At 48.7% G+C, this 121738-nt stretch overlaps 8 protein-coding genes across 10 annotated transcripts; 3 read left to right on the forward strand and 5 right to left on the reverse strand.

Annotated features, from left to right (window-relative positions):
- Nucleotides 1-4321: 4321 nt before the first annotated feature.
- EIF2B2 (eukaryotic translation initiation factor 2B subunit beta) lies at nucleotides 4322-9951 on the forward strand. Its single transcript, XM_088529294.1, has 8 exons — nucleotides 4322-4532; nucleotides 4931-5051; nucleotides 5657-5805; nucleotides 6574-6737; nucleotides 7034-7129; nucleotides 7656-7793; nucleotides 8453-8519; nucleotides 9482-9951. Exons 1-8 carry the CDS (start codon nucleotides 4370-4372, stop codon nucleotides 9637-9639), a joined length of 1056 nt encoding a protein of 351 aa, XP_088385420.1. The 5' UTR covers nucleotides 4322-4369; the 3' UTR covers nucleotides 9640-9951.
- A 1150-nt stretch (nucleotides 9952-11101) lies between these two features.
- LOC104579154 (DNA mismatch repair protein Mlh3) lies at nucleotides 11102-22588 on the reverse strand. Its single transcript, XM_088529381.1, is given in 12 exon segments — nucleotides 11102-11235; nucleotides 11238-11295; nucleotides 11883-12034; nucleotides 13309-13387; nucleotides 13629-13652; nucleotides 14391-14550; nucleotides 17875-17983; nucleotides 18992-19063; nucleotides 19712-19784; nucleotides 21526-21630; nucleotides 21743-21799; nucleotides 22565-22588. Coding segments are annotated over 12 exon segments (993 nt in total). The 3' UTR covers nucleotides 11102-11155.
- A 9-nt stretch (nucleotides 22589-22597) lies between these two features.
- On the reverse strand, nucleotides 22598-29746 carry LOC148593853 (DNA mismatch repair protein Mlh3-like). Of its 2 annotated transcripts, XM_088529295.1 has the most exons (3): nucleotides 26369-29746; nucleotides 23428-23526; nucleotides 22598-22723 (listed from the first exon to the last, which is right to left on the reverse strand). In XM_088529295.1, exons 1-3 carry the CDS (start codon nucleotides 29655-29657, stop codon nucleotides 22620-22622), a joined length of 3492 nt encoding a protein of 1163 aa, XP_088385421.1. In that variant the 5' UTR covers nucleotides 29658-29746; the 3' UTR covers nucleotides 22598-22619. The 2 variants fall into 2 exon arrangements, with proteins under 2 accessions (XP_088385421.1, XP_088385422.1); XM_088529296.1 differs by lacking the exon at nucleotides 23428-23526.
- A 1077-nt stretch (nucleotides 29747-30823) lies between these two features.
- On the reverse strand, nucleotides 30824-31348 carry ACYP1 (acylphosphatase 1). Its single transcript, XM_088529299.1, has 2 exons — nucleotides 31263-31348; nucleotides 30824-31143 (listed from the first exon to the last, which is right to left on the reverse strand). Exons 1-2 carry the CDS (start codon nucleotides 31344-31346, stop codon nucleotides 30928-30930), a joined length of 300 nt encoding a protein of 99 aa, XP_088385425.1. The 5' UTR covers nucleotides 31347-31348; the 3' UTR covers nucleotides 30824-30927.
- Nucleotides 31349-32451: 1103 nt separating this feature from the next.
- On the forward strand, nucleotides 32452-34706 carry ZC2HC1C (zinc finger C2HC-type containing 1C). The gene is made up of 2 exons (XM_010226750.2): nucleotides 32452-33711; nucleotides 34422-34706. The coding sequence occupies exons 1-2, from the start codon at nucleotides 32452-32454 to the stop codon at nucleotides 34686-34688; spliced, it is 1527 nt and encodes a 508-aa protein (XP_010225052.2). The 3' UTR covers nucleotides 34689-34706.
- A 4613-nt stretch (nucleotides 34707-39319) lies between these two features.
- NEK9 (NIMA related kinase 9) lies at nucleotides 39320-63286 on the reverse strand. Of its 2 annotated transcripts, none has more exons than XM_088529297.1 (22): nucleotides 63031-63286; nucleotides 61878-62055; nucleotides 58819-58874; nucleotides 57853-57923; nucleotides 55907-56012; nucleotides 53183-53314; nucleotides 52319-52429; nucleotides 51641-51705; nucleotides 50618-50668; nucleotides 49495-49687; nucleotides 48130-48274; nucleotides 47133-47333; nucleotides 46676-46722; nucleotides 45490-45645; nucleotides 44992-45100; nucleotides 44227-44388; nucleotides 43524-43694; nucleotides 43227-43286; nucleotides 42452-42642; nucleotides 41851-42015; nucleotides 40991-41179; nucleotides 39320-40607 (listed from the first exon to the last, which is right to left on the reverse strand). In XM_088529297.1, the coding sequence occupies exons 1-22, from the start codon at nucleotides 63223-63225 to the stop codon at nucleotides 40485-40487; spliced, it is 2877 nt and encodes a 958-aa protein (XP_088385423.1). In that variant the 5' UTR covers nucleotides 63226-63286; the 3' UTR covers nucleotides 39320-40484. The 2 variants fall into 2 exon arrangements, with proteins under 2 accessions (XP_088385423.1, XP_088385424.1); XM_088529298.1 differs by having other exon boundaries at nucleotides 41797-42015.
- A 4988-nt stretch (nucleotides 63287-68274) lies between these two features.
- On the reverse strand, nucleotides 68275-81724 carry TMED10 (transmembrane p24 trafficking protein 10). Its single transcript, XM_088529300.1, has 5 exons — nucleotides 81450-81724; nucleotides 77523-77643; nucleotides 73014-73087; nucleotides 69140-69266; nucleotides 68275-68693 (listed from the first exon to the last, which is right to left on the reverse strand). The coding sequence occupies exons 1-5, from the start codon at nucleotides 81660-81662 to the stop codon at nucleotides 68572-68574; spliced, it is 657 nt and encodes a 218-aa protein (XP_088385426.1). The 5' UTR covers nucleotides 81663-81724; the 3' UTR covers nucleotides 68275-68571.
- A 24251-nt stretch (nucleotides 81725-105975) lies between these two features.
- On the forward strand, nucleotides 105976-107736 carry FOS (Fos proto-oncogene, AP-1 transcription factor subunit). The gene is made up of 4 exons (XM_088529301.1): nucleotides 105976-106124; nucleotides 106506-106748; nucleotides 106856-106963; nucleotides 107078-107736. The coding sequence occupies exons 1-4, from the start codon at nucleotides 105984-105986 to the stop codon at nucleotides 107684-107686; spliced, it is 1101 nt and encodes a 366-aa protein (XP_088385427.1). The 5' UTR covers nucleotides 105976-105983; the 3' UTR covers nucleotides 107687-107736.
- The last annotated feature ends 14002 nt before the right edge of the window (nucleotides 107737-121738 follow it).

The following is a 121738-nucleotide window of genomic DNA, read 5'->3' on the forward strand; positions in this document are numbered from 1 at the left end:
GCGCCTGGGCCGTGCTTTGTTTCACCCCCGGGGCCCGGCTTCCTGGAGCAGCAGCAGTGATGCCAGGTTTGCTCGGAGCTTCCCTGAACCCACTGCCGGGCCTGGAGGGGTGCACACCGATCGGCCCCATGGCATCGCCTCCTCCACCGCCGAGCCGGGCTGCCTCACGCGCCCCAAGAGGGGACAGAGCCCCAGCTCAGCACCTGCCTAACGCCCACGGTTTCTTGTCCGCTTCGACCTCCTGTGGCCAACACACGGCACAGCCTACACCTTTTCCGGGTGTGAAGGCCTGAAGCGCCATTCGTGGAGCACTGCCAGCTGCGGCGCGCGGTGCCTGGACGGTGTCTGAGCAGCCCAACACCATACGCCCTCGTCCCTCACTCGGGCTTGTTTTTCTACATGGTACTCAGTTATTTCCCACGCTTCCCTCACCTCTTCCTGACCAGCCTGGCCTTTGCACTCGCTGCCTCCAGCTGCTTACGTCCTGAGAGGAGATCTGGGACCCACGGCACTCTAACGAGCCGACAAGCGAGGTCTCATATCCAGCAGCGGCATTTTAATGCCAGCTTCCCATGCCTTCCCTCCCTTCCCCGGAGGTCAAGAAGGGTGAGGGGCAGCCCAGGCTGCATGGCCCACTTGGCCCGTGAGTGTGGGTTGCTTCCACAACAAGCCCGAGAAAAAATCCAGCCTGCTTCCCAGCCTCGGCCTCTATTTTAAGGCTACAGAAAGGAGGGGGGCGAACGGCAAAGCTGCTGGCAGAAGAGATGATCCCAGGGATTCAGCACCGCCTACTTGCTTCCTGTAGGGCTCATGGACAATATTGGTATCGCAGAGGTCTGGCTGAGAGTCTGATTTGCCTGCGGGCACTCGTGTTGATGTAAGGATGAGCCACCAGGTATTTTTCAAGCAGAGATAGGTACACATACACGCAAACATTCAAATGCTTTGCCAGCTTGAGACACGGGGCTGGTCCTGTGCCTCCCCTTGGGTGCCTGCCGAGGAGCCACCTTAGCCTGGCTAAGGCAGCCTTAGCAAACCAGCCCATTTCCCTGAGTCCATCCAGGGAGTCTCTTGCTCTTTACTAAGAATGACCAGCACAGGGGACAGTTGTTACCAGGAAAAAATGTATGAAGTCAAGGAAAACATCTGCTCTGGTACCTGCAGAGTCAGCCACAAATTTCAAGCATGCTAAAACTGCCGATGACTCAGGCAAGGTTTGCGTGCTTATCCAGACCCGCAGAGCTGAGTTTTCCAGTTTTTCACATACCTGCTTTTGATCATCGACTCTTTGTTTGGTTTTTTTGTCTTCTTTTCCTAGAAGCACACATTTTAAACACGTATTCAGCACTTGGTTCAGCCCCTCATTTTCATTCCTTTAACTTACTAAGTGACCAATTTTCCTCTCCATAGCACATAGAAAACACTGCTTTGGACTCCCTTAGCCCTTCGGCATATTCACTGCTGCTTCTTTACATCTTTGCCTCCCTGCCTGCACAGCCATATCTGTTACTGTAGCTGTAATAGTTTCTTACCTGATCCCTCTCCTATGATTTTTAACTCTGGCCTTTGAACACGGACCTTCCGAGAAGCAAACGTGTTAGACCAGAGATACCGATGGTACATCCTCCCCCTTGGGCTGTGGTTTGAGTCCTCCGCACCGCCACCGTGGGCAGCTCTTAACAGCTGCTCCTCAAAGTCACTTTTGTTTAGAAAGCAGCTTAGGCTCCCAGTGACAAGACAACCCTACCCGTCTTTCTCCCTCGTTGCCTATCCAGTCTTGACAGTAACTTCTCTGTTGACAGCCTGCCTTGTTATTCTTGCAAGCCTGTGTCTCTGCTGGCTCCTTCCCTTCATCTGCACCCAGCATGAGCAGCTCACTTTTCCTACCCGGGTGTTGCAGACGAGTCCAATTACTAGAGTTCAGCAAACTCTGGTTCCCCTCCCTGGCATTTCATCCAGCCCACTTGATCCACAGAGAGTTTATAATCCAAACAGCCTCCCAGCACACAATGTTCCAGCACTCCTGGACTCTCACCCAGCCTCTGTCCTGCCTCCGCCTCCGTTACACTAGCATTTGAAGGGATCTGGGGATTCAATGCAGCCCCCAGGAGCCAGCTCTCTTCAGTGCACAATTTGAGGGGTTGAGGGGCAGGAGGCAGCACTCTCCATCCAGAGCCACCACCTGCGGTGACGGCAGAAAAGGGCAAGGCCGAGGGCCAGGCTACAGCCCTGCGCACGCGGGCCGTGCCCCACAGGGCAGCCCCCTTCCCGCAGCCCGGGGAGGCGCCACGGGAGCTGCTCCGCGTTACCTGTGCTGCTGCAGTGGGTGAGCTGGCAGCAGCAGGGAGGTTTCAGCCGAGCCCATGGAGGACATCCAGACTTGCCTTTCCAACTGCCTTCCCACCCCCCGGCTGCTCCCCTCAGCAGGACTGTGCCGCTCGCCCTCCTTTTCCCTGCTCCCTTCTTTTCAGTCTTCCTGGGCAACTTCTCGTCTCGCTCACTGGGTCCTGGCAGCAGCTGCTACTGATGACAACCGGATGTCACTTAACTGCAGCCCCTCAAGCCACCAGGGCCCAGTGTTTGCCTTTGAGCTCTGGAGAATCCCATGTTCTGACTCAGCTCGGGGCTCAGAGCTCCCCAGCCCGCGCAGTCCAGTCATGGAGCGCAAGCGGCCGAGGCCGCATGAGGCTCTGCCCCTCGAGGGACACCGTCGGCGTCGCAGGCAGCTGCGGGCGCAGCGCAAGCAGGGAGCCTGCAGGCGCTGCAGCCTCGCGAGACGCTGAGAAGAAACTACCCTGCAATAGCTCTGGGACTGGAGCAGCGGAATGTAAACAGCCCAAGCGTCCGCAAGGAGGTCATAACCTCCGAGTCCGGTTTCCCTTCCTCTTGCTCCCTCCTGCCTAATCTCCAAGGGCTGCACTGTTTACTAGTGAGATAAGTAAACAAACAAAGGAAAGCTCCCGAAACAGTTTATTTATTTATTTATTTTTGGCCAGTTTACTGTGTGCTGCGGTCCCAGGAGGGCAGGACAAGCACGTGCCGTGGCAGGCGGCGCACGGCCCGGGCAGCACTGAGGCTGGCGGCCGCTCCGCTCGCGGCTCGTTCGCAGCATTATCGCATCGCGGGGCAAGAGGGCAACAGCGCTGCCTTCAGCACCGGCCGCGGAGCTCCCAGCTTACATCCAGTGGGAGAAAATGGGTAACCTAAAGCTGGGGAAAAGGGGTAAAAAGGCAGAGGGAAAGGACGACCTGCCCAGTGAGGGTAGCAGCGCCTGGCCTGAGTCACCACCACGGCAGCGGCATCGTTCTCCAGTGAGTCTCCCCAGGGGGAAAGGACGAGAACAACTTGGAGTGGAGGCAAACACGACCTCTGGCCAGGCCAGCAGCCCCGGCAGCACAGCCAGGTTGTGCCAGGCACCCGGGGGATGCAGCGAGCTTCACTGGGATGGCACCAACACCGGCTTCCAGGCACACGGGAGCAGGCGAGCAAGCGGCGGAGGGGTGTGCAGGGACTTGGACACCAGGTGACGAGTCCCCACGGTCCCGAGTCCCTACGCACAAGCTGCTGGTACCACGCCTGGGCCCGGCAGTGCCCGGATGGCAGCCGGCTCTGCAGCAAGACGAGCGGACGGGTGTAAGACAGACAGGATGAGCATCCAGGGCCCTCCTGCTCCCTGGCAAGCGCCTGCTGAGAGCTTCCAGGGTAAACCTCTGTGCTCTGGATTTCCTAATCTAAGGGAACGTCCTGCAGGGCAGAGCCATGGGCGAGAGCCGCTCCTGTCTGCTCCCTGCACATAGGGTGCCAGGAACTGGATACCAGGGAGCAACATTCCTGCCTTATCCAGGGCCGGCTCCGGCTTTGCCAGCAAGAACAATCGGGCTGCCAGGAACTGCGCCTTTCCCGACCCGTTTGCTTTGGCTCAGCGCATCCGGCGCACCAGGCCGTCCAAAGTAAATCGTCCCGGTGCAGACGCGGCTCCCTGCCCGGGGCCGCGCAGCCTCCGGGCCCCGCGGTGCCGGCGGGCCGGGCCGGGCCGGGCCGGGCCGGGCCGGGCCGGGTTGCGATGGGACGGGACGGGATGGGACGGGACGGGAGCAGCCACCCCCGCCGCGGGCCAGCCCGGCCCGCCGCCTTCCCACAAGCCCCCGCGGGGCCGCACCGCACCTGCCCGGGCCGGCGTCGCGGCCCGTCGCCTAGGTTACGCCGCCGGCACTGACGGCCGCCGCGGGCCGCGCTTGCAATTGGCTGCGCCGCCGCGAGGGGCGGGAGCGGCTCTCAAGGCCGCCAATGGGAAGCTGCGTGCTCGGCGCTTGCGCGGTGCGGGCCGGGCCGGGCCGGGCCGGGCCGTGGCGCTGCCGCCATCGTCGCCATGCCGGGCGCTGCGGAGCGCGGCGCGGAGCTCTCGGAGCAGATCGAGGCCTTCGTGTCGCGGCTGCGGGGCGGCGGGCAGCGGCCGCGCTCCGAGGACACCGCAAGGCAGACGCTGGCGCTGCTGCGGAGGATCGTGGCGCACGGGCGGTGGGGCCGGGCCGGTGAGCGGCGCTGCCGGTGGGGCCGGGCCGGGCCTCGTTCGGTGCCCCGCGGCCGCCGGAGGGGCGGTGGGAAGGGGAGGGACTCCGACCTGGTGGAGTGAGCTTCATCCCCTGCGTGTGGGGATCCGTGAAGCTCGGTCAGAGCAGGCTCTGATGGTCACGTTGCAGTAGCAGTTGTTTATTCTCTCTAAACTTGCCACTTACAGTCTTATAAGTTTCAGTTTTGAGTTTGCATCTAAGTGAATATTTGGGAACACTGACTCACACTATAGAGGAATCCTACGGAATTGTCCTAGTGGCTGAATGAGCCCCAGAAGTGCTGTAGGGTGAGCGGGTTGGTGCGAAGGCCACCCAGGTTCGCTCTGTGCTGTGTTAACCGAGGCCCCCGTGTCTCTTAGGGGAGCTCATGGAGCTGATCCGGACGGAGGGCCGACGGATGACGGCAGCGCAGCCGTCCGAGACCACTGTGGGCAACATGGTGCGGCGAGTGCTGAAGATCATTCGGGAGGAGTACGGCAGGTGAAGCGCCCGCCGCTGCTCCCCGCGCTCCTTGTGGCTGCCGCAGAGCGGGCCCTCCCGCAGCATGGTCTGTGGCTCTGCTGAGGCCGCTTAGGCTTTGCCACCCGCTTTTCTGGCTCCTCTGACAGAAGGATGCAGTGAGTTTAACACAGAAGGAAAGAGCAGCAGAAGCTGTAGCTTTTGGAATAGCTGGTGACATTTCCTCCAGTGAAGCTCCACTTGACCTGCTGCTGTGGCCATGTGAGCTTCCCTCTCCCCAGCAGGACAGTCTGTGCTCTGACCTCAGGCTGTTGTCTCCTTATTTTCCCAGGAGAGTCCATTCCCCTGCAGCAGCAGCCTTGAGCCCCGCTCTTCACATGCCTGCTGCAGCTTCAAGGTTTCTGATTTAGGATAGTGCTCCCCAGCAAAGCTTGGGGTATCTTTCTGCTGCACAAGACGGTTAGGGAAGCTGCTTGGCACAACGTGGCTCCTGCCCGCACGCTTCCTTGCTCCGTGTGCACATCCAGGCCTCCTGGGCAGCAGGGGACACTAGTTCCAATGCAGGTGTTAGACCCATGGTGCCCACGCACCCCCTGCCTGCTCTGAAGGGCTGTTTCTCTCCGCAGGCTTCATGGGCGCAGTGAAGAAAGCGATCAGCAAGAATCACTGCACAAGCTTCTGACCTCAGGAGGACTCAGTGAGGATTTCAGCACCCCTTATCCTCTCCTCAGAGCTAATGTTATTGAAGCTATTAACGAGCTGCTAATAGAGCTAGGTAAGGGATGGAGTGATGCTTCTTCTCTGGAAAGAAAATAGACTTAGTCTGAAAGAATGTGTGTGCTGGGAGCAACAGGCCCGGAGGGTAGGGGGAGGAGGGGGTGCCTGTGCTGTAGGTTGTCTGAGTAGCCTTGAGTTCAGCCTTGCGAGGAAGAATATCAAAAATCGACCAGGGTCCTGTGATCTCATCAGACCTTTGTGCAGAAAAAACTGTGGTTTGCTTTTCTTCTTCTGCAGCATTTAAATGGATCAGGAGCCCAGCCCTGCTTCTGATGCCTGTATTGCCCAGCATCTCCTTTTCATGTAATTCTAGTGCTACTGGGCTCCGAGCTCTGTGGACTTTGTCACTAGTTTTTCTGTGGGCACAGTGGCTGTCAGTAGTGTTGACCTGATCTGCTCACTACAGATGAAGTTCTGATACACATCCATTTTTCCTGAGTAGCTAAGGGGCACAGGACGGCTTGGAGACAACTTCTCAGCCAGTCTTCACCGGCAAAAGGAGCAGAGGATAAAGCTGCTCTTGCTTTTCCAGTGTTTGTGGCGTTGCTTTAGTGAAAACTGATAATGCTGGAGGAGAGCTTTCAGTGCACAGGAGTTGCTCTTCCTGAATCATCTAGCAGTCCTACGAGCCCCAGCACGCCAGCGTGCACTCTGAGGGGACCCAGTGCAGCCATGCAGTGCCCTCTGCTCTGGCTGGCATCTCGTGGAGCTCAGCCGAGCTGTGTGGCCTGCCTGCTCTCTCACCGGTGGCCTCCTTCCCTTGCAGAGGGCACCACTGACAACATCGCCATGCAGGCACTGGAGCACATCCACTCCAATGAAGTGATCATGACCATTGGCTACTCGCGCACCGTGGAGGCCTTCCTGAAGGAGGCCGCCCGTAAACGCAAGTTCCAGGTCATCGTGGCGGAGTGTGCGCCTTTCTGCAAGGTAAGAGCCCTCAGGCCAGCTGGCCTCACCAGCCCTGAGCTCTCCAGCGTTCTTGCCCAGCAGCCGTGTCTCTGGGAACACGCTGTGGGCACAGCATACACCAGAGCCTTTTGCAGGGGGGAGGTTTCTCAGCAATCAAGAGAGGAAGGACAGCTCGTCATCCTTCAGGGAGACAGCTGTATTTGTGTTCTCTGACTTGATATTTTTGTAGTTCAGGGAAGAATTGTTAGTATCTCTACAGCTACAATGTAAAAAGTTGTGTTGTCAGGTACTGGTTGTACTCCTGCTCTTTCTAGGGTCATGAAATGGCTGTCACACTAGCTAAAGAGAACATTGAAACTACCGTCATGAGTGATGCTGCTATTTTTGCTGTCATGTCTCGAGTCAACAAGGTAAGGAGGGCTCAGCTGGAGGAGGGAGTTAACCTCAGGCTTTGTGCTTAGGCCTCCCAAGACCAGCAGGAGTTCCCACTGGTGGTAGCTTTATTTCTTCATTGACGACTCAAAATTGTAACAATCCCCGTTTACAAAGATGGGGGAGATTCAGTGTACAAGCCCAGATCAGTGTGTGATGGTTAAAGATACAGGTTTTGACGAGTTGGGATGTCCTCTGCTATTTCTCTGCTGCAGCGGCTAACAGGCAGAACAGTTACAGGAAAGAGCCAGGGGACCCTCAAAGAGTTATTTTCAGAGTTCTCAAGAACCAAGCTGGAGTCGCACTCTTGTTGGACAGGAACATCTTGGTGCAGAGCCAGGGCCAGATGAAATGGGTCAGGTATCCAAGAGCCCTACTACAGCTCCTAGCCTTTGGGTTTCTGTCACACTCCTTCAATTCATCCAGGATTTTCCAAGCTAGGAATCTCTCTTCCTTCCCAGTTTGCTATGGAGCCTGCTATCTAATACTGTTTTACCTTTTAAGGTGATCATAGGCACCAAGACCATTCTGGCCAACGGTGCGCTGATCGCCGTGAGTGGGACGCACACGCTGGCTCTGGCAGCTAAGCACCACTCCACTCCACTCATTGTGTGTGCCCCCATGTTCAAGCTCTCCCCACAGGTAAGCACAGCAGCTTCTTGGTGCAGGGACAGAGTGGGCAGGTGGGCACTGTCTGCCCAAAGGCCAGGATGGTACCTGTGCCATCCCTCCAAAGCTGTTGTTCCCACTAGGAAACCCTTGTCCAAATCTGGTACATCTCAGGACCTCTTTAAAGCACTTCCCACTGTTCTAGGTTCCTTCATCCAGTAAAAACTGACAAATGTGCTGAATTGCTGGTGTGTAGTAGATGTTGTTGTCTGTTGTTAAATGCTCCGTATTTATTTAAACATAACAGATTTTAATTTATACTGTAAATGGTGGGAGACTGCCTTTCCTATGGAGAAGGCAGAAGGAGATGCTTTCAAGCATCGTGGGACTCGCTGTTTTTTCAATAGTGCATCAGATAAAGATGCAGGCTGAGAAAGGCATGTCTGTGCTCTGGTTCAGTAGAACAGCCGTGAGGTAGGAAAGCATAAAAGCTCTGAGAAAACTTGCCTTCCACCTATAGATGTTGCACAGGTTCTGTAGACAAGCAAGACATAATAATTATAAGCTGAGCAGCAGTGTCTCCTGTCTTTCTCCGCTGCTCTTATTCCAACACATAGGATCTCTTTTCATTAGGATAAAGAGATGGTCTCTGTTTTCCTCACCCTACTCTTGTCCTCTCTTGTCTCATTCAGTTCCCTAATGAAGAAGATTCATTCCACAAGTTTGTGTCACCTCAAGAAGTGCTGCCGTTCACAGAAGGTACTAGTGCCTCCTTACACTGGGTGGCCGCGCTGCTCTAGGCAGTAGGTGTTTGACTGGTTTGTTTGTTTTTACAGTTGACACAAAACTTAAAGATAAGCCTATCCTGCAACCATCCACCTGTACACAAACCACCTGTGACTATCCTGTAACAAAAGACAGAAAATCCTTTCCTGTTTTCTTGAGCACAAAAAAAAGTTCTAGGAACCGTCTTATTTCATCCGTATATTTCTGGGAAATCTGGAAAAAAAGGATTTTCTTTGAACACTATCTTTGCAGTTTTGCTTCTTCTCTGACATATTCTGCATCTTATTACATGATTGTGATAACGATGCTGGGGGCTAATTTCACCTGCAAGACAAAGCAGACACACACCACTCACAGGCAGCTTGTGTTCCTAACCACAACTCATGTTGTGGGAAGCTGCTTTAAACATTTTTACTCAGGCTACTTGCTGAAACTGTCCCTGGAATGGGCTTCCTACACAAGCACATTCTTTAGAAATGTGGCAGCTCCCAAACCTGTTTTCAGGTATTCACAGCCCTGTTCTTATGCGATAGACTTCTGAAATGAATACGTCAGGTTTGACTCAAGTTTTTGTTCCTGACATTCTGGATTTAGTTTAAATAAAGCATCAGGATTCTTGTATCCTAATTCTATACTGGAAGATTCTCTGTCAACCTAAATCTGAAGGGATTTGGGATTACTATCAGTTAAGACTATCAAAAAAGACTGCTGCCAGCAATTCAAGATGATGTATTTGAATTACTGGTATACAGCAGAGTGAGGAAGCTGGAAAGGATTCAGGACATCACAATACTAACTTGAGGGGGGCATATACAGAGAGATGATTTCTTGAGGGGCTCAGGAAGACATGCAGAGGCTTTTCTGTCTTTCTTTCTTTTTTTTTTTTTTTTTCTTCCCCAATTGTTTGTCTGATATTGATGTTATTCACTTTTCAGGTGAGATCCTGGCAAAGATAAATGTTCACTGCCCAGTATTTGACTACGTCCCTCCAGAGCTCATTACTCTCTTCATTTCCAACATTGGGGGTAATGCACCTTCCTATATCTACCGCCTCTTGAGTGAGCTCTACCATCCAGATGACTATGAACTCTAACTCTAATGCCTTGAAGCAAGTCGCTGTCCAGACTTTTCCTATCTCGAGGAAGATAGGACAGCTAATTAAAGCGTATGTTGCAAAGATGGGCTGCCGTTCAGCAGAGGGAAATCTGCTCAATGCAGTGTCTTTCCTATCCAAAAGCAACAGAAAGCAGAGCTCTTGCACAGCTTTTGATCCCTCTACTGTGTTATGAGCCCCGTGGAGCTGCTGCTACAATTTACTTTTGAACCAGCAAGGCATACATGTAATTTTCTGGGAAAGCCAAGCTCTTACTTCATAGTGTGCTGCAATAAAGGCTGTTTACAGTGATGTCACTGTTTAGCATATTTTCTATACACAACTAATTTGTTTAACTAGCAGAAGGTTTACCAGTGCACTGAGTTGCCTGCACGTACACTGCAATAACAGGCTTTAAGATCTGTTGTCAGCTATAAGTGTGATGGCATGCTCTTAAACAGAACTGTTTAGAGGAGTTTTCTGATAATTTTTTTTGTGGAGTTATTGAAATACAAATGGGCTTTTTGTAAAATGCTGGAACAGAAATTCCATTCTTGATAAAAAACAGACCTCTGAAACTCTCATCAACTAGCTTATTTACCACTGGGTGTAAGGCAGAGCTCAAATTCGTGGTTCTTAAAGTCCAAGGGTCTTCTACTGCCCAGTGGTTATGGTTATGTCCGTTTTATCAATGCAGAGCACTACACTCAGCATTTAAGGAAGAAAAAAAAGTTGTTTCCACTCCTTTTCTCTTTGATTTCGCAGATGTTGTGAGCGGATTTGTCTCTAAGTAAGGTTTTAATGTAGAACTAGGATGTCTGTGACTAAACAAAGACTTAATTTTCTTTACTGTTCTGCAGTCAATTCCTCTGCAGCTTAGACTGAGAAACAAAATGGAATAGGAATCTGTGAAGAAGTCTGCTTATTTTAAGAAATGTCCTGGGGTCTTTAGTTATCTTAGGGGTAAGTTTCTATACCCTAAGAAAGTAGACCTGTACTAGGATTTAGAAATCTCTTGCTCAAGAATGGAAAGTGCAGGGAGGCTGAGAAGAGCTGGGTGTGTCATTCATTGCCTAGCTAAATAAGAGCTTTTTTTTTTTTTTTTTTTTTTGATGCTCAGTTTGCCTCTAAGTGATGAAGCTGGTCAGTCCTCATTCCACCCACTGCCATGAGCCCAAGGAAAGAGTTTAGCATTAATTTTATTAATAAATACCTCCCCATTTTCAAAACACTGACTGTACATTAATTATAAATATCCTATTATTCAAAGCCCTGCTGGGGTAGCTGAGGAAAAAGCACTTCAGTACCTGGAAGTGGCTGCAGCTTCTTGCCTTTGGAAGTCGAGCACTGACCTAAGGCCCCGGTTTCCAGACGCTTCCTTTACAGTGGAGACGCTTCTCCAGGCTACCTGGGCAGCCTCCTCTTCCATGGCCTCCTGGCTGCTCTCTGCTGCTTAGGTCAGAACTCCTGTGGAGCCAAGTTTCTCCTCCAGGGCAGCAACCAAAGTTAGTGCTGTCTAGCTGGAAACTCGGGATCGTATCAACACATTTGGTGGTTGTGCTTTACAGATTTCGTTTCTTTGGTTAGTCTGTTTTTCTTTCCAAATAAGTGCCATGCACGTGCCATTTTCCTCAGTCTGGCCAAATTAGGTTTAGGCTGGAGGGAGAAAAGATGATCGTAACTAAATAAAAGGACTCCCACCTCTCCATAACATTTGCAGACATTCCCTTTTTTTTCTTATGTCTAACTCCAAATCCTATGTGACTTCCATCAGAAGCTAGTTTCACAAGTTAATATAGCATAGTGATAACAAGGGTAAAAAGATGCCTTTTTTAATTTTAATATTTCTTAGATTTTTTTTTCATGGTTTTATGCCATCTTAAACCTCAAGGAAGTAGATGTTTGTTTAGTTAGCATCTTTGCCACTGGCAGAATATCAGAATTTACATGTTTTCCAAGTTTTACTGTTAAAATATGCAAGGACTTTAAATAAACGCGTAACTTAAGTACCACTGGAACCCGTTCAAGTTAATGTGATCATTCAAATGAAAGATGGTATGACCCTTGCTAAAATATTGGCAGAACAGAAGTTTCATTTTCTATTTTTCAGTTCACTAGCAACAACTATGTAAAAAAAAATCACATATAAAACAGCCCATAGTGGCACTTTTTAATCAGTCCATTTTAATTCTACCACACCTATATGATACACCTCTGATAAAATTAAGTGCTCCATCCAGTACCTGCTTTTCCTCGTGGAGATGGTCTATGTCTGCAAGGGGCATCATGGAAGGTCTCCCGTGAGCACACTGGAAGGGCAGCTGGCACGATGACAAAGCTTCAATGAGCTGACAGCTCTCCTCTAAAGTCAAACTGTCATTAAACTTAATAGCCCCTGGAACAAGAGACAAGTCATTGTGCGTTCTGCCAGTGAGAATTCAAACCATTAGCAAACTCTGCAACTGTTGCCTATGCTCCCTGAGACCACAGAATAGTAGCAACAGCTGAAGGCCGCAGGGTGCCAGGCACAGGGCTTAGCTCAGTTAACCAGCTTGCTGCATGACAAGCGGCTTTTCCCAGCCCAAGTTGCTTCACCTACCCCAAAGCTGATTGTTGGCAGGATTATTAGGTTTTGGCTTTTCAGGTGATATTACAGGAGGGAAATATATCTTTTTTTTTTAAAAAAAAAGACACAACCTATAGATAAATGAGAAGGCATTAAAACAAAGAGATAGCTAATATCAGATTTACTGTTTTTAAAACCAGATGCCAGTCCTTTCCTTCATCCTTTATTGCAAATAGGTGCTTAGGGCATCTAGAAAAAAAATCCAAATGGAACATTAAGCAGACATTTCAAAGGTGTTTGCAGTTTTTAGCCTTCAGAGACACACAAGACTCTCTGCAGTTTGCATCCTGCCTTTCAGTCATACAACTACATAAAGTATAAAAAGTGTTATATACCATCTTCCATTTGTAGAATGCAGTAATATTTCATGAAAACAAATGCTTTGGGGTCATGTTTCCCTTTCAGCACGAGCTTGTAATACAATTGCAATACAATATATGACAGAAAAATGCTAGAGCTCCTGCAGTCTGCACCTGTAAGAACTGCTTATTCCAAGGTTTAGTAGAACCATAGATCCTTGAAAGACATAATTCCTACAGCAAGCCTTCCAGAAATGCTGTCAAGGTCAGCGAGACACTTAAACCAGTATTTTGCATCAGCACTTTTGGTACTTAGTCAAATTTTTAAAATGTTTTCAAGGAGATGTTCTAAAATCTTTTCTGTTTGTTTTCAAACAGTTCCTAGCACCACCTCCTGCTCCTCCACAGAACTGTAATTTGTATGGTTTACATGGAAAAGTGCATTTCAGAGCTGTATTCTGTCAGTGCTTCAAGTGTGGGTAGGAATCAAATTGGACTCATACAGGAACAAATCAATGCAGTGTTGATTGTCCCTTACAGTGCTGTCCAGCAAATGTCCACTTTCTCCACATCCATACAGTCTGTAACAAACAGTCTGTAATACTGCAATTGCTGCAAGCACATTCTGAAACTGCTGCCCCAGGGGGCATATTGTATAGAGACTTTTTGTTTTGTTTTCTTAAAAAAAAAAAAAGAGAGAGAGAGAGAGAGAAAGAGAGAGAGAAAGACATAAAATTTCCTTACCATGACATGCTTGGGAAGCTAACACCTTCAGAAATGTTAGAGGCAGCGTCCCTCGTGCTCCTCCTGTGGTCTGCACTAGCTAAAAGTAGCAAGAAAATATAATCTTAGTTTCAATTTCATGTGAAAAAAGAAAGAAGAAAAAAAGAAAAAGGAGAACTGTAGCACTACAGGAGCTAAAAAAAGAGGACAAACTAGCGGATAATGTAGCCCACATCTCTTAACTGTTGAAGTCTGATGTTTAACACCACAGTTAACTCCCCTGGCTCATGCAGTGGGCTCTCCATTATTTCAGGCAACTTTAGAAGCAGACAGCAACTTACCTCAACTTGTTCTTGAATAAATTCCTGGAAAGCAAAAGGCAAAATAATGAGTTCCTGTTTTCCCCAAGACACTGCTTTGTGCACATCTCTGTATATTTATTGTGTAAATGCTGGATATTCCACAGGATGGATAATGCAGCAGCTACACGTTGACCCCACACTGACTCTTTCACAACCATGAAAGACCTGCAAACCCTGCACTCTCAGAAGCATCTTGTTTGCCTCTAGACAAATCACTTGGTTTCTCTCTGCATCAGCTTGTTACCTATAAAGTGAGCAAAATGCTTTCTATCGGAATAGGTTTGGCAAGATGGGCCTGATTCACAATGGCTCAGCCTAGTGGCTGGATGTGGTACTCCAGAAGCTAATTTTAAGGAAGGGCCCTTAAAGCAGTTACAGATTAAATCTTTACAATGGAAACTGAACACAATCAGTGAAGGGAACAGCAGCTTTTAGAAAGCTAAACTGTCTACGTAGATTTTTCACAAAAAAAAAAAACCCCTAATCAATAATATTAACACACCAGCAATACTATTTTATTGTTGGTCCAAGCATTCAGGAGAGATGAGCAGTGAATTCATGAAACATCTGCACTGTGTACTATTCTTTTAGTTGCTCCCCTACTCCAAGTCTGCAATGGGCTCCAGTCATTTCTTCTATAGTTAAGGGATTTCAGTTATGGGATTTTTGGCAGAGATATATTTTGCTGCTAATAGGGATGGCATCCATGCCTTCTTTGTCTCTCATAAAGCAGACACTGACCTGCACAATGCTTTTGGCGACAGGTTGTCTTTTCCGTCGTAACTCATTGGCCTCTCTTTCTATAAAACATAGCGGCACTTTCCCCACTAGAATCAAGGAATGCTTGGTTTCAGGAAATGATAATTCAAGGCCTAAATCCTCAAAATTTTTGTGGCAGCATCTGTTAAAACAGAACAAAAAGAACAGATATAAGACACCAGGGCATCTACCTCTCCACAGCCACCTCCTGGCTAAATATTTCTGCAGTCTCTGTGTATGTTTCTTCCTACAACACTTGCCAATCTCCAAATCAATGCCTTACATTCACCTACATTTTTCACCCCAATCCACTGTTTATATTGCATACTACAAGGTCTAAGATTTCATTTATTATGCCAAGAGTAGCTGTGTATTTAAATTTAGCTCTTTTTTTTTTTTTTTGCTAAGGATACAAAAGGTGCCTGGATCCAGTAAACTTTGCTGAAATAAACTTTGCTGAATGGAGTGAACACACACTCCATCTGATGCAATTGTAAGGGATAAAGACTAACGTAAAATTTGTCATTTCAATTGAGAAATAATAGCAAATGCTTACAATAGAAAAAAATATTGCAAGAGATTTATGCTGATTAAAGAACTTAAAGCAAAGAGAGCACAGTAAAGAACAACCTGTAATCAATGAGACATTTTATTCTGGAAAAATACAAGAACTGGACTTGACAGTAAGATGGAAACTTGTCATCAAAATGAAAGAGAACAAATTGCCAGCTATCATCATAAACAATAATAGATAACAACTCTAATAATATCTAGTTTATTTATTTTAACTTAGGGAAGATTTGCTCAAAAAAAAAAGACAGGGAAAATTTGATTTTAGAAAGAGATTCTTGGAGCAAAAAAGAAGCTAGTTTAAAAAAATGAAAATCCATTATTGAGGATAATAAAATGAAGCTCCACATGGAGGGGGCTTGCGTAATCCTAAAAAAACAAAGGAGACATGTATAGCCTTAAGCAAGAGAGGAGAAAGACAGAAAAAAAAATCAGTTAAATGACAGAATCCAAGGAGCTACTGAAGTCACTGAGGTCATTTTTCAAGAAAAAAAAAAAGGAAAGAAAAAGAAGAGAAAACAAAACAGTACATCAGAATCTACAATGCTTAGTAAACTCAGCAACAATTAACTGGACAAATAGTCCAATATCCAAAACAAACATCAGAACCAAGACAGTGGCAGTTGAATCAGAGGGCCAACTGAACTATTAAACAGTGAAGACAGTTGAAGAGAAAGGATTTTCAGAAAAGCTATATTATTTCATTACATCAGTCTTCACCAAAGAATAGTATTGCTCTTCAAGAAAGACTAGCAATATTTTTTAGGTCTTAAACAATGCTTTTAATTAGTAACTCTTTAGTAAGGATTGTCAAGAGAAGCACAACCAATAAGTCTGTGCTAGCTCTACACAACAAGCACCAGTAAGCTAGCATCAGTATTTGCAAATTCCAAGAAACTTTCTGAATCAATTAAGTGGTAATGATAAAACAATAAGTGGGATCCCACTGTGCTGACTATTTAGCCATCTTCTACAAAAGTCATGCCTACTATTTTCTTTTTCAGCATTTTTGTGAAATAGTTGATTTAGAAAAAGAACTCACAGAATTATTTCAGCTTTCAAAAAGCGTTTGATGCAGCCTCATAAAAGTGACTGGAAATGTAAACAGTTGTCATGGACAGATAAATTTGTCATGAACTAGAGACAGGACAGAAAAAGAGAGTACACTGGCAATAGATGGTGAGTCTTCAACGTAAGTCCAGCTCTGTATCTTCAACATTGTTTACTAATGATGTGGAAAAGGAGGAGGACAGTAAGGCAACCAAATTCGTACAAAAGACAGAATTATTGAGGTTAGTTGAAACCAAAAAAACATATTGAACCTACTCAAAGATCACAAAAGTAGAAAATGAGGAATGAAATCAGTATGATGAATAAAGAACATGTATAATTAAAAACGGTCAGAAAATGAAATTCACTGCTCCTGAAGGCAAATCAAAGTTTATCAGCAGGAATAAATTTATCTATTTGTACATTTTGGTACATGCTATGCTGTTTAATGTAAAGCCACAAACTCAAAACAATCTCTGTGTTTTGTTCTCATGACAGTTCAATCAAACACTGCCTTGGCAAGTAGCTGCAGTCAAAAAAAGCGGACAAAATATTAGGTGTAGAAATAGTGAGAACATTCCTAAATTTAGAAACAACTGTAAAGTTCTGTATAAATCAATGAGATTGTCTCACTTGGTACATGATATTCCATTTCAGCCATCCAATCTCAAAAACAGATAAAAGAAATCAAAGGCATTCAAAGGTAAGTGCAAAAAAAAAGGCTGAACAAGAGACATTAAAAACACTGGGATGTGAACAAAAATAACAAGTAGGAACACCAAAGGCATCCACATATTGTTAAATGATAAACAGTGGTGTTCACAATCTCACATTTTTCCCTAAGGCAGGTGCTGCATTACAAGTATCCTACACTTCCTTTGGTATTTTGGTATTGATGAATGTCACACTAAAGAACTACCAAATGGATACAGCAGTGATACTCTTACAGTTGGAATACATCCAAAAAAGGACTGGCAAGCCCCCAAACCAAAATAGTTTATCTGTAAAATAGACGGTGATGTTAATGAGAAGCGATTTAAAATCTGTTGAGTTTGCCACAGGCATCACAGAAAAGAGGAGTTCTGAAGAGGAACTAGAAGTGAGGTAGCCCTGTGAGTGTTAATGAAGAATTTCCTCTGATCATGAAGAATAATATAGGGAAAAACACAAATGCATGTGGCAGGGGACAGACACAGATTTTTTGAAAAAGAAATATCTTTGATTAATGCCCAATAGTTCTTTAGTAAACCACACAAACACACACAAAAAAGGTTGCTCTGAAATCTTGTAGAAAAATTAAAATTTCTAATGGTAGCTAGTCCACCATTCTGAAACACTTGGGAAACCGGTGTTCACTAGTTACTCTGTGCGGACACACAGGATTAAGGAATGCCGTTTTCATGGATTTACAACGCAAACTTTCCATACCCTATCTTTCTCTTCTCAGATAACGTCTGCCTATCAAATTGTTGTCCAAAAAGTCCTGCAACAAATTAAGTGTCTAGATCTTCCCTACAAGGCAACGCACTCCAGTGTGCACACCCAAGTCCTGGTCCCCAGACAGTAACATCAGCTGGAGAGTGTTGTGGCACTCTTGTGGCCCATGTATCCCGATTTTCTTCCCAGGGAAATCAGAGTATAATACAGTAACATGGAACTGACACAGCACTGGATTTTGTCTTGACCTATTGTAATGACGTGCCTAAAAAGAAACCTGTTTTACGCAGTGTGGATACAGCCAGTGGGTCTCAGGAAAAAGTCAACAGCTGTGATAACTTAGCAATAGAGATCTTCCTGGTCAACACAACTTTCTCCAAGAAACTGGAGATTATTCACCATTACTAACCGTAATAATCTTCTTTGTTCCTCTGTTACTTCAATTTCCAAAGGGGGACAGATGGAGGACGACATTATTTTCTTCTTGCCACGTGCTGCAGCCTTCTTCTCATAGGAATCTGTGAATGAAACAGTAAGAAATAACCCTCTCAGAACAGTCCTGCAGACATTACCCTTAATGACCCTATGGTTTGACACATAATCCCCTGTTTGGATTGAAAAGTGACCACAGAATTCTTTCTCCTGGAACTTGTGGAGGACTGGGAATGTCACAGACCAGACATGTAGTCTCTGGGGAGGGCCTGGTTAATGCCACTTTGTTTTTTTCCCACCAGTTTCAAAAAAGAGTCACCCTAAATAGTAAAAGACTACTGGTATTTTTAGGTTAACTCACAGAGAGCCATTTTTCCACAGAATAATTTGATATGAATGGCATTATAATAATATTCATTAAGCATTTCTCCCTTCAGTTTTTAACTATTTTCAGTACCTGGGAAAAAGGAGAAGAGTTCCTAGAATCCTCTTTGCAGGGACAGTGTGGTATTTGTTGATAAAACAGAAGGTCAATGAGTTTTAAGTGCTTGATGGATGGCTATTGTGCTTTCTAACACTGAAACCAGTGGCTAATGACCTTACAGAAAAGACCATTATCCCTCTGCAAATAGTTTCAGAATGTGGAAAATGTAGACTTTAAGCATGGCATGCAGCTCAAAGGAACAAAATAAACTATGTATTTTACTGTTCATCCCATCTAGATTCATCCTTATCCTGTCATAGCATAACTCCCTAATCTTACTGATATTGCTCTATTTCCTATCCATTATTTTTGCTATCAGTCTTCCCGCTTTTTCATTACATCACGACTATTTTAGTTTGATAATTCTGTGGGTAAGGATTTCTTGAAACACTGTCACAATATTCAGTGCCAGTACTCTTAACTGTTACAAATAATGAATGCCTGCCCTCTCCCAGGGATCAGAAAACAGATGGCAAGCAAAGTTCCTGCTTGTTCCATTTATCTCAGATTTATCCTTATTTTAAGTTAGTTCGCAAGCTTTCTTTATAACATGGCTCATTTGCACTTTGCTGAGCACTGATTTCTTTCCTGAGACCAGCAGAATCCCCACCTGCAATAAGCTGCTCCAGGCGGATCCGTTCATGAGCTGCATGTTGATCCACCAAAACCAACAGGTTTCCACCTAAAAATGTACCAGAAGACATCAGAAATAGTCAGCTTTATAGCACACAGCTGTGCAGGCCGTGAAGAAGAATGATCCCTCCCCATAGGCCACATTTAGAAGGTAACTATCAGCCGGTTTTGCAGAAATTAAGAGAAGAGGAGGAGGAGCAAGGGGCTGTGTTAGCAGAACATAAAGTCACTATTGAACTAAGACTGAACGATATAAATGGGGTAATTAAACTAAGGGTAATCAGAGTATGAAAATTCTGCCTAATGACCTCTTCATCTAACTCAAGAATAAGAAGTGAGGTAATTGACAAATTAGTCTGCTTAATACAGACTTTAAAACATTATGAAGCTACTAGTTTTAAATGCCTTTTTTAAACAGCTCCACCAAGCTTCAGTAATGACTGTGTCCAGGCACTGTGAACACAACCTGAAGATGTTAGTAATTTGTGTATAATCTGCTTTTATAACACTAACCTGAAGGAACATTGAACAGTGTCCAAAATAAAGAAAAGAATACCCAGGAAATCTCAAATGAAGGCTAACATTTTCCTCTACGCACAATATTAGCCTAAGGCATGAAGATAATCCAAGTAGGACACTTCTCCCTCTGCAGTGAAATGGCCTTTGAGAGCTACCGCTTTTTAATAACTACTTTTACCTGCTTTTTTATCCGTTTTATTCCTAGTGTTGATTAAGCAAGCAATAAATTTATTGTCCACTTGCTGAAGAACCTGTAAGATATTTAGAATAATCATTACCCCGTGGTAAAACAATTCTAAAATTAAGTTAAACATTAGAAGACAATCAAAATGGATAAATCACAGAGAAGAGCTACTAAGATGATTAGCGAAGTGAAAATAACACATTATCAGGAATGATTAAATAATCTGGTCTAGCAAAAATAAGACTAATAATAATGATTCTTTATAAATACATTATGGGTAAATATGGAACAAGGACAGTTATATAAGCTAAAGGGTATACTGCATAAACATCAAATGACCATAAACTGGTCATAATCTGGAACTATGAGAATGTTTCAAAATGGCCAAGAAAATTATTGTGGATATTTTTTTCAAACAGATTTGTAAGGGTGGAAAGTTTATTTTATTCTATGATGGAGCTGGAAATTTACAGTATGGACTAAATGGTGGTGTAGGAAGCTCATTGATTAAGGAATTAAAGCTGTGAGCAATGGCTCTGAGTATTCGATTTGCTGTTATCATTAAAAGAAAATGTAATAATAATTTGCCCTATGTTTACATTGCATTTAACTAAGCCCATGTTTCAGGGCTTCTGCTGACTACCACAGGAACCAACAAGAAATTTCTTCCTTTTATTTACTTATTTAATATAAAACCTGACTCTGACAGTTGTTTCTACCTTCCCCAGAAGCACCAGAAAACTACCAGAGCTATAGATAGAATACTGGGCAATGATGTACATGCTTTGATTATCTAATTGTTAGATTTAGATTAATAAATGTGATGTTAGGGAGCAATTTCTCTCCAAGTTAGATGGACAAAGCTCACTGAATACCCTAAGAACATGAGTGTACTCCACCTCCTAAGTAAAAATTAATAGATAATTGTATTTCCTAGTTGGAATGTAAGACATTACTTCTTTTTATATTATTATTATTATTATTCTCTTCCTGTGGCAGTATGCAACATTTTGTGCCTTTGGTCTTTTCTACAGAAATTCTTGTAATTGTTATAAGGTACTGAAGTTGTTATTAGCTTCTTTAGGAAGACAGGAAGTGGTAATTTTTTTACTGCTCTATCTTCCTAAAAATTCAAGGAAAGCACTGGTCAGGTAGTTAATCACAGAACCACTAAGTAAAGAGCAGTTCTTATAAGAAATGCACAGAAAAGCTGAAAGCATACATTTACATTAGCTTTTTAGTTTATAATCAAAATGTTTGATAAAGAAGCACTAAATGAGACTTAGGCTTCATGCTGTAGTGCCATTTTTAAGAATCACTTTTCAGAGCAGATATAAGCGTCAAGTCTTTCCATGAAACTTGGAATTTACTGTAGAAACTACTCTGCTCAACAATTAACCTTCTAATTCAATAAAAATGGAACACACAGGACAAATTCTTGGGGCATATGAACTAATGAATGTCTATAATAAATGTAAAACAGAAAATCCCTGCTGAATTTTTATTTAGTTAAGGACCAACAATGTTTCAAAGCAGCAGTAAGAGGGCCGCCTCTTCATTTGATTTAACTGTATAGCCAAGGCATTTTAGAGCCACTTTGCAGATATTTGTTTACTCATGAAAAGATATTAAGATCTAGCTTGATACACATGCCTAGTGTCTTGTACTAATCAAAAAAAAAATCTATCTGAACCTGTGAGAACTACAATTATGAAAAATCTCCCTGGATATCTCTTTCCTACAAAGCAGAAATATCAGCAAAACCCCTTCGGTGAGTAGGGCTTTGGAGGTGAAAGCTTTTATTGTACCTGCATTGAATGAATCATGTCTTTGGTGAAACGATAAGGATACAAGATATTATGAATTTTCACAGCCAAATTCTCAGCCTGACTGCTAGTCACATCAATAGCAATCTGAAAAAGAGAACAAGCCAAACAAAACAAAAACCCACAGAATTAGATGAATAATTTATAGAATTAATAGAATTAAGCATTAAATGGAGAATATGACAACAACAAAAAACACTTCTAAGTAAAACCATTCTGGAAATAGCTCTCCTTGTATTTTGATAAACGGAGCGCTCTGGCAGAATAACACAACCCATAGACACTATGTGATAATCCCTCTACTTTCATCCCTGTCTACTTTCCCATCTGGATATCACATGCTAACTATAACCTATTCAGCTAATTTCAAGAACCTATCAGAAAACCTCGAGTTCCCTACCAGACTACACAGGCCATCAATGGATTGCATTATTTAGGATGCATTATCTGCAGTGACCCAGAGTACCTTTTCCTATAACAACTGGCCAGGGCTCTTCCTTTCCAGACACTCACCAGCAGGTGCTTTGCTGCTCCGGCTCTATTGTTTGCAGGTGGAAATGGTTACATACACATGTTTACACACACACACACACACACCATGACGGTTAAAGATAAAGCTACCTCGTGACAACAAAGGAAGTCTTTCTAAAAGCTCCAACATTGTTCCCCTCTCACATGCTATAATCTTGCCAGGCTATAAAAACAACCACAGTAAAACACAGTTTCAAGACCCACTGGATCCCACGGAAGAAAAAGGGGTTGTTTTTCTCTTTCCACAGAGGACAGACACTACCTTACAATTTTGCCATCAGATAGCATTTTATTTTAAGATGACTATTTCTGCTGAGGGAAAGACAGCTTAAAATAATATTTTGCTTTTCAAACAACTTAAGACACATGATTATTCAAATACTTTTTTTCTCTGAATTTGAATGAATCCGCAAGGATGACTTATAAATAAGCAATCTCTAAAAGATGTATCTGCCAATATTTAGCTGAATAAATTAAATGCAATAATTACAATATCTACAATTTTGGGCGCCATGTCAGAAAATAACAGGAGGATAAAATGACTCCTATTTTAGCATTAGATGCAAGATGATACTCGCCTCTGGGCAGCGAACAAAAACAGGATTATCCCATTCTGAAAACAGTGACTGGAGCGACTCCCCTTCAGCATCTAGGAAAGAACATACAGATAATATAAGGACTAGCAACATCCAGAACATGTTTCAACAGAAGGTAAAGGGTGTTACCTTTCCAACACTTTGGGTACCTCTGCCTCAAACCGATTTTATTCTACTTTGTTTTCCCTTAGAAAAAGTGAGAATGAAAGCTAAGCCTTGGAGCATGAGCCCGGGCTTCTCTATGGCCTGTGTTAACCAGGACTCAGGAGGCTGCCCAGAGACCTAAGTGCGCTGCCCTGCCGTTCAGCTGGCCCTCAAGTGACGGGGGGAGAAAGGAACAAAATAAAATAAAAGAAAATAAAGAAGGGACCTGTTTAGCTACCCACTCCCTCTGGACAAAGCCACATACCAAAAAAGTGATTTCATCCTTTCCAACACACACAAAAAAAGTTAGCATTGAAGCTATTTTTTTTTTTCCATTCCAAGGTTGGAATGAGTACAAAGAAGGGAGTAGGTAATTATTCTTTAAACTACTGACATAATTCAACAGAGTTGGGTATTTCATCCTGTAAATAAGTACCTCCTAACCTGCCTTCAACCCTAAAAGATTTTTCTTCCCAGTTCTAGGTTTGAGATGACTCACACAGTCCCATTGTTAACAGACCTTGAGTAATTCTGGGTTCCTGTTGGGACATCTGGGAGAATTCTTTGATTTGTTCTTACTACAGTACACTGTGTCCTGGAAAGCTGGCCCTACCTCTCGGATCCTGGCTTGCTACAGTCCTCTCTTTCCGAGGTCTAGGAAGGAAGGGTAGCACAATCTCACTTCTAAAGGGATGGCACCTGCACTGAAACCCTAAACACAACATACATTTTCTGCTGCAGATTTAATAGCACACAAAATTACAAAAAGCTATACAATTATTATTATATTCTGATAAACAAGTGTGTGCTTAGTCCTGTACAAATTAGATAATCCTGCAGAATTTGCAATCTAACACTGAGAAATAACAGTATGTGTGAAATGCTGAGAATAAGCAGAGAGACTTGCACCAGGAAATTTCTTTTAATATGTATTAATATATTTACTCAGTACCATTACTAAGGTGACTGGAATAACCCTGGTGGCTTGACCAGAGCAGGTATTTTAAGCAAGGATTTAAATGAGGCCTAAGAAACCAAACATAAAAAGAGGCACCTTCCTATATATAGCTGCACTCCAGGCATATGTAACAAAGACTAAACACAGGCAAGGTCTGCTTACATTGTGTACTTTACATGAAGGGTTACAAAGCAATTTATAAAGAGCCTGACAAACATCAGGCCAAACTTTTAAAGGTATTTTAGTGTCTTGAGTTACAACTAGGCATTCAATGGCGTTTTCAAAAGAAACTCAATGCCAATTCCCATTTATTTATTTGGATGCACCTATTTAAAACTGTCTCTCAGTGAATAAACTTTCCAAGTTAAGACTCACAAATTGGTCTCATAAGTAAGTTGTATCTGCTCAATGTTTGCAAGGAAAAAATCTACAGACTACAAAGATGTAGAAGAAAAGTAGTATTGACGATGTCATGCCTGAAGTTCCTCCTTCTCAGTAGGGATTAGGTACAATGATCAGCAAAGCAACTTGATCCAAATGCTCAATATTTCAACAAACAAAATACTCTTGCCCCTCAATATATCCGTTCACTAAAGACTCCATACATTTCTAAGTGTTCTTCAGAACAAATAAAAAAGAATAATTATATTCTGTTTCCTTAATTTCTTCTGAAAACAAGATTATCAAGGATTTCATTTTCTAAATTCCATCTACATCTGGTGTGAAATCTGAAATCTGAAGAGAAACAATATTTAGAACAAGACATAGGCAAATGCAGAATTTTTGTTAGTTTTATTCTCTTTCACATTTTGCAAATGTAAAGGCCACATCCCAGCTGTCAAATTCACACTCACAGGCTACTGAATGACCTGCCACTCATATGGGACTGATGAACAAACACTGCTCAATACTGTTTAAAGGGAGTAGCACAAACTCCAGTGTGGTTTTCTTTCCCCGTGACTGCAGTTAGACTAATGGATGCTGAGTTCCTTAGCTAAGTCCTAAGCAATTTACACAGATACTGAACAACAAATACCTTGAGGACAGCAGACATAACTGCACTTCCGCAAGACTTTCCTTAAAAATAGGCTGCTACCTCATCGGCTTTATTGCCAGAATTTGTGCAAGCAGAAGTATTACTCCCAAAGGCAAGAGAAGGCCTGCAGTAGAGTTTGTTGGGTTCCAAAACACTCCTGCCTTCCCTATTTTCAGCAGGGCCAGAACTGTCAATCACCACCCTTGTCAGTATTTAGTAGAGTAATCAGGAACCTGTGAAATGCAAAACTCCAAGTGACTGAGATGACATGAGATATCGCAGTTATCCTAACAACATGTTCTAACTCAACCAGAAATGATTTAATGATATTACAAACCTTCATTGTTATTGGGATTATTAAGAAAAGTGGCTGAGATTTCCAACACAGTGGTAAACATTTCACCCTTCCTTTGGTACAACTCAGTTTTCTATTCTTTGTGAAATAATAATGAATTAATAAAGTTCCTTTCTACTCAGAATTTAAGGGTGTGCAATCAGGAAAAGCGGTAGAGGGATAAAGCCAAGGAAAACCAGCTGTGCCCTGATAAGCTCAGTATGAAAAGGTTCTGTGAGGTGCTATGGCCAGTCTATCCACCCCAGGCTGGTGGTTTCAAACCACTACAGAGCAGTGATGGCTCTTCCCCAAGGACTGGTAAGATGCAAATCCTTTGCAGAATCCTCCCAAGAATCTCAGCATGGTAAATTACCCAGTTCCTTTTCCAGTTACCACAGAACCCAGCCACTTTCTCTTCCCTAATAAAAAGACAAGATGGCCCAATGTGATTTGTGCTATGTTGCAACAAACTGAAGAATTCTACCCAAGTAACATTTTGACAGAACTTTTATAGCTATTCCAATGGAAACGTTATTCCACAAGCACCCATCACCTACCTATGAAATCCAGTTTTTTACATATATAATGAAAAAAATAAAAAGATTATCTTTCCTGCTTTTTGTTTCAGGGAGAATCCTTGCTCAAGACATACAATATTCATAAAGTTAAGATTTTCTTGTCCAAAAGTTAGGGAAAATTTAGAGTAGAGATATTACTCATGTGATTTTTCTGACATGTAACATCTTTTATGAAAGCTGAAAAACGCCAAAATTTTTAACATAGGGCTAACAGCAATAACACATACTTGGAAACATGACCATTTCAGGCAAAAGGTAAATACCCACACACACACACACACACACACACACAGGTACCCTTACTTTGATGTCTCTCATTTTATATATGACAAAAATTATATGTAATCATGGTCATAGCAAGTGTTGTGATGCTCAGAAAAAAAAAGGCAGTGTGTTAATTGATCTGGTGTTGACATTTCTTTTCAATGTTTAATTGAAAATTGTCCTGTAGTATCTTAAACGTAAATGTTTCATTGTTTTTGTATTGACTCCAACACTTTTCTGTTTTCCATATAGCTACTATATTTAAGGCAGTGGCTATTTCCACAAAAACTGTCAAGCTCTGCCAGCAAGATTTTTCACTCAGCTAGCAAAATGCAAAGCGTTTTCTTCATCCCTTTCTTACAACAACAAAACACACCCTCTTACCATTCTCTGAGACAACATTCACGGCCATCGTCATTATATCTTTAGTGCAGGCAGCTTGGAACTCTTTTGTAGGGGGAGTGCTGTAAGTGCTCAGTCCAGTAGTTCTATTGACGTATATTGTCTTACCTGATGAAACATCAAAATCTTGCAACCAATCAGAAAAATGAGAGTCTTTTTTGACATTGCCTGTCCTTGTATCATTTGCAGTGAATTCCAAGCAGCTTTGGGAGGTCCTACTGGGAACCTCAGCAACTTTCAGAGTTTGTTCTGAGCATTCACCTAATTTACTTTCCTCTGTACAGATGACATTAGAATGCTCTTTTTTACCAGGTAATGATGAAACAGTGTTTGAGGAGACTGAGTGCTCCCTTTCCGTGCTAAGTGCTGACTGGCTTACAGTATTTTCCATGGACTCTGCTCTTGCACTGTCCAGTTGCCAAGGTGTATCCTCCTTAGAAAAGCTGAAATAATATCCTGTCATTTTTTCCATCGTGGTTTTATGCATTTGAGAACTATTATGCAAACAATCATTATTTGAAGATTCAAGATTGAACAAGTCATTATCTCTTCTACTTGAGTCTGTTTGGAAGCGGTCACCAGGTTGTTCTACTTCTCCATAGTCACTTCTCATTCTGGACAGTTTCGATGCTAATGATCCCAGAGATCTTGTACTACTCACAGTTTTTTTAGAAACCTGAGCGTAATCAGTCAATGTGAAAGCACTCTTATTCTGGCAAAGTGCTTGTCTGTCCAGTACCGTATGTTTGTTGCTGAATATAGTCTTTTCCAAAGAACCAACAACTCGGCTACTATTAGAGTCTGTATATTCCAAAGCTGGAGTTTCACAAATACTCAAGTTATCAAGACTGTCATTCTGACTCTTCGAAGAGTCGGGAGCAGCTTGTGAATTTAAAATAGTGAGACCACATTCACGCTCCTCTGGCAGTGGTGTTGAGAGCATGCACTTGGCCTTCCCATAATATCTCCTGAACTTTTCTAATGAACCAAGCTGCATAGACAAGCTCAGCTTCTTACAGGGCTGAGATCTTGGTTCACCCACTTGTTTTCCAGTGCTTTTCATAATTTTATTCTGAAGAAGAGCAGAAGGTGCTGTCACTGTTAATTCTCTGATGTTCGATGCCACACACTGCTTTCTACCAGCTGCGCTAGGCATGGCTCTCCCGTCACTCAGCTGATTTAGCAAGGTTTTGTTCTCCAGCCATTTCTTTCCATCAGTCGTGCACATTTCTCTGCTGTAAGGAAGCGTATATTCTTTGTTTGTATTACTGGAAATATCCTTAGCATTAAAAGAATGGACTGGAAAATTCCCCTTGTCTCCAAAAATGTCCTTGGCAGGGCCAGGTCTAGAGCGCGCGTTTAATGCAAGACTTTTTTCTACTTGTTCACATTCATGTGGTGGCTCAGTTTGCACAGCATGTGTTATAAGGCCTGTAGAACACAATTTCAATGGTATTGAACCAAAAGCTCTTCTGCCAGCATTTATCATTTCAGTTGTTTCACTGTTTCTTTTCCTTACATTACACATTCCCACCACTGAACTTTCAGTGCTAATTTCAGGTCCTACTGATGGTTCACTAGGGTCTTCTAGTGTCTCATATGGCGAATCAGTAAAATCAGTAATTGAGGTATGGATAGTACTGCTTTTCTGCACCACCCTGTCTTGCCGGCTTCCCGCATCTTTCATGTAATCCTCTGCACAAGGCTGCAGGTCATCACAAGGGTCTGACTCTATTTGTTCTGACCTGGCCCCTTTACCAAGAGAGGAATGGAGATTTTCAGAAGATCTGAGATCCGTATCACACAGCTTTTGGGAAATGCTAGTAGCTTTCGGCTCCTGTTCTGAGACACCTGAAACACTGAAATAAGAGGCTTTGCTATCTTTGCTGGGCAGTGGCATCTTTGCTTCCTTATTCCTACACATGTCAGGTGGATCAACTATCACTTGATCTGTGAATATTTCAGTTTCCCCTGGATTTCCATTTGACTTGAAAGAAGACATTTTTCCACTCACTGATTTCCTTTTGACATCTTTGGATTGCAAGTTATACATTTCATAGGAATCCACAATTTCATCACAGGCTTTCTTAAAACTATCTTGGATGCTTTTCTCATTAGAGATCGAATGTTTCAGAACTGGGACACTATGCAGACAAAAGTCATTATCTTCATTAAATTCTCTGATGTCTTCGTTACATGGTTCAATAAATAAATGCTCTCGTTTTAAAAACATTTTGACTCCTTCCTCAACGCACGTTAGAAGTGAATCCCAGTTATGGAACTCGATTAGAGTTTTTGCGGGGTCTAGACACACATCATAGTCACTGTACTGGCATGTCACATTGAGAACAAAGATTCCATGTAACTCTGGGCCACAGCGGTGGTGACCAGGACTTGAACTAGTCTGTCTGCTAGCAGGGACACTTTTTGACTTGCAGATAACACTTTCTTTTCTTAATAAAAAATCAACTAGTTTGTGTACTCTTGTCTTTAAAACCAGTCTTCTATTCACATACAAGAACTGCATATTCTTATTGTAATGTCCTTCAGAACTGATATAACCACTAAGTTCAAATCCTCCAGACTTATGACTTATTTCCCGTAACTTCTGTGATCTGCCCAGTCCATAAATTTGACAAAAACGAGAATATACATCCCGTGTCTTAGGGAGTTGAAGCACCATCGTACAGGAGGCATCATTCCTTAAAGAAAGTGAAATGGAGGGATGCATCAGTGAAATGGCCTCCACTTTCTGTCTTACTCTCTCAAACTCCAAGGCAGGATCCATGCATTTCCTCCTCACTGGTAACTGATGGAACAAGTTGCACACAGTCACTGTAGTTCCACCACTTGGCCTGCTCAGTTCAGCCTCACAGACTTCCAACGCTTGCCCGTTGTGAAACAGCTTCACAAAAGTTTTTGCCGTCTTGTTGGTCTTGGATGAAACTTCCACCACACTGGCCATGTTTGCTATGCTTGCCACAGCCTCCCCTCGAAAGCCATAGTATTTCAGGCTCTCCAAGTCCTCAACTGAGCTGCATTTACTAGTGAAGTACCGCTTCCCCATTTTATTTAAGTCTTCTCTCCCCATCCCAGAACCATTGTCCACCACCTGGATCTTAAAGGCTTCCAGATCCACCCTGACAGCGACACATGTTGCCTTGGCATCAATGCTATTGAGGACGAGCTCCTCGACGCACTGCCCCAGCGAGCCCACAGTCACTCCAGAGCGCAGCCTGGCTCGCACATCTTCTGCCAGGCATTTGATCATGTCAAAACCGGGCTGATGATGAACTTGAGAGACTGCAGTAAGGTCACTCAACCATATCTGTCAAAACAATTCCCTAGGTGGGAAAGAAAAGAAAAAAAAAAAAAGGAAAAGAAATATGGACACAAAAAATCCCTTATTTATTATACTCACCACGTAAATACACTTTTGTTTGTTCTCTTAATTGTCAAAGGCTTTTTCTGTGGTGCTGATCTGTGATTCTGCTCTGGCACTCACTGCACCTCAGCTGGAGCCCCCGGGATTAAGGGCCAAAACCGCACTCCATGCTCGCTGGTAGCTCCGCACCTGACTCCCACGCTCAACCGCCCTACAAGAAGATCCGCCGGGGGAACTCGGCTGACCCGCCCCCGTGCCCCGCTCCCCTCTCCCAGCCGGGCCGACGCGCGGTGAGGGGCTCCCCCCGTCCCAGGAGGCGCCTCCTCGCGCCGCTCCGCACGGCAGCACGGCCGCCCTGGGGACGGTTGCCGGAGCCGCCGGGGGAGGGGGGCGGTTAGCGCGTAACGGTCGCGGCGCGAGACCAACCGCCGTGGGCTCCATGCGCGCGCGCGGACCCCCCGCGGCGGGTGAGGGCCGGGACGCAGCGCGCCTGCGCGGCAGGGGCCGCGGCAGCAAGGACTACGACACCCAGGAGGCCGTGCGCGGGCCGCGCGAGGCACGCCGGGAGCTGCAGCCCCCGCGCCTGCCGAGGCTGCAGCCGCGGGGAGCAGGGCCCCGGCGGGGGCTCCCGGCGCACGGGCAGCCCCGCAGCCCGCCCCGCACCCCCGCCACACCGCCATCCAGCAACACGCGAGCTCCGAGCGCTTTTATTCGAAAGAAATAAAATAAACAAGTTTCCTACCCCGTAGGTAACAAAATAAATCGTTTCTGGGACATTTACATTAAGAAAGCAAACAATCTATTTAGCAATATTTACTACGCTATCCCTCTACAATGTCCTTGAAGTGGGGAGAACACCACACACATTATCACACCCACGCACAGCTACACAAACTCATCCTGCACATACACTCAGAGGCAAGAGGCTGTGCTTGCAAACAGCCCCTCTAATAAAGATAACTCAACTCTTCATTCCACCCATCAGCATACTATGACTGGTTGAAAGTCAGATAAACTGTGCAACAAGACAATAAATTAGAACAGTAATAAAATAAAGCTCTCTACAGCTGAATATTAGCTGCCCACAAACGGAGGGTGAGGCTTGAGCTCCTGTGACGGCAGCTCAAGCCCCTAACGCCGGTGTTCTCCGGCAAAGCTACTTCAGAATCACGAAGTCCTTGTGGTCCAGTGCCTCGATCTTCTTCTCGTTGCAGAACTCGGCCCTGCTGATGCGGGACTGAGGGCTGCCCGTCTTCCGGAGCCATTCCTGCAGCTCCCGCACGCGGGCCGCCGGGCCCTGCAGCTGCCCCCGCACGCTGCCGTGGCTCGTGTTCTGGACCCAGCCGACCAGCCCCAGCCTCTTCCCCTCGGCCTGAGGAGAAAACGCGGAGCAGCGTGAGACCGCGCGGAACGCAAGGCGCGCTGCCGGTGCCCGCCGCGCACAGCGGCAGGCCCCCGGGGCGGCAGGTCTGTGGGGCTCCACAGGCGCACCTGGGTGTACTTGCGGAAGAAGACGCCCTGCACTTTGCCGAACACCTCGTAGTCCACCGACACCAGCCCCTCGCCCGTCGCCATGGCCGCCGGCCCCGCTGCGCCTGCGCGGCACGGCCGCGGGCGGGGCCGCCCTCGCGCCCAGCGGCCAATGGCGAGCTCCCTCCGTCCCGGCTTTAACGGTTCATGAATAATGCATGACAAGCCCCAACGGCACGCCCCCGCCGGACGTAGAGATGCAGTCCTCCAGGGAGCAGAGCGGTCCCATGTCACGGCGCACCACTTCCGCTCGCAGCGCTGAGTGGAGGGGCAGCCTCGCGGGAGAACCATAGAGAGGCCGCTGCGCAACGAGAGCGGCACAGGAAGTAGCTGGAGCGTGTCTGTCTCTAGGCAACAGTAGTCAACACAGCGTCCGGCGCCCGGGCGGTGGTAAGAGGAGGCGCAGGCGGGGCTTGGTGCGCCTGGCCCAGCCGTTGCTCCGTGCGGCCCCCGGCGCAGCGGAGCGCCTCGGCTCCGGCAGTGTGGGCGCGAGGTGAGCGGAGGGGCAGCCTCCCGGCGCGGCGGGCCGTCGGCGGGTGAGGAAGGAGGCGCCGCTGCGTGAGGACCCCCCCGCCCCGACTTCGCTACCCCCGCGCCGCTCCTAAAGCCGGTCCCGGAGGGTGGGGGGAGCGGGGAGGAGGTCGCGGCCCAGCCGTTACCCCGCCTCCTCCGCGGCCGCCGCCGCGCGCGAGCTAACCCCACCCCTCCCACCGGGGCCACGCGCCATTGGCTCCGCTGTGGGTGACGTCACAATGGCGGCGCGCCAATCGGGGCGCCCAGGGCTTTCCGCCCCTCCGCGTCCCCGCGGGGCCTGGAGGGGTCGCGTTCGCTGCCGCCCCGCGCGCTGCCGCGGCTCCCCTGCGGTTACGGCACATTTCCCTGGCCACGACGTTAGGACGAGGCACCAAGGGAAAGCGAAATAAAGGCTCTTTGCAGTGTAGGACTGGAAGCAGCAGCACAGGAGCCCCCTGGGTGGAAGGAAGGTGGAGGTGAACAGAACCTGGAAAAGCTGGAAAGCTTTGCTGGTGTTTGTTAGGGCTTCTCCTTAGAGCTTCTGGGTGTAGGCTTTTGGGAGGGAATTTTTCAAGGTTTGGGAAGGTTGGTGTGTGATGGTGCTGCTTGTGACCTCAGGCTGCTGCCCAGGTGCTGGATGGCTGAGCCGCAGCTGGCTCTGCTCCCGCCCGTGGATTCCGCGGTGGTGGCCCCCAAGCTCCCGGGAAGGTACAATTCCGAAGTCATGGGCCACCAGTCCCAACTGGAACACTTGAAGAGCCCTTTTCATCACAAACTCCTACATGACAAAGAGGGAAGTTTAAAGGATCTCTATACCCCCCAAAGCCGACGCTATTCGTATTCTCTGTCTGCAGAAAACGATCCACACAGCTCCAGACAGGGAGACTTCTCTTCAGCTGGACTCCACAGCAAATACCTTACCAGCCAGGCCAAGACTCTGCCCTCCAAATCAGTAGCCAGGCGGAGGGAAGGAGTGGACCGTTCGTATCCCCTGAAACCAATCTTTCACCGCAAGGCTGGGAGCGTCCCTGTGGTCAACACAGGACAGCTCGGGAGCCCCCCATACATGGAGGAGTCTCCAAGTAGTCATTCTAGCTCAAAGAGCAAAGGGAAGCTGCCAGCAGGGAGGTCTCAGCTAGCAGTCCTGTCTCCTTGGGCAGTAGAAGCGAAGCAGTCAGTGTCTCCCCTATATAGGAGAGAGCTGGCCTACATCCTGAGGCTGGAGGCAGATGGACAGAATCTGGAAGAGGAGATCCGAAAGAAAGAGGCCATCCTCAAAGAGAAGCTGCGGAGGACAAAGGAGGAGCTTAGGAGGATTCAAAGAGAGAAGGAGCTAGTGGAGGCAGAGGAGAGGAGAGCCAGGGAAGCAGAGAGGACCCCGGAGAGGACCAGGCACTCTGAAGAGACCATTTTCAGACTTGCAGTCAGGCCTGGTGATGGGGACTTTGGTAGGGCGCAATCTCCAGAGGTCACTAGGCTCAAGCTGGGCACCAGCCTCCATCCCCAGGAGCTAGCTATGGGGAGGCTCAGGAAGGAGCGTTTGGTGGCCAGCAACAGCAAGATACGAGAGCGCAAACCTGCGGAGGATTTAGGCTCTTGCTCAGAGCCAGTCTCAAAACATAGCCCTTCGGCCTCTACCCTTTCTGATCAAGAATCTGGTGACCACCCAGGTACAGAGGTGTTATACACGCAGGCTACCAGTGCTGTGGAGCAGGAGGAACTAGGACAGTGCAGCTTCTGTGGCCGCAAGTTTCTCTGCAGCAGGCTTGAGAAGCACGCAAATATCTGCAGCAAGAGCCAAGGCTCCAAGAGGAAGGTGTTTGACTCCAGCAAAGCCAGAGCCAGGGGCACAGAGCTGGAACAGTATCGGCAGTGGAAGAGCTCGGAGAGCCCTCAGGTAACATACAGTCCCTTTGGCACCTGTAACCTGCAGGTAGCACCTGCGTGCCTCCCACCTGGGGATACAAATCTGACTGGGATGCGAGTTCTTTCCCACGTACCCAGGGCTGGGGGATACAGTCCAGCCATCCCTTCTGATGCACCTGCCAGGCACGTAAATGGAAGCAGCTGCAGGCGCTACTGGGCAAGCAGTGGGATTAGGGGTGTCTGAACGGAATGGACTGTCCTTGACGTGTGTGAGGAGTGCACGCCCAGAGAAACCCGCTCCTCGCTGGAGCCGGGATGCCCCTGTCAGAGGGCAGGGTGCATCTGCTGCAACGAGACAGGGACTGGTGGCATTAGGAGGGTGCAGGGAACTGGCTGAAAATCCAGGTGATAAAACATACTAATTTAAGTGAAGGCAGTGAAAAAATGCAGCCTCGTTCCTACAGAGTATCTCTAGCAACTTTTTCAGTTCCTTAGCCCTTGTTCTGTGGTTATTCCTGAGCCTTTCCTAAACATATGCGGGACTGATATGAATATTGGTAGCTCTTTCGATTCCTCCTGAGTGCTGATCTGCTCAATCCTGTGTGAGGAGACCTGGCTTCTCTAGGGGGTTGTTACATCAACAGCTGGGATCAGGGAGACCCAAGTTGAACACTGAGAGTAAGACAGTGAGTGGGGGCTGACTGTTGTGCCAGCTGCTTTGGCTGCATTTCCCTTTTGCAGGATGAGCCCCCCAGAAAGAGCAACTGGAGGCAGAAGCACGAGTCGTTCATCCAGACGCTGCGCCAGGCCCGCCAGGTGCAGCACGTGCTCTCCAAGGGAGGGAAGGTGTCCGAGCTGCCCCCGCTGCCTCCCGTGGAGAACCCAGACTACGTTGCTTGTCCCTACTGCAGCCGACGCTTTGCCCCCAAGGTGGCCGAGAGACACGTTCCCAAGTGCAAAACCATCAAGAACAGGCCCCCGCCGCCGCCGCAGAGGAGGCGCTGCTGAGCCCCGACATCCCCTTCCAGTTCCACCTCCGGCCTTCCCTGCTGGCTGCCAGGGCTGGGCTAGTGCCTACAGCAAGAGAACAGCTCAGGAAACAGAATATTAAAGTATGTGTGCTTTGACTTGTGCCCAATGGTTCCCGAGCACGCGCGAGGGGGTTGTGACACTTGGGGTGCCCCTTCAAGGGTCTTCAACGTGGTACCTTTCCACCTGTTGCTGTCACCAAGACAGGAGCAAAAAATAAACCAGCCATCAGAAAGGGGTTTTTCTTTAGAACCATATTTTGCTTTCAGCTTAGAGAAGTCTGCTTTTCCTCCCTGCTTTACAATAATGGTGTCTGGTGTGGGAGTAACTGTTCTCCCTTTTGCTTATGGGTATTTGAAGACTCAGGGTTTTTTTCTACCACAAAAGTAAAGAGCAGCACAGTGCTTAGGAGCTTAAATTGACATTGGTATGTGAGAGAGTCAGCTGGGCCAGGGAACGCATTGGCCTTTGGCTTATTTTGTTCTGCAGGTGAATGCAGGTGTTGACACCTGAGTGTGCTGACAGTGACACCAGTTCTGCCTGCAGTAGCATTTTATTTTGCCATAAGATGGATTCTGCATTCTTAAAAACTACTAAGCAAATTAGATGGGACATGAGGAGAAGTTTTATAGAGGGAGGGGGGAACGATGCAGGTAGTCAAATTAGAAAGCAGCACATAGATGGCTGTGTAGTTCCATCATCAGTAACTGTGCAAGACTACAGCATCCTGACCTGTTTTTGAGACATTTTTCATGTTGTCCTGTTTGTTGTGGCACTATTAAGTTGAATGATGAAAGCTGATAAGTTTAGTCTCTACTTGTTCTGCACCAGCTAGGAATTTATTTAAATGTTTTTCTGGAAGCCTAGTGCTGATCCTGGCGATGAGCAACGCGCTACCTTTAGAAATGCAGCATCTTTTGGAGCGGATGTTGCTTGACTTAGGAAAGCAGACCTGGGAGGAATGTTATTAACTGCGTCCTCTGAATCTCAAGAGCAGAATTCGGGTCGTTCAAAGCTAGCAGCAGCAGGCCCTTATAGTCTGAGAATCTTTATGCCAATTCACACACAGAGAACAGCAGAGATGACCACAACTGGCCCAGGCCCTTGGGGCAACCGAACCACCATCCCAAAGTTACTGCTTACCACTAACTGCAACTCACAGTCGGGAAACAAAAAATATTTAAATACTGCGCACCACTAAAAATAGGTCATGAATAAACTTTAGCTAGAAATAAGGTTACGTAACTAGACAGTCCCCTGAGGAACTTTGCATCTGAAAACTCAGCTGGTTTGCTCTTATATGTTCAGGATTAAATAAAAAATTAGATTTAATATCAATTTGAGTTTTTCCTGAAGGCCAGGGAGCTCTAAAACACAAGGCTGACGTGCTTCCTTGAGTCACCTGGCTATTTTCATCTTTTGTGGGAAGGGAATTATGACAAAAATTGCGTCCTTCCTCTTGCTTTCTTCCTGCGTTGCAAAGTAGTTCTTGGTGATTTTTGCCTATGTTGAAAGTAGGAGTTTTTCATGCACTGTTAAAATGTCTTTTGGGGGTGGCAGGGAGGGAGGAGGTGTCCTATGCTTTTAGGGAAGCATCTGTTTGTAGTTGATGACAGTTGTTGATGCACATGTTTCTAGGTCAGTTTATTTCGAGATTCTGATCTTTAAGATATTATTAGACTAGTTCTGTTGTGTAAAAGCCATGTTAAATAGTCACAGAGTGTTTTTTGTTCTCAAAATGGGGTTGACTACAAGTATGAGAAATCTACAACAGGAAGCAAACAAGGAACAAAAAACTTCCAGCAGCTCCTTTTGCAAGCCCGTCAGCAACACAGCCTGAGCTCATGGGAACCTAGAAAAAGACAAAAAGGGACTAGACTGAACTGGATTAGTTGGAAGCTGCATATGAGCAAACACTCCAGCCTGCAACGGGTGGAACAGATTCCTGAAAAAACTTGGAGTGTTTCTGTCTACAGCAATGTGGGCACAAGTCCCAATACCTTGGCCCACCCAGGAAAAATATGTCAGTCCCAGCAAGGGTCAGTGTGCTGGGCTGGCCAGGTATGCACGAGTGTGCAAAACCCAGAGGAGAGAAAGCCCGGCCAGAGCCGCAGCAGAGACTCTGCTTATACACTTTAACTGCACTCTAACTCCAGAGCTTATTAATAAACAATAGCAAGAGGTGATGTGACAGGAGAAGAAGATGGAAAGGGGTAGAGGGGAAGTTTTACGCCAGCCTCCTATAAATTAATGAAAGGGGTAACTGAATTAAATGAAGGATAGTTAAGTACCCTTACCTGTCACATAATATAAACTAATTTTCTTTGCATTATATTTTATTGGCAGCTTTTAGTGTGACTTAAGTCATGAGGGTGCAAATGGTGGCTGTGGTAGATAAATACATGCACACACACAGGCTTTTTGGTACTGAAAAATAAATCTATCCACTGGGGACTTCTGTTAAGTGGTACATAGGAAAAAGTGGCTGATTCTGTGATAGAAACTGTAAATTAAATAGATGTTCTTGAAAATACATTACCAGACTTAAATTGTCAGCTTTGTTTCAGAGTTGAGCACAGGCAGCTCACCCCTCTTTGCTAAGCTACTGTTTTGGGTTGTGTTTGAAGGAACAAACCTATGAAAGTAACAGCAGCATCCAGAAAGTTTCAGGTCGCTGTTTTAAAACTTTTAAAAACTATTAATTAGTTTGGCCACAGCACAAGGTTCAGGGCAAACAGATTTACCCTACTTCTATGCTATCATGATTACCGTTACCTCAATACTCCTTGGGCCATGTTACTCAAACTGGCTCAGTTTCTTCTTTTGCTACTGCAGTACAGGCCCATTCTCAGGAACAAGCCACATTTTTATTTCTTTCACTCTCTGGTGAATTAGAAGCCTATAACCCAGTTCTGCCTCTCAAGGCATTTCATAATTTACTGCAAACCCTGATAACAGAAAAGTGACAGACGTAATTATGTTGTGCAGGAACTGCCAGCAGAGCAGGTGGCAGCCAGGTTCTCACTCTGGAGACTGAAACGCTCAGCAGAAGCCATTCTGAGAAACAGGTTCTTCCTTTTGAGCCTGTCTCTTCCTATTACTCATTTCCCACTTGGCACCAAAGCTGTTGTAAAACCAACACACTATAAAACCCTGACGTCACTAGAAGATGCAGCAACAAGAGAAAAGAGCCACCTGCCCCCCTGCCCCCTTCTTCTCTTAAGTAGGTGCAGAACTTGACTCTTTTTCCACAGCAATGACCCTGCAAGCCCTTGGCTCTCTTTCTGTAAGCAAAATCAAAACAACAGAACTCCAGTATCCCAGCTGCTTATATGTATATCCCCCTTCCTGTGCTACAAAGAGGCAGAACACAGAATGAGTTTAAACATTTATTGAAACAGAAACTCCAAACCACTCCACCCTTTAACCTTTCAAAAAAAGACAACGACAAACTAGTTTTTCAGCCAGAGTGTCAGAGCAGGCATAGGTTGTGTTTCACTATAACAACTCAGTAGCAATACTAGCAGGAGACTGACACATACAGAGCTAGCACTGCAAGAGGGGGAGAAGTCAGAAGGGTCTGAAATTGCTCAAAGGCACTTCTGCCCACTTGCCTTCCCATTTTCAGGCCAAGACGAAGGTGCTGGCTTTAAACTGCTTTTTTGGTTGCATAGCTGGTGTGAAGTCTGTGGTCTGTAATAGGCACAACCTGGATAGCGTGAATCCTCTAAGGCACGAATGAGATTGTGGAGCACAGGGCATCCTCTGTCAGGGACCCTAATCCTCCACTAGATCCGAGGGGAATCCAGTCCGTGCTGCTAGCTTCCCAACTGCAGAGCATTGAGAAATGAGGCTGGTGCACTGCAGGAGAGCGACTCCCCTGTGCTCAGTACTACTGGACACAGCTCAGGCTCAGCTCTTCGCTCCTCGAAGGCTCTGCTGCGGCACGACCGGCTCATTCATTTCCAACGGCAGCAACAACCATCAAGCTGGGACCCTGACCCAAGAACTGGCTCCAGGCACGCAGGGGAAGAGAGGGCAGAGTCACGGGGGCTACTCAGCGATGTGGCTACCTGATGACTGCCACCTCCCACGAGGGCCGTCCTCCTGTCTGCCCTTCCTTCAGGAATAACGGGCAGACACACTGGCCTTATCCCTGCCCCAAACACTGCCCTGGAGAGTCTGCTCTTGACTGAGCTCCAAGGTACTAGTGATAGGCACCAGAGAAAGTTTTTAAGGAGCACTGATTACAAGCAGAATAGCTTGGCTTTCACCTCCAGAGACAACGGGGGAATGCTAGGTCCCCAAGAACAGCCTCTTGAAGGAAAAGGTCTAGGAGAGGTGACAGCAGAGCCATCTCCAACAGACCCAAGGCAATTCTAGTGACGGGGATGACTTAAGGATAACAGAAGTCACAGCCCCACTCTCCCAGCAATGGTGAGAGGGACTTGGGACTCTTTAGACACTTCAGGTAAGGGGGGGAGAGAAGCAGGGGGATAGCTGTTCCTGGGTGCCCCACCAAATCCCACAGGCTTAGTCCAAAAACAGTTTACTTTTTTTTAAAAAAAAAAAAAAGAGAGAGAGAATAAAATTAATCTAATTATCTAATCGGAAATGAGGTAACTCTGAGCATCAGACCTCTTCCCATCTCCAATTTCCTTGGGAAAGCCTCTTGCTTCTAGAAAGAGGGTGAATTCCGGCCACAGACTTGATCACTCACAGTCACTGGGAAAGGCTGCATCCTGTGACCAAGGCATTAATGACCTATTCTGGGTAGGAAACTACATTCCAACTTCATCAAAACACAGAGTAGAAAAAATACTGATCCTTCCCACACCCGCATAGATCACGGGTGCCAGGGGCTGAGCAGAACAGAAGCCAGGCAGAGGGCAGCTATGGGTTTATGCCAAGAAACCAGAAGCTCTGGCACCCAAACCACACTGAACAGCTGGAGGAAGAAACAGGTGACTTGGTCGGAGACTCAGACACTCGTCACCCTGTTAGAAAGCAGGTGGTCTGAAACTGGGTACCAGAGATCCCATCCCAGAGAGTCCTCTCTGCTGGAAACTGCACCTGATTCATTTGTGTCTCTGCAGTGCCTGGAAGGTGGAAGGCTTGAGGCCCCAGAATTAAGCCTTTAAATTCTCTCCATGATGGCCACTGGACACAGACATAGGGCCAGGAGGCCCGGGACATGCTGTCTGCCATCATCTCCCCAACAGGGAGATCTCCACTGCCTCCAGAATGAGACGTTTTCTGTTTCCTCTGCCCTTGCACAAAGGGGAACAGCCTCACCAGCTGGGCCTTACCACGTGCTAGGGAGAGGATCCAAGTCCTTCGCCCTTGTAAAGTGGAGGTGGCAAGTGTTGGGGTTCAGCCTGCTTCGGTAAAACATGTTTCCTCCTCCTCATACCTAGAAATGCAGTGATGAAAACTGGGGTCCCAAAGGCAGCTCCCAAGAAGCAGTGAAACAATGGAAGGTCCACAAGCCACTACTGGAGCCATCGCCGTGACGGGGCTGTTCTGCCTCACGTGCAGAACTGACAGATGAGGTACAAAGAAGAACTGCTGCTGCTTCAATCACTGAGCTGGCCTGGAGCTCAGGGGTCCTCTCCCTCTCAAACTCACTCCTAGTTCATATCAAACGTACATGGGTGCTGCTCTGGAGCCTCCGGCCTCGCTCCTTGTCTGCGAGTGACCCAAAGCCAGGAAAGCCGCTCTCTGCGTTCGGTTAGTGTGCTGTGAAGTTAGATGGATCCCAGTGGACTCAGGAGACTAGAGGCTGGAGCGGCACGAGTCCGTTCCCAGGAGACACCAGGAATCTGAATCCAAGTCAGGTTTTGGATCTACTTCCATCTCCTCTTTGGCTGTCTGGGTTCCTTTGGAATGAACTTCCACCTATTAAACACAGCAACTCTCAGGAACAGCTCTGGGACTGGCTGTGAAGAAACTAGGAACCACACAAAGCACAACTCCTATTTTCCACAGCCATCTGGACTCTCCCAAATATCTAACTACCACTCATTTCTCACCAGAAGAAATAAAGGGGAATCCCAAATCCCTCCAGGGTTGGGCTGTCCTCGCAGGAAACCAACTTCTTGGCTTTATTCCTGTTACTAATACTGGAGCCAGTGTCAGCAGCTCCACCAAGCTTTGCTTTAAGGGGTTGTTATGAGCTACCTCCCTTACCGCAGCCTCCACAGGCTGTGCACGAGCCAGGATCAGGCTCCTGAGCCCTCAGCATGGGCACACAGCCAGAACCCCAGCTGCTGGATGCTCACCCACTGCACTCCCTCCGTCCCGCTGCAGAACCTCTGGAGCTGGGTGCTCAGACGAACGGTTTCCTGCTGCAGCTTCTTCTGCTCATCCAGACACTGCAAGACCAGGCCCCGGAGATGGGCCACTTCTGCTTGCAGGGCACTGCAGGCACAGCCCACGACAGGAGCCACGGCCTCCCCTCCGCCGCGTGGCTACACAGGGGAAATGAGACACGTTTGCGTGCAAGGAAAGGAACTTCTAAACCAAGGGTCGCATATGCCACAGTAAGAGACCATGCACCAAACGCCATCACCCCCACTGAGTCCCAACTTCCAAAGCTTCTAGCAGGCAGATTGGTAAAGGCTCTGCTACCAAGTCATGACCTTCCTCCTTTTTCTGAGGAAGCTGATCAGGTGCTCCTGTCACCCCAATCCATCGGGTCCAACCCCCAACCCTAAGACTCAGATCTGTGCCTGCTCATGGAACAGATGCTCCTGGAATACAGCAGTCTCATAGGCCATAACTTCTCTGTAATTTCCTATGTAAATGCCTCTTCCATCTCATAGCAATTTATGCTTTCTCAATGGATTTATAATTTTGGTGGGCTTCTAGGGCATTTTCAAATGCCTTAACTGCATTTTTCCCCAGATTTCTTTTAATCTCACCAACCTCCTGCCTCACGTTCTAGACTGCCTTGAATCATTCTCTTCACAGTATTTGCTATATCATCTTTGATTATCAACACTCCTCTTTTCCTCATCCAGAAGAATAAGGCCAATCCAACACCCCCCTCCGAGCTCTCCCCATAATTCATACACTGCTGTTTTACGGTCCCAGGATCTTTTTGCCAAGCATTCACTGTGGGAAACCTAAATAACGTTACCCAGGCCTCTGTTTTGGGCTTGTTGAATCCAGTAGATTCCTCGGGGGCCACTTTTAGTCCTTGAAGTTCCTGGTAAGGAAGAGTCTCCTTTTCAGGCTCCGAGGATGCCATGCTCAGAGGAAAGGGGCTGTCAGGCATAGGGATGAATTCAGCATTCTCCAGCTCCTGAACAAACCAAAGCAGCACTGTTAGGCCTGCCCACTCCTGCAGCTGACTTCAGTCTCCTCAGCCAATTCACCAGCACCCTCTCGTGGTAAAAAATATCAGCTATGGGTGAAGATTTCTTTACACAGCCACAGCTGGAGGCTGGGCTGGCGAGCAGGACCCTCCACCCCAGGGCAGCCAGCTGCCCGGAGGCAGCGAGGCTACTGCCAGAATCACCCCAGCAGCTACTGCAGGGCGGGCAGCATGAGTTGGCTCTGCAATCTCTGCGGAAGCAGACTGGAAACTGCTACTCTGAGAGCTGCAGAGTAGGTGAGAGCAGCAGAGGAGCACCCGCTACTCTGATAAACTCCTTTCTGAGTAGCCCTTACAGAAAGGGCCCCTTGCTTTTCCCCAGCCTCGATGACTGTTTTAAGGCATTTCTGAGACAGCCCATTACCTTGCGCAGCCACCCAGGGCAGGAGCTGCTGTCAGAAATGTCACTCCCCTTCGCTTCTGTAGCACTGATCCAGCCTCCCATTCCACGATCTGCTTCCATGGTTCCTCGAAACCCTCCACTGGGATCAGGAGTCTCTGCTTCCCCTTCATTTTCCTCCTCTTCTCCTCCTCCAGTGGTACAGCTCTGAGCCACTAACAAACAAGAAAAGTGACAGCTTCAGACTCTTCCCAACCCCGCTATTCCAGCAGCCACAGGCGTTGCCAGCCCCTAGCTGGGGCACAGAAGGTGGCTTCCCCAAGCCAGGTCCGTGCAGCCCTGGGGAGCACACATACCCACAGCGTCTCCCCAGGGAGCTGCCTCCTGCCCAGCACTGCTGCAGGCCTCCCCAGAACAGGTCATCAGCTGCAACCTCTTGCATCTTCTTCCCCCTGGCCCTCTCATAGGTCCATGACATTGGACTGAATCTTTCCAACGGCTTCCCCCTAACCCACCTATGTTACTCAGCTCCCTTAGTGAACTGCTCTCACCATTTCTATGACAAACTGAAGCTTCTCACTACAAAGGCCTTACTGCTTCTCTGTGCTCCCTCATGTTTCAGTCCTCCCCTTCTTCCCAGCGTTGCCCCTTCCCTTCCCACGCACTGCACTAACTGGACATCTTCCCTTCACATGTTTCTGTAAAGCCTTTCAAAAACAGAAAAACCATGCTGCATGCAACCAGTCACAGTAACCACTGAACTGGCTTAAAACGCAGCTCCCCACAGCTGGTTACTCACCAGTGCCAATGGACAGGCCACTGCTGTTGGATCGAATGGTTTTAGAGTTCAGCACCTTTTCTGCAGGGAGAAAGAACACACTCCTTCAGTTACGAGGCCACATGGAGAACAAGGGAACTCCTATAAATGGCACGGGACAAAGCCAGTGTTGCAGTCTTACAGCTGGGAAGGGCTCACCACATTCCCTCGCTGCAACCTGGCCTGTTCCCAGGCCGGATTTATAGGCCAAGCCCTGGCAAACTGTGTATCACACCCTAACCTAACTCCAGAAAGAATCCATTGTATACTCACACTTACCCACAATGATGATGGTGTGCCAGCCACGACACGACAAGTCAGGGACATGATGCAGAGATCCAAATATTGGCCGAGGCCATGAGGTACAAATATCTGAGCTGTGAGCTCTCTCGGTTGGTATCATTGCCAGTCGCCCATTCCCACCATTGCCCCATGCAAAGATATGATTATCTGAGGAAAGAGAAATTCAGGAGCATCCAGTCACTCGCTGTCAACCTATAACTGTTGCAGGGATCTCAGCATCTCTGTCGTAAATGCTATCTCAAAGCCCATAACCACCATACAATCACAGAATGCTTAAGGTTGGAAGGGACCTCTAGAGATCATCTAGTCCAACCCCCCTGCACACGCAGGGTCACCTAGAGCACGTGGCACAGGACTGCGTCCAAACAGGTTTTGAAGATCTCCAGAGAAGGAGACTCCACAACCTCTCTGGGCAGCCTGTTCCAGCTCCAGCATGCCAGCAGTAGGGCAAACTGACAACAGCTCTAAGCTGCAGCCTGCAAGCCAGCACTCTGCAGCCCCAAGGACAGCAAATGCCTGGCGCTGCACTGGGACCGGGCACAGGGCCATGTCCATGAGGATTTCTTTATTCCAGAAGTGCTGTGGAGGATGGTCTAAGAAATGCTCAGTGGGAGCCAGGCAACCATCTTGCAGATGTAGCTCAAAGGAACCCACCACAAGCCCACAGAGAGCCACTCACCATCAGTAGCAGCTATGGTGAATTCATCTCCACACGACACTCTGATCACCTGCTTACCCCCCAAGGGGCCTCCCAGCAGGTTAATTCCCAGGCGCTTCTTATAGTCCCCAACGCCAAGCTGTCCGCACTTGTTGGAGCCGAAGGTGAGCAGGCGGCCTCGCTCTGCGAGGAGGAATGAGGAGACGGTCACGGCGAGGGCCACCTCTGCAGCAGCCACGCGTGCACGCAGCCACCAGCAGCAGCCCCACATCTGCAAGGACTACTGGGAAGCCGGCCCCCAGGAGGGGACAGTGCCAGCCAAGGGGAATGGCTGCAGCTGGGAATTGCCTCCCTGGCTCTTCCTCCCCTTACTCCCCTTTTCTGAGGCTAGGAGGTGGGACTCCTCCAGCCCTCCAACCAAGTCTCACATTGCCCTATTAAGAGTGAAAAATGTTTTCTCCACTTTCCCAAAGCATAAATCTCCCCAAATCCTCCAGAGATAGGACTGCCCCAGTAACTAATGTTGCTGCTTCAGCTGGGCAGGAGGCAGCAGTCCTGAGGTTTATGAGCCAGCTGTGAGTCCTGCTACCAAAGTGTAACCCTCAGTGCCACTGTAACCCCTGCATGGATCTGCTCCTTCACCCAGAGAAGCCAGGCTAAAAGGGCAAAGCTGATGTAGAATAGTCAGGCAACCAGTGTCCACTTCTGAGCACACCAACTTAGAATTCCCTTCTCTGGCTTCAGCAAAAGTGGGGCCCATCCCCAGGGAGTGCGAGTGGGGCTCACCATCAATAGAAGCTGTGTGGGTCTTCCCTGGAGAAATGGTACGGATCTTGTAGAAGGAGAGCTGCTTGGCCAAAGTGAGGGAAGTGGTGTAGGGCACTTCACAGTATGTCTAAGAAAAGACAACGTCCAGGTAAGCACAGAGTGAAAAAACAGATGTTCACCGGTTAAGGCTACTCAAGCAGGTCTCGACACACCCCAGTGTTAGCTCAGCCCCCTCCTAGCTGTGGGAAGCTCCTGCCAGATCCCATGTCACTACGTGCATGGCCTTGACACAGGCCACTAGCTGTTTTATTGCCTCAGCTTTGACATGAGCCCGTAGGGCAAACAGGAAGCTGAAGAACAATTTGCCTCTTCTCATAATACCAATATCCATTCTCTTGGACTGGAACTAACAGACTGGTAAAAAGCTAATGCACTCCCTGTCAGTGCTGTAGGACCTCTATTTCCCCATGTGCTACTGACTGCTGAAGTCGGAACTAGGGATCCACATGCACTTACATCATGGTTAATTATCCCTGATGTGCACTGATTCAAGCCCAACTTGTTGAACTCGTTGAGTCCACATGCCAAAACTTTGCCTGTTTGGGTGAGCAGGAAAGTCCCATCACAGCCACAGTGAACAGACACGATGTTTAATGTCTTTGGAACATCCACCTACATAAAAGAAACGAATCATGAGAAAATCAAAATCCCAGCACAAAATCTAGTGGGGCCCATGGAAAACATACAGAATTAGAGCAGTGGTTCAGTTAGTCTGAGCACTGACAGCACCTAATGTGGTTGCTTCAATGAAGGTGTAATAATACCATAAAATCTAAGGCATACTGAGAAACTCCAGCCACAATACAGAAAATTAAGACACATCTAGACATTGTTATGGAGACAGTTCTGAAGAGAAGGAACGAGAAATATGATGCACAGGCATCTCAGCAACCAGCATTTAGAAGCACCCAGCCCAGGGCTAGGTCTGTGCTGCATGGGTGCAATACTGGCTGACTGCAGATATATAGCTTCCAGGCACCACCATCTAAGCCGTGTAATGTGCTCTGTGCACCCAGCAGTTCCAGTTGACATCAACCTGGGAGAGCCAGGGATGCCATGCATGATGCAGATCTGCCCTGTATAACCCTGCAGCTAAGAGGAATACCAACAAGTTAAACTTGGCCCTTGGTTTGTTGTTTCCTTCCTTGTTTCTACTACCTTGGTTTATTGTTTCCTTTCTTGTTTATACTACCCGCAATGGAATTAATACATTAAACATTAATACAGTAAACATTTTAATGAAGTTTTACTTTCAACTTGTCTTTAACACATGTCAAATTCAAAGATTCCCAATTGTCTGCAATGCTGCATGTTTCCCCTACAGAACTGAAGTATGGCATTTGGTAGTTCCTACTGAGATTTCTATAGTGTTCTCCAAGTTCAGCATTTTCACTTTCAGCTTGGAGATCAGAGACATGAATCTCTAAATCAAGGTGTTAGCCAGTTTGGGGACAGCACATCCAAGGACAAATGAAGCAAAGTAAAGGTAAAACTCTCACAAACTTTGTAATACCTCAAGATAATAAATAAATAAATAAATAAATAAAAGCACACACATGCACACCCACCCCTTTATTTCAGACAGTCAATACTTCAGAACAGGGACTAATCTGCATTTATGCCCATGCAGTGAAAGCCCTACCTTCTGAGGGGTGTAGTGATCTTCTTCTGAATCCAAGCCCAAGCGCCCTGTATCAGCAAGAACACTGCAGTGAGAAACTGCCACACAAAGTACCTGCTCCTAAGTAACAGTATGATCTCTCCCTAGTCCCAAAGGAATCTCCTCACAGCACTAGGAACTTGCTTCTCTACATCCATCATTGCTTGCCATTTCTCAAGATAATCCATCCCCACTCCCAGAAAGAGTACCCCACTTCCAGGGACAGCCCCCAGCACCCTATAAGTTTCCCAAGTGAAATCCCAAAGGCTCAGTTTCCAGTCCCCATTCTCACAAGGAAAGAGAGTCCCAAAGAAGCAATCTTTCCCCCCAGGATACAGCAGACAGCCCTCACCCAGGCCCTGCATTGCACACCTGCACCAAGCCGCTTCCTGGAGCGGCCGTGCCCCACTGCCACTAGGCCCGGAGAGACTCTACCTACCATACTCCCCACAGCCCCACGTGTAGACTTCTCTGTTCCTGGTCAGCACTGCCACATGGTTATCTCCGCATGAGACCTGCTCCACAGGGTTGGTAAGGAAAAAATCCAACTGCAGGGGCTCAAGCACTTCAGAGCCTTGAGCTTTGTCGATGCCAATACATCCGTAATAGTCAGAGCCAAAGGCATACACCTGGCCCTCATCTGCAGAGCACAAAGGAAGCAGTCAGCACTGTCAGCAGGACAGCTTGGAACAGGATGCATATTAACCTCTCAAGATGTGGCAAGAGTAATCCATTTTTTGTAATCACCCTCATCTTCAGTGAAGAGGAATGGCACTGGGAGACTACACAGCATTTTCTATTCATCAGGAAGATGGATGACCTTATGCTACAACCTGCAGTTTTTGCAGGCCACCAGTACTACAAAATATAGTGCTGAACCTGCCACTTTTTTTTTTTTTTTTTTTTTTTTTAACAGAAACCCACAAATTGACCCTGAGACTCCCTAAGTCAAATGCTCAGTGTGCTGTGATAGTGAATTCATCTCTGCCAGACTCTGCTTTTCCAGAACTGGCAGAACAAACTGGAAAATCTCTTGTTGAGAATTGTGTTTTCAAGGGCAGAGCATGATCTGAATTTTCCTACAACAGGCAATACCATGGCTTATACATCCTTAAAAGTATTAAAAAGATTAGAACTAGAAGCAGCCACCAGGTCTCAAGCTTTTCTGAATTAAACAGCAAGTCTCAAATCCACCTCTCATTTCAACCTTAAGGTGCTCCACAAAGGGACGCAGCCACAGTGTCACCCTCCTTGGGATTCAGCATCTTCCTCTGTAGAATAATGTGGATTTACCTCCCCTTTTGCACCTATTTTCTGCAAAACCATTCGGAAGTAAAACATGGATTAGCAACTGATCTAGTAATCTTATTGCAAAGGCAAGCACCTCCACAGCACAGCAAAGGGAGCGTTCACTGTAGTCCCCTTTCAACTCCTACCTGTGATGCAGACTGTGAAGTCATCCCCACAGGACACCTGGCGAATGGCTTTTCCCTGCAGCTTCTCCACATGCTTTGGCTGCCGGTAGGAGGCTTTATCTCCATGTCCCAGCTGCCCATGTAACTTGGTACCCCCCTGCATGTTCTGTAAAACAGGAACATCTGTGAGGTTATGTATCCACAATGCAAGAGACTGCCAGTAGTTACAGAGTTTCCCAGGAACGACAGAAAAGTGCAAGAGAAAGTGTCTTAGCTCTCCTAGGGAAAAGGCTGTTTAGCTCTGTGGCGTAACAGCAAGCACCATGTAATTGGCAGCACAGACTTTCAGGCACTTATGCACTCATGAGGAGTGATCCAGCCTCAGGTCACCATCCCATGGGTCTAAGAATCAGAGAGGAAGCCCAGCTCCCTCACTGCACTCATCTGCCAGGCCACCTCCCTTGCTACAGGACTACAGTTCATCCTTCAGTGTTTTTAACCTACATTTCTATATCCAAATATCTGCAATGAAACAAAAGTCACTGAAGAGCTGGGCCTGCCAAGTCCACAAGCAAAGCAAGACAAACTTCAGCTCCAAGTAGTGCTGAAGCTGAAACTAAAATGTTAATAGCCAGGTGAAATTTTTCAATGGCCATGCTTGCAGGATCATCCAGTGAATTATTCAAATTGTTCCTCTCCAGTTTGGACCTCTTTCTTCTCTCACCTACTTACCAGTGTTTCCTAATCTTTTCTAACAGATTCTGTATCATAAATACAAAAGGCTGTAAGCCTGGATACCTGTAGGAAATTGACCCTGTTATTAACCATGTAAAGCCAAGATGACTGGGCTCAAGTGCTATACATTATATGCTACCAGTTTCTGTTCACTTTAAGCTGTTGCAGAATTTACACTCATCATGAAAATCAGAGTTAGTACAGGACAGTTATGTCTACATCCAGAAGTCTCCTCACAGATAACTTCTATACTACACTAAGGTCAACCATCCTATCCCTTACTAACTTGGAAAACCTTCTTCAAAAATATAAAAGCCAATCGAGTGCTATAAAGCCTCAATTGCATTTCTAGTGGTCAAAAAGAGCAAGAGGAGATGTGTGACACAGCTCTGCGCTTGCAGATCCACCACCTAGAAGCCTCATGTGCACAGCAGATCTCCAAAACACTTCTCAGGATGATGGAAAACTTCTTTCAAAAATAATTTGCCTGGGGAGACTTGAAAAGCAGACTGTCTCCTCCATTCCCCTGCATTCCCTGCAATTAAATTTCTCTCTTTCCAAGCTGGGCTTTAGTAGGCTCATGAATAGTTGGTGGTGGATCCAGACTCTCCTCTCCCCCTTTAAACACTTCCTGTGGTTTCTCTCACTTACCACCCAGGTGTAGAGCTCCTTCTCCACTGTCACCACAGCAAAGTGAGTGTTACCAGCACACACCTGGCGTGCACTGCAGCCACTTTTGATGGCATCCAGCTTCTGGGGGGTGGACTTGCCACCCCCCCAGACATACACCTCGCTAGTGCGTGAAGTCACGACTGCAATGGGCGCCTCATTCATGGCACTTGACCTGCACAAGACCCACCCCGCAAAACACACATGCTTTTAATAACAACTTTACGATCACTGTCACCACTCCCTTTCCTACTGCACACTACTGATTTTCCCATGCCCAACCTGCTGCCCTTCAGAACCGCTTCTATTCTTTCTTTTCACCAACTGCTCTCTTTGTTCAGAGATTATGAGGCCTGAACCACTACAGAGAGGCTCAGGAACAAATCTGTCTCAGAGCACAGAGAAAGGAGCCTCCAGCAAGCATTAATGGAGGCATCTCAAACCTTCTAGCTTCCCTTCACCACCTCTTTATTTAAGTTTCAGGCATTGCATCTGAATGCAAAATATATGCAGACAAGAATCAATTCACAAACAGATTGCAAAACCGAAGTTGTAATCAAAACAAACTGTTTGTGAACAACCGCACATAAAATGCTTGGACAGTAATTTCAAGTTTATGAGGAAAAGGGTCAAATTCTGTCTGATAATTCAACAAGAGAACAGCTATAGCTGTCATGGAACATACCCGCCACACAGAGCCACCCTGCATTACAGGCTTGCTGGAGACAAGGGAGAATGTTTCCCTACATCCAGCTTTATGGAAGGTATTTATATTCATTTCATATTCATTATGCAAGATAGTCAACAGTCAGACAGTTATATTCTTCCTGCTGAAGGGAACCTGCCTGAAGGAAGGGATGTGACAAGCACATCCTCAGGAAGAAGGACCTGAGGTAAGATTCTAGCCATATGTACAGGCAGAATACAAAAGGGAGAACAAAACTTGGAATAACAACAACCATATAACGAAAATTCCTAGCACTTATTGCCCTTCTAAACTACACTATTCCATTAAGGTTGTCACAGTCCAACACTTTCATTAAAATTCCTCTCTGGGAAGCTGTTCTTTTTAGACTTCCTTTCAAACACATGCTCAGATAATTACCTTGGTCGCTTGTTTGGCCCATTAAGCAGTGTGACTTTCTCTTCCATTTCCCTACCAAAAGAGAAAAAGCATTTTAGGAAACAGCAACCTATCTCCCAAACAATTTACTGACAAGCAACACACACACACACATTGCTTTCCCTTTCAAAAAAATGCTGCTCCCTCTTGGAAGAAATGTGGCAGCTGTTTACCAGCTCACACCAATACACATTAAGTAGGGCAGAAGTAATGCACCACAGAGCTAGCAAATTTTCAGGAGAGCTAGTGACAACCATGTACAGACAAGAATTTAGCCAACAAATAATCACACTGTATGAGAATAACTTAAAGTGCTAAACATTATCAGGATTTGGGTTTCAACATGAGCAAGACAATACTCAGCAACTTTGCTGCACACCAAACAAAATAATATTTGCAGAAGGAATTAAGTCTACTTTGTTCTGAAAGCAGCCAACGAAGGATCCAAGCAGTCTAAAATCCTGGTCCATCTTTCATAGAAAGACATTGCACAGAGGCGAAGATCCATATGCATTAGAACTGACCACATTCAATACACTTCCTCAGAAAAAGGGATGGAAAAAGGGAGAAAGTGCAGGTCCAGCCTCACTGCAGGAGCTGCGTACTATAAAAAACTTTTTCCAAAGGTCATACAAAGATGTAAGAGCAAGTCTTCATTCACAGAGATTTAAACTGAAGAATGAAAACCAGCATTCTTCCAAGGTGCCTCAGAACAGGATGCAGCAGCATTCCTAGTGCAACAGCTGCCTAGGCAACGGGTGCAGAGGCCCTTCTCACCCAACCCATGTGCCAACAAAGATAGGGACTGACCAGAGACAAGACAGCAAAAAAGCATTTTCTCCTAAAGTAGAGAAAATCTACTTCAAAAACCACCTCACGTCAGGTACAAATTAGTCTAAGGACTTGGTTTCGAAAGCATCAGCACCAGTAGTTTGCACAAGTTCTCCTCCTGCTCTCCCTGACACACCTGGCTCCCCCAGGCCCCAAGCAAGACCACCCAGTTACCTCCTACGCTTGCTGAGCAGAGGTTGTTCAAGCAGTTCGTCTGCAGTAGGTCTCCTCTCCGGATCCTGAAAGAGGTGAGCAGCAAATCACTCCCTGGGAAAAGCTCATCGTTTACAATAAAATCTTGGGCCAGAAGACCTCATGCAAGGGTGCATGGTCGTCTTTCCCTGACTCCTTTCACAGGGGAAAGGAAAGAATTAAATATGTAGAATAAAGAGCAATAAGTGCCAGGAATGAACAGTATGGACTTCCCCACTACAAAGATATCAGTACTGCACTTGTTTCCAAGAAGTTAATTCCCTACAGAAATGCAGAGTCATAGCCAGAAAGCTGGAGGCTTAGGAGACAGTACTGAACTGATGCTCCTGCTTTCAAAGCACTGCATGAGAAAATGATCACTTGTGGCCAGTCCACAAAATAAGCATCATGAGAACAAACCCAGCACCCCTCCTAGGTCTGCAGGACTGAAGAGCATCTTGAGCGAATGATTTCAGAGGCCTAGAGGAAGCCCAGTCCTAGTGATACACGAGGCCTCAAGATATTACCTGGAATCAAAATCCCTCATTCTGAAACATGCATGGCAGCCCCCCCAGCCCTAGATGTAGTGGCCCTGGATGGAGTGGTTCAGACAGCACAGCATGGCACGGGTGTCTGAAAATTGGAAAGTATCTCACCAACCTGATCAAGGCAGGAATTGACCATCTGGATCAGCTCCCGAGAATAGATAGTGGAATCAACCTCCATGGCCCGATTCCCCTGCACAATCTTCACACAAAGGTTCAGGGGGTTCTAGGCAGAAAACAGGTATCGGTTGTAAAAGAACCGAAGTGGACAACCTATTCAACAGGGAGAGATGCTAGAGGCCATCAGCATTTACTCCCTCCTCCTACGATCAGAGAAAGGCATATCCTTCTTTCTTGCCTAGGAGGTTCTCCAGAAGCCTGTAGTTTTTTTCTGTAGATGTGGTACTTCTGAGAGTGGGGACTTGGTGGCAACGTTCACCTTTTGCCAAATTCCTTAGCCAGGGAAGCAGAGTAGGCTCCTCTCTCCACAGAAGCTCCTCTGCTGCATATTGCTATTGAAACACAGCACAGCAGCACAATTACTGAGAACTTGGCAGCCCTGATGACAAGAAATCTTAAATCTTATGAAACCCAAGGCCGGAAATTTTCCGTACAGAATGCTGCTCATAAAACTTTTAACTACCAATGTTGGACCAAGACTGCCTGATCACAAACTTCCTTCTTCTGGACAAAATGATGTTACACTCCCAACAGTGATACAGATTAGCACAGTTTGCATTTTTGTATCTCATAAACCCAGTGCTGCAAAGAAGGTGTGTTTGTCAGATGTTGGAGAGATACTGGCAGTGCAGGGCAGGGGAAATCTTGCATGCATTTTCTCTGGCTGCAGTTGGCTTTCGAATTAATAAACTTATCAAAGTGAAAGAAAAATCAGTAACTAAGAAAATCTGTGAGGTAAGTGTAGATTTGGGGATGATGAAAACCAGGGTACTCAGTCCATGTTGGTCTGCAAGCTTACTGTAGCATCAAAGGTCCTCTTCAGAGTGAGAAGTTCAAAGATGACACAGCCCACAGCCCAAATATCTGATTTGAAGTTGTATTTCACCCCCTGGCAGAGTTCTGGGGACATGTAGTATGGTGTTCCCACAAGCTAGGAAAAAAAAGAAAAAGAACATTCAACAATCAGAAATAATCCAGCAGCCTTCAGTTCTGGGGCTTTGCATCAATCATGTTCACAGAGGCCCATTAGAGCTGGATGCAGCTGCAATCCAGCAGTCAAGACACGCAGACCTTAACATACCATCATCGCATGCTAAAGGGAGGGAACAAGCACATTTCTTGCCTTCCTACCCACAAACTGTGCCTGCATTTCTTAAAAGATCCCCAATACCACCTTGCTCAGATTCTGATGTGTTACATAGAGCAGTAGTCAGCAGAATGCAGTGGAGGTTTGTCCCTCTTTCAAATATCTTACATTCAGAATTAATCAGGGGGTCAGGTCCCCAGACATCTGGGAACCCTTTGGAGAGGGTCTAGCAAAGCTTCCAAAGGCAGCCGCCAGCTGCGGCTGTGGAGCCGCTCTGTCTGATCACAGGGTACGGCCAGGACAATGGCCACTCTGTGTCTGAATCAAGAGGGGCTACTTCTGGGTCACTAAGTAGAAAGCTGGCATGAGTCCCACCTTAGAGACTTTCACTGCAGAAGCAAAGCTTCTTGAAGAATCGTTTAAAACAAAAAATAACCTACCCGCCCAGCACAAAATCCTAAGCCCCACCATTTAAATATGGGAACCCTCTCAGCTCCAACAGAAATAGCGGCATAGCTCAAAGTCACAACAAGGAGAAACACGACAAAAGGTGCAAACGTTAAGCTTCCGGATGAATGGCGCCAGCTTCCTAGCAAGGAACCAGACAGTGAAATAAAATGAAAAGGATAGAATTTAGGAGACGGGGAAATATTTATAGCTGCCCTCTTTTCAACTCCCTCAGCAACGCTCCAAGGAGTACAGAGCTGGCCTCTCATCAGCTCCGCCAGCACAGCAGATACCACATTCAGAACTACCCTTCCCTTTCCCTTTCCACAGCCTGACAGCCAGAGCAATGCGAGTCCTCATCATAGGGAGGTTTAAAACCTCACCTAGCTGCAGAATCATAGGGGGAACTAGGGCAATGCTCTCACATCTTTTTTTTTTAAGCAAAGAACAATGTAAACTTTCTAGAAGACAGACACAGACATATTTTCTATATCATCATCCTTGACTGGGAGAAAGGTTGGTAAACTCAGCATTACTAAGCAAGAAGTTGACATTTTACAAAATCATAATTTGACTGATATAATTACAATCTCTATAATGAAAAAATACAGATAATGGCATGTTATGGACATATTCCACAGTGATGTCTTTCCGATTGCCATTGGTCATTAGATCACAAATTGAGCAAACAGGCTTGAACATAGCATTAAATTTAACTGAAAATACTTAGTTCAAGATTTTTCATCGGTGAAGAGGGAAAGAAAAGTAAACTTGCATGTGTAAATGAAGCCAGACAACAGGAACAAAAGTAAACCTGAGGATTCATCGCACAGACAGTGCTTTCTCTGCAAGTCAGAAGCCCATGAAGAACATAACCTTCCAGAAATGATTTTGCTAGACCCATATTTAGCAAGGACTATATACAATATCCTTGACTTCCCACTTATTACGGAACTGCACAATAACACCCATGTTCTGGAAAGAGGCTGACGTGCGTTTAATTATGCATCCTATGAGGACACCAATAGTTTGAATCAAATCCAACAATAACCCCTGGTAAAGGGAAGGGCAAGCTGGCTGCCATCCGAACTATAAAAGCCTCTGACAAATCAGAGTTCCAGAAAATGTCTCCCTTCCCAAGCCTACTGCTCGCGACAGAATTCAAAGAGCTGGGAAACACAGGCCAAGGCATTCGGGTGGCTACAGTGCCCTGCATCATAACTCTCTGTGTGAAACTGCTTTCTGGAAGGATCTGGAACAAAGCCAATCTTAACAACCTTCTGGTAGAATTAATCTCTTCTGCAAAGCTTTGCCCCCCGTTCAAGATCATTACCAACAAACCACACTGTTACCAAAGGAAAAGTGAGTGCCTTTCTTGCTTCTTTGAAATTCAGTTCAGAGCCTGAATATCAAAGTTAAAGGGCATGTTCAAAGTTAAAGGACACGTATCTACGGCCCAACACAGTGTGAGGTATACACAGGCAAGCCAAGTCAGACTCAGCAAAGGAAAAATATCCCTGTAAGAGCAGCATGCTCATACTAATTTGGCTTATTTAGCTGGACTTAACTACCCCAAAGGAAAAGCTATGTGACATGACTATAAACTGATACTGTCCAAAGAGACAGAGGCGTTGGCCTTTATGTTACATAGGTTCACCTGTGGAAGTGCCACAAGGTGCTAGGAAAAGAAGAACAGGGCTCCCTAGCCCAGCTATACCAACTCTGGTACAGTTACATGCCCATAATGTCATTTCTCATTCATCTACTGCCGCTTTGCAGAGAGACAGATCTTCAAAAGGTAAACCAGGAGCCAGGATAATTGTAGGCTGCAAAACATTGATAAATATGTTCACACTATTGAGGTAGTCTAGGTGATGGAGAGGCATAGAAAGAATACAGAAAACAAGCAACGACAACAACAAACTATAGCATTTCTGGTCTTATGTAGAGGTAAAAGAAAAATGTTCTGCACACAAGGCAGATACTCACAGTTTCAGCCATAGAGTACTCAGAGTTCAGCTTCTTTGCCAACCCATAGTCTCCTAATTTAATCAGGTTTGCCTTGGTTAGAAAGATATTTAATGTCTTTATATCTCTGAAAGGAGAAGGAGAAATATAGACATTCAGATATATCCCCAGATTTCAGTTTTCCACACACACATTATCATCCTTTCTTTATCCCATGAAATAACTTCTACTCTATGGCACCTTTTCATACATGGAACTTGCCAAAAGCAATTTGATCCCAAGTACTGTGGTAGTAACTCTGCTATCTATGTTTTATCATGTCCCTGCACAGACACAAGACAGTCCAAAAAGCTGAGCCTCCAGACGGCTATGTGAAGACCACAGAGCAAACATTTTTATCCCCACTCTCAGATCTTTTTCACATGAAGGCTATTGGACAAGTCTTATTTTTCCTGTTTTTATTAATGGGCGAAAGTCAGAACTTAAGAACTTAGAACTTAAGCCTCTAAAACTTAAGCATAACATCATTCTATCTTATGCCTCAGGCAAAAGTCTTCATAACATGATATACTGTACCCAGAAGATAAGAAGGCGGACGGCCACTAAATGCAATTCCAAAACTCATAGAAAATATTTTGGCCCAGGCATAATAATTTGTATTTTAAGTTTCACAGATCAATACAAGAGGCTGCAAATACAGTGAGGAAGCCCCTGCAGAACATGCTTCCCATGGCCGACACTTCACAATACCCCCTTTTCCTAACGTACCATCAACAACTTCCCAGTGCAGATCAGGACACCACCAAGTAAAGCAGCACTTTGCATTCATCCACTTGGGGCATCGCAAAGTCCTGGGTCACTCTGACAATGTCTGCAGCAGAAGGAAATCACTGCAAACATTTAAATAACTGTTCAATTTGTTATTATGGAAGGATTTGGGGCCACAGATGTTCCTAAGTTGTGAACCTTTCTGTCAGGATGGGTAAAAGCAGGAAGGTCAGAGGTGTCTGTCAGAGGTGGTAAGCAGGAAATCATTGCGAAGCAGGACAGACATGACATCTGCTTGAAGTCAAAAACATAAGCACTGCTGTGTTGAGCATTAGGCACCAACCCTTCATCAGCAAGGCTCTACCAAAGCCCAGAATGGCAGCAATCAGGATGCTCTCCCACAGAGGACATCCTCCTACAGCTCATTAGTTACAGAAGGATGCAGCCCACTATGCAGATGGCACCACAGCGCTCTGCATGTGTGGTGCTCCCTGGAACACCATGGCCTTCTTACTCTGCCCATGCACTGGGCATTCCTGAAGCATACACAAAAGCAATGAAATTTACCCCTCCCAAATAGAAAAGAGCAGAAGGAAAAGGTAACTAGATACTCATTAAACACCCAGTGTCAATGTCAAAATGACCATGACCAGCTAACAAGCTATATTATTTCCTCAAATAACAACCCAAATAAATGGAATTGGGCCAAATGCAGGACAAATCTGCACCTGGCTGGATCTTACAGCAATGCACCAGTGCCAAATCTGTACCACTGTCAGCCTTCAGGAGTTACACAAGGATGTACATGTGATATGCAGCTACTACTTGTGAAGCAGGAGGGAAGTCACCAGAGACTCTCCTTCCTACCCAATTTAGCAAACATCATTTATGTGCTATGGCAATAAACAGAAAATTTACTCCCTTCCCACATGGATTAACATTATTCACAGAGCTGCAGCACCACACACAGAGTGACTGCATTTTTATATGGAAAATTTCTTGTATATTCATAAGACAATTTCTATTTATGGAAAAATTGTGATAGAAGTGATATTTAAAGCCTGAGCATTCCAACTACACGTTGAACAGGGGAGTTCAATGCTGGCTTTAAGCACAGAAGCAAAAGCTACTCAGAGAAGTTCTGCACTCAGACCTGCGAAGCACCGTTACACTTCAGTTTTACTGCATGCCACCCTTACCTGTGAAGAATTCCTGCTCGATGAATGCAGCTCACAGCTGATACAATTTGAAAGAGATACCAAATCACCATCTGCAAAGGTAGGAACAAAATCTTAAGTGAGATTCAGAGAAAAGTGGTGCACCTGACATACAGAGGCACAGCAAGGTGGCCTAACTGTACTATTTAGAGGCTCTTTTGGGAAGTATGTACATCTGTCATTTCCTTGGAAATTTCCAGTTTCAAAAATCTGAGGTTTTTTTTTTTTTTTTTTTTTTTTACAAACAAAAGATTGTTCCAGCATCCTTCATAGTATTTGTCCTGATAAGTGCCACAGAAGTCAAAAGTCATTAAGTGAAAAGAAATGGGAACAGCAAAACTACTAGTCGCCTGTGAAAGAACTGCTGTTGGGCTCTCTAGAATGAGAACTGGGCCATTTAATATTCATATGAGCCAGAGAGCTTAAAAATAATTTTATATGGAAAACAGTGTAATTATCACAGCAAGAGCAGGAAGCAAAGTGGAAAATAAGGGGAAAGAAAGGGAAAAAAGTCCATGGTTACGAAGATTCAAAGTTAACTACTAAATGAGGCTTAGTCTCATGGAGACTAAGAACCCATGGAATGGCTAAATAGTGAGAGAAGTTGAACACCAACCATGAATAAACACAAACAGATTTTTAAATTAAAATGTTAGCCAAAACAATAAGGTGACCAAAAGTGAGTTGAGGGTGTTGAGTTCTCTCTTTGTGTAATGCCAGGGACAGCCAAAATTAAAAGGAAAAGAAGAAAAAAAAAAAAAGGATAAGATTTCTGATAACCCATAAACGCTTGAAATATTCAACAGGACAAGGATGTCAGTCCCCAGATCTACACAAAAATTCCCTCAGCATTACTGCAAAAAAGTGTAATATAAATACACAGATAAACAGTCAGACCCCTACAACATCAGGTCAGCCCCACTGCTCCTTCAAACCTGGCAGAATTACCTCTTCTTCAAATAACTTGTCTTTCTGTCGCAGAATCTTATCGTAGAGGTTCCCTCCTGTAATTATAAGGGAGTGAGAAAGAAAGAGGTTTATCCTGGTTAATGACTGCAGTTGTTCTTCTGAGAATGCTCAAATCCTCACAGGAGATCTGATGGTCCATCTCAGCTCTCCCTTAGGACTCTTTCAGTTAAACCGGGCAGGCACTAACAAAATCAAGTTCTTCCATCTAAGAACTTCACTGGCATATTAAAGATTAGGCAGAGATTATTCCTTCTGCTAACATAACCATTCAAAATGCTCTGAAAAATGAGTCAGAAAGAAAGGCCAGCAGTCCCTACTTTTCCATCAGTCAGTGCTTCTTGGAATATGCAAACACGTATAGCCAGTACAACAAATCATGTGGGACTGTCCTGCTGAACAGGACAAAAATAAGTAATTAATTAAAAAGCAAGCAAACAAGAATCAATTACGAGACCAGAGAAGTCCCTGAAAGCAGCAGTTACTGCCTTTCCACACTTATTGCCCAGCTCTGACCTATTTCATCTGTCTGCCGAATGCATCAACAAAGAATTCAAAAACAGAATTGACAACAGCAGCATAACCCCAACCGAAGCCTGAAATCATCAAATAATCTCCTCAGTGTGTCAAAATTTGAAGACTGCAGACTTAAAATTAAGAATTAAAAGAAATTATGCACAGATTGCTGCAGGCATGGAACAGTAGGAGCCCCTGCCCTCTTACTAGTAAATCCCAAATCTCTGATCATATTCTACTGCTATTCTGCTTCCTAGTTTTCATATATTAAGTCCTAACAAAGGACTAGTGCAAGACAGTTTTCTGCTGTAGGTTATCCCCAAAACAGTTGTAAACATGTAGACCAAAAAAGAAAGAAAGAAAAAAAGTAAACAAAAACATGCAGATGTTCAGGAAAAGGGTGACGATGGCTCCTTTGCCTCCTTATTTCACTTTCGCATTAGAAAAAAAATTCTAATATTCCAGTTAAGACTCCTTTTACTTATATTCTTCTCATTCTGCCTTGTTATAACCTCTCAACATTTGCTTTTCCTGTCCTATCTTCATTCTTGCAAATGATCTGTAAAAGACTCTGTATTTCCAAATTAACCAAAGTATTCATTTCTATCTCATCCCAGGAATCTCTTTCCCTATGATTCAGACTACAGAGGCTTTAGTGATTTGTTTCTCAACTTCAATTTCTTTTTTCATCTTTCCTGCAGCTTTTCTGAACAAAAGTGCAGCATGCCAGTCTATATCACTAAGATAATATGCTAAGAGAATATTTAGTTCTAAGCTCAGTTAATCAATACCTCTATGTATGAAAACAAACTCACTCCACTCTTTTGCTAATCTAATCAATTTAACTTTTGACCTCCTGCTTTCTCTTTAATACATCTATTTTATAGGTTGCTTCCTCCCTCAAACTATTGCAGATGTATTCAGTGATATAATTCCATGATTCCAACTCTTCTGGTACCACTACGCACGGACAGCACTATAGGCAAATGAAGAATTTCTTCATTGAAGAGGGGAGAATATTTGCTCAAATATGGAAGCCTTGGAGATCTCCAGAAGAGACATGGCAATTACACAGCAGAAACTTTCAGGATCTGTTTTTTTCTCTGCTGTTTTTTTTTGGGAAGGTTCTGAGAAATGCCAGACAGTATCCAGTGTAGCCTTATTTTAAAGATTACTTACAAATGATCTTAGACTTGTACACTATAAATCTCACACAAAACAAAAACAACAACAACAAACTCACACAGCCATTGACAAAAACACTACCCATAATCCTAAAACCGTTTCCCTCTTCTCAAGTCTCTATTTCTAAACCACCAGCTTGGACTCAGACATACCCATGTAATACAGGCTGCACACACACCTCTTGATTATTGTCCCAAATTAAAACAATTGGATTAGAGACATTAACACACATATACAGACATTAACATCACACACCCTCTCTCAATGTCCTCCAACTACTTTGCAGTGGCCTTAAGCATGTGGTCTTTATGGAACAGCCAAGTAACTGACACAGGGGATTCCTAAAATAAATGGAGCATCAAGAGGCTAATGTTTCCCTACTGCTGTTTTCCTCTCTGTGAGAACAGCGAATGGTAGACTTAAGAACTAAGAACAGCTTTAGTCAACCTGTCAACTAGCAGCAACAAGCTCCTTGCTCGATACCCTTTGAAAACATTTTGTACGAGCCCTTTGTCCTCCTCAATCTGAGCCCGCAAAAGCTGTTTGTCTAAGATGATGAAAATGTGATGACAGCTTTTTCCATCAAAATAACCTGATAACATGCCAATGCTTAATGTAGCCCCCCAAAACATGCAGGATACCAGAATGGATGTCCTACTCATCCAAAAATGCATGTTATACTTGCCTTGTTCTGGAAAGCATATCGTCTATCTAAGTAGGTAACCTGTTCTAATAGTATTAGCTGCATTAGCTCTTTTTCCAGCTTCCTAACAGCAGCTACAGCTCAGCCCCTCATACTGAATCTGCCTGCCTCCCCATCCCTGCCTCTCACGTCCCATATTGTGTGGTCCTTGCACAAACTTCAAGTAGCATCTTTTGATCTTGGATGGAATTTGAAGGTTTTCTCCACCACCAGAAGGACTTGGTTTTACTCTAGCAGTAAATATAGAAGCTGACAGTGTCTGGTAGTAAGGAGACCTGAATATAATGAACAAATGGATTTTCAGCTTTGTTTTTGTCAAATGAAGGGGCCTATAAGCAACTGTACTGAAAAAAAACAGCCTCATTCTGGACTGGCAGAGAGGTTCAAATATCCTCATAGTTTTTTCCTGCTGCTTCCCTACAAGAACAAAGCAGGGCACATTAGAAGTGTAAGTATAGTCCACTACAGCTTAGAAGAGTTCTCAGTCTCTTCTGCAGCAGCTACACAACAGAACTCATCTCCATGCCTCTGCTCCCCAGGAGACACCCAAGCACTAAGCATTCCCTGCAGGCTCTGGTGCGAGGGTAACTTTGCAACGCAGCATCCTCCTCTTCCTCAGTGGGAGCAGGGATCTCACCATTACAGTACTCCAGCTCGATCAGCAGCGTGGTGTTATCCATGAAGTGATTGTAGTACGCAATGATGTTCTCATGCTGCAACAGAGCAAGGATAACGATCTCATTCAAAGCATCACGACGCTCCTTTTCTGACAGCCGGGTCAGGTCCACCTCCTTCCACACGACGAGTGAGTCATCCTGCAACACAAAAACGTCTTTTAATTAAAACATACTGCTCTGAGGAGAATGGCAAGTGCCTTTATTGCAGGAAATTAAAATTTCAGGAAAGGTAAACAGACTTTCAACTTCTTAGAGGTTTCAGACAAAGATTCTCCAGAACAACAAGTTTGAGTTTTTCTGTTTAATGCTCGGAATAGCAGCCTGAAGCCATCTTTCTAGCTGGCTGGAATCCTCTTTGGAAAGGAAAAAAAGAAAGAAAAAAAAAGGGGGGGGGGGGGAAGACATAGAGTTTGGTCTCAGCTAAAACTAAGTGTATTATGGTCCAGCATGGGAGGGGAAAAAGTGCATTTCCAATCCTATGCTTGTAGGATATTGTACAAGACCAACAGTTATGAATACACAGCTGTTCCTAAAAATCACTGTGGGGAAAAAAAAGAAAAAAAAAATAGGTTGCCCTCCTAGGTGCTCCTGCGCTGCAAGATGTTTGGGGCAAGCTGCCGGGGGGCGCGGACGGTGCTCACATGCAGCTTCGAGCTGCCCCCGGAAAGCAGCGGGCCATTCTCCCTTGGGACCAGGCCAGGTGCTTTGCTTTGACAGACGTGAGAGATGAGAAAGTTACATGTATATATATATGTGTATAATAAAAAAGCTATAAGGGCACTGGGTATAACTAAGTGGCTTGGGAACTATGGAGAGCTTGGTCTTCAGGCGGCTGCACTGATTATGCTGAAACGCTCACCACGTGGGAGAGTTACTTGTGTAAATTGACCCCATATCCTCTGTGACTGAAAATAAATAAATAAATAAATAAGTAGAAAAATCTGGAATCTCGGAAGAGCCTTAACATCTCCCTACGAGGCGCTAGGGACGCGACAACGCGGGGCGCCTCGGCGGCCGCTGCGGGCCCGTCCCCGCCGCCCGCGCCGGGGCTCCGTGACGGGGCGGCCGCGGGCAGGTCCGGCCCGGCCCGGCCCGGCGCGGCGGGCAGCCTACCTCGGTGCGGCGGTAGAGAGTGGCTTCGCCGAAGGCGCCGCGGCCCAGGATGCGGATGGGGATGTAGTGCAGCTCCTCCTGCTCGCCGGGCAGGCTGCCGCCGCCGCCGCCGCGCGAGCCCGCCCGGCCCGAGGACTCGCTGCCGAAGTCGGAGCTGATGGAGTCGCAGTGCCGCTCGTACTTGCCCAGCGACATGGCGGCAGCTGCGGCGGCCCGCGCTCCTCAGCGACGACCCGCGCCGGGCTCCATGTTGGCTCCCGCCCCCGACCCGGAACCGCTTCCTGCCGCCGCGCTGACCCCGCGCGCGCTCTCGCCCGCTCCTGCGCCGTGGCCGTTACGGCGATAACGCGGGGGAGCAGGGCTCAAATGGCCACTTCTCCTTCCCGAGAAGTCCAGCGTCGAAGGGCTGTGTTCCTAAAAAGCTTTCAAGCTATATTATGGTAATCAAATCAGCTGAGTCATATTTAAAAAGTTACTACTTTAAAAAAAAATCGAAGAGATGTCATGAAATAAACTAAAAGCTGCATAAATCATATTTTAGAGCTCATGCTGCAATAACTTCTCTGTCATAAGGAAGTATTAACGACCTTAATCTTAGGTAAATGATTTTCTGCATACATAGTGGGCATTATTATCTTTTAATTATTTTGTTTTGAAAGTTTGTTTCTGTCTGTCAGACCGAAAAACAGAACTTAATATTAGAGAATGTACACTTTAGGATACATGATCCTATGCTCACATTGGAGTTCAGGAGCTGACATACAGATCCCTAAAAAGACTGCAAACAAAACCCTGTTCAGTTTCACCTCACTATCTTGAGCAATTCTTTATTGCTCTTAGATTGTGACATGACTGAGGTTCCTTGTAACAGGGTTAGGCTTAAAGAGTTCTTCACATTTCCCATTATTAATTATATTAACTATTAATTATATTTCAAAAGTGAATATCCAAGTTTATTGGCTGTGGGTTGTGCCTCTTTCCATAGAAAGAGGTTGTCCTTCCAAGTAGCAGGGATGGCACTTGAGGTTTCAAATTAAGGAGTTTACAAGAATGGATGAAAAAGTCAGATATGTTCTGCTAAATATTAGTCAATATGTCCGCCTCACCTGTAAGGGAGATAACTAGCAAGATGTAATCTGGCAATATATAATCTGGCCAAAAAAAAAAAAAAAACCCTCATGGAAATAAGCTTAAAGAATCCAGAACAATTGTCAGAAAAGCCCCAGACTACTTGGAAAAAAATCAATATTCATATTCCACATTTAAAAAGTAGATAAGTAGATTTATTCATTCTTATCTGCAATTTCATCTTGGCCTTTCATAAGCTGATGATCACAACAGTACTTACAATCGGGTTCAGCCACTCCACAATTTTGCTTTTACTGCATTTTAAGCAGCACAACATAACATGACACACATAGTAAGCTACTGCATTTAGTTTAAGGTGATAAACCACAGGGACCACTTGCAACATAAGGAGTCATTCATCGCTATTCTGTAGAAAGTTTAGGGAGTTGTTTCAGATGTGGCTCAAGTAAGTCAACCCCTAGCTCATTTCAGTGTGATGTAAAACAGATTTATCACAAACAACCCCAAAGAGTTTTCTGTGTAAACTTATACTTTAGACTTGCAGAAAATGCCCGCGCTCATCTGGTTGAGCTTTATGAAAAAGTCCAAAAAAATACTAACAGGCAGAGTCTTTCCAAATCCTCTGTTCCTCCCATCTTCCCCAAAGGACAGGACTTCTATAGGTTTTCTACAGTCACCCCACAAACAGCATAACAGTGGTTATTTGGTGTAGAAATACCAGAACACAAAAGATGTCTGATAACTTTTTTTTTTTTTTAAGGATGGGGAAAGGCAGCAAATACGACCCACCCTGAACAGCTGCAGTCTTCACAAACCACCACATTCAAATTTTCTCCTGTGAAAGTTGTTTCAGTATCCTGCTCTCTCCTTTCCACAGAGTGCCCTTCAACTTAAGCAAAGTTCATTTCCCACAGAGACAATTCATTAAAGGCAAGGACATCTTGGGCCTCCAGCAGTAAGTACAGTTGAAGGACTCAACTAATGAGACAGAAATTCATTCCATAAATCTGCAACAGTTAAGAGAGGCCACACTAGTTTTCCCAAGCGCCTCTTGTAGGAGCCCATGAATTGTACAGGCTGGAGTCCACTAAAGATCTTGCCAACCAGCTGAAAGCCTAGCTCAAGTGAAAAGTCCTTCAGAGGTTGCCCTGTAGTTACACACCCAGATCTGTTGGTTACGAGACAACACAAATGTTGTACACGTGGGTTATTTTTCATGTATTGCCTCGTGAGAAGTGAGCAGAGTGTAAGAACATTTGTCCCCTGAAGTGGGCACACACGCAGCAGCTGCCCTGGGTACTCTTTACAAAAGAACACAATTTACGTTGACATAACAGGAGGGGGATTACACAGAGATATACCTTACTTAGGAATGTTCACGCACTGCGAAAGTTGCGTGATAATTAAACTGTTAGTCATGTTGAGAAGTGGGAGGAAGAGGCTGGAAACGTCTGATGCAGTTTGCTACAGGCAATTATAGATTTAACAGTGATGCATCTGTCACACACAAAGATGGGCTCAGGCCCAAGTATCTGTAACAGCTCAACTTTAGCCCATTTCCCAGAAGTAAAATGGAATGAACACGCTACTCTACAACCACAGTACTTTGAAACAGCTCAGATCTACCTCCAACCTACCGCATAAGAACAGCTGTATGATTTCACATACTCAAATATTCATCCAAGCAAGAACTTGTAGAGGTTAATCCTCTGGGAATTTCCCTTCTTGAAATTCTCCCTGATACTACTAACCAGTTATGTAGCATTTAAGAAGTCTCAGCCCTATTATATTACATCTTACTTGGTCACTGCATGAGGCCCAACAGTGCGTATCTGACAGCAGTTAGGCAAATACCTGATCACTCTTCAGCAAACATCTGTTGCTCACATAGAGGTCACCTTTGCAACAATTTACAGTTTCCTCTGAAATGAAAATATTGCAAGTAATTAAATTTCTTATTTGGGAGCGGACAGTGAAAAAATGAATCTTGTACTCAACAGCATCAGTCCTATTTCACTATCAGACAAGTATAAACCAAGCTGGTATTCTCAAAATCCCTCCACATAGAGGAGGTAATTAGGAAGTAGGGGGAGGTAACAAACAAAACAGACCTTTATAGGACACAACCCTTTCTGAATGAGCAGCATTTACTGTATTGATTCTATTCCCCAGACAGAATCCAGTATATATAGTCTTTTCCAGACTCCAGAATTCTGAAATTCTTTAGAAAACAACTTTCGGTAGAGAAACGCAAAGTCTTGGCGGGGTCTGCATGTTTGCTTTTTTCCTATGACAGGTCAGCTTGCAGGGACCAGCAGCCAGAAGGAACGCACACAAAGAGGACAAGACTCGCACAGACAACTGAGGTAGGTTACTCTTCCCCAAAGAAATTTTATTTGAGAAAATTGACAAAACCCCCCAACCAATCATTACAGATAAATTCATACTAGTCCCCCACATCTGTTCTCTGGTAACCATACCAGAACAGTGAAGGTCAAAAAGCAACATCCGTAATGATGATACTGCAACAGTCACCTGGGGAACTAAAAGCCTCACCACCATTTTTAGGATAAAGATTTGTTTTGTACTCTCATAAGATCAGGGAGAGGATATCAAAACAGACAAGACAAGACTCCTCCTTGTCTTTTCAATTCATATATATATAAAAATGCAAAACCTTAACAGATCTGCTACAGGCTTCAAACTGTAGGACCTAAACCTAACTTCAAGTGACTTTTGTAGTTCAGTGCTGTGGCGTAACTGCTGTTCTGCACTGTAACATCTCTCAAAAATTTACAAGGATAAGGTGGATGCAGGGGGAGAAGAGTGGACTTGGGTTCTTCATATGGCTTTATTAAAAAGGAAACAAATTAAAAGCACTTTCCTGTGGAAATAACAACTCCAGGATCTTGGCAATGAAAAAGGAGGTACAAAGTCCTAATGTACTGGATGATAGCAAGTCGTCTTTTCATCCTCTTTCCCATTGTCTCACCCTGAACAATTGTTCCCCTCCCAACAATAGATCAGATTAAGGTTAGAAATTATAAACACACGTTTGTTTGGTTGCTTTTCCAAAATGATAGGCTGAGCCATGACAACCCTTTCCCTAGGCAGAATGGTCTAGACAAGTCCACGCTCCTGTGCTGCTGAACCATTTGCTCTGAAGGAATGCAGAGAAGGTGGAAGTTTTAAATAGCGCCTAAAAACTGCACCATATAAATCCAGGAAATTAACATGCCTGCTTTCTTTCCTAGCCTGGATTATCTGACATAATGCCATCTGGACGGCTAAAAACCTGTGTGATTCCACTTGCTCTCTGTAACACCGCGTAGGAAACAATGGCTCTGCTGATGGCACAGCTCAGATGCCCCACAGGCACAGCATTAGCCTAATGTGCTTTCTAGTTCATCCACATACTTTCAGCAAATTCTCTGCTAACCTGCAAAGCACCTCTTGCATCCTCAGACCTCAAAGCAGGGTACAGACCTTCTTGCTTCACATTCCTTGTTTTGAGGTCTCAAAGAGGGAGATTCAGCCAGCTGTTTGCTGAATAAACTATACAGTTTTAGGTAAGAAAAGTCTCCTGCTCAACGTAAGACAATGTTTCCTAGCACAGCCTACTCCTATTTGCACTGTGACTGTATCTGACTGATGCTTGCTGTCTCCATTGCAAGAAGCTGTTGTTGACCATGGCTTTCACGCAACCTGAAATAGAGAAGAGGTTAATCCAAGAAAAATGAAGGGAGCAAGGGTGAGACCAAGGCTGGACAGCTTATCAGAGCAGGACATGCTTCTCCTCTCCAAGCTCAAGCATGGTAGCAAGTTCTCCTTCCAAGGCTCCCCCTTCTCCAGCCTGAACCGCCCCATACACTCAAGTGCCTGGACACATCAGCATAAAGATTTAAACTTCCACAGGGAGAAACAGGGTACCAACTGTTGGACCTCCCTCTTTCCTCAGGCCCTGCCCGAATGATGAATCCTTCTGCTCTGCACTGACCTTTGCCTGCACGAGGCCTGGATCCCACCTGGTCATAATAGGGAATGCCCTGCGCTGTGCCAGTGCCAGCTGCATCACACCTAGCGAGCTCAGCAGGATCAAGTGGCTCACAGTAACACTACAGTCACACACAGATGGGAGGCATCATCAAGCCAGGATTAAAAATGGAGAACAGACAGCGCAAAAGCTTGCTGCAGCTGTCATGGAAACATCATTTTTATTTAACCGGTGCCCAGGAACCCCCAAACCCTTCACAACCTCCCCCCGCAACATCCGATAGGTTTTCAAAAGCCCCCAATTGCCTCCAATGTCTGTGTTCCCCTCCCCCTTTAGGGGCCAATTCCTGCAGGAAAGCTCCAGTCAGTGGGTAACATCCATGAGATGGCTCCAAGGGCCAGGTCTGCTCCCAGCGGTGTCCAGCTGGGCTGCAAGGAGGGGGAGGAGGTCTTGCTCCTTTACTCAATCAGTTTCTTGGCCTTGAAGAAGCGACGCAGGTAGAAGACCTGCCAGGTGGCCAGTCCGATGAGACAGCACATGGAGAAAATGCTGAAGTATAGAACCCGGGTGTTTGTCGACTCTGAAACAGAAAACAAACCATTGTGCAGGAATCCAACATCACAAGATCATGATGGCCACAAGAGGGCCAAGTTCCCAAGACATTTTTTCCTCATCCCTACAAAGTTTTAAAAGTCAAGATACCAAACAACTTGAAGGTACCAGCAGTTCATGAGAATAAATGAAAGCCATCTTATGAGAGGGGACAAGATGAAACTGTGATCAACTGGCAGCAAGAATTCACATTAGAAAAGGAGAGAGAGGAAAAAAAGTGATTTCTAGAGAAAGGACACAGGACTGAGTGCCTATTTCAGAAGGAGAGAAATATCAGAGGGTTTTTCAAACTAGGAACAGAACAGACAGAGACCACTATAATTGCCTCATCACCAGAATCTGTCCTAATAACACATTCAGCAAGACCAAATGTCTTAGAGGTCTGCTACTCCCAAGGAATACACAAACTCTTACCATTAGTGTCCCTCATCTCCTCTTCTCGTTTCTTCATATAGGCAAAATCATTAACGATGGACTCTGAAAGGTCTTCTAGGCGCCTCAGTTCTACTTCCAGAGGCTTCAGCTTTTCCACTTTAGCAATCTAGAAAATAAAGAATCAGGAAGTCACAGAGTGAACAAAAGCTCCCACATGGGCTTTGGCTGACAGCTTGAATCATTCCTTCTCCCGTACTTCATATCTAAAGAATTCTTCCCTTAAGGAAATCTCTCTACAAGACAGAAACTACGATAGCATAAAACACCATCAGTTCTCAGAAACATGGATTTTACTCTTCCTACTTGAAGGAAGGGCAAAATACACACACAGGGCACATCCCCTTCTTACTCTGATGAATCTTAGTTGAATCACAGTTGGCTTCCAAGGACAACGTATGAACAGCTTACTGGATGGCTAAGCATCCAGTGAACAGAAGTGAGAGAACGAGGTATAGGTGACCAACATATATGCATACAGTACTGTTACATATGCACACCAGATAGTAGCACTGAAACCCACCTTGCCAAACATTGCCATACATTCCAGGAGATCAGAGCAATTTGATTCCTAACAGCAGTGGCTTTATTACATACTTAAGAGCACAGTGCTCTTGGTAGGAAGCAAGCAGCTACTAAGTGCTCCGTCTGCCTCAAGCCACCAGATGCCGCTGCTGGAACATGTAAGGGATGGGCTCCATTTGAGCCAATGAAAAAAAACAAACCAAATAAACAAACAAAAACCCCAACAGCTGACTTCATAAAACTGGACCTTACAGGACATTATTTTTATGTGTATCACGCAACCCACATTCCTGTAAGCCACATATTTATTGGCAAAATAAAAATCTACAGGAAATTCAATTAGAATGCACATTCCATTACAGCAACTATCTGAAGTTGAAAATGTAAATATGTGGAGTCACAAAAGTTTCCAGGCCCAGCCTGACTAGCCAGTGTGACAAAGGCATTACATAAGGGAAGCTAACTGCAATTCCTGCCACTGCTACCTTGCAGATTTTGAATAACTCTGTTCCTTGCACAGACCTTGTCATTACTACGACTGAGAGAATCCCTAGCACGAAGGCCAGACTCCATATCCTGAGGTAACACAAGAGAAATCAAACACCACATGGCCTGGGAATCGCTGCAGGAAACACAGCACACCTCCAGCTCACAGACTGTTGTGGAGCACCCCTCTCTCAGGGACACAGGATTACTTAGAAATAAACTCTCATGGCTAAAAAGGGGCAGTCATGCAGGCATCAGAGGGCGCTCACGGAGCGGGCATCCCAGAAATGCTGTTTCTGGATGCAGCTGTGCAGGCAGAGCAGATCTGAAGAGGCACTGACTGCCAAGACAGTGCTGTTTAATCAGCCATTTCACTGCAGGGTCTCTGGCATGACACACATGTTTTGGTAAGCACTAGACCCTCAAACTCCATTCTACAATTCTGCCAACAAAACAATGCCTGCTTGGAAAGAGCCTGAGAAGGGTAGGAAACAGAAGATTAAAATACCCTCCCACTTTTTAGCTGACAACCTGCACTAACAAAACCCTGCTGTCTGGACGCACCTGTGCTGGAAGAACTTTGCTGGAAAACTGGCACTAGCGCAATCCTGCCTACTGGCACTGCTCACACGGCTACAGCCGCAGCCTGTAGCACACACAGCAGCTGGGACATTTCTGCTGATGAACCGCCCTCAGCTGACAGGCTCCAATGCTTTCCTGGAGTGCACTTTTGCATATTCACCAGAAGGCTTCACAAGTTACAAACAAGGAGAAGAAAAAAAAAAAAAAAAAAAGATTCATTTGTTTTTGTTAGGTTTGTCTATTCCATCTTGCACCCCTTTAGCTGGTCTTAATAGGTGAGGATACTCTCAGTCCTGCACAGACTTTCTGATATATATCCTTCAATCTCTCTCACCTCTAGTGAATCCAACCTCCCATCCAACATGCACAGTTGCTGCAAGGGATTTTGTAAAAGGCCCACCAAGCATCCATGATGGTAAGCAATGGGAACACCATCAGCCTGGAAGGCATGAGAACATCTTGGCCACCAAAATAACCCAGAGAACAACTCCATCAAGCTTCAAGGGGCACTCACAGATGGGCCAAGGCCCAACTCTCTTCCCAGAAGAAACACATTGTTTCAAAATATAGCAAGGACTTGGAGATACAGGTCTCTGAGACTTCTTTGCACCTTTCCTTACCTCCATTTCCATCTGTCAAATGGGAAAGTTTTGCTTCTCTATCGCAAGGAACAACTGACAAAGCCGTAGAGCATGACACCTTACTCATAAAACGCTCAAGAAAGCAACAAATCCAGGAGAGAATCACAGAAAACAGTGCTCTCCTCTGATAGCTTGTCTTGACCAAAAAAACCCAGAAACTTAACAACGACTTGGACACAAGGGGGAAACCCACTGCAAAGCAGCACAGTTAAACAACATCATCAGCAGCATAAAGAGTAAACCAGTTTCAGTACTTCACAGACATGCTGTGCAACAAGGCTGGACATCATCTGTCATTCTGAGAGGTCTCCAGAACTCAAGGTTGCTTCCTACCCCTGTGAAGATCTAGATTTGATAGCAGGATAGGACTGCCAAACTACATTCCTCACCCAAATCTGCCCTCAGACCTTCTGCATTAATCTAACTACACTGGAAAGGAGTGTGATGTATTCTGACTTTAGTCCAAGATAATTATGTTAGTTCAACCTGTAAGGATGCAGATATATCAGCATAAAGGAACCTTTCTACATGGGAACAGAATTTACAAGCCATTACAACAATATATCTCAAGCACATTTCTCAGGACTGTCTTCAAAGATATCCTGTACGTGAAGTTGCCATAATTCAGTCACACTTCTGGGGTCATAATATTGGGGTCAACATCCTGTAGTCCTTCAATAGCTGGGTTAGCTATTCAACAGCTAGCCACCTGGCCCAATTACTCCTTTGCTCTTCTCTGCCCCCAAGCAGTTCGTTATTCTCCATGTGCGATGTGCTAGCCCAGAGGCTCACAACAATATGAAACTCCAGCAAGACCAGCCTGGAAATATATTAGTCTTCCTAACTGCCACTGGCCGCTGCCTCTGCCACTCGCTCTCCTCCACAAGGCAAGAACTTCTCACCAGTAACTCTCATTTTTTCAGGCACAGGATCTACTGAAGGCCAATCAATTTTAAATCCTAGCAAGCCAAAAGCACAGTAGCAGTTACCAAAATTCAGCCTACAAGTCAGTCAGAGGCTGCTTCAACCATGGAACAACTGCTCTTCCACACACCTGGCTTTTCAGTCCAAGAAAATTAAATTCTAAAAAAGAAACATCTATGTTTCATGCCCATTTCCAAAGTCTCACCTTCAAACCAGATCCCCATTGCACACCGCCTACTCTGCCAAATACCTATATACAGATACACTGGCGAGTCTTAGAAACACACAAGTACCATTTCTTAACTGTCAGAACAATACCTCCCTCAGTTATTAAAGCAACAGCCATAGAAATGCAATGTCACCTTCAGGTTGATCTGATAGTAACCTAAAATGCCCTCTGCTGCTGAGTCAGGGGAAACTATACAGCTCAGCCTCTTGTTGCCTCTAACGCCTATGCTGGGTGACACCATGCTGGCAAAGGCATTCACACACTAGGCCTTCAAAGCACAGAATGGATTTTAGCTGATATTTGGCCCCAAACACTGCAACACACAAAGCTTCAGTGGAATTGTAGGTTGCAGACAGGCTTTCATCACCACTGGGAAAACAGCTTCCCATCATGAGCCCCAGATCTACAAATGGCATCACGTGAGTGCTGGGAAAGGGGAGTGCGGAGTGCAGGCAGCCAAGGGACATACCTCCTCATAGTTCTTTGCTTCAACTCCGTGCTTCATATCCAGAATCACGAGCTGGTCCGGCATCCTCCCTGTTCCTGGAAGCATAATGAAAGGATTCATTGTGTGAAGCATTCAGCCTGCCAGGAAATCACCAGCTCTCCCCACCACACACATCCCTCCCCTCCAGTCTGCAGCTAAGTGCGGAGGCAGCACAGTCCAGCCTAAAAATACGGAGCCTTCAGAATAAATCCCAGCTGAAGGAGAGCCTCCCAAAGATAATGAGAACAAGCTGTAACTAAGAATGCTAAGTGTGTGTAGGATGCAAACCACTGTAAAAACTGCAGAGGATTAAAAGATGAATGCCAGCTGCTATGAGACAGCCTAGAGAGAAGTCAGCAGAGGGACAAATATTCAACTGGGGAGGACACGTTCCTCCTGGCAGGATACGCACCAACAACTTATCAAGATCACAAGGGCAATAAATGATTTTACATATAAAGGGGCAGAAGAAAGTTCTCCAATTCAAGGTCACAGCAGACAGGGACAACTGGTCCTAGCCCACTGCAGAGTCTCAGGAAGGAAGACCAAGCTACCTCAGAGAGCTGCCTCTGCAGCGACAATCAGTACAGTGAAGTTGCAGCCAGCAGCCTGATAGGTAGCTTTTAAGGCTGGAGCCTTCACCGTAGAGAACCATACAGCTAACAGCCTCTTTTAACTGCTACAAGTTTATCATATCTGGAAAAGCTCACGAGAGGGAAAAAATGAAAAGGAGGATAAGCATATCAAATACCATTAAAATGTAGTGCTTTAGCTGTACTAAATATCCTATTGCACTACACCTCCCACCAATGCCATGTTCATACATAATACATTTCCAAACCCCAGTACTTTGGAGCACATATTTGTCCTCAGGTGGCTGCCAAGAAAACAAAAGGTCTAAATTCACTCACACTATGAACTCCAGAGTCTTTATCCAGGAGCATATCCAAGACTCACACTTTGTCTTCAGAGGTGCCAGGTGGACATTCTCTCAGTCCACAAATTCAATACACAGGTTACACAGGGACACTTCAGACCGAGCTAAGAACAAGATCCAGTTCTTTAATAGCAGCCTCAAGTTCTCCCTCTATTCACTAAAAAGCTCCTCCATCACCTAAGCAGAATCACCTCCAGTTTGTACTGCTGTCAGCACATGGAATAGCCCTAGGACCATGATCTGCATTAACTACAACCTGTTTCATTGGTTTCCTGTGGGATACAATGGCTTCAAATTCAAACTGAACTATAAAAGAGCCTAATGGATCAAGCAGGATTAGGATTGAAACTTTCGGTTTGCTTTAAAAAAAACGTTTGGTTATTGCAAAAGCTAACTCAAAACCCAGCACCATTCTTTAACGGACATGTTACAACAATCCAGTGTTCCATTCTCCAGCCACAGCTTTTGACCACTTACGTCATATATCAGTATGCCCTAAGACTGACAAATAGGGTGCACAAGAAAATTCAAAGAACAGACTCCGGTGAGTGTTTACATGCTGTTTAAATTACAGTAGCTTGGGTAGAGCTCTGCAGCTTCCAGGAAGAGGTGGGAAAGATGAAAAGGCCAGTGAACAGGAGAACAGGACTGGAAGGATTAATTGGTCTGGAAGGGAAAGCTGCCAAGAGGCAGTAAGAAGCAGACAAATGAAAGAGCTGCTGAGTGAAAAGGGATGGAGAGCAGACATTCTGCAAGAGGTTAACACTGACAGGGACTATCCTAGAAAAACTCAAGCTGCTCTTCCAGAAGTTTACTGAAGTTGAGGTACTAGGCAGCTTCTTTCCAGGTCACCAGACCCTCAGTAACAAACTCCTTCCTGCAGCCAATGCTCACCAGAGTAGAGGAGATCAGGAGCAAGACACACACACACACAAAAAAAAAAAAAAACAAAAAAAAACAAAAAAAAACCCCACAAGAGTCTTTAACCAAATTATCCTAATATCTACATGCCCTGGGAAGTCATCTCATGCGAGCATAAAGCCACTTCCTGGGAGATGAAGAGAGCTCCTAATTTGGTTAAATTGGATGTCAAGAGGATTTTCAAAGAACTCTTCAGTAAGTTTAGTGGAAAAAAAAAATTAAAGGCTGCCTCAAAGAAGTACAGCAAAATAATGCTCCAGTCCCTCCACTAAATTCAGATTTTTTTTTTAAATTGGTCAAGTAGAAAGTAAAACCAGTTCTCCCTAACTGTCTTAGCAACAGTTCTAATATGACTACTCAGAATTGCCATCACTATAAGGGAGAAAACAGGTAAAGATTAGCAAGAACTTTGCAAGCAGAAATTAGCATCTGATGCTAGAATAAGTGTTCCTGGGTACACAGCCCTGGGCAGTAGGCCAGGATCCTTCCAACCACAAGGGAGAGCTGAGGATGGGAGAAAGCCTGCCACACAATCACCTGCAGCAACAAGAAGTGCCCTAAGCAGCTTCTCTACTATGACAAGCTGAACCTTCAACACAGGATCTCTTCACTTCCTCTTCCTCATTTCTGTGGTTGCAATTAAGAAATCCCGATTCCTTAGATCCTCCTTGGCCTAACGGCTCCCTGCTTCCTCTGCCAACAGCTGACCTCTCCTAGTATTCTACCAACCAACATCCTCTTTGGCTGCAGCACTAGAAGCCCTGACTGTTTACTTGAGGAAACTATGAAAAATAAAACCTCTTAAAGAGAAACAAGGAGAAACTGGAGACCAGTCGTAGAATCAAAATGCTTAGATCTTCAAGATCGAGTGCAATCATAAGCCCCTCAACACCCTGCCTGCTAAACCATGTCCCTAAGCGCCTCATCTACACATTTCTTGAGCGCTGCCAGGGACGGTGACTCCATCACTCCCCTGGACAGCCTGCTCCAATGCCCGACTCTTCCCATGTAGAAATGCTTGCTAATATGTAACCTGAAGCTCCCACTGCTGACATTATAGAAGAGTCAAGGCAGGGCTTCCTTGTGACTTGGTTTCTTCTTTCCCCTGATACATAGCTCAGTTTTACAGTGCCATCTCTCTCACCTTAATACTCCCTTGAATTCTGGCACAAGCATTGGAAGTCAAGGGATACCCAGTGTGCAGCATACGTTATTAGCAAGGAATTTAGGGCCCCAGGGTCCAAGAAGAAACTGGCAACGATTTACCCTCACTTGTACTGAAAACTTTAAAGAAACTCACCACAATAGAAGGAAGACACGGAACTGTCAGAAGAACAATAAGGGGCTGAGGCTAGGCAAGAAACCTCTTGTCACAAGCACTGGAAAAAAAAGTCTAGACACAACTAAAAGAAACCTTCAATTTTCCCACGTCAGTGTGTGACCACACAGGAGCTATGAAATGTGGGTCTGGAGACCTCCCAAATTTCCAGGTGTTGGACAGTAAATGGCATGAGTGACTCTCCCAGATGAGTCACTGCTGTCTGCATGTTTCGATGTGTTATGGAGCATTTGAAGGCACTACCTTTGGAGTGAAGTAAAAGGAAAACACCATGCATTTGGAGTCTCTCTCTCTCATCTGTATCAGACTGCAGAAGAGGTGCTATAAGCCAGATCCTTCCCAATCCCAAGGCAGGATATTGCCTTCCGCTTCTCGAAGGTCCTCTCTTGCTAGCAAACTGTTTGCACCTTAAATGGGGGCCTGAACAGCAAAGCAAAGACTGCCTTCCATCAGATATGGAGAACAATGCTAGTGGCTTTTCTGTAAAGTACTTTGTTTTTTAGGATAAGACATGGGAGAGCTGTGCCCAAGGAATAGAGCTCAGACAGCAACTGTGAAGAGATGAGAGAACTTAGAAACTTGCACCTCCTCACACCACAGCACACACGACAAAGCCCACGTGTTGGCTGGTTTTCAGTACGTTTGTCCTGAAGTTGAGCCTATCCATTCAAAGCAGAATGTGCGTCACGCATGCAGGAAACAAGCCTTGCTGCTTGTTAGGCAACCGTCCTCGCAGCACAACTGCGAGAGCGACGTCCTGTTCATTTCCCCTTCCCATTGTCCATCATTTAGAGGGCAGCTGTGGGTGCAAACCCAAGGCTACATTCTTTTCCACATGCACATGCCAGAAAATGATTTTCAACCTAATATAAAACTGTCCACAGAGTAGGCAACAGGGGGAGAAGATAGGATCCTGGAAATGCCTCTCCTACAAGGCGCGCAGCAAGAAAGGGCAAAACAGGTCTGGTTTCTTTCCTGACAGATCATTAGATCTGCAGTGACTTTTGTGGGGGGAATACACAAGATTCCCCTTCCTCATGTCTCTAGCAGAGGAAGTCTGAACACTCTACAGCATGATCACAGAAGATTACTTATTTCCAAATGCAACACAGCAGATATTCTGTACCACTGCTGCCTACCAACAACGTCCTGCAGATCTGCTTTAAGACTCCTAAATTGTTGAGCAAACCACACTCAGGGATAGCTTCACTCACACGCCTAGTGCACGGTCACATGTACAGACATGACCTGCCCCAGAACCCAGAGCAGATAGCGGAGGTTTTGCTTCACTTACCCACAGGAAGCTTGCTCTCGAAACAGGCCTCAAACATATCATAGTCTTCAGTGGTGAAGGCAAACTTGCCCTTAGTGGCATCCTCCTTGGCATATAGGATGTGTCCAGCTGAGTCAGTTATCTGAAAGAGAGATGCAATGCAGATGAAGACCACAATGCTTCACTACCATGTGTTCACACTTCTTAAGACTCTCTGGAAGCCTTTGCTTTGGTTTTACAGCATTTTGCTTTCAACAATTTCTCAGTCTCGTCTCAACCACTCCAGTTCCTCACACCCACCTCATCTGCCCCCACCCTAGGAAAACAATGCCTTGCAGTTACTTATTCACTTCAGATGTAAAAAAAAAAAAAAAAAAAAAAAAAAAAGAGGAAATAAAAATAAATCCCTCATCCCCCTACAACTCTTGAATATGCACTATATTTAGGACCTCTAGCTGTACCAAATTGTTATTCATTGCCTCTGTAGCTTCTTTCTGCAAGCAAAACTCATAAATTCCCATAGCAACAGAAATATAGAAAAGCTGTATGGGACAAAAAAAGATTCATTCCCTAGCAGAAGAAATAGAGAAGGGCACATCTGTTCCCCTAGAAATGAACCATCAATGTAGCCCTGAATTATAAAAGGTTTGAGTGCCAAGATCCATAAAAGTCATCACTTCAGAAGACAATTCAGACTACACAGAATAATAACTGCTTTGCACTAACTCTGTGAAATTACTAAGAATAGGCAAAAAACTGTAGAAACTCCACAAATTGCATCAACAAAGAGCAAAAACAGATACACATTTCAGAACATTTTCAGGACAGAAACTTAAGAATCACTGTGCCAAGCTTAATTAAAAGGTCTGTCCAGCTGAAATATGAACAGCAGGCAGGAGTGAAAAAAATGGAAGGCTTTATAATACTGCATGTAAATCAACAGCACACGCTGCCCTGGAACGTTTGCCAGTTTCCTTTAATAGATACAGCTGAAAAGTCTGAACACTACAGATCCTAAAGATCTTTGAAAATCTTATACAGGAAAACACTAGAAGGTTTGGGAATAATTTTAAAATAAAAGGAGAAGTACACACACACAAAAAAAGTGATACAGAGAAGACAAATCAGACACTCTCCCTTACTCCATCCTAACAACAAAAAAAGCAGACATGCAATCTACAATCTTGCTTTCCCATACAAAAAGCTTATAGAAAGGCTAAGCACCCAAAATGACTCAAAGGAAATGCTCATCTTGCTTTCTTGTTACAACACCTAATTAACTCCCTGCCACAGGATACCATTGAAGCCAACAGGACGCTGGGATTCAGAACAGATTCAAACTTTTACATGGATAACGAGCTTCCACATTAGGCAGGAAAAATAATACGGGAATCAAACCCTGATGCCTCAGGGTATAAACCATAGCTGGCAAGAGATTAGGAACAAGCTTCCTCTACATACGGAATATTCCATAATTGCCTATTACGGTATTCCTTGTAGCTTCCCCTGAACCATGTGGAATCTGCCAGCATCTGATGACACTAAGGAACACTGCTCTAGTAGAGCAGCTCCCCAGCAGAGCTCTGCCTTGAGTCAAGCATCACCTAAAGCACAACTGTGTACTCAGGTACACTGAGGTTGTCACTGCCCATGCCAGAGATAAGGCACTGAACCATTAGACAGCAACTTGAACAACTTGAACACACGCACATGTACACGTGTGCGTGTGTGTATATATCTCGAGGGTGATACTGCACAGCGCGCACACTGGATTCTCAGTCTCAAGACCCAGTAAACATAACACCATAGAGAACCCTTCAGAACGTTCCCATTATTTTGAGCACCATCCACTAGATATTACTAGTGACCAGAGCTGTGTTTTAGCTAGAGGATATTGTATGGCTTGATCCACTTTTGTTCTTTACAGCTCCAGCAACAGCTTGCTCACAAACAGGATCTCAGGCAGCAGAAACTCTGCTATCTGCTTCCTTCAATACCAGAGGCTGTTACCCAAATCGGACAAACACGTTGCTCGTTCAGTTGGGCACGCGGGGGTGGCAGAAGCTGCGAGTAACCCATCCAGAACGCTTGCGAGGGAGGAGTTGACCTGAAAGGGATTTTTCATGATATTCTAACGCTATTTACGGTAACATCATCCTCCACAGACAGGCCATTGTTCTCCCTTGTCTGGGCGCCCAGCAGCTCCCCAGACCGCCAGCCTCAACAATAGGAGAGCCACGTGCAACCTGACGGCCAAGCAAGACGTCATCCACCCAAAAGTCGCTCTTCCGGGGCCAGCTGGCAAGCGTGCAGATTCCTCAGAAACAGAAGGTGCCACTGTTAGTGCTGGACTATCACAAACACAGAACTTAGCTCACGGACAGGAAGCACACTGAGCTCAGCCAAGACTAACTACCAGCCTCCCATGTTCTGGCGACCCAACTCAGAGAACCAAAACAGAGCGCCCAGTGCAGAAGGATGAGAGATCACCTGGAGACATTACACCCTGAGCCAACCTTTCGCACGTGAACTCGCACCCAAAGCGGAAGAAGTATGCACCTAGATACACACAGCACTTAAACCACTCAAGAGTGGACATAGCACACCTGAACAGCAAGAAAACAAGCAAAAATAATAGCGCGCTCCATTTCTCCTATGTAGTTTTTCAAGCTAGTACAGAGTGGCATTTGTTTTCTTAAATCAAACTGATTTTTGCAGCTGCAGTATAATAGAACTTCTGAGGACACTCCTATCTGGGTATTGGCTTCAGCAGCAAAGCTAGACTAAAATGCTGGCCCAGGGCTCTTGGGTGGGATGGCTTCACCACCTTGCTGGACAAGTCCCATGTAGCGAAAGTCGTTGGAGGGAACACTGCGGGTCAGTTGACCTCGGAATAGGCAAGCAGAGATCCATGACACTTGATCACTGAGCAGAAAAGACAGAAGGTAATGCAGCATTCAGGCTAAAATGCACGCACCTTACAAGGCAAGCGCTAAAGCTGCTTGGCCTTGTATACATACAGACAAGTTTCTTCTTACTCAGGCAAGCATGACTGCCACTATGCCAAGGTTTTCAGGTATCTGAAGGGAGATGCTGCAAGTCTCAGTTCTCACCGAGCACTCCCATTTCTGAGCCTAGAGATACTTGAGCAGGCAGCCTTGTTACTGCTTGCTCGGATGATTACTTTAAACTTCCTTTGGAAGCTCAGAAAGGAGTGAAAAGTAAGATAAGGGGGGAAAAAAAGCAACTTGGTGGAGTAGTAACAGACCTACTTGGTCTCTTGAAGAATTGGGGAATTAAAAGAAAGCCCAGGAAAGGCTGACAGGAAACAGAGTTGACAAGAAGCTGTTAAAGAGGTGCTTCAACAGCTCCCTGTTGCACCAGTAACTGCATTATTCACACATACTGTGCTGCTCTGTGCCCTCTACTCTGTAAAGCTCCTGCAGGCTATCGCCTTGGCGCTTTCCTCTATAGCAGCGGGTCCGGATGCCCCCAGGCCCCCCAGAAATCATGACCCGAGCAGGCAGAGGGGGTGTCGGGCAGAGCCTCGCAGCGCAGCCTCCGCACGCGGCCCCCTCGGCGGGGCTGCGGCCCTGCAGGGCCACGTCAGTGCAAGCTCCCTCCGCCCCGCGCACTGTGTACACAGGCCGCGGCCCAGCGCGCCTTATCTGCGCGGCCCGGCCGAGGGGGAGCCCGGCGCGGGCGGCTGCCCACGCGGCACCGCCGCGGCGCGAGGCGAGCCCCGCCACGGCCCGCGCTGCGTCACCGGCGCCACCCGCCGCGGCGCCCCCGTCGCGGCCGTTACGCGGCGTGGCCCCGCCCCGCCCGCCACGTCCGGGCCGGCCCCGCGCGGGCTGTCACGGCGCCGCCGCGCGCGCGGGAGCGGAGCGGGGGGCGGGGCGACCCCGGCCTCCCCGCCGCGCGGTGGGTGCCGCGGCCCGTCCGCACCTTGAGGTTGGCGGAGGGGCCCGTGGAGGATCCCGGCGGGGCGCCGATCTCGTACTCGCCCGTGACCAGCGTGTCGCGGTGGATCTCCTCCCGCAGGCACTTGCGGGCCTTGCCCGGCAGCTGAAAGGAGATGGGCCGCGCCGGGCCCACGAGCAGCAGCAGCGCCAGGGCCAGCGGCAGGCTGAGGCGGGGGCGGCCGGGCGGCGGCGGCATGGCGGCGGCTCCGGGGCGACGGGCCGGGCCTCCTCCTCCTCCTCCACGTCCGCGCCACGTGACCGCCGCCGCTGCGTCAGCGCCGCGCGCGCGCGCGCACCACGGCGGGGGGCGGGGCACGCCGCGGGGGCGGGGCGAGGCGGGCGGTGCCCGCGCGCGGGGGCGGGTGTCTCCTCCACATGCGCCTTGCCTCGCTGGCGGGGCCGTTTTTGAAGGAAAGAGCTGCTGCACAACGCGATAATGAGGTGGAAAAGGACGAAGGGTGTTTAGATAGGGAGGAGCATAGCAGCCTGCGCTGATACAGCCTCGCAGAGCTTTCATACGGCGGGACACCCCCCCACGCCTTTCAGGGGAGGATGAGGCTGCCTTCCTGATTTTTTTTTAAGTTTTTAAGATTTTTTTTAAAGTTTATGAGTTCCATTTTAAAGTTTTTAAGCTTAAGTTTTCTGAGCAGTTTTCTCTCTGTCTTCTTCAGCCAGGAGAGCTTTGTTGTATCAGATGTCTTCCGTGGATCAAAAGCACCATGCAAATACTATACAGCACTGTTAGGGTTACGCAAATATCCTTATGGTGATTTATAAGGGCACTTTGGATATTTCTTTTTCTTTCCAGCATGTGCAGCATTAAATAGCCCGCTAACTGCATTAATACTCTTCTGTCTTTATTCTTGAAGCACTTGCAGTGTACCTCAGTGTATCTTTCCTTGACACACGGGGAAAAGAAGAAGGAGAAATTTCCAAATACACAATTACAGTTACCACATCTGTAGCCATCCCCTGGGACTGGCTGCAAGTATTTGGGTGTGCTTGCAGGTAATGAAAGGTGAGAAGGCAGAGAAAAAGTAATAGCCGAGTAAGAAAACGAACAGAAAGAGCACTTTTTATTAGTTCATAGAATGCTTAGGGTTAGAAGAGACCTCTAGAGGTCATCTAGTCCAACCCCCTGCACACACAGGGTCACCTAGAGCACGTGGCACAGGACTGCGTCCAAGCGGGTTTTGAACATCTCCAGAGAAGGAGACTCCACAACCTCTCTGGGCAGCCTGTTCCAGTGCTCTGTCACCCTCACTGTCAAGAAATTTTTCCTTAAGTTCCTGTGGAACTTTTGGTGCTTCAGTTTGTGGCCATTATCTCTAGTTCTGTCGGTGGCCACCACTGAAAAGAGACCAGCACCATCCTCCTCACTGCCTCCCTTGAGGTACTTCTAGACACTGCTCAGGTCCCCTCTCAGCCTTCTCTTCTCCAGGCTGAACAGGCCCAGCTCCCTCAGCCTCTCCTCACAGGGCAGATGTTCCAGGCCCCTGATCATCCTTGTGGCCCTGCGCTGGACTCTCTCCAGCAGCTCCACATCCCTCTTGTACTGTGGAGCCCAGAACTGGACACAATACTCCAGATGTGGCCTCACCAGGGCTGAGTAGAGGGGCAGGATCCCCTCCCTCGACCTGCTGGAGACGCTCTTCTTAATGCGTCCCAGGATCCATTGGCCTTCTTGGCCACGAGGGCACACTGCTGCCTCGTGGTCAACTTGTCGTCCACCATCACACCCAGGTCTTTCTCTCCAGAAGGTCGGTCCCCGGCCTGTACTGGTGTCTGGGGTTATTCCTCCCCAGGTGCAGAACCTTGCACTTGGCCTTGTTGAATTGCATGAGGTTTTTCACCACCCAGTTGTCCAGTCTGTCCAGGTCCCTCTGGATGGCAGTGCAGCCCTCTGGGGTATCGGCTGCTCCTCCCAGTTTAGTGTCATCAGCAAACTTGCTGAGGGAGCACTCTGTGCCTTCATCCAGGTCATTGATGAATAAATTGAACAGGACTGGACCGAGGACTGACAAGTTTGTGTAAAAAAATAAATATTATGTTGTTTCACTTTTTAATGCCACCATTCCTCCCTATGGATAAAACATGCCATTAATGGCAAGTAATAGACAGAAATTGATACGACCTTAGTAGACTTAAACTACCAAACTTTTTTGACTAAGTATTTATACGCAGACTAAGGCTAAGCTATGACCAGAGCACTTTAAAGAACAGCTACTCACATGTACTGAGATGATATGATGAAGGCAGGGTTAGTTTCTTGTTAACTCAAGCAACAAACTTATCTGGCCTTCATATGAAGGAACAGGAACTTTGCCCAACTGTACATAAATAGAGTGACCTTGAGGTTTGGAGAGAAATAGAGAGAACCCTGATTAAAAAGAAAAAAAAAAGGGGGGGGGGGGAGAAAACCCCACTAACCGCATTTATTGTTTGAAATGGTACTTACTGTCACTTGTTGCACATTTCAATACATCTTTATTTTTCTAATCAGTTTGCAAACCTTTCCTTACTTGGATAAATAAATTATTTTAAAGCTCACTGTTACAAAATAAATATTTACTGTTTTCTGTCATGTATCAAAATATACTTGCACAATGAAAACATTCCTTCCATTTTGGCACTTAAGGCAGAAATAGATATTATTTCACAAGCTTTAGGCAACATAGATTACTTGAATCTGAAGATATGTAATGTTGTAATGTTCTGCCACAAAATTCTCGAGGAAACATGCACAACGGTACGAATCTCTCCATTCAGAACATTCCTCTTATCTGTGATATGTAGCCAGTCTTCTGTCAAGCTCAAAACATTCAATGGTGCCTTATTTTCTGAGGGTAAAAAAAAGAAAGTGGTGTAGTCATGCTAAGGTAACTTCACTTTCCAAAATCAATGTGTGAAGTCATCTATTAAAGAGTAAATGTATACTGAATATGATTCCATTTCTATTTAGTCTATTTTGTCATGGCACATTTTTAGGTAAGAGTTACATTTATGGCCAAGAAATTTATAATCAATCTTTTGTCACATCCTTCCCTTGCATGACTGTATTATGCTATAAACTGTAGCACACACAAGTTCAGATTGTTCTGATTATAAAATTGTACCATAAAGGCCTTTAGTGCTTTAGCATGTTATGAAAGGAAGAAATGTGCTGAAATGCTGAAAGTCTCTCTCTACAATTCCAACTTTCACTCCGTAAAGCACTTAAAAATGCAGTGGAGCAATCTTCATGTAATGTGTAACTTCCAGCAGATGGAAAGCATTTTCAAATCCTTTCAGCTGCAGGTTTAGAAATAACAGTCTTGCAGGGACATGCCTTAACATTTCTACATATTCAAGGCTAGCAAAATGAAATGCTTCCTGTAATTCGGAAACTCTTAACAGATGAGGGAAAAAAAAAAAAAGATTGATAACTTGTTACACAACTTTCAAGATAAAATGATGGCCTATTTTCGCATAATTTGAAATGTTACGCATTGTATGATCTTGGCAACTAGCTAGAAGCAATTATTTGTTCTTGCTACCATTAATCTGTAGGCAAATGGGTGTATCCCCAGAGTAAATACTATTTTATCTTCTGCAAATCGCGAGACATTGCCAAAATTTAAACCATTTTGTTCCTGTACGGTATTTGTATTTTCAAATATCTCTAGTGCAGTTTAATTGCTGTCTGGAAAATAATGAAGAAAGCAACCAATTATTTAGCTTGCATCCATATTATCAGGTAAGCACTGGAAACTTTTTAGTGTTTCTACAGCATGAGGCATTAATAGCCGCAGAGGAATAGCCTTTCCCACTGTTTTTAAAATTCCTTTCCCAACTGAAATAAGTATTTGCAGCTTGCGAGCTGCAGTGAGGCTTTGCCTTACTAAAATGTATCTTTTATCCAGGGTGAGTCTCAGAAAACAACACTACTTAATTTGCTGTCGCCATGAAACAATGTGCATGAATGTGCGTGATGATATAATTAGACGTTTTTTTCCTGCTTCTGCGTCAGCTGCTTTGCAATTTTTGCGTTTTTGTTTTTAACAATAAAAAGTTGAAACAATTTTATTCTTAAAAACTATCCTACTTTTTTTTTAATGATCGAATCCTTTTGCATTCTGCCTTACATCTCACAGTGTACTACAAGCTACTGAGAAACTTCAGCAAAAACTATAGCAGCCTTATGATGCTAATCACTGTTTTTCCTAAACCAAGTCAAGTTACTTGTCCACTTCTGGAATGTGCAAATCCTCTTCTTTTAAAGGGCTATCTCTGAACTCATTCCTGGGACGTAACCAGTAAGTCACCATTATGATCATGATTCAGATAGGGGTGTAATTCAATCAACTAAAAATAAGCAGCTACTGAACAGCCATAAATCAGCACCACAGCTCTCTGTCACCTCAGATACTGTGTCCTGGTCATCTAGCTAAATAAATAGGTAGAGGAATGGAATAAAATAATCCTTTGATATCAAGAGAGAAATATGTAAGGTGACTGGAGCTGCCTTTCCTTTGAGAAGGTTGAAACTATTGTGGCAATATATTTTGATATGTATCTTTTTCCATTTCACTGAGGGATTGAAGTTATTTTTACTTAAGTCTGTAAAGAACTGAAAATCTTGGACTTAAAATCCTGCATAAGTATGAATTGGCTTTACTTGAAATTGAATGTATTGAATTAATCTCAAACATTAGTTAATTTAGGGAAATGAAAACATCCCTCATCAAAGATAGCACAGATTTGATCACACATAAACCACTTTGGGGAAGTGAGTATTCAGAACACTTCTCTTATTTGTTCCCCGTTCTTTGCCTGGTGCCAGCTAGGTTCTTCAGTTTTCCAGCAGCAGCTGCAGTGCCAGACTGCAAGAGCTCCTTCCCTGTCCTGGGAGGAAATCTCCCACTTCACTTCCCAGGAACTTGGACCCTCTGCCCTCCTGAAGTCCCAGCGGAGCCTATTGTCTTTCTGCCTGGGACAAACGGTTCCACCTCTCCCATTACTTCGGAACATGATAATTCATGAGCCCCCAGCCTGGCAGAGGCCTGGTGGCCTTTCTGCTGACCAGCACCTCTCTGGAGATTAACTCTTTTCCAGAGAAAGCCTATCTAGAGTCTAGGAGTCTACCTAGAAACTTTCACCCTCTGCAACAGGCTTTTTACCTTGCCTCAAGCCCGTAGACTGTGCGTTGTCCTCCTTTAACCTCTGCAGTACACGTGCCACCACTCAGGGAGGGTAAGAGAGTGCTGTTTACATAGACTAAAGAAGAAGCTCCAAAATGTTGTGTGCAATTTTGTTACCTGAGCCACAAGTCTAGAAAAACTGTGGCTTGCGGTATTGTCATGTTTTAACAGGCAAACTCTCAAACATAAAGTCAGATCATTATTATTATCTCAGTTACGAAATTCCATGCTGTCTAAGGACAACACAAAGGAGAATTTGTCTGAAGTTTTATGGTATGGCTTTGCAGTTAGTTTTTCTTAAAAGACTGCAGCTGAGATTCATCTGATCAAACATACATCTCCATGTCCGAGTTGGCAGCCGAGGGGGATAGATTCCCTTTCCAAGCAATTTATTTTCCAAGCCATGGAGAGAAAAATATAATTCTAGGGAGAAGATCCTCTTATCCTCAAGCAGACATTTAAAACTGATGAGGTAAAGCCCACTGTAGCTTCTTTCAAATTAAATTTATGCTGAAAACAAAGCTTAATCAGCAAGTACATTGTATACCTTTCCTCTGCACAAGTCTGACAGAGTGGTCTCCTCACCCATGAAATGACCATAATAAAGAAGTAAGGTAAATATATAATGAACAGCACATGAATTAAGAGGTGAGTGGCCACACAAGGTACATTAGGTGTAATCCCTCCTTATCTCATCCCTAGTGTCTCCTAGGTCTAGCCGTGAGCCCAGGAGCAGCCCTGCTGACCAGCTACGCCACTGTCCTCTAATGGCTAGTGACAGCCACAAGACAGGAGGCAGGACAAGTCCACAACAGAAAGATGGAATGTATTTATTCCACCACCAGGTCCAATTCCTTAATAGTGAGAGTTAGCCAGAGTACTCCCCAAGATGATCTACTAACATTTTTAAAACATATACTGACTTTTTTTTTTTTAATTTTGAATGCTCTCTATGTGTCCTCTAGCTGTTCCTGATGGAAAGGTTACCAAATCAGCTTGCAAGGAAGGCAGCTGTCCATGCAAGAGCAACTAAGAGAAATACATGAGCGCTATAAGGAAGGCTTAAGTGTGAGCATGTTAACAGCAACTCTTCCCATGCGATTCCTAATTAAGAGCACGTGTGCCTTTGGCAACATTTTTAAAGGGAAAACTGAGCTGAATTCTCGGTGCAGCAATCCCAAGACTCTTGGGACTGCAAATCCCAAGCAATCCCAAGAAATTTGTACAGGTGAAAAGTAATGTGAAGAATATCCAGAAATTTAAAAATAAATATTTTATTTTTCTGTAGGCTTTGTACATGATAACAACAAGTTTTTACTGTGCTGGAAGCTTGAAGCCTTTGTTTTATTTTATTATAGTGATAATTAAAAGTCAAAGAGGTTTGTCATGGGAGGCTATATTTTTTCAAGGCCAATTTTAATTATTTTTAACTTCTCAGCTATTTAACATTTTTATCTGTCTGTTCTCAGAATTCTCCTTTTTAAGGTTAGTGAGTAAGTTCAAGAACCTCGAGGAGGAGACGACAAGATAGGAAAGAGCTTGGATCCCTAATGTAAACACAAAACTCAGTCTACTACTAGAGTTAATTCTTATTTCTGAATAATGATATCCTCATATCACCTGGCTGTAATAAACAGGGGTCACCTATGCACTGGGATACTACAGATTTCAAAGTTACCTCCCTGATAGGGACAAATGAGATGCAATGGTACCAGTTCAGGTTCCCAAATGCAGACAACCCTTACTGAAGGGGTTGATGATGGAAATGATGATGGAAATCCATCCAGACTGATGTATTTTTTTTTCCTGCTCGAAACAGCCTTTCTCGTAATTTGAAGATTTACATGGAGAACATTCCTCTGTACAACTTATAAGAGTAGGCAGCATCTCACCATGGCTCAGAAAACAGGGTAGTTGAATGTTATTCAAGTCACCAACACTGGGAAGGAGGCTTGGAGCAGAGAAAGCCATTAGATGGGATGCTTACTGGATGCCTTCTACCAGCTGCGCTGCGTGGTGGCTTGAGTGCTAGATTATAAATATTTCCCCTTGTGAAAAGGGGAAGTTGGCTGGATGAACACTGAATCAGCAAGACATATTCATATCCTCGGCAGAGATTGGTGTGTAAGAAAGCAGGAATGGGAAGCATTGAATTAGGCCTGGGAAGTCCCCACTCTCCAAAGGCACATGAGGAGAGCACTTATCCCTGGAAGCTAGTCAGCATGGCACGTGGCAACAGGAATATTAATAACTTCTAAGACAAAACTTCTCCAGGGCAGGATGGCTCACCCAGACCACAGCCTCCATGGCCAACCCGTGCAGATGGGCAACTTCTCCATTCCTGAGTTCCTCCTGCCAGGACAAGCTGAGCTGCCAGGCAGGATTTGGATGCGGGATGCACCCCGAAACCAAAATAACAGGTGCAACAGGGCTATTCCTAGCTGGTATAAAAGATGTAGTTGACCATTGCGCACAATGTTCTGTTGTTCATAGACAGGCCTTTTAGTGAGCACTGCAAGGAAGGCCGTTTGGCTGAGGGAAGGGGAAAAAAGGCAATGAAAATAGATAGGATGTGCAACTGCGTGTTCCCTTCTGCCTGGCAGCGTGACTAGGTAGAGCTGATGAGGATGAAGTGGCAGGAGCAAAGTGGAAATTTCCCTTGCCTTACAGGAGGAATGAGAACATCCCCCAGGAGCCTCCCCAGCAGCAGCCGAGCACAGGACGGGTGTCAGGGTGGTGGGATAGCTACCGAATTGGTCTTGGTGCCGGCTTTGTGCTCTGACTCACCAGAGCAATTTGGACTCGGGGGGTTTCCAAGAGCCAGAGGCTGAAATCCCCAGGGATGTCAGTCTAGACAGGGTGCTCTTCCCTTTGACCTCATTGGGGGCCTCAGCTTCCTCTTTATGCAAGTAACACCAGCTGCCAGGACAGGTTATTTTCAGCTGCAGAACAGTTATGAAAGAGCAATGCGCTGAGGGTTGAAGGAAAAAGATGCTCTCCTCCTTAGTATCTTTTTCAAATCCCACTTACAGCAGGCTAGTTTCCTTGCCACTGCTCAGAGGAAAGAATTTTTATGGCTGAGATATTTTAAAGACACTCAACCTGAGAAAAGCACCTTGTCTGACCCCAGTCAGGAGCTTGTACAAGGAACTCTGATCCTCCAGGACAAGAGAGGGAAATCCCAGCCATTAAATCTTCTCACAAGTGACGCAGGAGGGACTGCAAATTAATCCTGCTCCTTACACATCTGAGGCCAGCCCAGATGCCTCTGGTAAGAGAGAGTCCCCCAGGCAATCCCAGGGGATCCCAGCCTGTATCATAGTGCTCTCCTGCTCTTGTCCATAACAAGAAAGCATAATATTCTCTGTTCAAGCATTACTTCTTCGTCCCGTAGGAACTGGCTTGGAGGAGCCCGCACGGACAAGGTGCGAGCGCACAGGACTTGCTGCTGGAGGCACCAAGGCCTTCCCCTCTCCCATGCCTGCAGCCAGATTACATTCTCCTCACTTCTTTGCCCTTTCCTTGCAGCCAGTTCATCGCTGCCTCAACCGTCTTGGTGTCTTTTGATTTACAGAGCAGTTGGAGGGCAAACGCGTGTAATTGTGGGGAACAAGTGTCAGTGCCTGGATGGCTCCTTTCACCTCCATATTCTCTCTTTAGTTTTTTTTTTTAAAAAAAAAAAAAAAAAGCTAAAAGAGCACAGTGATTCCAGTGAAAGGAAGGAACATGGCAAGCTGGGGAAGCCTGGGCTGTGTGAGTGCGGCCCACACACCACGCCGGGCTGGGGGCGCTCGCAGCTGACCCCGAGTGCCGTCATGGGCTGTTCAGTGGCTTGGGGAGTCACAGACTTCTGTACCAACCCACAGGAGCTGGATTTTGGTATTTGACTCTGGTGTTTGACTCTCAAACACCACTTTTGAAATGCCTTTCAAAATATCTAAGATCAACATATGCCACTCCACGTGCTCGAGGATGCGTGCGCGTGTGCACCCGTTCCTCCGCTCCGAATGGGCCAAAGGAGAGGAAGATAACAGATGACACAGGGACATGTTGATTTTTCCGCATTGCATTGTTTGACATGTGAATTCCAGAGTAATTCCTTAGAAAGCCCAGCAATCAATGAGATAAGATAACAGGCAGAGATGGGTATTTAGCAATGAATGTCCCCAAGAAAATGTGAGCAACTTCTAGCCTGCCCAGGCAGGCTTAGGGCAGGACTGCATCAGGAAGGACCCTGTTGCCTGAAACAGGCATCTTTCCTCTCAACCGTCTGTTTCTATCCTCTTCCCCTTGAGCTCTGTAACCCCAGGAACTCATGGGGCAGAGGAGCAGATTTCTTTCCCTCTGCTGTGATTTTTTTTTCCAAAACTAGAGTGAAGAGCCTAGCTCTGGCTGCCTAGCTTGGTTCTTACTGTGCAGATATATATATCTCCGACTGCTGCCTAGAGGAGCTGGCTGAGATCTGAGCCACCTCTCCACAAGCAGAGATATCCAGTACTGTCGTGTGACAGAGACAGAGCGGGGGGATGGCAGAGGTCCAGGGGACACGGCATAAATTACCTTCATGAGTGGACATCTGTCTCTTAGACCAGGAAGGCTTTTTTTTTTTTTTTCCTGGTTGTTCCTCCATAAATAGTAATTAACACAGAGATTTTCTGCAGGGCTCTTGTTGTGTTCTCAATGCTTGGCAAATATTAACTCGCTCACCTTCAGAAATCTTTATCCTGGCAGCTGAAGGAGGATGGAGAACCTTGGACACAAAGTGAATGGGACACCGAAACACACACAGATACACTTGAATATCAGGGAAAGGACGTGCCCAAGTCACAGACCAAGGGAATGTCACACCAGGAGGACACCTGCATTCCTGGCTACCTCTCCTGTATTCAGATGAGTAAATCGAACAGTGAAAGACAGAGCCAGAACTTCCGAAGGAGAGAGCCGAAGTTAGATACCTCCATCTGTGCGTGCTCTGGGCAATGACACCCGTCTTCCACCTGGTCTTCAGAGGCTTTTGGCCATTGCAGTTCCTGATGTCATCAGCAAAAGGCTCAGCTCTTTTCTGGGTGCCTAAGCTCAGGAGTAAGTCTGTTTGTAAGTCTGTAAACTGTCTTCCAGCTTCCAGACTAGACTTTTGCCTTAGCCTCTTTTTTCTTGTTCATTTTTCTTAAGGGGAGTCTCCACACACTATTTCTGGGCTGGCTTTCCACCATCCCCCAGTACTATGGAGCCTGTACTTCCATGGAGAGGCAAAGACAGCAGGCCGGGGGGCCTGCGAGCCCTGCGGGACCCTCCCAAGGGGAGCCGGCAGCCTGGTGAGGCATATTTCCTCCAGAGCTCTCGCAGAAGAGCTCTTGCAGCAGCGGGATTCGCCTCGGCGCCGCGTGCAGCCCTCGAAGCGCCCCGCTCTGCCCCGCGGCCCAGGCCAGTGCAGCGCGGCTGGGACGTGCACTCGTGCTGCGTCCCCGCAGCGCAGAGGTGAGCGCGGCGCAGCCTCCGCCGGCTGTGCCACCCATGACGCCTCCCGCGCCGCCGCACGTGTCCCCTGCGGTCACACACTAACCTCGCTGACGGATTTTACTTGAAAGCTCTGGCAGCCTGTGCCGCTCGCAGCAGAGCCCTAAGCCGGCTCCCCTTGTCTCCCTGGAGTCCCTGTGCAGACGTAGGTGAACGTCACCGCCTGCTCTAATTTTATCTGTGCTTGATGGAAGAGACTAACTGAGCAGCAGGGAGGTAGCTATTTTGGTTTTCTCTGTGGCTCTGGGTTATATAAAGCATCCTGCCGTGACCTGCATTGCTCGCAAGCTGCTTCGCTTTCTCCACCTCGGCCATGGCGAGGCGGCCGCGCCGGCTGCTCCCCCAGCTGCTGGCGGCCGAGGTGCCGGCGCACAGTCGGGTGCGCTGCATGGAGCGGGGTACACGGAGCGCTCGTGTCAGCAGCAGTCGGATGTGGCCTTCTGTGGAGTCTCGTCCTGCGCACGTGCATTTCGTATGTGCACGCTGAGTGCTTGCAGACTGTACCAGCCCCAGCGCCAGCGTGTCGCCTGTGCTGCCTGTGAGCGCACGCGCAGGCACAGGCTCTGGGCGGGCTGCCTGAGAGCGGGAGCGCAGGCCTGGCGGCTGCAGAGCACTGCCGCGCTCGTCTCACCCGGCCTGCGGGAGGGGCTCCATTAGGTGGCAGCAGCTGCAGCCTCTTCTCTGGACGGGACACGGGACACCCGGGCCACAGGCGGCGGCACCTCCACCGGTGCGTGCAGGGACCACGGGTGCTCCTGGTATCTGGACCGGGTCTCTCAAAGGCCAGAGAATCAGGGGCCGCCCTGGGCTGGCCCGCCAGGCTGCCAGCAGCTCTCCAGCAGAAGCACCGGTGACTTTGCAGGAGATGGAAAGCCTGGTGAGACAGGGCGCTGACATGTGGCTCCTGGTGCAGACACAGCCCTTGGAGGTCCAATTCCTCTTTCCCCTGCAATTCCAGACGGGAGATGGAAAGGGAAGAGACTGCAGGATACCATCTCCGCAGGAGAGCACAGGGCAATACTGGAAAGATGGGCTCTGACACAGATCGAGGCAGATGAAGGGAAAGCGGCCTTGGGCCATGGGAGGAAGCGCCACTCGTAAAGCAGGGAGATAGTGGATGCAATGAGAAGCAAGAGCAGACAGGAGCATCGGGCAGCAGCGCAGAGCAACGGGAGCCAGGGAGCTGCCGAGGGCCTCTGCGGAGTCCCCGCGGCTCTGGCAGAGCTGGCACGCAGCCCGCTCGCAGCCGCTGTCCTTGACGTGGCAGCTGCCCCGGGGAGCTCTGCGCCCGCAGCACGAGGCGCCCGCGGAGCAGCAGCACTCGAGGGCGCTTCCTGGGAAACTCCCAGCGTCGCACTGCCTTTCCCGGCACTCTGCGTTACCGCTGTCTCTGGCACCTTGGCCAAACCTCAGCGCAATCCTACGAGCTGCGCTGAGCTCTTGCACGTAAGGCGAGACACGATAAGTCGCTGTCGGTGACCCTGTCCCATGCTCGCTAACCGCAGCGCTGGGCCTTCGCGCAATAGCTATTTCCCAACTGCAGGGAGTGGGCATGTTACATAACTCGCCAGCCCTGGCTGCTCTCCCTGCTGCAGCCCTGCTCAGGGCCGTGTCTCTGCTCCTGGCCCTCCCGCCTGGCGAGCAGAGGGCTCTGCTCTGCTCTGCTCCTCTTCGCGTCTCCCGGCCCCCACTGGCAGTGGCTATGCAAGGGATGCTCCCATGCTTGATTGAAGGGTAGCAAGCCAAGGTACCTGGCCTTGTGTTTGCTCATGTGAGAATTCTTGGTCTCTCCGTGACCGGGACTCCATCCTACTCTCCGCCTGGCACGAGCAGAGCCGACAAACATTTGGGTCACCCACAGAAACCCACTGCCCAGGAGGAATTTTGAGGAATGATTGTTGCTTTTGTGTCTTGTGCAGGCAGCAGACCGAACAGTGCAATGTGGATCTTGGGAGAAGTTTTGAAGCTCAAGCGATTAAGAAGTGTGACTGCAGATGGCCCATCACTGGTGACGGCTGCCCTTCCCTGGCTCCAGGCCTGACCTGCACCTTGATCCCGTTTCCTCACCTCTGATACCCCAGCTGCCAGCTAAAGGAAACCAGGCGGCTTCCTGCCCATCCGAACCAGTCCCTGGAGCCAGGTCTCCAACACCCTCAGTGTTCCTCTTCTCCTGTGGCTCTATTTCCCTTTCCAAGATGCCGTAGAGCCCCCTGCTCCTCCAAGCCCACCTCAGCCCTGCTGCAGTGTCCCCTCGGAGCCGCCTGCTCGCCCATCACCAGGGTTCATGCAGCGGCCTAGGCGGCTCTGCGGATCTGCTTCCTCCCACACAGTTCCTGCTGGGCCTCCTGCCTCCCGCCCGGCCTCCACGATACCGGCCCTGGTGCGCTGCAGGACGCACCCACTTCCTAAAGAGTCACCTCCTGGGAACAGAGCTGAACCTCGGCTCCAGAGGAGGCTCTGACGTCTCCCGCAGGCATGTGCATTCCTGGAAGCGCTCGCTTTTCCTCCTGCTTCCCGTGCTCGCTTGGCTGCTCGGCACAGCCTCTGCGCCACAAGCTCGGCGGCGACACTCGGCCCCTTCCCTGCCTGCAGCCGCGCTGCGCAGGTTGTTCCTGTTATCAGGGTGTGATAGCAGCACTCCGATACCTGCCGGCTTGACCTGGGAGAGGTCGGGCTGTGCCGTGCCCTGCGCTGCCGCCCTGGGGCAGTGCTCATGGGTGAAGGTGCAGCCATGGCGGGGCCGGGCACCAAGAGCACCTACCACCACCAGCACCTCCAAGGAGCTGCCGGGGCCGCGGTGGCAGAGCTGCCTCCTGAGAGGCCTCACAGCAGGACCCAGCCTCCGTACCGTGCATCCTGCTCCATGGCAATGCCTTGCACCCCCCCTCCATCCACATTGAAAACAGCAGCTCCAAGAGCGGCGCTGTCACTTCCCCTTCACTGGCTGCGCTGAGAGCTCCTCAGGGCAGGTTCTCACCCTTGGGAAACCACCAGGCGCAAGAGACATAATAGAGGAGGGCAGGGGTGTGCGTGCAGGAGCGTGCATATGCGCACGTCAGTGAGAAGGAAGAAGGGATGTGAGTGCTGGAGGCGTTGGGAGCACCAGGCGCACGCTGGCAGGCGAGGGCTGCCGCTCCAGTAGGAAGTTAAGCTATTTCACAACACTGCAGAGCCACTCTGCTTGCTAGGGAGGGAGGGAAAAATCCATGCAGGGAGGATGAGTGTATCCCAGCCTGTGATGCAGAGCGGGTTTTGTGCATGGATTGGGTGTGTGTGGAGGAGAACGATTTGAGCAGACAGCAGCGTGGGTCTGTAACTCCAGTAGTGCTGGCCAAAGCAGTGCATGATCCAACTGCAACAGCAGGGAAGAGGTGTTGCTGTTATGCAGCCCCCTGTCATGGATACACCCGTTTGTGAGCATTATAGAGGGAATCAGAGGCCATCAATACTGCCAGGACCACTAGTGACACAACAGCCACCAGGAACGCACAAAGAAACTAAAATGCTAAAGCATTTGCTGAAAGTGGTACAGACTTGAGAAAAGCTGGAGTGGAACAAAAAAAAAAAAAAAAAACAGTCAGCTCTCTGTTAAAGTGTAAATGTGTTCAAATATTACCCAAAAGGGCAGGTGAAAACACCACTAAGCCCTGCCGTTGGAGCTCAAATCCAGTACTCATTAAAGTTAGTCATAGTGAGGCAATTCAGTCAAGTGTCATATAAGGCTCGGACTCACAAAGGCCCTGCAGATAACTAGAGTCCCATTAGCTCGGGGTCGTCTGTGTGGCCATGGTTACATGTTTTTGGTGCCAGAGCTTTTTTAAAGCAATCCTTGGTCCTCAGCGCTCGTTCACATCCTCTCTATTGTGCCAGCACAACAGCACGTGCGGCAGCTCGGAGCCCCAGATGGAGCAATTGTTCTGGCAGAAAAGCAACCGTCTTTCACATCTTTCCAGGGTTGGTCTCCTGCGAGAGCAGCTCCCCGCGTGGCTCGGGACGCAGGCGGCGCGCGGCAGCTCCCGGCGCTGATCTGGCCGCGGTCGGGCTGCCGCGCACCGCACCCTTGCCGTGCCCGTGCCGCCCGGCGCGGCCTCCCAGGTCGCAGCTCTGCGGCGGGCCCTGCCCAGCTGCCAGCCAGCTGCTCTGGGTTTGCTTTCCCCAATCCCTTGGCACAGGGTCCAAGTGCTGCGCTGCCGAGCTCTCCTCGCTTTGCTCTGAGCCGTCTCACCTCGCTAGTTCTCTCCTTGCAGAGAACAGCAAAGGGCTTTCTGCTGAGCCAGCATGAGAGAGCGGCTGCTCGTGGGGACCGCCGAGTGCGGGACGGGCAAGGACGGGCCCCGGGCTGCCGCGGCAGGGAGGGCACGCGGGGGCAGCCAGCTACGGCAGCTCAGGCTGCTGAGTAGCTGCAGCCCACAGTGAGCCCGAGCAGCGAGCTGTAGAGCTGATGTCTGCGAGCTGGCCAGGTTAGACCAAAGTGTTTGACCAAGTCAGCTCTCCCAACCGGCTTGCTGCACCGCTGCATGGCTCCTCTGAGCAGCACGAGGAAAGAGGTGGAAATAACCGGCAGGAGCTGGAGGGGATCACAAGTGGTGCCACTCCTTGTGCCTGTATGGCCACCAAGATTGCTGAATGGCAGCACGATGCTGTTTCAGGAGCAGACTGCACTCAGGCTGCCAGGTGACAGGCACAGCAGTGATGTTCAACTGCTGCACAGTGCACCTTCTCCTTGCAAACTGCAGCCATTTGTCCTCCCATGTCCCCTGCTCCACGGGGCCAGGATGGCCACAGGGCAGCGCTGCCTGGGAGGTCAGGGGACAGGCAGCCAGGGAAAGACTGTGCAGAGGCTCCTTAACTGGTGCCACCGCTAGGAGAGGGGCACGCTGACCTCCATCCTCACTGCTCACTTCATAGGTGAGGTCCTGCTGTAGACGAGAGGGTTCCCCAAACTCCTATGAACCCTGGAGGGGCCGCTGGCTGAGGGGCCGGGACACCGGAGCAATGACCCGCCGGGCTGCTGAGCGGCACGCGAGCTGCTGAGCTGGGAGACGCCAGGCTGGCTGCCCTGCCGCCCCACGGCTCCCGCAGCCGCGGGTGCTCTGCCGCCCGGGGCCGCAGCGGAGCCCTGCAGCGTGCGCTGCTGCAGCCCACGCCTGGGGCAGAGCCGCCACCGGGGTCTGCACGAGCGGAAAGCACAGAGCAGTCCAAACCCAGCCTGCCCTGCCGCCAGGGACTGCAGATGTAAATGCACTGTGAGGGGACACATCTGCAACCTGACATTCACACTGCTTCACAACAACATTTACCATAGCGCGTCCTTAAAAAAAGGGCAGGGAGCAGCTGGGGTAACCTGCGCTATTTTCCTTCTCACTTCAGTGGGAACCATTGAGGAGAAATGAAACTCCTTTCCACAGGTACCAGCTCCCTCTGATCTGCAAATGAAAAAGATCCATCTCAGGAAAACCTAGCCTTTCCCCAAGCTTCAGAGATCAACGTAGCAGATGTTCCTTGAGGCAAGGGCTCTGTGAGGATATCTGAGAGGGTTCAGTAAGGATGGATATCCAGTTCTCAGGACACAGCCCGTATAACCTCCAAGGAGCATAAGCTCCCATCACATGCTCCTTCCCATTCTGGGAAGCGCAACCTGCTCAGGCCAAGGCCGAGCAGGCGACTAACAAACAGGACACAGAGCAGGGCTGTTCCCTCGCTGCAGGCCAGCGCGCGGCTTGGAGCACGCTCTGCTCCCAGCCGGCCGGATGCCATTCCTGCCTCTGGCCACCTAACCACATCCCTTCACTTTCCCGCTGTGCGGAGCGTCCCCCGCGCAGGTGGCCGGGCACCTGGGGCCCGTGGTGCAGCCACGACCACGCGGAAGGCTGCTTCTCCTGCGCGTGATTGCCTCCCAACGCAGACACTTCAGGGCTTGCCCCTGAGAAGTAAACACTAATTTCAACCCCACCCTTTCCTGCCCGGGGCTGCGAGGTGAGGGGATCCTAAATGCACACTGTGTTCGTGGGCACGGGGTGTGGGACAGGAACCAGCCCTCGTAAAATAGCGCGGACTGAACCCATTGCCCTTTGCCTGCCAAATCAAACAGAGCTGATGTAAAGTTAATACTAATGACAACAGCTTGGCTGCTGGCGAGGGTTGGGTAAGCAGCTGGTTTCCAGTTTGCTGCTCTCAGCAGATCAAGGCAAGAACAGGCACGGGGAGTTCCCACCCCCAGGTGCCGATGCCATGCGTGAGGCTCAGGCCTCCCTCCTTTCCCATCTGTCAGCAGCGCTTGTGCAACCCGCGGTGCGAACACAGTGCTGGGATTTGAGGGAAGCCCCTGACCTGGTGACCCACCCAGCGGGCCGGGATGCTCCAAGAGGAGCCGTGGGTGGGTCTCCCCGCCAGCGCCCGCCGCCTGACGGGGACCGGCCCTCCCTCCCGGGTGTTTCGCACAGGAGGGCTCTGGCTCCAGTGGTGCGGCTGTATGAGGGAGGGAGCTGATGTCAGAGGGAAAACCACCCCCCAGCAGCCTAAGGCAAGGGAACAGGCAGCGCCGCGGGCGGAGGAGGAGCGCCCAGACCTTGGCCGTCTGAGATGCCTCCCGCCGCCAGGCCGGGGCTGTCCGTGCGGCAACGGCGGCGCGCGGGGTGGAGTGTTTGGTCTGTCTGGCCTCCGCTCCGCGCCCCGGCGTGGGAGCAAGGCGGCACCGTGGGCAAAGTCTGCCCGCGCCACGCTGAAGGGCGCACTTTGCCACAAATGTGACAGGGAGGGGAAGAAGCGGACCCCGCGACCGTCTGCCTGGAACGATGGACTGGAAGGTTCTGGAATGTTTGCAGTGCGCTTTCCCGTGCCTTTTGTTCCAACGGTGCATTTCTGAGGTTTTCCTGGTCGTGCGCTTCACACACACACGCTGTTCAGCCTGTCGGGTGATGCAGGCAGCTGCACACGTGCACAGTGTACCTGCCGAGGGGCAGGCTTCACAGGTGCACCGCCTGTCAGAGCCACACACACGCAGCCTCGCCGTCCACCCTCCCCTGCCAGCACAGCCAGAGCCCCTCACCCTTCACTTGGTTGGGCTGTTTCAGCAGCCTGTCAGGCGACATGGTGAATTGCGTTGAGCAGCTGATCTGGGTTAAAAATAAACACCCTTTTTCAGCTGGATTATTTTTAAGCCTCAGACCATTTGCCTCTTCAGGTTACTAAGGTACCTGTCCTGGCACAGCACGCAGGGTCAAACCAGCCACCTGAGGGGCTGTTTGCAACAGCCACCTAGGTATACGTGTATCCACCCCTGCCTGCAACGGCTGCTCTCCACATGGGGGGCTCCAGCACGGCAGGAACCCCGCGACACCCCAACCCACGCACGCGTGCGTGGGGGGGATCGCGTGCGGGGCCAGCTGGAGACCCAAAGGGCACCCGGGCCACAGCCTTCTCGCTGCGGTTCCCCCCGCGGGGGGTGGCGGGGCAGCCCCGGCCCCCGCGGCGGCGGCAACCCGGGCCGGGCATCCGGTGTCCCCCGCCGCCGGGCCGGGGCCCCGCGCCGCCGCCTCCCAAACAAACAACAGCCGCCGCCGCCGCCATGGCGACCGGCCGCACCCTCCGCCGCTGCCATGGCGACCGAGCCCCACCCCCTCCCGCCGCGGCTGACGCCGCCGCCTGCGTCGCCCCGCGAGCTCCGACGGGGAGAGCAGGGAGGGGGAGGCTGATGACGTTGCCGGCCCGTTTCTATGGAGACCACGCACCGACGTCAACAGGTTTGTGTGTTTTCAACGTTCCGCCGTCTCCCGGGCAACGTCAGGCGGTCGGCCCGGCCCCAGCAACAGCGCCGGGATTGGCCGGGAGGGGCGAGGGGCGGTGCTGGCGGGGGCTGCCCCTCCTCCTCGCGGGGCGCCGCGCGGCCCCGTGTCACCCACGGCCCGCCCGGGCCCGCTGCGCGGCGCTGGGGGTCCCCGCGCTCCAAGGAGCGCTGTCCGCGGCGGGGGTCCCCGAGCCTACAGTGTGCCCGCCCTGGCAGGAGCACGGGGCCCGCCGCCTGTGCCAAGCGCCCGCTGGGGTGGTTCGGTGTCACCCAGAGGTGGTTCCCGCAGTGGGACGGCGCCTGCGAGTGTTCCTCGCCAGCCAGAGCTTAGTCAGCTGCCGCTGGCGTGGTGGGGAGCAGTGGGGCAGCGCTGCCCCGGGAGGCGGCCAGCGGCAGGCGAGGTGGCGGAACAGGTTTCACCCGCCTCCCGCGCAAGCCTCGGCCTGTTCCCTGGGGGGGGGGGGTGTGCAAGCGGAGCGAGCATTGCGGAGCTGCCCTGCCAGGAACAGCCCGCGGGCCGGAGGGCAGGATGTGCTGCTGGGCCCTGCTGCCACAGGGGGGTGTTCAGGTGATAGCCTGGGGCGGTTGTGCCTGCTGTGCCTGTGTGTGCATGGATCCCCCGCCGTGCCCGGCAGCGCAGTCTGGCGTCATGAGCCCGAACCCCTGTCTCCTCCTCTGCGCCTGTACCCGGCAGGACAGCGCAGGCCAGTCAGGCCATGCTCTGCAGTGCTGCCTGTGACCCTCTGGGGAGCCGCGTGGTTTTCCTGAGGAAAGGCGGGAGGGAATCCCTGCTTACAGGAAGCCGTGGCGGCTGACGCGGCAGCGGGACGCGCTCCAGCGCTGCTCACTGGGGCTTTGTGCTGGAGCACAGGGCTCCTTTTCTCCCCGCGGCAGCCGCCCACTCCCACCATGTGCCCACGCGGACACTCCTGGAGAAGCCAGCGGGATCCAAGGGTGTCACGCACAGGCGCCGGGGCCGGCTTTGCAGCCTGCCAGGCTCTATTTAATTTCTGGAGCAAGGAGTGGGTCGGCAGGACGGCTGTCTGTGCTGGTGGTCGAGCCAGAGATGAGTGCAGAGAGGTTGGGGGCCCTGTGCCAAATTGCGTCCTGAGGTTGGCCCCAGTGGCTGCTACGTGGGGGCCATCGCCTGAGCCTCGAGCCTCTCCTCTCCTCTCCTCTGTCTCTGCTTTCATCTCCAGGCTGGCACCAGCCTTGATCAAGGGCTGCTATGGACACGGGAGGAACAGGGCGGTAGCAGGGAGCCTCCCCGGGACCCTGTCCGCCACATGGAGGTGGAGCAGCGCGCGGGATGCTCCGCGTGGGTCTGCTCTCCGCGAGGACTCTCCGTGCGAGCACGCGCCTGGGTTTTGCTGCCGTCGCACAGCTGTTTTGGGAGGAGTGACCACAAAGGATTCCCCCTCTCCTCTGCGCCCCCCACCAAGCCAAACCGCCTGGCAGAGCCGCCTCTGGGGAGAGGGAGGATGCAGGTCCTGGACTCTGCTCACGGAGCTCTTCCGCGCTGTTTACATGTGTGCCTCTCCGTGGTGCAGTTAACCCCGGACCAATTAACAATATTGAATTTCTTATGTGTTTGATTTCTTAAACGCTGTCTCAGGGACCTCAGTTTCCCGGGACTTTCCCTGCTCCTTGGGAGGGCAGGCCGGTGCGCTCGTCCCTTACTCGCCTGCTGCGTTACCAGCCTCTCCGCGCTGTGCTGGAGCCTCTTCCCACTGGGCCCTGGCATCCCCGGGCTTGGCATGGTGTGCTGTCCGGCTGTCCAGGGCGAGCTACGGCTCTTGCAGAGCCCACACAAGCATCCTCCCTTTGCATCTCCCCGTTTCATATCAGCATCAGAAGTTCACGTGATTCCCAAAGGGCCAGGAAGGAGGGAGCTTGAGCGTCTCCAGTTCTTTACGGCAACACCACGCTGTGTGAGCCAAAGATGCACAGGACCCCCGAAGGAAAACCATGTTTGTGTTAAAGGTTGTTCTGCCGGGCAGCTCGCCCGGACACCTCAGACCCAGGTGCGGGAGGAGGGTCATCCGGGGACGACTCCTGCACGGGGCCAGGCTGCTCCCTCAGGCAGCTGCGGAGCCTGGCCCTTCCCCGGGGCCATCCTCAGCACTGCTGTTTGTCCCGGGGGCTGTGAGTTCCCTTGAGCAGCTGCCCCAGCTCCCCACCACAGCGGTCACAGGGGCCCTTCTGTCCTCGGCCAAACAACCTGAAACGTCCTGTCCCTTTCCTTGACTCCTGTGGCTTTATTCTCCACCCTAAGCAGAGTGGCTTGTCCTCTTCTTGATCTCAGCAGCTCCTGCTTCCATACCCATGTCCCTTTTTCCAAGGAACCCCTCACCCAGGCCCGTGGTGAAGCCACGGCCCCTTGGCAGCCCTCAGCACGAGCCTGGCGTTGGCCGCGGGCAGAGCGGCTCATGTGGAGGGGGGCAGCGGGACCATCCAGCCACGGCCCCGGAGAGCACTTGTGAGGTTTGTGGGTGCAAGGGAAACTCCTGCCTGCATCGGGTTTTGCTGCGCACCCTTTTCAGGGATTGTGCGAGGGCAGCTCCACTCTGCACCCCTAATTGGATCGTGCTTAATTAGCTGAGACAGGACCTGTTGGTCTGGCTGTCGTGGGGCTCAGACGTGCTGCCTCTCGCTGCAGCGTGTGGGCCTGCCTCTCACCCTACCTCCTTTCTGGGGTTTTGCTGCTAAATATTGAGCAGCTCCACAAGCGCGTGGGTCGTCTTGCTTCGAGGAGCCTTCTGTGCTCTCATGGCTGACTGATGGTGGTGGGATTGCGGCTGAGAGCGCAGCACCGCCACGGGATGTGTCAAGATGAGAGGCCAGCGGAGCGGCCGGCCTGCTCAGCCCACAGCAGTGGCGAGCAGGGACCGTCCCGGCAGCAGGCACTGCGGTTGGAGGGCGCTGCGCTTGCGCTGCTCTGGGGTATCAAATGCAACTTAGGGGGTGTTGCTGCTAGAGGTGAGAGCCCCAAGGCAGTGCACAGCATGGCGCGGCGCCGTGCGGCGCAGGCGGGAGCCCCAGGCAGCGCCAGGGGAGCGGGCGGCAGGCGCTGGGCATGTGCCTGCACGACCACGAGATGCCGGGATGTCTCTGCTCACCCTGTTTGTTCTTTAGGATGTCCCTGTCACACGCCCCGCTGCTGCGACGATTAATTACTATTTATACTTGGCTATAGGTACGCTCTGCATTTTAAAGACCCACGAGGGTGGGAACCCTGCCCTTGTGGCATCCCCACACCGGGTGGTGTTGCAGGAGAGCCACAGCTCGGCCTTCGGATAACATGGTGGGGCCTCTGCAGGCTCACGCGGGCTGGGCCCAATGCTGCACTGGTCCCTCAGCCCCCTTTCCTCCCTTCTCTGCTCTGGGTCCCAGCCACCCCTGCAAGCTTCCCCGATGCCAGGCAGTACTGCCCACACCGTGCAGGGGGGCTCTGAGCAAGGGCTTGTTTTGTAGTGCCCGTGGTCACGTCGCTTGCGTCCCCCGCCTCTGGGCTTCACTGCGGGCTCCTCTCCGCCACCGCGGCCCCAGCGTGGCGAGCGGCAGATGTTTGTGGTGGTGCGCGCTTGGAAAGTGAAACGTGGAACCTCTCGCTGTGGTTAGCGGTGGTGACGGGAGCCGTTTGGGCTGTCACCCGGCCGCTGCCGCCGCCGCCGTGAACTTTCCCCTGCTGAGTGGCCACGCTGAGGCCCGGCTGCTCCTGTGCCGGGCGTGGGTCGCACCATCCCACGCGCTGCCCCACATGCTGCGCCTTCCCACACAGCCCCTCTCTGCTCTGGTGCTGGAGACCGGAGCGCAGTTGCCAGCTCAGCCCCGAGCCGAGGGCTGCGTGCTGAGGCCGGGGATCTTGTCACGCCCCGGGGAAGCAGGAGGCTCCCACGAGCTGCATGAGCTCTCCTTGCAGGTGGAGCTACAAGGGGCAACAGCTGGGGTGCCCCGCATCAGGTCTCTGTGTGGGGAAGAGCCTCCGTCAGGCTGCGCTGCGGGAGCAAGGGCAACCCCGTCACCCAGGCGGGAGGTTTACGCTCTGACTGTGCTTCGACCCTGCGGTACCACTCACTTCCTCCTTTCTTTTTCACAGGCGCTGTGGTAAAATCGTGTGTGCCCTGCGTTTGGAGCAAACAACAAACCCACGTCATGTGTTTTTGGTTTCTCAGTTTCCTTGCCTCCGCCGGCACATGCTAGAAACGTGCAGCGTCTGTGCACTTTCCATTTGGTGCAAACAGAACGCGCTTGGTCGCCAGCAGAGATGACAACAGACGGCTTGCCTCGGCGCCACCAAAATATTTTGGTCCCTTGCTGAAGCAGTTTTCCCCCTTGGGTTTCCAGAAGTTTCTTTGGCGGGTGCAGTTTGTCGGGGGGCTGGCGGGGCTGGCTGCAAAGCTGGAGCAGGGCTCAGCAGCCCAACGTGTCTGGCAAACGTCTTGGGCTGCAAACCCCGCTGGACACTTCCCTCCGCACTGGGCCCTGCTGCGACAGTCCCAGCACTCGCCAGGGCCGTGGCTGCAGCGGCCGGGGTGGTGGAGGACAGGGCAGGGGTGGCCAGGCCGGGGCTGGGGAGGACGGTCCCCTTTGCTGTCACTGCGGTGCAGCGGCTGGCCGGGCTGCCGGGCCGGAGCGGGACCAGGCGCAGAGGTGCCGAGAGGTGTTCCCGGGCACGCGCTGCGCAGCCAGTCCTTGGCTGTTCCCTCCGCGCTGACGGGCAGCGCAGAAATAGCAGCTGGCCCAGTTCCCCCGCCCCCGTGGCCCAGATCTCTAAGAACGGAGCTCGCTCGCACAGCAACGGCAACAGCAGCAGCATCAGGCACTGCATTTAGCCCATGAGCTCAAGCAGCGGGAGCGGCTGCCAGCAGGATCCCAGCCTGGCTGGGTGACGCTCCTGCTTGGAGACTGCGCTGCAGGCTCTGTTTGTTGCTGTAAACACGCTCGCTGCTGCAGCTTCCCTGTTACTATCTATAGCTGCGATCTCTTGGCTCCCGTGCAAGGCGAGTCTGCGGTCTGGCTCCCAGCTCCGCCTGACCTGAGCCAGGGCTGCCTGACATCCCCGTCGTGGGTGGGTGTCTCCGGGCTTCGCTGCAACCGGCATCAAAACAAAACCCAAACTGGGGGAAAGGACAAGCCCCCCCCTCGCTCCCCCCGAGGTTTCCCGTCTCCCCCCACCCCGGGCGCTCCGAGCCCTCCCAGGGGCCGCGCCCCCTCCCCCACCCCGCAGCCCCCGGGCTGCCCTGGCTGGGCCCGAGCGCCCTGCGTGTTACCCCGCGCCTCTCGCCGCGCACGTACGGCAGCCGAGTACACAGCGCGGCGCTCGCGCGGCGGGAGCGGAGCCTGTTACATTTCCCGCACGTTCCGGGGGCCGTTCCCGTGCCGAGCCCCGGGCAGGAGCCGCCGGCCGCGCGCGGCCTCGGGCACCCGGCCCGGCTGGGGGCAGGGGGCCGCGGCGGGGGGAGGGGAGGCGCGGGGGGGCCGCCGCGGCGCCCCGTGCTCTTGGCTGCAGCCCGGAGCGCTTCCCGTCAGTCCCGCCCCCTCGCACAGGATGTATCCCATATAAGGATATCTGCGTCAGCGGGTTCCCGAGCTCGGCGGCAACACGCCGCGGGGCGCTACCACTGTGCGCGGGGGGGGAGCCGCCGCCGTGCCGCCGCCCCCGCCGGCCCCGCCGCGCCGCCCGCCGCCGTCGCTGCCCTCCCCCCGCCGTCGCGCGGAGCGGCCCCCCCGCGGGGGCGGCGGGGCGGAGCGGGCGGGCCGGTCCCGGGGCGGGGGGGGCGGTGCGGCGCGGCGGCCCCCCCGCGGGCGCGGGTGGAGCGCGCCCGGGCGGGGCGTGCCCAGTGACGTGAGCCACGTCAGGGTATAAAGGGGCGGCGCGGCGCGGCGCGTTACTCCAGCGCAGAGCGAGCCGCGGTGCAGGCAGAGCGACACGGACAGGCGCAGCCGGGCTCCTGCCTCCTTCCCTGCTTCCAGCACTAGGACGCTCCGCTCCCGCGGCGCCCCGCGTGTGCACACTTCGAGCCGAGCCGACATGATGTACCCGGGCTTCGCCGGTGACTACGAGGCGCCTTCCTCTCGCTGCAGCAGCGCTTCTCCGGCCGGGGACAGCCTCACCTACTACCCGTCCCCGGCGGACTCCTTCTCCAGCATGGGCTCGCCTGTCAACCCGCAGGTGAGCTCTCGGGCAACGCGGGCACGGCGCGGTGCATGGGACTGCCCGCACGGGAGCGGGCGCAGCGGCGCGGAGCGGGCAGGGGCTGCCTGCGGGTGGAGGGGGGGCGGCGGGGCGGCCCCTGCGCCGCGGTGGCGGCTGGCGGCGGGGCGGGCGCGGAGCCGCGGCCCGGGCTGCGCGCTGCGGCGGGTGTGTAAAGCGGCTTCATTGATAAAACGCGAGTTCATTGAGGAGACTCCGGAGCGGCGTCTGCGTCATCGCAGACGTCAGAGATATTTATAACCGCTCCCTTTCATGTGGAGCCGGGCGGCGGCGCCGGGGCTGCGGGGGGCGCCCTGCTCACGGCCGCGCTCACCGCCCCGCTCTGCTCCTGCCCCGCAGGACTTCTGTGCAGACCTGGCCGTGTCCAGCGCCAGCTTCGTGCCCACGGTGACGGCCATCTCCACGAGCCCCGACCTGCAGTGGCTGGTGCAGCCCACGCTCATCTCCTCGGTAGCCCCATCACAGAGCCGCGGCCACCCCTACGGCGTCGCGGCGCCCAGCGGCGCCTATGCCCGGCCCACCACGCTCAAGGCACCGGGAGCCCGCGGACAGAGCATCGGCCGCAGGGGCAAAGTGGAGCAGGTGAGCGCAGAGCCGGGCTGGGGCGGGGGAGGTGGCCGGGGCTGTCCTTGCTGGTGGGCAAGGCTGGTGGCTGGCAGTGGGACTCAGGGGTTGCTCTCTGCCCACAGCTCTCTCCAGAGGAGGAGGAGAAAAGGAGAATCCGCCGGGAAAGGAACAAGATGGCAGCAGCTAAGTGCCGCAACCGGCGGCGGGAGCTCACGGACACACTGCAGGCGGTAAGTGCTGCCCAGACCTGCAGACACCTCGGGCATGGGGGGTGGGGGGAGCATCGTGACTGGGGGTGTTGGGGTGTGAGGGCAACCCTGGCTGACAACCTGCCCTCTCCCCAGGAGACAGACCAGCTGGAGGAGGAGAAATCTGCGCTGCAGGCAGAGATAGCCAACCTGCTGAAGGAGAAGGAGAAGCTGGAGTTCATCTTGGCAGCCCACCGTCCTGCCTGCAAGATGCCTGAGGAGCTGCGTTTCTCTGAGGAGCTGGCAGCTGCTGCTGCGCTGGACTTGGGCACTCCTAGTCCCCCTGCCACTGAGGAGGCAGCTTTCACCCTGCCAATGATGTCTGAGGCGCCGCCAGCCATGCCACCAAAGGAGAGCAGCAGCAGCGGGCTGGAGCTCAAGGCTGAGCCCTTTGATGAGCTGCTCTTTGCCACAGGGCCACGGGAGGCCTCTCGCTCGGTGCCTGATATGGACCTGCCCGGGGCCTCCTCCTTCTACGCATCAGACTGGGAGTCACTGGGTGCTGGGACCAGCGGCGAGCTGGAGCCACTCTGCACCCCTGTGGTGACCTGCACCCCCTGCCCCAGCACCTACACCTCCACCTTTGTCTTCACCTACCCTGAGGCGGACGCCTTCCCCAGCTGTGCCGCTGCGCACCGGAAGGGCAGCAGCAGCAATGAGCCCTCGTCTGACTCGCTCAGCTCCCCGACCCTGCTGGCCTTGTGAGGAGCCCAGGAGCCTGCACTGACTGACCCGCTGGGCCCCTCCCTGCCCCACGGACTCACCGCTGTGCCCCACGGGTCCCCAGGCCTGGTGAGGGCCCTGCTGCTGCCGCCGTCATCCCCTCTGTCCAGCCTGGCCCTGCGGGGCCTGGCAGGGCGCCCTGCGCTGAGGCCTCGTACCTCTTCCAGAGATGTAGCAAGTCGCATGGAGTTTGTCTTGTCCCCAGTGGCCCATCCATGAGAGCTGGTAGTCTGTAGCATGTCCCACACAGCTGGGTTGGTGACTCCCTCCCATCCATAGTATCACTAGCATTAATTAGTTAATCTCTTGGTTTTAAATTATTGGAATTTAACCTGGTGCTGGGTATCTCCAACTCGTATCTAATGCAGCTGATTAACAATAACTACTGTGTTCCTGGCAATATCGTGTCCTGATGACTTAGAAATGACCCATCTTATGTGGCAGGGAGGGGAAAGAGACTCTATTTTATTTTGTAGTAGGTAGAAAAATAGCTATATCCATGTACTGTAGTTCTACATTGATGTTCATTGTAACTTTACTGATCATGCATTGTTGAGGTGGTCTGAATGTCCTGACATAAGTTTTCCATGAAAACGTTTTTATTGTGTTTTTAATTTATTTATTAAGATGGATTCTCAGATATTTATATTTTTATTTTATTTTTTTCTACCTTGAGGTCTTTTTTGACATGTGGAAAGTGAATTTGAATGAGACTTAAGCATTGTTTGCTTATTATTGTTCAGAGACATTGTCAATAAAAGCATTTAAGTTGAAGGCTGGAGTTGTCCTTGTGTTGGCCTCTTGTGCCACTTCCTTATGACCAAAGTGGTTCCCTCCCCTGTAATTGGGCTCAGAGTCATGAGCTGCAGCCTGAGCCAGGGGGTGCTCCAAGGGCAAAGGCAGGAATGCCCTTAAGGACAAGCCTGCTCTTGCTCTGGTTACCACATCCCTTCCCCATTAGTATGTGGGCTGGGTGCTGGGGTGTCCTCTCTTCTGCCCTCCCCTCACTCTGGGAATGCCTGCCCTGGGCCTAGAGTCCTTCCTGTGCCTCTGCCTTTCACCTACTGTGCCCTTTCCTCTACCACCAGGAGCCCTTCCTTGGAAGGAGGTTAGAAGGGCAAGAGAGTTCCAGCCTCTGCATCACAAAGGCTAGTGCCAGGTATCACTACCCTGTGCTGCTTCAAGGAAGAGATGCTTCCCTGCTTCTAGCTCCCTGCCTCCTTCTCTTTGGAGCTAGAAGGCAAAACACAGCCCCTTTCCTTGCCTTGTGTTTCCTATCAGCCTCAGCTCCTGTATGAGCAGCCCCTCTGCTTTGGGAAGGTGCCAGTTCCCTGTCTGTTCAAGGCCTCTCCTCTCTCTGTTACTAAAGGGCTGCTGCTTCTGTCACTCTTGCTGCTGGTATGCAGGGCAGGGTGCCCCCATCTTGCCCCTTCCATGGGCAGCCTGCCCTGCGTGCAGATTGTTCCTGCTCCCTTCCTAACGCAGAGGGGAGGGAAGGAGCACGGTCCCCACCCTGCCGCTCCTGACCACCTCTTCCTTCTGCTGCCACAGAAATCCTGCCCTGGCACGTGGGTCCCACCAAGGGGGACCTTGCCCCTGCGTGCTTGGGATACCCATGCAGGCTGGGGGCGTCCCTGGCATTGAGGCTGGCCTGGTGTAACCCCAGACTGTGTGGTCGCTGAGGCAAGCTCTGCTTTCTTCACATCTTCCCCAGCAGAGCACGCACAGGATGTATCTCATCTCAGGAGTGCATATTGCAGCCTCATGGCTTGCTCAACAGCACGGCCTGCCCTCTGCAAAAGGGACTATTACCCACGCGGCTTCCTGTCTTTCAACACTGCACTGGAGGCAGCGTTGACAAGTGCAAAAGAATGAAACAGGTCCCCAGCCCTGGCCCTGCTGGCTACTGAGTGCTGCTCACTGAGAAGTGGTGACTTCCACATCACCGCTCTGGTTTGCGGGGGTGACACCCGGCACAGTGAACGCACACGGCCCCCGAGCGCTTGGGTATTGCAGTTCCACAAAGCGCAAATCCTGTGACAAGTAACCCTGTAAAGTCAGTCAATCTGGAAGCGCAACGTGCCTTGCGCTGGAGGAGCAGAGGGTTTGTAGCCGGGGAAGTCGGGGCGCAAGGAAAGGCCATGTGTGCTGCCAGGCTCCCGGTGCTCTGCAGAAGGGCAGCAGCTGTGCTCAGGGACCCAGAGCAGTGAATACGCCTGCAAGCAAGTGGGGCAATCCTGGCCACCATGGCTCAAGAGCGTGAGGAAAAGTATTGCAACTCGTAGGGTGGAATTTGCACATCCAAGACAAGGTATTCCCATAGATTAAGTGGCGGCTTTTCCTTCAGACAGCATGGACAGCAAGTGCCAAGCGTTGGTGTCAGCTTCGGCATCTGTTACTGCAACGACGTCAAGCTACAGGAGGCACGTGAGGTTCGACCTCAGGCTGCAGCCCTGACACCCGCTTCGCCTTCAGCCAGGGACGACCTGCAGCCCAGGTCGTACCTGATGGAATTTACGGCATGTCGATGCAATTTATGAGCTGTCTCGCACCGGAGCGCCCCGCAGCGAGGCTGCACTCGCATCAGTAGAAGCCGACGCGCTCCCGACGCGCACCGAGCGCATAAACTGCAGCGAACCGAGCACGGGCGCCTCCATAGCGCGCAGCGCCGCGAGCGGCCGCCCCGGTCCCCGGACTGCCCCGGCCCCGGCCCGAGCCGCCGCCGCGGCGCCTCTGCGCGTGCGCGCGCCGCGCGGCCCCGCCCCGCCTCGCTGTTTACTGTTTGGTTGCCGGGGCGCCGCGGAGCGCGGCGCGTCACGGACGTGACGTCCCGCTCCCCGCGGAGACGCCGCGAGCCAGCGCCGTGACGCAAGCGCTTCCGGCCACCACCATATATGGGCAAGCGGCGGCGCCTGCCGCCCGCGGCTGCGGTCTGCGCGTGTGGCGGAACTTTCTGGAAGCGGCGCGGGGGTGCGCGAGGGTGCGGCGCAACGGGCGCTGGGCAGCACGGCCGGCTGGGCCGCGACGGGCCTGGGGCTGCCCTGCGAGGGCAGCGTCCTCTCGGCGGCGCGGCCGGTCAGTGTCCCTTTTGCGGGTACCCAGTCTGTGTGGGTGCACGCGTGCAGAGTGCCCACCGTGGGGCCCTGGGAGTGGTGGTGCTCCTCGTGGTTGAGGTGCTGTGTTGGCGCTGTGAGGCCGCTCAGGCGCCATTGCTGCGTTGGCAGGGCTGCCACCCCTGGTTTGGCCCCCAGCTGGGAAGTGCGCTGGGAGCAAGAGCACGTGGAGGCCTTTCGGGGGACCAGCATGCCAGGTGCCATTGGTTCCTTAACTGCCTGCGACCTGCCCGTCTTCAACATGACTCTGGCCTCAGCCCTCCCCATGCAAATCTCCCTGAGGGGAGAAGTGGTTCATGACACTTAAAAAAATCAAAGGCAACACAATTAAGATAACACAGAATATCAATTGATATTATTCTCCATGTGCTCTTAGATATTTATTTGTTTATTTATATATATTTAGTAGACTGTGCTTGCTGTATCAGGATTACCCTAAGAAACTGGGGGGCCTCGGTGCAGTTTTCAGAGTCGCTGGTGACCAGCTCCCTATATCCTTGAACGTTTGTTCTGGCTAGTTCTCTTGTCATTCCCTTTTTGATTATATTGCCAATAGCTGTGACTTTCCTGCCTACAGTCAAAATAGAACAGGAAACCTGCCAGAAAGTCATTGGAGCCGCTGGGCAGTCAAGGTAAAAAAGATCACTCAGAGGAGATAAGGTTCTAGAAAAGAAATTATTTTTTTCTGTGTTCACTGTAGAGAAACTTAACAAGATTCTCATGCTTATATGCTGTTTTATGAGGGATTTATCAGGGGGTATGTCTGAAGTTAGAGTGTTTGTAGGAAAGCATTGAAGTGTGCTGATCAGATGATACTCGCCCAAGAGTCCCAGGGGAGATAATGGTTTAAATTGCTGAACTACTAGTCATCATATGTGGCATATCACCTTAGAGGTGATTTGATAGGAGACAGTGGGAAAGCAGTTAAGATGTCAATAATAAAGACTAGAAAAGTTCTTGTAAGCTATTGGTCAATAACTTTATCAGGTAAGTTAGTGAAAACTCTTTGAAGAAGAGAACTAGCAGGCACAGACAAGGGATGTACTGAAAGAATCCTAGCGTACTGGGAGAACCAGCAGTGTTTCTCTGAGGAGACATTGTGGGAAGTCCTGGGAGGGGGCAGCAAGCATGTGGACAAGAAAGATTCAGGCCACGTACTCTACGTGGGTTTCCAAGGAGCATTCAACAAGGTTTCTCAGCAAAAGCTTCAGAGAAAACTAAGTTGTCATGGGGTAAGAGCAAAAGTTTTCATCTGGGTAGATGACACTGGGAAGGCAAAAGATGGAGCAAAAAATCCATGGAAAGAACCAGTATGTGAATTTCTACAAAAATCTGTACTGACTTTACAGTATAAAGTGAATTGATGATGAAATTCAGTGTAGATAAGTGTTTCACACAGGAGAAAAGCAATCCAAACTTCATTATATAAAGAAATGGCACCAAGTGAAACTCGGGGAAAGGTGGGCTTGAAAACAGATCCCATGAGGTTATTTATCAGATGGCATGGCTGACGGATGGAAAACATTTTCCCATGATTTTGTAGTTGTTAGAAGTTTTGAGTTCAACAGAAATCTTAAAAAATGGAAGAAAAAACTACTGAGGACTGTTAAATCGGCGGACACCTGTGCTGGCTCAGGGCATGGTAAGGTTGCACATTCCTGGAGCATTGGGGAATATTCTGAGGAAGCAGCGCTGCGTTGTTCCCTCGCTCTTGCAGCCTGCTCGACGTGGTCCTTATCAGCCACAGTCAGGAGACAGGAAAGTGGTAAAAGAGAGTCTGTGCCTGGCCATGTATGGCTATTCTTATGTTTTTCCCAAGTACTTAGCTAAACTTTCGCTCTTACTCTGTGGTTCCTTATTGAGATAGTATTTGAAAGTTGTTTAAGTTACCCTGAGATGTGATTGCTTATGTCCATGCTTCTCTTCCATTTAGATCTTTTGCTGATAAGGTTGTTCTTTGGCCCTGTTTCCTGAAAATTTTCCACGTATGTTAGGTGTGCTGGTAACTTGGGGAAATGCTGAAGTGAAACTCAAAAAAAAAAAAAAAAAACTCATTCTTTTGACTGGGAAAAGGCGGATGTCCACAAGGGACCTAGATATTATATCAACAGGATATCACAGGAAAACAAAAGAAGGTCGTAACTAACACGTGGACAAAGGATCTCTGTTGTTTCCGATTATGGAGCCCGTTATGCCTTTTTTCTTTTTTTTCTTCTCTCTCCACATCTTTGGTCTGCAGAACAACAGCTTTTCAGCTCCTCTTCGCTGACTGTGTTCGAATTCTGTTTTTATACAGATGTTTTGTGCCTTCATCCCATTGGCCAAAGATAACCGCTGCAACTTTAAAGGAGTCATTTTAATTCCGATTTCATTGCATCTTCTTTTTGGGTAAGGCTCTAGACCCTTTTAGATTGCTGTCTTGAATTTTCCCATGCTAGGGGAACAAGGGAAGTGAAACAACCTCATAATGTAGTATTTATTTGGTTTTGTTTGCAAAATGAAGCATTTTAGAATGAATAACACAGTATTACAGAGGCCATAAAATACAATGGCAGTCTCAGTCCTAAAGTGTATAGTTTATAATGTATCAAGTTCGTGTATGACCAGGTAATAGTCATTTTTAAGTAAAACACTTAAGTGGACGGTGAAGTATTCTGGGTTCTTCAGCATTAGGAAGATGTAGTTCCTGCTCTGAAGCGTTTGAACTGCTTGTAGGAGAAGATGCAGTTGTCAGTGGTGCACTAGGGAGGAGGACGAGCGCTTGTGGCAGCATGTAAGCCTGCGGTATGGCTGTTCAGTTAAACCCTAACGTAACCTAATGGTGATGTGTCACTAACCTTGAGGACACAAAGGATGATAAAGCAAAGTAATTTGCTGTCATTACATAAGAGTTGAATGCAAATCCAAGAATGGGGTTTCGCAACAGATAAGGATTTTATGCAGACTTTCAAAGAACTCTGCTCTTTACAGCTTTGCCAAATTCACAGGAGTCTTATATCCTCCTTCCCCCGCCCCCCCCCCCCTTTTTTTTTTTCTCTCTCTCTCTCCCTCCTGCTGTTTGTTAACAAGTTCCAGCTAACCTGGAGCCTTGGAGCCTCAAGTCTGGGTTCTCTGGCCATGCCTGAGAACTGTTCCTGCCCTGCTTCCTTGGGCACTGCCAGTGTCCCCGCCCTCTAAACAAGCTCTGACAGTTTAGAGGAGGTCTTGTCTCGCTGCCCTAAGCTTGTGCAAGCTATTCAGTGCTCTAGAATAAATTGCACTGTGCTGTTAGGTAAACCACCCCCAGGAAATTATCCTAGTCACTGAGTAAGAGTTCAGGAAAACATAAACCTTTTTTATTATTATTATTTTTATTTTTAATTTTTTTTAGTAAAATTAAGTGGGAAACCATACTGGAAAACAGATATGGTGAGAAGGGAAAAAAAAAAAAAAAACCAAAAAAACACAAATGTTATTCTGCCATATTCTTTGTCTTCAAGATGTTTTTTCAGGCTGTATGCTGAACTGAGGAGCTTGGCGAGCTGGTGGGATGATTTCCACAGCTTTTAGCACTGTAGGATGAGACTTACACAAGTTACTTGCTCCAGAAGGTATGTTCCTGAGCAGGAACACTTACTTGACAAAGGTTTTCTGTATAAACCCCGCTGTGTCCTGGGACCCTATGGGATACAAGTGCTTCCCTGAGGGTGCCTTTTGGTACTTCATCCCATGACATTTGGTCAAGATGGGAACTTGTAACTGCCTTCCTAATGAAATGCCTTTTGCTACAGCTTTAGTCTCTGGTGTGCACGAGTGCTACGGGGGCACGAGAGCCTTGCGTGTTAACACTGGCGTGGGATTGACGCTTCACCTCTGATAAATGATCCGGCCGTATCATCTGAAGATAAGTCCTCTTTGGCAAAACGGCTGGTTTTGGTACCCACCCCCCAACTCTGTTTTTTAGAACCTGTAATTTGAGAACCATTTTACTGTGCAAATATTTTCGTGACAAAAATAAATGCAGCTCATTTGCTGATTTCTAACAGAGAGTAGATAAGACAGTTCGGGAATTCGCAATGGCTGTATTTTTCCGATCAGTGTCAACTAATCCCCTTTGTGGAATATGGAATTCAGTATAATACCATGAAGCCGAAACTCAGCAAGTCTTCCCTTTTTTCCAAACTGGTACAAATTTATAACCAGTCGATCATTCTTTTTTACTCCCTGTGCTGCCTTCTAGCTTGCTATTGTATCATCAGACGTTTTATGCTGCTAAAGGCCCAACTGTTACTCTCACACATGTGAGAATGATTGCCATATCTAATTTTAGGCACGTGTAGTTGCACAAGGATGACCTCACAGCTTCCAATCTTGTCATAAATATAGCTTAATTACTGGATATTGGATGACAGATTGTGCCCTGCAGGTGATCAGACTCGGAATGTGGTAAAGACCAGCTCTGACTCTTAACCAAAGGTTTGTATTTCCTTTTAAGAAACATCATGCACTTAAATAATTAGCTGTGTTTACAAGGACATAGTATTTATTATGTAATGATTTATAATGATTTCTAGCTGAGGTTCCTGGAGCTCCTTTTGGGCTCTAATGATTTAAGTGTTCTGTTCCATTCTGTGTCTTAGCATGAGCTTTTTACTGCAGCATCTAAGTACTTTCCCATTAACCTCAAATGTGACTAATATGTGAATACGTGGTTTTCTCCTCTGCTCTTTCCCCAGTGGATTTTAGGTTTCAGTGCATTTCTGTTGCAGGTGAAAGAAGCACTCCTTGCCACCCAGGAGTGCTCGTTGTAAATGTTGAGAGGGGCTTTATTCCCTGGGGAATAAGCAAATTTGGACAGGTCCCTGGAAAACCGTCTGTCACACAAGCAAACATCATGTTGCTGCAGAGGCCTGCTCTTCAAGGAGGTTAGAGTTGCTATTGTAGTGCTTGTTTTCAAATTCGTGTGTTTGCTTTTTACATGTGCTAGGCCAAGGACCCTGAGTGCTTTGAATTAAAAAACAAGAGTTTGAAGTAGTTGTCCCCAGAACTCTATGAAAACTGTGAAGGGTGTGATTGCCATAAGAGGTAAATTGGGCCATTGAAACTGCAGCTTTAGGATAGTTCAAAGCAATCTATCCTTTCCTTCCACCACCGCTGCAACCAGCGGGGCTCAGCGTGGCTTGAAGAGCAGGCTGGTGTGGGAAGTTGGCCTCAAGTTGGACCAGGGGAGGTTCAGGTTAGACATTAGGAAGAATTTCTGCATGGAAAGAGTAGTCCAGCATTGGAGCAGGCTGCCCAGGGAAGCGGTGGAGTCACCGTCCCTGGCAGTGCTCAAAAAACACGTAGATGAGGCACTTAGGGACATGGTTTAGCAGGCATGGTGTTGAAGGGCTTGTGGTTGCACTCAATGGAAGGTCTATTCCAACCATAGTGATTCTGTGATTCTATGATTCTAAGGCCCGAGGTGCCACTGCTGCTTTTGACAGCTCACGGCGGCGGAGGGGAGAGTGCTTAGGCTGTGGTTTTAGCTGTTGTTTTCCCTAACCCCACTTCTTTCCTGAGCTCCCAAGAAACATCCATTCACTGGTGATTATTTTTCTACCATGTTATATTTTTCTGTACTGACCATCTCTTTATATAAACAAATATGCTGTAGCTTTTACTGGAGCTGATGGAGAAAAGTGCGTGAATGCCCTTGTGACCATAGCGTTTGGTTTCATAGCAGATGAGCAGCATGATTCTGAGCTGTAGCAGAGATCTGCAGGAATAATGGAGCGAGGTACCCACATCTGGTGCGCCCTGGCAGTTCCTTCCAGGCTCTCTGTGAGCAGAGGAGTCTTGGTGCTGCTTTGGGGATTTATTTCATCACCAGCCCTGTAATGTTAGGTATATTTCTTAAAGCCCCAGCACTTGGAGTACTGTGGTTATGTAAGAGTTTAAATTTCATTTTCTATTAGGTCTGGGCTTCGATCTCAAGATTAAGGCGGGAGGTTGAGTAATGTGCACCCTGTAGCCCCAAGCCCTGGAGCTGTGGGTGGCGAGGTGCTGCCCACAGCAGCACTGTGCTGTGCAGCCTGTCTCACAGGTGCTGGGCTCCTTCCCGGCCCTGCTCCCGTGAGGTGCCGCCGCACGAGGGGAGCCCGTTCCTCGCCTTGCAGTGCACCCTGCTGGCCTCCAGCAAGCGGAGCTGCGCGGGAGTACAGCCAGGGCCTGCGTTTTGAGGGAGGAGTGTTGGAGCACACGCTAGGCCGGGTAGGAAGGGATTCCTGGAGACAGTTCTGACAGCTCTGGCTGCCCCCCATTTTCTCCCTCACAACAGGTCCTACCAGGGCAGGTTGCTCACACTGTTGTGCAGGCAGGTTTTGAGCATCTCTGGGAATAGAGATTTCATAGCCTTGGTGGACAACCTGGTCCAGTGTTTGACTACCTTCAGAGTGAAGAATGAGGATCCTAGGGATGTGCACTGAAGAGTCACTATCCCTCCATTGCATTCCTAAACTCCACAAAAAAGTTTCAAATATTTTTTTCTGCAAAACAACTCCTCAGCCAGCTGGCACCTGACCTGTACTGTTGCATGGGGGAGTTATTCCTCCCAGGGCTTTGCATTTGCCTTGCCTGAACTCCCTCATCTTCCTGTCAGTTCATTTATCTCACCTGTTGGGGTCCCTCTGAGTAGTAGCCATTCCAAATTAGTCTCTGAGAGCTGCCCGCAGTACCTGGCTGTTGTTTGGATTCCATACTGCTCATGTGAACACTTTGAGCTTGGTAGTCCAACCAGTTCTCTACCCAGCCACCTTGTTATTCCCTTATCTGGTGCACGTCTCACTAATTTGTCTGTAAAGCTGCTATAGGAAATGTTATGCAAAGCCCCACTAAAGTCAAAGTCATGACTAGCTCAGATTCAAAGAGCTGATACTTCAGCAGCCTTCTGGGCCAGCTGTCCTGGGCAGCCCCTCTAGCCCTTTCCACAGACCCAGACACTCACCAGATCCCATTTGGGTTCTCCGTGGCACTGTACTGGGCAGTGCTGTGTGCTCTCACCTGTTTTCCGAAGATTCCCCCAAAAGCACAAGGGTCCTTCACTGCAGGGCCAGGACAGGTGGTTGGTATGGGCTGGACTTGCCGTCAGAGTTCTTGCAGTGTATCTGCTCTGCAGTCTGATAACTGAAACTCCTGCTGATGAAATCTCTTGTCCTTAAGCCTGTTGGGGATGTGTGCTGATCTTGGGTATAGCTTGCCCGATGAAGCTTTGGATAGTGTGCTCTGTGCTCGTAAACTCCATGAGGATCTGGGGCCAGCAAATGGTTTTATTATCAGATTTCACCCTAGGAAATGGTTTAAAAAAAAAAAGGGGATTGTGGCATTGGGATGTGGCAATTGTTAGAAGTGCTGTCGATTAAATCACAGCACACAGGGAGTTTGGGCTCCCAAAAGCTGTGCTAGCCAGGGGAAGAGTTTTGCTTTTGTTTATTTTGCTAAGTCTGTTTTTGGCTCTATGAACTGTTTTCTGCAGAAGAGTCTTAGGAAGATTTTGGGCTGAGCCAGTCTTGGGGCAGTGAGGGAGCTCCATAGATCCCGAGGGAGCCTGAAAGATCCTGACAGAAGCTGGATCTTTGAAGGACTGTCTTGCTTGGAAAGACTAACATGCTGGCGGAGCATGGTCACGATCCTGTGGTTGAAGGGCTTTGTGGATATAGTAGAGGTTATGGAGCATGTCAGATTCAAATGCTGCGCTGTGTATACAATTTTGGAGTGATTTCTGAAGTAAGAAAAAAGTAAGAAAGCCCAGCTCTGTGTTAAGATACCTCACAACTTTCTGCACTGCTATCAAGTTAGTCATATCCTTGCAGCAAAATAGATAGCCCACAGCCTAAGAAAAAGAACCCGGTCCATGTACAGATCATGACATTTGTTCCCTATCTCTACAGCAAGAGTTGGACTACATCTCTAAAGGTCCCTCCCAGCCTCAGCCGTTCTGTGGCTCTGTGCACAGCGTGGGCATAGTTGCGCAGAGCAGGGGATGCAGCCAGAAACGGGGGTTACAGTGGTGCCAGCTGCACCTTTAGAGGGGCGACTCCCTTAATGCGCTAAGGGCCATCCGAACCCAAATTGTCCTGGTGCGGCAGGTGCCACAGTGCTTTGCCAGGGCTGCAATTGCTAAGGTATGTCCATAAACAGTTATGCTTCTGGTGCTTGTTTCTCTCGCCCTGTTCTCATGAAAGAAGCATCCATAGGTTTAAGCTAATCTGGCCTCTTGGCTCCCATTGTACTTGACAGTCTGGTATGTCAGCTACTTGTCACATCGGATCAGGAACCAAGCCTGCATAGTTTGTGATACATCCCCTTTGTTTCACTGCTTTCTGCTAATGGGCCGTTTGTGTCCTGGCTCCAGAGCGGCTGATGCTGGGTGCCCGTGAAGATCCTTTTTCAAAATAACATACCTAATCTCACTGTCGTCTTTTCTCACTGGGGACCATCTTTACCCCTGTCTGCTGCCATTCAGTACACTGAAAGCACAGCAGTGGGAGTCCTGCTTTCTGCAGGCTGCTGAGCACTTGGCCCACTCAGTGCTGTGCTTCCTAATAACCATTAATTAGCAGGGTCTGAAAGCAATGAACCGATAGCAAAAGCTTGGTGATGGCGCCAGCTTCGTTGCGGTGCCTCAGCTGGTTCTGCAGCCCTTGCAGCAGAACGGAGGCATCAGAAACGCGCAGATGGTAACAGCCGCTGGCTCTCGTTTTGTCCATGCCAAGCGCCGTGGCGTTTTCATGCGCTCACTTTCCTTGTGAGCAAAGGGTGTTAGTCCCACGGAAACAATACTCCTCCCCGCAGGGCTATCAGTCATATTCCTGCCTTTCCATTTGGGAAACCCATTGCTGGCGCTATAGGGAAGCAGGTGGTCTGCTGAGTGGTCGCAGGGGCTCAAAAGCACAGGTAGGTGCTTGGGTAGGTGCAATCCCTGGGCCTGTATAGCCCTTATAGCCCCCATTCATTCTACCTTCCCCTCTCCCGCTCTCCAGTGGAAACCTTGCATGCACAGTCTTGTACTAGGCCTTCCAACTTGGGCTCTGGATCAAGTCTTGCAAAGACTGTGTGCAGCTGCAAGGCTCCTGGAGGAGTTTTATCCTTACATCAAGTGAAGTTGGGGCAAGAAGCATAGGGTAAATCACCGAGGCAGCAACTTTCTTGGCGTCTCTGGGATTGTGGCTCCTCCTGCCCCTCCGGCTTTCAGAAACGTACTCGGCAGAGCTGCCCACATAGAAAAACAAATGCATCCCAAACCAAAACAAACAGAGTTGGGTGTTGGTAGTGAGTGGGCCAACACTGTGTGCTGGCGTCATCTCTGCTTGCTGCCAGCATGTTGTCATAGGAACAGCTGGATTATTTTACAATCCAGCTGTGGAGCCAGTTCTCTGAAGGAGTAGCCCAGAGGGAGGAGAGAGGGGCAGGCGGAAGGGAGCTCTGCTCTGTTTGTTCTGGTAACTGGAGGGAGGAGCAGTGTTACTGGAGAGGGATTACAAGCAAGTGCCATCTACCATAGCCTGAAACCACAACCAGTCATTTCCAGATAAGTGGCTTTCTCCAGTTGACTATATCTGGGAATTAAGTGCTGCCCTGTGCGAGGAAGGGGGTGAAGAAAAAGGCAAATCTATTGCTTGCATTAACACTGATAAAGTGTGTATCACAGTGTGTTGCGCTGCTGGGACAGTGGCTGCTCAGCTCTGTGGAGTGCTGTGTAGGTGTGCTGCGCCCTCACCACCCCAAAAAAGTTGGAGTTGATCAAGGAATGGCTGTTAATATGCTAGGAAAAAAAGTTCCTCCTCATTTCCCATACCCTTTCAGGAGTATTTGTTAGCGCTCTCCCTTCTGCAGCCTCCCTGAGCAGTGTTAGCAGCACTACCGCCTGTCCCGTGCGCAGGGAGTGTTTCTGTCTGCGGTGTCCCCCCGCCCTGCTTTGGCTCAGGGCAGTGTTATAGGCGGCCACGCTGACCTGCAGCAGTGTTGGTGGTGAGGAGGGCGCAAGCGTCCAAAGCTGCTGGTCCCCGCAGAGTCATGGTGAGATGTGACCGGCAGATGGTGCAGCTGCACGAGCCTGGTCCCCAGCAGGACTTGTCGGGGACAGGCCAGCGTTTCTCCCCCTTTTCTGCAGGTGCTTCCCTGCTGCAGCTTGCCCCTGCCAGCGCTAAACCAGGGGCATGTTAAATCTGCTTCAAGCAGCTCAGGGGACTCTGGGTGACAATGTGGCATCGGCTCATGTCAGCACTCCTGTGGCTAAAAGCCCCCAACAGTCACGGCGAGCCTGTGGCTCCCTGGGTGGATCAACCTGGCTGCTGCTGTGCCACTGCACTCACTTCCTCTGGGCCAAAAATGCCACGGGTGGCAGATGCCTCCAGTCAGCCCCTGTTAGTGGGCTCTGTAGACTGGCTCAGCTGTAGGAAAATTGTACTTCTATCTGTCACAAGGAGGGACATCCACACAGGAGTTGGTCATGGATTAACTGCCAGGATGGATGGATGAACCCGCTGTGGAAAGCAGCACCTTTCCCCGCCTCAATGTCACCTTGAGTCCAGCCATGTCCACGTGAGTAAATGGGCTCTCCCCACAGGCCTCGCCACACTGACCTCTTGTCCGATGGGCCTGTGGGTGTTGCCAAGAGCAAGGTCTGGCTTATTTGCTTGCACTTGTCATGGCCAGCGAGTGCTCAAGAGCATGGTGTGAAAGCCTGGAGCTGGAGCTGGCCCGACACACGGCCACCGCTGTCTCTGGTGGCCCCACTAGCCCTGCCTGTCCCTGCTGCCTTTTCCAGGGCAGCGCCTTGTGCGCAGGCCTCTCCTGAACGGCAAGGACGTGCCCGCTCTTACTGCTAGGTTCCAAAGAGATGAGCCGGTGACAGCGGAGAGTGACAGCATCCCAAGGAGCTTTGGAGACCCAGGTGTTATGT

Source organism: Tinamus guttatus, unplaced genomic scaffold (genome assembly GCF_059628265.1).
Source record: "Tinamus guttatus ecotype Peru unplaced genomic scaffold, ASM5962826v1 Tinamus_guttatus_pri_ptg000327l, whole genome shotgun sequence".
Taxonomy (NCBI): domain Eukaryota; kingdom Metazoa; phylum Chordata; class Aves; order Tinamiformes; family Tinamidae; genus Tinamus; species Tinamus guttatus.

Excerpts from the sequence above, each read along its gene's own strand:
- EIF2B2 (XM_088529294.1), top strand. The coding sequence starts at position 4,370 with ATGCCGGGCGCTGCGGAGCGCGGCGCGGAGCTCTCGGAGCAGATCGAG. Across the intron at positions 5,052-5,656 it reads ATTCGGGAGGAGTACGGCAG|GCTTCATGGGCGCAGTGAAG; the intron begins GTGAAGCGCCCG and ends TTCTCTCCGCAG. Across the intron at positions 7,130-7,655 it reads TCATGTCTCGAGTCAACAAG|GTGATCATAGGCACCAAGAC; the intron begins GTAAGGAGGGCT and ends TTACCTTTTAAG.
- LOC148593853 (XM_088529295.1), bottom strand. The coding sequence starts at position 29,657 with ATGATCAAATGCCTGGCAGAAGATGTGCGAGCCAGGCTGCGCTCTGGA. Across the intron at positions 23,527-26,368 it reads GAATGTTGTCTCAGAGAATG|GGTTTCAGTGCAGGTGCCAT; the intron begins GTAAGAGGGTGT and ends TGTTGTGTTTAG. Across the intron at positions 22,724-23,427 it reads AGCAAGCCAGGATCCGAGAG|ATGCTGAAGGGGAGTCGCTC; the intron begins GTAGGGCCAGCT and ends GTTCTTTCCTAG.
- ACYP1 (XM_088529299.1), bottom strand. The coding sequence starts at position 31,346 with ATGGCGACGGGCGAGGGGCTGGTGTCGGTGGACTACGAGGTGTTCGGC. Across the intron at positions 31,144-31,262 it reads TCTTCCGCAAGTACACCCAG|GCCGAGGGGAAGAGGCTGGG; the intron begins GTGCGCCTGTGG and ends TTTTCTCCTCAG.
- ZC2HC1C (XM_010226750.2), top strand. The coding sequence starts at position 32,452 with ATGGCTGAGCCGCAGCTGGCTCTGCTCCCGCCCGTGGATTCCGCGGTG. Across the intron at positions 33,712-34,421 it reads AGAGCTCGGAGAGCCCTCAG|GATGAGCCCCCCAGAAAGAG; the intron begins GTAACATACAGT and ends TCCCTTTTGCAG.
- NEK9 (XM_088529298.1), bottom strand. The coding sequence starts at position 63,225 with ATGTCGCTGGGCAAGTACGAGCGGCACTGCGACTCCATCAGCTCCGAC. Across the intron at positions 43,287-43,523 it reads GCACACCATCATCATTGTGG|AAAAGGTGCTGAACTCTAAA; the intron begins GTAAGTGTGAGT and ends TTCTCCCTGCAG. Across the intron at positions 41,180-41,796 it reads GGCAAAAAGATCCTGGGACC|CCACGCGGCGGAGGGGAGGC; the intron begins GTAAAACAGCAG and ends TCCCCTGTGTAG.
- TMED10 (XM_088529300.1), bottom strand. The coding sequence starts at position 81,662 with ATGCCGCCGCCGCCCGGCCGCCCCCGCCTCAGCCTGCCGCTGGCCCTG. Across the intron at positions 77,644-81,449 it reads GCCCCTCCGCCAACCTCAAG|ATAACTGACTCAGCTGGACA; the intron begins GTGCGGACGGGC and ends TCTCTCTTTCAG. Across the intron at positions 68,694-69,139 it reads GGAGATGAGGGACACTAATG|AGTCGACAAACACCCGGGTT; the intron begins GTAAGAGTTTGT and ends TTTCTGTTTCAG.
- FOS (XM_088529301.1), top strand. The coding sequence starts at position 105,984 with ATGATGTACCCGGGCTTCGCCGGTGACTACGAGGCGCCTTCCTCTCGC. Across the intron at positions 106,125-106,505 it reads GCTCGCCTGTCAACCCGCAG|GACTTCTGTGCAGACCTGGC; the intron begins GTGAGCTCTCGG and ends CCTGCCCCGCAG. Across the intron at positions 106,749-106,855 it reads GCAGGGGCAAAGTGGAGCAG|CTCTCTCCAGAGGAGGAGGA; the intron begins GTGAGCGCAGAG and ends CTCTGCCCACAG.